The sequence below is a fragment of the Silene latifolia genome, chromosome 8 (assembly GCF_048544455.1).
Source record: "Silene latifolia isolate original U9 population chromosome 8, ASM4854445v1, whole genome shotgun sequence".
Lineage (NCBI taxonomy): Eukaryota > Viridiplantae > Streptophyta > Magnoliopsida > Caryophyllales > Caryophyllaceae > Silene > Silene latifolia.
The window spans coordinates 11990345-12128413 of record NC_133533.1 but is presented as its reverse complement, the minus strand read 5'-3'; the positions used below and the strand labels follow the sequence as shown (position 1 = coordinate 12128413).

Below are 138069 nucleotides of genomic sequence, written 5' to 3'. Positions count from 1 at the left end.
AGTGGGACAGAGAATACTTACCGAATTATATTAGTGGTGATGATGACTGCCGATTTTTTTTATATATATAACGAGCTATCTTTGGTGCGCACTGAATGGGGTGACAGGCTTGAAGTGTAGAAAGCATAGCCCAGGCCAATTTACTCCACAAGATTGCTGTTGGTGCGGCTTGAACCTGAGACTCTTGGAAGTACTTTTATATTTAAAAAAGACGGGAAAGTGGCAATTTACCCCTTAATTTTGTTCAATGGTGAAATTAGGCCCCTTAACTCTTAATTGTAAGAGCAAGTCCAATGGTAGGCTATTTGCTACTAACTTGATAAATCCACATTACATTTTAAGCCATAACAATTTAAGCTACCATATTATTCCACTGGTTTAGCTACCTTTCATAAATTTTATTTAATTAATTAAAATATGTAACTAATTTTCCTATTGGTTGATTTTAAGTTGTGGGCCACTTTAAGCTACTAGCTTCATGAGGCCAGTTGTTTAAACCAAGCCACTCTACATGGCTATCGCCAATGGTTTAGCCACTAGCTTGCAATTTCATAAAATTGCAAGCAAGTCCTTATGCTAAACCATTGGACTTGCTCTAACAATCAAGCCCCATAACTTTAATAAAAAGTGAAATTTAACCCTGATTTTTATTTTTTACTTAAATTTAAAAAAAAATCATTTTATATTTATATTATACAACTAATAATACATAAAAATTACTAATTTAAACCTTATTAATTTATATAAGTTTAGTGTTATTCATCTAAAGAATAATTTTACATTCATTTATAATAAACAAAATAAAAATATGATAAAATTTTATGAACTATTATTATATTTAAAATAAATTGTCTAAAATTGTAAAATTATAAAAAAAAACTCGTTATTACAATTATAGATGGTATAAAATTTATAAGGTTATAAAATTAAATTTTATATTTAATTAATTGGATTATAAAACTAAATTTTGGCGGAATTTCATGAAAAATCAAACAATGAGGTTTAATTGGCAAATTGTTTAATGAGACGGTCTTATAGTGTAAGACCAGTCCATTAACTACTAAAAGCCCAAATAGAGAAGAAAATCACAAATATGACAGTTTTTCGTTCCAAAAAACTATGACAGTTACCTGCCAGAATACAAAAAATTTCTGCCACCAATTTTTTATCGTTATCTGTACCATTAATTGAAAGAATTCATGGAAAATGATCGCCATTGTTGAGTAGCTCAAGATACAGTATTAGAAGATTCTAGGAGAGGTTTTGGAGAGAGAGAGAAAGAGACAACGAGGTAAATAAAGTGTGAATTTTTATTATGAAAACTAAACTGATAAATTACAAGAGTCTATGTTATTTATATGACAAGTAAATGGTAATAACAGAATGAATCCGGACAGCTTTGTTAACCAGGTTCATTTATTCCAACATCCCCCCTCAAGTTGGAGGGTGATTTGAACACTCCCAACTTGTTGAGCAGACTGTAGTGCAGACTTCCACTGAGAGGCTTTGTGAGCAAGTCAGCCGGTTGATCAAGTGTAGGAAGATAGGAGAGAGATATCAAACCAGACAGTAAGCATTCCCTAACAAAGTGACAGTCCAAGTCTATGTGTTTGGTACGCTCATGGAAGACGGGATTTTTTGCTATGTGAATGGCAGCCTGACTGTCACATTTAACAGCAACAGGAGTAATGTTTGGGACTTCAAATTCCGCTAATAATCGTGTTAACCATGCTAGTTCTGCTGTGACTCTACGCAAGGATCTGTATTCAGCCTCTGCAGAAGAGAGTGAGACGGTCTGTTGCTTCTTGGATTTCCAAGAGATCAGACTCCCACCAAGAAGAATAACATACCCACTGACGGACCTTCTAGAATGAGGGCAAGCTGCCCAATCTGCATCACAGAAAGCTTGAAGGTCAAAATTGGATGAGGTATTAAGCATGATGCCTTGGGATGGAGACCCTGATAGGTATTTAAGAAGGTGAATTGCTGCATTCCAATGTGCATCAGTAGGGGAAGAGAGATATTGACTTAGATGCTGTATGGCAAAACAAATGTCTGGCCTGGTATGTGTTAAAAAATTCATCTTGCCAATTAACCTTCTATAAGAAGTGGGATCAGCAAGAGGAACTCCAGAATCAGGAGCTAATTTGATGGAGGATTGCATGGGAGTTGTCATAGGTATGCTGTTCTGGCAGTCAAATTCTTTAACCAACTCTTGTACATATTTATATTGAGTGATAGCCATACCACCAGGAACATTGACAAACTCTAATCCCAGAAAGTAGTGTAAGGACCCCAGGTCTTTAATTTTGAAAGTAGCATCCAAAAAAGATTTAAGTGACTGAATCTCCTTTGTATTATTGCCAGTGATGAGAATATCATCGACGTAAACGGCAATGTAAACACTAGAACAACCAGAGGACTTAGAGAACAAAGAGTAGTCGTTTAAGGATTGCTTGTAACCCCTGGATTTTAAGGCTGAACTCAGCTTTGCATACCACTGTCTAGACGCCTGTTTTAACCCATAAAGAGACTTCTGAAGCTTGCAGACAAGAGAAGAGTCACTAGTGTGCAAACCTGGTGGAAGTGTCATGTAAACTTCTTCATCTAGATCGCCATGAAGAAAGGCGTTATTTACATCCAATTGTGACAAGGACCATCCTTTTTTCAAAGCCACAGCTACCAAACTCCTTATTGTAGTCATTTTAACCACGGGTGAAAAAGTTTCTGTGTAGTCGATGCCCTCTTTTTGAGTGAAGCCTTTAACAACCAGCCTAGCCTTATAACGCTCAATGGACCCATCTGCCTTATGCTTGACCTTAAAAACCCATTTGCAGCTGATGGATTTCTTCCCAGGAGGCAGAGGCATAAGAATCCAGGTGTTGTTGGCCTCAAGTGCAGAAAACTCTGCTGATATTGCTTGCTGCCACTCAGGAAACTTTGCTGCCTGTTCATAAGATTGTGGATCCTGTACAGGTTGCAGTGTATGTGTGCTTTGGACAGAAGATTGGCTAGTGTTACAGCAAACAGATTCAATGGAAAATGTGGGAGAAGGTATGCAAAATGAGGTAAGTGTATGCGCACAGGTAAAGTTAGAATGACCTGTTGTATGGTCTTTTCGTAAAGGACAATGAAAATCTTTGAGATGAGAAGGGAATGAAGTAGTTCTAGTAGAATGCCTAAGGGGAACAGAGTTATTAGTGGAAGAAGGTAGTGCTACACTGGATGTGGGATTGCTATGATCAGAAACGTTTATGTGAGAGTCTACTGAAGTATTATTATTGTTGTTGAACTGAGTTGTATTATTTTGGAAAGGGGAATGCAAGAATTCAGAGGAGTCAACAGAAATATTTGGGACAGGAAGGAAGGTTGAGTATGTATTTGGAACATATGGAAAAATATTCTCATGAAAAACAACATCTCTAGATATAAAGGTTGATTTAGATTCTAAATTGAGTAATTTGTAAGCCTTTTTGCCAAAAGGATAACCCAAAAACAATGAAGGTGTAGCTCTTGGATCAAATTTGCCTCTTCCTGGCTTTTGAGTGGTGGCATAACAAAGACAACCAAATGCTCTCATGTGTAAGAGGTTAGGTTTTTTGTGAAAAAGGGATTCATAGGGAGATTTGTGGTTTAATATCTTGGTTGGTACTCTATTTATTATGTAAGTGGCTGTGAGAATACAATCACCCCAGTATTTCTTTGGGAGATTAGATTGAAAAAGTAGAGCTCTGGCTGTTTCTAGAAGGTGTTTGTGTTTTCTTTCAACTACCCCATTTTGTTGTGGGGTATGAAAACACGAAGTTTGATGAATAATTCCATGAGAAAACATGAAATCATGTGTTGCATTGCTGGAACCTAACTCTAAAGCATTGTCAGATCTTATGATTTGAACAGTCTGATTGAATTGAGTCTTGACAAAAGATATAAAGTGCTTGATGTAGTCAAAAGCATTGCTTTTACAGGATAGCAGGTGAACCCACGTGGTTCTTGTGTAGTCATCTACTACTGTCAGGAAATATTTGTGGCCATTATAGGTTTGGACAGGATATGGGCCCCAAAGGTCAATATGTATTAATTGAAAAGCATGGTGTGATTGGATGTGACTGTCAGAAAAGGAAAAACGATGTTGTCTAGCTTTTGCACATGTGGAACAGGACAAAATTTGTGTTTTATTACTTTCAGAGAGCTTACAAAATTCAAAGTTCTTGAGTTTGTACAATGGTAAATGACCAAGTCTAGAATGCCAAACATCAGCAGAATGAGACATTACAACATTAGACATAGAGCTAAAATTGACAGATTGAGACATGATAGAAGGACTAGTTTGTTGATGCAGCAGATACAAGTTCTTGTGCACATTACCAAGGGTCAGAGGCATCTTCATAGAAGAGCCCTGCATGAAACAAGATGTTGATGAAAAACTAATGACACAATTCAATTGAGCACAAAGTCTAGATATAGAGAGAAGATTAAATTTGAAAGAAGGTACAAAAAGCACTTTTTCAAGAGTCAAATGAGAATTTATGGGTACATTACCCATGGATTTAATAATGGTTGTTTGGCCTGTGGGCAGGGATATAGAAAAGGGTTTAGGTATGTCTTGAATGTGAGAAAACAATTTTACGTCAGCACACATATGATCACTAGCACCACTGTCCAGAATCCAAATATTATGAGAAGCAGAAAGACTAGAGTAAGAAGTATTACCAGCAAAGTTAGCTGCAGAATTGAAATTAGGTTGAGCAGTAGACTGTGAGTTGTGTATTATGTTCTTGAGTTGTATCAGCATCTCTGGTGAGATATCTGCAGAAGTAGAACTCGAAGCACCAGAATGCGAATTTGAAGCACCATTAAATTGCTGAGAAGAAACACCCTGAGTAGAGTCCGAGGCATTGAAGTAATTTCCCGAAGCACCATCATTTTGAACAGCATTTGCAAATTTCTTCTTATTGTTATTAAACTCAAGCTTTTTGCAGAAACGGATAGTGTGGCCAGGATTTTTACAGTAGTTGCAGAATTTCACTTCAGGCTTTTCCTGTGCATTTGAAGGCGGTTGAGGCTTGAATGGAGGTTGATTTGTGTAAGAATTAGCCGACTGGTGTTGGGGCTGCTTGTTGTAGAAATTCCCTTGGTGTTGAGGTGATTTGTTGTAGAAAGTGCCTTTGTTCTGAAAGTTTCTTGCATAGAATGCTGCGGAGTCAGCAAGAGTTTGAGCTTCTTGTTGAATTTCTCTCTGCCTTTCCTCCTGCAACAAATTATTGTAGACAGTAGCAAGAGAAGGAAGAGGTGTTTGAAGCAAAATTGTTCCTCTGATAGCAGCGTAAGAAGTGTTTAGTCCCATCAAAAATTGCACAGTACGCTGATCCTGCTGAAACTTCTTGCGTTTGGCAGCAGCACCACAAGAGCAAGAGCAAGAACATCCAGGATTCAAGCCCATTGCATCGATCTCGTCCCAAATTAACTTCATTTTGGTGAAATATGCAGAGATACTATCACTTCCTTGACCAAAATCAACCAATTTCTTTTGAATTCCATACAATTGTGCGCCATTACTTTGACCGAACCTATTCTCCAATTCTTCCCAAGCAATTTGTGCCGTGGTTGAGTACAACACAGATTGAGCAATTTCCGGAGAAAGAGAACTCAGAATCCAGGTGAAGACGATGTCGTTGCATTGCTTCCATAGTTTGTAGTTAGCTGCAGAAGTTGCTGGTTTAGCAATCGAACCATCGACAAACCCTAGCTTGTTCTTCGCGGACAACGCAATCTCCATTCCTCGCCTCCAGCCATTGAAACCAGTTCCATCGAACACATTCGTAACCAATTTCGTTGAGAGAAGATCGTTATTCGTAACTTGCAGCGGATTAATCGAATTTGCGTTCGAGTCTAGTGAATCGTTCGTCATGATTGAAAGAAGATTGAATGTATTTGTGATTTTGTGGAAATTTGTGAATTTTTGTAGTTTTTATGATTGAAAATGTGCAAACCCTAAAATTTGGGGAAAAACAATAAAACGATGAATCGCGATAAGGAAATCGGTGAATTGAAATGAAAAGATATACAGAAACAGGATTAACCTGCTCTGATACCATGAAAGAATTCATGGAAAATGATCGCCATTGTTGAGTAGCTCAAGATACAGTATTAGAAGATTCTAGGAGAGGTTTTGGAGAGAGAGAGAAAGAGACAACGAGGTAAATAAAGTGTGAATTTTTATTATGAAAACTAAACTGATAAATTACAAGAGTCTATGTTATTTATATGACAAGTAAATGGTAATAACAGAATGAATCCGGACAGCTTTGTTAACCAGGTTCATTTATTCCAACATTAATTAATTACCTTCAACTTCATAGTTTTTTTTTTCCCGTCTTTGCGATATGTAGCAGATTACTTGCTCAGGTGTAGATATTAAGATCTTGAGTTTTTAACTTAACTCACCAAGTTACTAAACTAAAAAAATTTCTATATAAATGATCCAAAAATCTTAAAACAAACACTCAAAATTAAATAAAATGAAACTCTTAAAACACTCGGTTATCAAATTTAAGTTACTAATTATAAAACTAAAAATTATACTTAGCAATAAAAAAAAAAATCTCTTATACAACGAAACAATAAGAACAAATTTTGAAATTAAAATTACAAGTTTTGAAGATAAAACTCTTAGCTACTAATCTATGTTTCTGGGTTACTTAGCTAAATTCATCTGGTAATATAAACTCAAAGTTGTCATTTTAAAAATGCGAGTATTCAATTTAAAACAAATAGTTTTCAATAGTATCAAAGTGTAGAGAAGTTGAGTTTTTCTCTTAAAATCCAGTACTTTAGACCATCTACAACAACAAAAACATCTACGTCTATAAATGATATTTTTAGACTCATCATCCCACAACAACAATAACATTTTATTACAAGATGACTTTTTGTCTAACTCATCCAAAGTTGATGAGTTTGACAATGAGTTTGGCATATAATTTTGGATTTTTTTGGGAGTATTTTATTCTCTTTGGTGAGCCCAATTCAATGGTTATTGGGTGAAATTTTTGAGAAAAACTTATTGTTGTTGTATAAAGTTTTTGGAAAAAAAATCATTTTATGATAAAATGTGGTGGATGACTTGGGGACCCACAAAAAATAACAAAAAGTATTTGTTGTTGTGGATGGTCCAATTTCAAACCTGTTGCTTGGTTATCGACATCACCGTGGTGTCGGCGTTCTTCCTTATTTAATTAAATTAATTTCAGGAAGGAGAGATGGTTCGGTGACGGAAGAGGGAGAATGAGTGGAGTAGTAAAGGTGGTGAGGTCGATTGTTGTAAAGACGATGCGGTGGATGCCGTGGAGCTTGCGGGGCAGTGAAGATGAAGTCATGGCGGTTGATGATGTGGGTAGGTCGTTGCTTTTTTGTTTTGGAGAAATGGTGATTGGTGGACAGGAGAAATCATTCAATTATTTAACAATTAATTACTCTTCTTTTGGGCTGCTTTCTTATTGGACCTGTCCTATGCTATAGGCAGGGGCGGAACTAGGAACGGAATCCATCTAGGGCTAGATTTATCGACAATTGAAACGTATTGGTTAAAGACAAATTCAAACCGTTGGCATATCCATGTATGAGTTTTCGGATTCCTAGACACTGAAAAGTGAAATTTTTTGTGTATTTTGTCCAATTTGTGGGTAAATAAAATAAAATTTACACTTTTTACATAAAATTTGTCTTAATATTTTGATTGAAATCCCGTAAATAAAATTTTACGGCTCCGCTACTACCGTGTCAAAATAACCAATATTGAAGATTAGCATAAAAGATGGTATCTATGATAAATAAATAATATTATTGGTGTGTGAAGAATTGATATTAAAAATTATGAAAGGCTTTTATCATCTCTAGGAATTTGGAATTGCATTAAATGTTGATTTAAAATTTAAAAAATCAACCAAAACTTCCTTGTGTGGGAGTCGAACCACTGTCTTCTCAATAAATACATGCAGCACAACAACCAACTGTGCTACTTTGTGGTTATGTTTTCTCAGCGCACAAATTTGTATTTGATATTTTATCTAGGGCTATAGCCCTAGTAAATTATGACTAAATCCGCCCCTGGCTATAGGACGGTCCTATAGGAGAGTAGCTGGGTTTAATTTCACATATGACTAAAGTTAAGGGCCTTAATTGCTACAATTGAAATATAAGGGCCCTAATTTCACCATTGAAAAAAAAGATTAACACAATTTTTACTCTCTTTTTAGAGTATTTATTCCCTTTATAATGTGATTTTATCTAAGAGAGTTTTTATTTATTTATTTATTTTAACGAAATCTCTAAAGGAGGTTAAGAATTAACTATTAAATCGCATGAAGCAACGGTTACAATATTTGTAGGATAACTATTTAACCAAATTCTTCTACCAACTTGCCACGGTGCCAATCTAGCAAGTTCATGAGCTACCTTATTAAAGAGTTTTAGATAAGCGAAAACTCGGCGTCAATGACTCACTGTAGATTTGTAGCTCTTATATAAGATTCAATCGATGCCAGTTTATCGTACATATAAGTTAAATTTATCTTTTTCAAAACTTTGTTATATCCAATGGTGTGTTTTTACTCTGTATATTAATGTTAATTGTTTTTAACATAAAACCGTCTTTAAGCTCGTGAAATACTCCGTGATTTATACGAGTATCTCCGTTTCTAATTTATATCTCCTATTCTAATGGGTACGGCTTAGGCCAATAAAGCGAACTCTAAATTCGAGGAAACCAACGTCGATTCCCAGATGAAGACTTCGACACAACTCACAATCGCCATGGTCTAAACTCGGTTGCACATAAACTGTTGGGGAAACTATCGAACCTCTGTAACTCAAATCACATTGTAACAAGAAAATTTTCGTACTATATACCATGAGGTAACAGTTATTCTTATTTAAGGCTGTCTTACACAACAATTATGTAAAACAGAACTATTTTAACGCAGTTCATTATAATTGTTAGCAAGAAAAGATTACCCTGGTAGTTGGCGAGTCACTTGGAAATGTCGACACATGTTTTATAAATTCAAGCTCCTCTGCCTCCTTTAATCGATGTTTCTTAGGGACGATTACCAATTTGTCCAAGACAGTTGCGCTTTTGAGCAAGGCTTCTATTAGTTGAAGCTGACTCTTCCAACATATCCCATAACAATGCACGGTAATAGTCTTGAGTTGTGGCAGCACAGAAGGAGAAGAAAGTTCGTCTTTTTGAAAATCGATTCTGGCTTCAAAATCCTGATATTAAATACGTAACAGAAAAGAGAGACCGTTAATTTAACTAGGCAAATGAATCATCGATCTATATAACTCACACATTTCCTATTAGAAAAAAGGATTGTACGTCAATATACTACCTCACACCTAATGAGTTTTTGTGTATTTTTTTTTTTTTTTTGAGTTATATAGAGTGTATAAATTACATTTTAATCAAATTTTTCTGAGTTTATATGTAATTTTTTTGAGTTATAATGTAACTTTTTTATATTAATATTTAAGTAAATCAACTCAAAAACTTTATAATAAAACTCAAAATTTTTAAACTAAAAGTCAAAAACTATAGTATCTAATATACTACATCAGATGTATAATCCACTTACTGATTTCCTATATGAAACGATCTTAGAGAAAACTTTTACAAAGTAGGTACTAAATACACTTGCCTTTGTGGTGTATATAATGAGTTCTTCCAAGTATTTTGAACTTCTCATCAAATGACGAATGCCTAAGAAGCAGCTTTCACATAAGTCGTACAATTCAAGAACTATTTGCTTCAATCGATTTTGTAAACACTGCTTCTGCAATTTTTGTAATGCATGTAGGCATAGCTGAAATTGAAGGAAGTAGAAATTAATAATCTCAATGATATCTCAATCAACTCCGTATAGCATCAATCCTTCTAATAAACAGTCATGAAAGATTAGTAGAAAGTACGGAATTTTTTGGATAACAGGGGTTATTTAGCAAACTAATTAGGAATTTAGGGTCCGTGTTAAACTATTTTGGACAAATGGGTTCACGTCTATCACTTTTGTAGTACCTTGCAAGTTTTAGAAAAATATGTTCGTGAAGCCGCTAAGGTTCTAGCAGCTCCTCCTGAGTTGAGATCACCTATCCCACATTTGTGTCTCATCTTATATCCCACTATCTTAATCTTGTGACACATCATGCTTCAAACAATAAAAATAGGGATGATTTATATTTAAGTGATGATGTGTCGTATTGAGAAGCAATGGGACACAAAATGAGACAGAGGATATGGACTGCTCATTTTGTCATCTTTCACATGTACTTTAAACATGCAACTTGGAGTACAAAGTACCCACCAATTTTTTTTGCAATTGGTACTACAAAAATATGGTAGGGATATAAGCCGCTAGGGACCTTGACGATTTCACATAAAAACTGGAAAATAAAATAAAAGTGATGATATAGACCCATCTGACCAAAATAGTTTGAAACGGAATCTAAATCCCTAATTAATTTGCTAAATAACCCCTGTTATCCAAAAATAATCGAAAGTACGAGTATTTGGCAGTAAGAAACTAACATAATCCTGAATTCCTTAACGTACCTTGAAAGCATAGCCTGACAGTCGCAAAACTTGAACACCTTGAAACTTTTCCATGAACAACATATTATTCATTGAACGTAGAATATCGGGACAAGTAAGATCACGAACAGAGGAAATAATATCAATGATGTCTTGTCCGCGAACACTAGTTTGCAAATGCAAAGTTTCAAGATTAGGGAAATCAAATGACTCGGTAACAAGTAGACGAAAATCATCAATGTTAGAAATAGAATCAAACGGCCTTTTCATCGGAAATAAGTTGACAATAACCAGTTTCTGTAAGGACGGACATCCAGATATAAAGGTTTGGAAATTTTTATTAGTCATACTAACATGGTTAAGTGACAACTTCTTTAGCGATCCCAACTTGATTTGAATTTCTCCCTTGATTCTGCAATAATCGAGATTAAGTGTAACAAGAGAATCACTCGTGAGCCTAGGTAAAATTGTATTATAAGTAGGAGTATAGTTCGATAAATCAGATAATTTGATTTCCTTGGCTTGTCTACCAAACGCAAACCTAAACCACATTCTTATATCGCCAGCAACCTCGTCTCGTTGAGCATTAGAGTAGAACTTTACACAAAGATGGAATCTATCAATGGAGAGGCTCTGGTGAAGCATCAAAACGTGGCGGACGAAATAACAGAACCACCCAAGCTGATTGGTAGTGCTGGTTTTTTGGTATTCAGTCATGTCAATGTTAATAGTAGGAATCAAGGTCCAAAGGTTTCCGAATCGTCGAAGTAAAACGGTTCTAACAGCATCAATAATAGGCATGCAGGAAAGAATGTGCACAACCACATCATCTGGCAATTTACTTAACCTATCTCGGGCGGAATCATCCTCTGAAGAACTTGTATGCTTTTTGGGCGTCATTTACAATTGATTACCTGATAAGAATTTGCTTTATACGAACTCTTGTTTAAGATACCTTACATAAGAATTTACCTGCTGATAAGAGGGTTCCTTAACTTCCTTTGATACAGCTCCTCATATATTCTTTCGAAAAAACCCTAATCACATCTTATATTTAATACTTCAGCCGTTTCAATTATTTGTTATCTCTAATTAAAATAAAGTACACGAATAATAAAAACGTAAATAAATAACTCGAACGGTGAAAGTATCATATTTAACCAATTTTCTTAGAGGTATTAATACTTATAGTCCCTCGTAAAGGAATAAGGTATGTTCTTTCTAACTTAATTTTAGCTCATTCAGTTCAAATTAGTTCTATTTAGTTCAGTTCAATTCCAGCCGAAAAAGATAGGGCCTATATACCCACCTCCCCCTAAATAACATATTACCTCCTAAAGATTATTCCCACCTCTTCTTTCCGTCCTCCACAACCACCATTAACCGTTAATCTCCTCCCATTTATTATTCTTGTTTAGCGTCCATTACTCCAATAGTAATTATAAGTCTACAATCAGTCAATCATAGGGGTGTTAATGAGACGAGACAGCTCGCGAGTAACTCGAGATCGGCTCGGTCAAATATTGGCTCGTGCAAGCTTGACCCGGGCCCGGGCTCGGCTCGAGAGCTTAACGTGTCAAGCCGGACAAACACTGGCTCGATTCGAAAAGTTCGCGAGCGGCTCGAACTTGTGTGATTAGATAAGATATTGCTCATATGTTATAAAATTATAATTATTTTATCATGATTATATATTTGTATTCACACATATCAAATGTTCCACTGATTTGTCAAATATTTTTACATATATAACCTTCGAGCCTCCTTATTGAAAATATCGGAAGAAAAACAATCAAAAAATTAGCAATTATATATAGGCTCGATTTGAGCTCGAGCTAGCTCAATTAAAGCTCGCAAGCTTGATAACGAACACATTTTTTTCAAGCTCGTGTAAGCTCGAGTTTGATTCTTGAGTACAAGGCGAGCAAGGCCAAGCTTGGGCTTGGCTCGGCTCGTTAACACCCACCATATTTAGCTATGGAACATATACAAATCGACGATCAGTAGTATGGAACATATGCAGTGCACGATAAAGACTTGAATGGCTTAATATTTGGTTAGGATATGGAACATACTCCGTATAAAAGTCACAATCCGTGGTCAAGGAATGAAATCTACTACGATATTGAGTTGAAATTGCAAACTTTCTATGGTCAAGGAACGCTACCAAATCATAAAAGTGCCTCCAAATGCTGGACTTGGTACTCCTAGGTCTGCCTATTCAATATGGAACATCTCAAAAGAGTTTTTTAAGTGCGTTGTTAGAGAAGATTTGTACGAGAATTCGAATTTCGTCTTGGAAAAACGTCCTCCTGTGGGCAGCTGCTGGTAGAAAGTTACCCTTATTTCTTCTGTACAGTCTTCACTTTCATTTATTCGCTATTCAAGCTCCTTTGCCTCCCCTAATCGATGTTTCATGGGGACGATTAATAATTTGTCCAAGACAGTTGCGCTTTTGAGCAAGGCTTCTATTAGTTGAAGCTGATTCTTCCAACATATCCCTTGGCAATGCACGGTAATGGTCTTGACCTGTGGCAGCACATCAGGAGAAGAAACTTCGTCTTCTTGCAAATCGATTCTGGCTTTAAAATCCTGATATTCGATAACAGAAAAGAGAGACCGTTAATTTAACTAGGCAAATTAATCATCGATCTATGTCTTAGGTAAAACTTTTACGAAGTAGGTACGAATTAAATACACTTGCCTTTGTGGTGTATATAGTGATGTCTTCCAAGTATTTTGAACTTCTCACCAAATTACGAAAGCCTGAGAGGCAGACTTCACAGAAGTTGTCCAATTCAAGATCTATACGTTTCCATCGATTTTGTAACAGCTGCACATTTGGTATGGTGAGGAGAAATAGCTGAAATCGAAGGAAAAACGACATTAATAATCTCAATTGACTCGATATACAAGAATTAGCAGATTAACTTAATTCCTTAGATCAGTTGGCACAATGATCAGCGTTAGACAGTGCTCGAAAGGAGGCCAAAAAAAAAAAGAAGCATTACCTTGGAAGCATTTCGTGACAGTCGCAAAACTTCGACACCTTGAAACTTTCCAATCAACAAAAAATTATTCATTGTACTTACGGGATTATCACGCGTGGTAAGATATTTGATGTAGATATCATAACGAACAGAGGAAATATCAGTGATGTCTAGACGGCGAATATCAAATCTCAAATAAGTGTACAAAGTTTCAAGGTTAGGGAAATTAAGCGACATCATAAGAACTAGACGTGAATTGTCAATGTTAGGAACAGAGACAATCGGCTTTGTCAACGACAATAAGTCGACAATAACCAGTTTTTGTAAAGAAGGACTTCCAGATATAAAGCTTTGGAAACTCTCATTGCTCATTCTAACATGGTTAAGTGACAACTTCTTTAGGTGTTAGAAGCGTGAGGCAGAGAAGAGAAACAATGAGAAGAGAAACGTATGTTGTTTAGAGCAATTTACAAAATTCGCTAAAGAATGAGGCGTACCTGAGGGAGATGACGGAGTTTCGGGTGAGGCAGGAGAGGATGGACTGTTAATGGAGCTAAGAACATACCCTTGTAAACGCGAATTCGGAAATTTGACACGAAACCCGCGACCCACAGGGGTAGGCGAATCAGTAGCAGTAGAAGGAGCCGTAGTAGCATCCGAGGGAGGACTGGATGACGGTGTTGCGGTGGGGGTGGACCGTGGTGTGACAGGGGCATCGTCCTCGGCTGCGGTTGCGGGAGTGTCAGGCTGTGCATTAGAAATTGGGTCTTCATCATAGACAGGGGGATCAATGGAAACAGGGGAAATATCCATGTCTTCATTAGAAAAAGTATGAAATAAAGCCTCATGGAAAATGACATCCCGTGACACGAAAATATTGCCGGTCTCAATATCGTAAACTTTCCAACCCTTTTTATTGTGTGGGTAGCCGAGAAAAATGCACTTCCGACTGCGGGGTTCAAATTTATCGCCCCGAGATTGTTGATTATGGGTATAACAAACGCAACCGAAGACCCGCATATTTTGATAGGACGGAGAAGAGCCAAATAAAACTTCATAAGGTGTTTTATGTGCAAGTAATTTAGAAGGAGTGCGATTAATAAGATAGGCAGCTGTAAGAACGCATTCTCCCCAAAACTTCTTCGGAAGTTGACCCTGAAAGAGTAAGGCTCGGGCGACATTAAGTATATGCCGATGCTTACGTTCGACTCGCCCATTTTGTTGGGGTGTGCCAACGCAAGCAGTTTGGAACTGAATACCTTGTTGTAAAAAATAGTCGGCCATGTGATTGAACTCCGTGCCATTATCACTCCGCACCACCTTCACCTGTTTCGAAAATTGAGTACGGACCATAGATAAAAATTGCATAAAGACACTAGTAACTTCGGTCTTAGCAAGCAGTAAATAGACCCAAACTGAACGGGAACAATCATCCACAATGGTAAGGAAATACTTAGCACCACATGTAGAAAGAGCACGATACGGCCCCCAAAGATCGCAATGAATTAAATTAAAAATATCGTCTGCAATATTCTCACTTAAATTAAAACTAGCACGAGTTTGTTTTGCTCGGTGGCACACATCACACACCAATTGTTTATTAACTGAAAAAGAATTAGCCATGGGTAAAAATTGAACCGCATTTCCTCCCGGATGACCAAGGCGTTGATGCCAGAGCTCAAACGACCCAGATGTGGCTATCGTATTCACCACAGCCGAACCCATTGAAGACAGAAAAAACAGTCCATCCCGAAGCTCACCAACTCCAATCATCTTCCTCGAGCAACGGTCCTGTATAAGACATTGATCTTTCGTAAATTGCAATAAATAGTCATAATCAGCTGTTAACTGAGAAACAGAAATTAAGTGACAGGCCAAATTAGGAACAAGTAAAACCCGACGCAAGATAATATTGTCGGAGACGCGCACTGTTCCCATTTGAGAAGCCATAATCCGCTTCCCGTTAGGGAGTCCCACGGCACGAGGTGGTATCACCATACTATCCGTAAATAAGGAGAGATCACCTGTGACATGATTAGAAGCACCGGTATCTATAATCCAATTAACGCACGTACCGGATAATCGATCGGAAGGAATAGCATGAAGAGCATTAGCATGGACCTGACCGTCAGAACTTGAGCCTGCACCGGAGCCTGAGCCTCTACCCGAGCCCGAACTCATGCCGACACCAGCCCCATTACCCGAACCCTTCTTGCTGCGACGTAATTCAATCAAAGTGCGAGGCCGACTTCCCCACCAATCCGGAAAATTACCACTTTTAATAAAGCACGAGCTAAGGTCATGACCATGTATATCACAGTGAGAGCAAAATAATTTACGTCGCGCAGCCTTTTCTTTGTCACGTATGGCCTTCCATTCATCGGGGGTACGGGTAGCAGTAGGAACCGCATAAGCCATGACATCAGAGACGTCGGCAGGGGTGTCAGCTTGTAACAAACGCTCGGCTTGAAGAGCCGAGTGATAGCCACGGTTAAGGGTGGGGAGTGGGTCGAGTTGAAATTGTTGATTACGGAGATTGCCATACAAACTACGGTCGAGGCCCATAAAGAATTGATGTAATCGTTCATTATCAAGTCGCTTTATCGCTTTACCAGCGATATCACAAGTGCATTTGCCACATTCGCAGGCAAACGGAGGTTCATGGAGGGAGAGCGCATCCCATAGCGATTTCAATTTACCATAGTATTGAGTGACAGACATACCTTTAGTTTGTCGACATTCTCCAAGTTCGGTTTTCAAGGAATGAACAGACGTACCGTCAACAACAGCAAAACGCTCCTCTAAATCGCTCCACATAGCCGCGGCATCCTCCACGTAGGGCACGCTTTCGAGGACGGACGGGTCTATAGTTGCCCGTAACCAGGAAACAATCGTGCAGTGGACGACCTCCCATTGCCCTAATAATGATTCGTCAGTCGGTTTCTTAATGGATCCGTCACAGAACCCAAATTTTCGACGCGATTTTAACGACATACGCATCGACCGACTCCAATTATCATAGTTGCGATGATTTAAGAGAACAGTAGACAATTTGAGGCTGGGTAAGTCACCCGAACCGAGATAAAAAGGGGATAAAGGATCAATTTTTGAGACGGAATTATCCGTCAATGGAACACCTCCGTCAGACATGACAAGGAGGAAAAAAAATGGGTATTTTTGTAGTTTTTAGGGTTTAAACTTGGCTCGATACCATGTTAGAAGCGTGAGGCAGAGAAGAGAAACAATGAGAAGAGAAACGTATGTTGTGTTTTATTCAATATGCCAAGGGTATTTATAATACACATATAATAAGGTAACCATAATTTGTTACCATATTCTTTGCCTATGATCAAGGAACAAATCACTAAAATAGGGGCAACAATATTGTGTGTAACTGATCACAATATTCTTGCCTAATATTAGGGATCCCAACTTGACTTGAATTTCTCCCTCGATTCTGCAATAATCGAGATTAAGTGTAACAAGAAAATCACTCGTGAGCCTAGGAAAAATCATAACGTAATTAGCAATTTAGCATCATAGTTGGATACTTGGATAGATCAGATAATCTCATTTCTTTGGCTTGTCTACCAAATGCAAACCTAGACCACATTCTTATATCGTCAGCAACCTCCTCTCGTTGGGCATTAGAGTAGAACTTTACACAAAGATGAAATCTATCAATGGAGCGATTTTGGTGAAGCATCAAAACGTGGCGGACGAAATAACAGAACCACCCAAGCTGATTGGTAGTGCTGGTTTTTTGGTATTCACTCATGTCAATGTTAATAGTAGGAATCCAGGTCCAAAGGTTTCCGAATCGTTTTAGTAAAACAGTTCTAACAGCATCGATAATAGGCATGCACGAAAGAATGTGCAGAACGACATCATCTGGCAGTTTACTCAACCTGTCTCGGTCGGAATCGTCCTCTGAAGAACTTTTATGCTTTTGGGGGCTTGATTTCATCATTTACAAGTGATTACCTGATAATAGTATATGGTAGAATCACAAATTCTTATTTACATCCGTTCTAAACAAATAATTTACAATGATAATATAAAACTATCCAAATCAACACTTTTTGGGGAGTGATGGTGCACACCACCCAAGACTCATTGTTCGTTTAAAGACTAATTCTCCTATGAGACGATATTCATGTTTAAATGTAAAACAAAAACTGAAAAAAAAAAAAAAAAGTGATTAAAGTTTTCGTTTTACACAAACTCTTACAAAATAATAATTTGTGTTTTAGTTGTATATGCTGCCATGAATTATACATCAAAATTAAGGATGACAACGGTGAAATTTACCTTATGAAAAGAAGGGTTCCTTAATTTCCTTGGATATCGCTTCTATGATCCCGTTTATTCTAAAAACCCTACTCCCTCCGTCTAATTATTTGCATTTGATTAAAGTACTTCTCATCTCACAAAGAATAAAATAGGCAACAAATAATTGAAATAAATCGAGTGTTTTTTTGGTAATCTTGAGACAAATGGAGTGTCGTTTAACATCATGTTTAACCCAATTATATTGAGTGGGGATCCTCTGTCCATTTGGTATCCCTATGTGTGTGTCACTCCAATCATCTTCTTGTTAGTCATACTTCCGTCACATAGCTTTCCTTAATATCATTGTAATCTTTATTTTCCTTAATTGTATTCTTTCCAATCTTTGTAATTACCTTAGTTTATTTGATAGGTTTAAGGTAAATATTATTAGCTAGCTTTCTTGTGATTCAATTCATTGTAATAGTATATAAGGACATGTTTGTATTCATTGAAGATTATCAAATAATAATTAACCTTCTTCAAAACCTTACATGGTATCAATTGCCTTCCGATCCACATAAAATCCAACCGTCCTTTGCCCAACCTTCGCTATGTCGAGCAACACCATCAAAAACATCCACGAACCGAGTGTTCCACTCTATCTTGTCAATCTCTCTATGGTTGACAAACTCACTCCATTAACGTTCATACAATGGCAAGATCAAGTTGCATCGTTCCTCACCGGTTACGACCTACTTAAATACCTCGACGGAACCCACCCATGCCCACCCGACACCATCTCCGCTCCCACAGACACCGACAAATCCGCCGTCACCACCAACCCTGCATTTCACACTTGGAAACGTCAAGACCAACTTATCAAAGGTGCCCTCCTTGGCACCTTAACACCCGAAACCCATGCCCTTGTTATGCGTGCACCAACCTCTCATGATGTATGGACCGTTCTCACCAACACCTATGCTAAATCCACCCGTGGCCACATCCTACAAGTCAAAGACCGCCTCAAATCCATCACCAAAGAATCAACCCAATCCATCACAGACTATATGCACTCCATAAAATCTTGCACCGACAAACTCGCAATCTTAGGCAAGCCAATGGATAACGAAGATATCATTGCTGAAATTATTCGTGGCTTAGACTACGAAACCTACAAACCAATTATCGATGCCATTAACGCACGTGATGACCCAATTTCCTTCGACACCCTCCATGAAAAACTGATTAACTTTGACCTCACCCAAAAGAACCTCGCCAAACCCACTCCCTTTCCCGCTTCCGCCCATCCTGCTCAAACCCAACCTGCTCACCAAGCCCACGCTGCTCGAGTTTACACCCGTCCCTACACTCCCAACCACAATCGTGCCTCCACCTCCGCTAACCCACCTCCTTCCACGGATAACTACACCCCTGCCCCGTTTAAAGGCAAGTGCCAATATTGTCGCGCAATAGGCCATGTCATATCCAGCTGTTACAAGTTCAAACGCGACTATCCCGATGTGGTTTTTCCACCATCCTCTGCCTTCCCACCTCGCCAAAACCGTCAATCACCCCAAGCTCACACAGCCACCACGCATCCCACCTCACCTGCTGCCTCTCGCCCCTGGCTTGTTGACAGCGGTGCTACCCATCACATTACAAATGATCTCGAAAACCTTGCTCTACACGCACCGTATGATGGCAGTGATGAACTCGTTATTGGCGATGGGTCTGCCTTGCCTATCTCTCGCATAGGTTCGTTTCATATACCACTCTCCTCCGCCTCTAATTTATCTTTTACAAACGTTTTATTTGTTCCCGCAATTTCTCGTAATATTTTGTCTGTTTCACAATTTTGCCTTGACAACCATGCTTATTTCGAATTTTCACAAACTTCTTTTTCTATAAAGGACTCTCAAACGCATCGGATTCTAATAAGCGGGCCGTCTAATGGTGGAGTCTATGAATGGCACCCTCCTCAAACGCTCGCTTACACTAGCCGTCTCTCCAAAGACTATGGTTGGCATCATCGTCTTGGACACCCTTCGGCGAAAATATTACGTTATTTAATTTCAAAGTTTTCTATTTCAGTTCCTAGTTCATTAGTGGATTTTTGTAACTCTTGTCATATACACAAGATCCATAAGTTGGAATTTTCTACTTCTACGATACAATCTAAAGCACCATTGGATTTGATTTTTACCGATGTATGGTCATCTCCAGTTGTTTCCTATGATAATTTCAAATATTATATTCTATTTGTTGATAATTTTACAAAGTATATTTGGCTATATCCGTTGAAATTAAAATCCGATGCTACCACCGTTTTTGTTCGATTTCAAAAACTAGTTGAAAATTTTTTTAAACGACCAATTTTGCAAAAATTTTCTGATAATGGAGGAGAGTACATTAAAATGGCTCACACACTCAATGACGATGGCATCACACATCTTACGACCCCTCCTCACACCCCCGAATTAAACGGGTATGCCGAACGTCGACATCGTCACATTTTTGAAACCGGTATGTCTCTCTTGGCTCATGCTCGTTTACCTGCAACGTTTTGGACTCATGCGTTCTCCACCGCTGTTTACCTCATAAACAGACTACCCACCCCCACATTAACAAACTCATCTCCCTACTCTACCCTATTCGGTACCCAACCCAATTACGCAAAACTTCGAAGTTTCGGGTGCCTTTGTTACCCGTGGCTCCGACCATATACGTCTCATAAATTAGAACCACGGTCCAAACCTTGTGTCTTTGTCGGATACTCGCCCACCCAAAGCGCCTTTTATTGCCTTGACCCAACATCACACAAAATTTTTGTCTCTCGACATGTCAAGTTTGTCGAATCCTGTTTTCCATACCCTGACATTGTCCGTACCCAAACAACCACCACTACCTCCCCTGTATCCACTTCCCCCTGGTTCTATGAACCCGTCCCTACCCTCTCCGCTGCCCCCACCTCAATCCCTACCTCCTCACCGCCCAACACTACCCCCCCTACCTCTCCTCGACAACCCCCGAACACACCCACCTCCCCTGTTACCCAATCCCCAACTTCCCCTGTTCCTCAACCTATCTCGACACCCCCTGCAACCACCTCTGGCCCTGCCACCACGCCACCACCTCCACAACCACCACCTCCACCTCCCCCACGTGCTACCACTCGCCTATCCAACAACATTCGAAAACCAAACCCTAAATATGCCAAGACTGCCACACTGCTCCCTCCTTCCCGTCTTCCAAACACCACGAAGCAAGCTTTGGTTGACCCGTTATGGCGTGATGCAATGATCTCTGAATTCAATGCCTTGCAAAAGAACGAAACATGGACACTGGTTCCCTCTAACCCGGCCTACAATTTAATTGGTTGTAAATGGATTTATCGAATCAAATATAACCCTGACAACACGATTGACAAATATAAAGCTCGACTTGTTGCAAAAGGATTTCTTCAACGCCCTGGTATTGATTATTCCGAGACGTTTAGTCCGGTTGTCAAACCTGCCACGGTACGTACTCTGTTGTCTATTGCTCTCACTAAGGGTTGGTGTCTTCGCCAACTCGACATTAACAACGCTTTCCTTAATGGCACTCTATTTGATGAAGTTTATATGGCACAACCACCGGGATTCACTGATCCCGAACACCCCACTTATGTATGTAAGCTCACCAAAGCTTTATACGGTCTTAAACAGGCTCCACGTGCCTGGTACACGACACTCAAGCAGCATCTTATTGGCCTCGGTTTTGTGGCTTCCCTTGCTGACCCGTCATTGTTTCTATACACGACACAGTCGCACACCCTTTATTTATTAGTCTATGTCGATGATATTATCATCACTGGCTCCAATTCGTCTCGTGTGTCTTCCTTTATCGAGTCTCTTGCCACACGTTTCTCATTAAAAGACTTAGGCACGTTGTCATATTTTTTAGGAGTCGAGGTCACCCCCAACCCCAATGGTCTTCTTTTGACACAATCCAAATATATCCATGACTTATTGCACAATCATAAAATGATCGAGTCAAAACCAGCTAGCACACCTCTAGCTGCAAACCCTCCTCTTCATCTTGATGGGAGTCCTGAAATTACCAATCCCACCGACTATTGGGCTATACTTGGTAGTCTACAATATCTCTCTTTTACTCGTCCCGACATTGCGTTTGCTGTCAACAAATTGGCCCAGTTTATGCAGCATCCCACCGAGCTCCATTGGAGTGCTCTTAAACGACTACTTCGTTACTTAAATGGCACGTCCCATGTTGGTTTACAACTCTATCGTTCATCCCCATCTCGTCTTCATGCCTATTGTGATGCTGACTTTGCTGGGGACCGCGATTCTTTTGTTTCTACGACTGGCTTCATCACTTATCTTGGTCGCAATGCTATATCTTGGGCGTCCAAGAAACAGCGCGCTTTAGCATGCTCGTCTACTGAGGCCGAATTCCGGGCTGTCGCTACCACTTCCGCTGAACTCACTTGGCTACATTCTTTACTTACTGAACTTCGTGTTCCATTTTCTACACCACCGGTTATCTATTGTGATAATCTTAGTGCTACTCATTATTCTGCTAATCCCGTTTTTCATTCTCGAATGAAACATTTGGCTCTTGCATTTCATTTTGTCCGTGAGCAAGTACAACAAGGTACACTTCGTGTTCAACACATTTCTGGGACTGATCAACTCGTCGATGCTCTTACAAAGCCGTTGCCCCGTCCTCGTTTCGAGTCTCTGTTATCCAAGATCGGTCTTTCCTTTGGGTCGTCCGTCTTGCGGGGGCGTGTTAGTCATACTTCCGTCACATAGCTTTCCTTAATATCATTGTAATCTTTATTTTCCTTAATTGTATTCTTTCCAATCTTTGTAATTACCTTAGTTTATTTGATAGGTTTAAGGTAAATATTATTAGCTAGCTTTCTTGTGATTCAATTCATTGTAATAGTATATAAGGACATGTTTGTATTCATTGAAGATTATCAATAATATTTAACCTTCTTCAAAACCTTACACTTCTAACACATCAACAAATTAATATAATTATTGCAATATTTTATTTTGTAACAAGTGATGTGTCAAAAGGTGAGTGGAGTGGCACACACAATGGAACATATAAGTGGGACAGAGGATCCTTACTGAATTATATTAGTGGTGAACTGGTGATGATGACTACCGATTTTTTTTTTTTTTTTTTTGATAACGAGCTATCTTTGGTGTGCATTGAATAGGGGTGACAGGCTTGAAGTGTAGAAAGCATAGCCCAGGCCAATTTACTCCACAAGATTGCTGTTGGTGAGGCTTGAACCTGAGACTCCTGGAAGTACTTTTATATTTAAAAAAGGCGGGAAAGTGGCAATTTACCCCTTAATTTTGTTCAATGGTGAAATTAGGCCCCTTAACTCTCAATTGTAACAATCAAGCCCCATAACTTTAACAAAAAGTGAAATTTAGGCTCTGTTTGGCAAAACTACTTGAAAAGGTAGCTGAAACCTGAAAAGGTAGCTGAAAACTGAAAACCTAACTGAAACCTGAAAAGGTAACTGATAAGGTAGCTGAAAATTAGGAGCTGATAAGATAACTGCTTATATAAAAATGTGTTTGACAAACTAGCTGAAAAGGTAGCTGATTTTGCTAAAATGACGTAAAAGGATATGAAAATTATTTAATATTATAGAATAAAGGGGTACAAAATGGAAAATAAGTCATTTCAGGTACCTGATTTCTCAAATGCTACCTGAGGTAGCATTTCATTTCAGGTACCTTATTTGACCAAATAAGCTACTTGACAAACACTTTCAAAAAAATCAGGTAGCTGAAATTTTGGTCAAATAAGCTACTTTGGTCAAATAAGCTACCTGAAGTGTCCACTAGTAGAAAAAGTGTTATTGACATCGCCACAAAGACATCAGTTTTAGTTGAAACGATGTAAATGATCATAAATAACATCGATTCTTACAAAAACCGATGTAAAATATGTATAGGTTTTCTTACTAACATCGGTTAATTTTATAAAACGATGTACATGAATATTTGTGCCATCGGTTTATCATAAACGATGTAAAAGGGGGTATCATTAACATTGGTTTTCAGTGACCGATGTACAAGCTTTCTTAATTATTAACTGACCCTCATCTTCACTACCCTTCAATTTCTCATATAACATGTTGCCCTCATCCCCGCCTCTTCATTCTACCTCTCGCTATCACCTTCATCCTCAACCACCAAAGCGTCACAGTCAACCACCACCGACATCACCACACTACACCACCACAGACGCGCACACCATTAATACCACCCTCATCGCATTCTTGCCCAACTACTTGCTATCATCACTATCGCTGTTGTCATTTCATTTCTGCAAATCGCTCGCCATTTCTACGATTAGGGTTTCGATTTAATGAGTTTCTACATTTCTGGTATTCATTTCTTCTTCTCTTTCTCCCTTTTCTGGGAAATATGTCTTCCCCTTTCTCTAAATTAGGGTTTCCATTTCAACTTATTTGCATTTTAATTTCCGTTATTTCTGCAATTCTCCTCATTTTAAGACTTCTGCATGTTATTGATAATTCTCTAATGATTCTGGATTATGTTAGAGAACAATATTAATTAGGGTTTACTAATCTCCAATTTCCCATTAATATATTCCACCAAATGATGTTACCTTCGATTATCGATTTTTGCCGGCTATTTGCCTCCATGCTAAAACTCAAACGACTACATCCTCACTCGACTATTATTTCTCTCTATTCGTAACTCGAGTTATCGGGTACCCGATCTCATTCTCATTCCATGGCTATACTCACTAATTGTTACTGCACGTCGGCTGTGTTGATTTTGGGTATTCTCTCCTTGCCAAGTCCATTAAGCTTGGATATCCCTTTGAGTCTAATTTAGTTTTTTTTTTTTATCTTATTTTTATTTTTTGATATTTCACTATTATAGAGGTAAGATTTATCACTATATTCTTGTACTGTCTCTTCAGGTAGTATGCTTCAAGTTTGAGAGGCAGTCATTCCAGGTCAGTTGAGTATATCTTAGATACTATTGGTAAGTAATGTCTAGTCTACAAATCTACCTGGGTAAATTAAGTTGAGCTTTTGAATTTCAGATTTTTGTTTTAACAAGCAATGATTGTAGTATATTGATTTTATGGTCGAAATACGTCATGCTACAGTATGTCATCCTTCATTAATGAGTGTATGTCGTGCTACTGCAATATTTTCGATATAAGTTACAGTATTTAGTGCTTCATTACTGAGAGTATGTGATTACTTGGCACATGTTTTTTGTCGACTGCACTTATTAGTCATGTTTAGGCGTAACAGGGGTAGCATTGGTTGTCTGAGAGCTAAATGGGGGTAACATTTAGTTAAGTAGAAGTCTAGTGAGCTTTTTACATGACATTATATCTCCTATGAAGCAATGTCAGTGTACTGTACTTCGAGTAATTGAGTTTTAACTGAATATATGGCAGTTTTCTAAATGGCATGCCACTAGTACATCAGACTGAAGGCAGCTAGAGCAAGGTCATGAAAAATGTGAATCAAGTTAAACATCCTTGGGTTGAAAGGGTCAATTTAAACGAAATTGTCTGAGTCACTACCCAGCAACTTAAGACCGCGTAGAACATGGCTTTCGACATTCCAAACTGTAACAATATAACTTTTTCATCAACGTCGTTTCTCCCAATCCTTTCGAGGCTGAATTCAGGAACAAATAAATCTGCTAATGCTAGCTTTAGTTTTCCTGCTTGTTGGGTTTTGAAGATGAAGAATTTGTGTATATGAATGAAAATGTATACTTGACATGATATATTGTGGGGGCAGTGGTGATTTACATTCCGAAATTTCTTCATTTAGCTTTATGTTGCATTAGTAACAATCTTGTGTTCTAGTGCTTTTACTCAATATATGCTAGCTTCACTTCTCAATATATGCCTCGGTGATGCAGTATTATTTCACTCTTGTTTTAGTCTTTCATTTTTTTTTAGTCTTGTCATTTTTTTCATTTTTCAGTCTTGCTGTTGTCTTTCATTGTTTCAGTATTGAAACTGTTTCAGACCTTCATTTTTCAGTCTTGCTTTATTCTTTCATTGTTTAGGGCATTGAATTTTTTTAGCCTTTCATTTTTTTTTTGATGCAACATTGTTTTAGACCTTTTTTTTTCCGACTATATTTCTCATCTTTTTTTAAGCGTATTTCCTATTTACTGAAATGATATTGTAAAATTTGACTACACAATGACATTGTTTTCTGTTGAACTACAGTATTGTAAAATTAAAACGATGATTGACATTCTGCTGCTTCTGTTGGTCTGTCTTTGTGCAGAAAAAGGGAAGAATCTGGAGGAATTTTTTCTGTCTACTTCAGGTTTGCTTTTTGCGTTTTGCTGAAATTTTAGTTTTTTGTTTAATGTTTCAGTTTGTATCCTTCCCGTGTCTTTTTTCCCTCAAAATAATGCTAGGAAAACCAGATTGAAACATGATCATTATCAAAATGATGCCCGCTTATGATCGTATTTCCTCAGTTGGAAAAGGCATAGAATCACCACTTCACAAAATAGCCGATAATGATGAATTACTGATATAGTGATATAGTGATATGACAATATGGCATTGAGAAGGATTTAGGTCAAATTGAGATTCATTAGGTCGTAAATCTGAATCTCACGGTATCCTTGCGATAACTCTTCATAGCATTCTGCATTATGAAATCTCCAAAAAAAACTCAGAAACTTGAATTCCATGATTTCACACATGTCGTGTTTTCTTTGCTTGCTTGTTCTTACTTTTGGCTAGCTGTAAAGGCGCTGTCTCCACTGCTGAGTCCTGGACAAGAATATAAGAACTACTCTTAACTGTAGTTTGCAGATCAGGCCTTCAGTTTTATTTTTGTACAAAATCCCTGGATTCGACTGCATGAATTTAGTATTTGTTGTGAGTGTGCAGGCTCTGTAGCAGCATCAGCAGCGCCTATGTCTTCATTTCATAATAAAAGTATTTTTTGGAGTTTCGGCGTAACAAATTAGGTAATGTTTATTAGACTTTCGGGCTCATCTTTGTGTGTCTCTTTCTTATCGAAAAGTGTCTAAATAGAGGTTTGATGTGTTCTCTTTTCTGGATGCTGTGAAGCAGATCTTTTAACTGGTGGAGACTTGTATGCTGTAAGTTGTGATTTAATCATTGATACGTCTACAATTAACATTTTTAGAGCGCTCATAGCCATTTTGTTGTTGTTGTTGTATCATTTCCTGGACTTGTTAATGTAGATTATAGTATTTTGAACCTTATTACTGTTTGGGCGTATCTCGTCACTGGAAGCATGTCTGGAGGAGATATTCTGTGCTGGGATCCTCAAACTCTAAAGCCTCTAGGAAACCCACTTGTAGTATCACCATCACCATTTTTATGTTTTGATAAACTTAAAAAAGGTATCTCGATTTATTTTGTATAAATGTAGTGCTCGAGCAAAAGCAACCTGATTGTCCTTGTTGGCTGTCTACTTACTCTTGATTTTGTATAAATGTAGTGCCCTCAACAGCCGCAGAGTTATGAGTGCGGTTATTATGTTATGAAGTGGATGCATGATATTACTGTACGTTACGCATCATCAGAGGACGACATAGTAAAGGTAGCTTGATCTATTGTCTCGAACTGTTTGAATTTTTATGTATAGATATTGTTCGTATAGAATGTCTATGTGTAGATATTGTTCGTATTTTCTAAGTGTGGCCTAATAATCCTTGTTCTTGTATGTAGTGTGTTTCAGGTTCGCAAATGACAATTGAACAAATGAACGAGGTTCGAGAGCTTTGGTCGCTTTATTGTGGAAAGAACGTCTAGAGTATGTATGATTTAGATTTCTAGAAATTGTAATTGAAAATACAGATTTTGCGTCGTAGAAGCTTGTAGTGTACATTTTAAATTATTTTGAATGGACGGAATTGTATACGCTATGATATTTTTTTGGTATAATAAATATGTAGTTGTGTTTAAAATTGTTGGACGGAATGAGATGCAGGGTTGTTATTTTTATATTGATTCATTTTGCAGGCCCCTAACAGTGTAAAAATTTACAAATAGCTTAAGAGTAAATCGTCATTCTGAATCATACTACATCAGTTTCATACATCAGTTTCAGACAAAACGATGTAAAATGCCATTTACATTACATCAGTTTCAAACAAAAACCGATGTAATTGAGACACTATTAACATCGCTTTTCGCCTATAACCGATGTTAATAATATACTATTTACATCGGTTTTAGACCAAAACCGATGTAATTGAGACACTATTAACATCGCTTTTCACCTATAACCGATGTTAATAATATACTATTTACATCGGTTTTAGACCAAAACCGATGTAATTGAAACACTAGTAACATCGCTTTTACCCATAATCGATGTTAATTTTATACTATTCACATCGGTTCTGAAACCGATGTTTAGCTAAAATACTAAATACGTCGCCCCCAGAAACATCGCCACAAAAGCGATGTAAATAGGGTAAAATAACCGATGTCAATGAGACTTTTTCTACTAGTGGTCGTGCCAAACGGAGCCTTAGCCCTGATTTTTATTTTATACTTAAATTTCAAAAAAAAAATCATTTTATATTTATATTATACAACTAATAATACATAAAAATTACTAATTTAAACCTTATTAATTTATATAAGTTTAGTGTTATTCATCTAAAGAATAATTTTACATTCATCTATAATAAACAAAATAAAAATATGATAAAATTTTATGAACTATTATTATATTTAGAATAAATTGTCTAAAATTGTAAAATTATAAAAAAAATACTCGTTATTACAATTATAGATGGTATAAAATTTATAGGGTTATAAAATTAAATTTTATATTTGATTAATTGGATTATAAAACTAAATTTTGGCGGAATTTCATGAAAAATCAAACAATGGGGTTTAATTTCACATTTGACTAAAGTTAAGGGGCTTGATTGCTACAATTGAAATATAAGGGCCCTAATTTCACCATTGAACAAAGTTAAGGTGACAAATTGCCACTTTTGAAAAAAAAAGATTAACACAATTTTTACTCTCTTTTTAGAGTATTTATTCCCTTTATAATGTGATTTTATCTAAGAGAGTTTTTTTTTTCTTTTTTTTTTAAAGTCGTAAGAAGAGAGTTATTTATTTTTTTTTTTTTAACGAAACCTCTAAAGGAGGTTAAGGATTAACTATTAAATCGCATGAAGCAACGGTTACAATATTTGTAGGATAACTATTTAACCAAATTCTTCTACCAACTTGCCACGGTGCCAATCTAGCAAGTTCATAAGCTACCTTATTAAAGAGTTTTAGATAAGCGGAAACTCGACGTCAATGACTCACTGTAGATTTGTAGCTCTTATATAAGATTCAATTGATGCCGGTTTATCGTACATATAAGTTAAATTTATCTTTTTCAAAACTTTGTTATATCCAATGGTTCGTTTTTACTCTGTATATTAATGTTAATTGTTTTTAACATAAAACCGTCTTTAAGCTCGTGAAATACTCCGTTATTTATACGAGTATCTCCGTTTCTAATTTATATCTCCTATTCTAATGGCTGCGGCTTAGGCCAATATAGCAATCTATCAACAGCCAATTTTGTAAGGATCAAGGATGTGGCGAAATGGCACACACCTAGTGTCCTTGGGAGGAACGGGTCCATGTCCTCCCAACATTTGAGAAAGGGGACACTTGGTATTAAAAATTTAGGTTCGAGTGTCTTCACCTTGAGAATCATCGCCATGGTCTAAATTGGGTTGCACATAACTGCAACCAATACCACTGTGAAAAACTGTCGTGGAAACTATCGAACCTCTGTAACTCAAATCACATTCTAACAACAAAACTTTCATACTATATACCATGAGGTAACAGTTATTCTTATGTAAGGCAGTCTTACACAACAATTACGTAAAACAAACCTATTTTAACGCAGTTCATTATAATTGTCAGCAAGCAAAGATTATCCTGGTAGTTGGCGAGACACTTGGAAAGCTCGACACATGTTTAATAAATTCAAGCTCCTCTGCATCCTTTAATCGATGTTTCATAGGGACGATTACCAATTTGTCCAAGACAATTGCACTTTTGAGCAAGGCTTCTATTAGTTGAAGCTGACTCTTCCAACATATCCCATAACAATGCACGGTAATAGTCTTGAGTTGTGGCAGCACAGAAGGACAAGAAAGTTCGTCTTTTTGCAAATCGATACTGGCTTCAAAATCCTGATATTAGATACGTAACAGAAAAGAGAGACCGTTAATTTAATTAGGTACTAAAACAATCTTAAATAAAACTTTTACGAAATAGGTACTAAATACACTCGCCTTTGTGGTGTATATAATGAGTTCTTCCAAGTATTTTGAGCTTCTCATCAAATGACGAATGCCTAAGAAGCAGCTTTCACATAAGTCGTACAATTCAAGAACTATTTGCTTCAATCGATTTTGTAAACACTGCTTCTGCAATTTTTGTAATGCAAGTAGGCATAGCTGAAATTGAAGGAAGTAGAAATTAATAATCTCAATGATATCTCAATCAACTCCGTATAGCATCAATCCTTCTAATAAACAGTCATGAAAGCATTAGTAGAAAGTACGGATTTTTTTGGATAACAGGGGTTATTTAGCAAACTAATTTAGGGATTTAGCAGTAAGTAGATCATACATTTGATGTACTACCATCAAATGTGTAGTTTTTGAGTATTATAATAAAAAAATTGAGTTTTGTTTTAAAAATTACGAGTTTTATTATAAAGTTTCTGAGTTCATTCACTTAAACATTAATCACAAAAAATTACAATAAAACTCAAAAACATTATATTTAAGCTTAGTTAAATTTGAGTTTTGACGGAAAAAAAATTAAAATCTACTTATAAACTTTAATAAACTCGAAAAAAATAAATATGCTCAAAAACAAAAAAGGTTTGAGGTAATAAGCTCAGAAAAAATACACAAATGCCCAAAAAAATTAAAATATGAGGTACTACATCTGATGTATGTTCCTTTTTCTCGAGATTTAGGGTTCGTTTCAAACTATTTTGGACAAATGAATTCACGTCTATCACTTTTATTTTTTATTTTTCCATTTTTTTATGTGAAGCCGCTAAGTTCCCTAGCACCTTATATATATCCATACTATTTTGTAGTACCTTGCAAGTTTTAGAAAAATATCAAACATGTGAAGTCGCTAAGGTCTCTAGCAGCTCCACATTTTGTCATCTTTCACATGTACTTTAAGCATGCAACTTGAAGTACAAAGTACCCACCAAAAATCTTTGCAGTTGGTACTACAAAAATGATAGGGATATAAGCTGCTAGGGACCTTAGCGATTTCACATAAAAACTGAAAAATAAAATAAAAGTGATGACGCGGATCCATTTGACTAAAAAATAGTTTAAAACGGACCCTAAATCCCTAATTAATTTGCTAAATAATCCCATTATCCAAAAATAATCGAAACTAACATAATCCTGAATTCCTTAGGTCAGGTGCTCGAAACGTATACCTTGGAAGCATAGCCTGACAGTCGCAAAACTTGAACACCTTGAAACTTTTCCATGAACAACATATTATTCATTGAACGTAGAGGATCGAGACAAGTAAGATCACGAACAGAGGAAATAATATCAATGATGTTTAGTCCGCAAACACTAGTTTGCAAATGCAAAGTTTCAAGATTAGGGAAATCAAATGACTCGGTAACAAGTAGACGAAAATTATCAATGTTAGAAATAGAATCAAATGGCTTTTTCATCGGAAATAAGTTGACAATAACTATTTTCTGTAATGAAGGACATCCAGATATAAAGGTTTGGAAATTTTTATTAGTCATACTAACATGGTTAAGTGACAACTTCTTTAGCGATCCCAACTTGACTTGAATTTCTCCCTTGATTCTGCAATAATCGAGATTAAGTGTAACAAGAGAATCGCTCGTGAGCCTAGGTAAAATTGTATTGTAAGTAGGAGTATAGTTCGATAGATCACATAATTTGATTTCCTTGGCTTGTCTACCAAATGCAAACCTAAACCACATTCTTATATCGCCAGCAACCTCGTCTCGTTGGGCATTAGAGTAGAACTTTACACAAAGATGGAATCTATCAATGGAGAGGCTTTGGTGAAGCATCAAAACATGGCGGACAAAATAACAGAACCACCCAAGCTGATTGGTAGTGCTTGTTTTTTGGTATTCAGTCATGTCAATGTTAATAGTAGGAATCAAGGTCCAAAGGTTTCCGAATCGTCGAAGTAAAACAGTTCTAACAGCATCGATAATAGGCATGCAGGAAAGAATGCGCACAACTAAATCATCTGGCAATTTACTTAACCTATCTTGGTCGGAATCATCCTCTGAAGAACTTGTATGCTTTTGGGGCGTCATTTACAATTGATTACCTGATAAGAATTTGCTTTATACGAACTCTTGTTTAAGATACCTTACATAAGAATTTACCTGATGATAAGAGGGTTCCTTAACTTCCTTTGATACAGCTCCTCATATATTCTTTCCAAAAAACCTAATCACATCTTATATTTAATACTTCAGCCGTTTCAATTATTTGTTATCTCTAATCAAAATAAAGTACACGAATAATAAAAACGTAAATAAATAACTCGAACGGTGAAAGTATCATATTTAACCAATTTTCTTAGAGGTTTTAATACTTATAGTCCCTCGTAAAGGAATAAGGTATGTTCTTTCTAACTTAATTTTAGCTCATTCAGTTCAAATCAGTTCTATTTAGTTCAGTTCAATTCCAGCCGAAAAAGATAGGGCCTATATACCCACCTCCCCCTAAATAACATATTACCTCCTCAAGATTATTCCGCACCTCTTCTTTCCGTCCTCTACAACCACCATTAACCGTTAATCTCCTCCCATTTATTATTCTTGTTTAGCGTCCATTACTCCAATAGTAACTATAGGTCTACAATCACACAATCATAGGGGTATTAATGAGACGAGACAGCTCGCGAGTAACTCGAAATCTGCTCGGTCAACGATTCGCTCGTGCAAGCTTGACTCAGGCTTGGGCTCGGCTCGAGAGCTTAACGAGTCAAGCCGGACAAACGCTGGCTCGATTCGAAAAGCTCGCGAGCGGCTCGAACTTGTGTGATTAGATAAGATATTGCTCATATGTTGTAAAATTATAATTATTTTATCATGATTATATATTTGTATCACACATATTAAATGTTTCATTGATTTGTCAAATATTTTTACATATATATAACTTTCGAGACTCCTTATTGAAAATATCGGAAGAAAAACAATCAAAAAATTAGCAATTATATATAGGCTCAATTTAAGCTCGAGCTAGCTCACTTAAAGCTCGCAAGCTTGATAACGAGCACGTTTTTTTCAAGCTCTCGAGATCGAGTTTTGGTTTTTACGCACAAGCCGAGCAAGGCCATGCTCGGGCTCGGCTCGGCTCGTTAACACCCACAATATTTAGATCTACTACGATATGGAACATACTCCGTATAAAAGTCACAATCCGTGGTCAAGGAATGAAATCTACTACGATATTGAGTTGAAATTGCAAACTTTCTATGGTCAAGGAACGCTACCAAATCATAAAAGTGCCTCCAACTGCGTTGTTAGAGAAGATTTGTACGAGAATTCGAATTTCGTCTTGGAAAAACGTCCTCCTGTTGGCAGCTGCTGGTAGAAAGTTACCCTTATTTCTTCTGTACAGTCTTCACTTTTCATTTATTCGCTATTCAAGCTCCTTTGCCTCCCCTAATCGATGTTTCATGGGGACGATTAACAATTTGTCCGAGACAGTTGCGCTTTTGAGCAAGGCTTCTATTAGTTGAAGCTGATTCTTCCAACATATCCCTTGGCAATGCACGGTAATGGTCTTGACCTGTGGCAGCACATCAGGAGAAGAAACTTCGTCTTCTTGCAAATCGATTCTGGCTTTAAAATCCTGATATTCGATAACAGAAAAGAGAGACCGTTAATTTAACTATGCAAATTAATCATCGATCTATGTCTTAGGTAAAACTTTTACGAAGTAGGTACGAATTAAATACACTTGCCTTTGTGGTGTATATAGTGATGTCTTCCAAGTATTTTGAACTTCTCACCAAATTACGAAAGCCTGAGAGGCAGACTTCACAGAAGTTGTCCAATGCAAGATCTATACGTTTCCATCGATTTTGTAACAGCTGCAAATTTGATATGGTGAGGAGAAATAGCTGAAATCGAAGGAAAAACGACATTAATAATCTCAATTGACTCGATATACAAGAATTAGCAGATTAACTTAATTCCTTAGATCAGTTGGCACAATGATCTGCGTCAGACAGTGCTCGAAAGGAGGCCAAAAAAAAAAAGCATTACCTTGGAAGCATTGCGTGACAGTCGCAAAACTTCGACACCTTGAAACTTTCCAATCAACAAAACATTATTCATTGTACTTATGGAATTATCACGCGTGGTAAGATATTTGATGTAGATATCATCACGAACAGAGGAAATATCAGTGATGTCTAGACGGCGAATATCAAATCTCAAATAAGTGTACAAAGTTTCAAGGTTAGGGAAATTAAGCGACATCCTAAGAACTAGACGTGAATTGTCAATGTTAGGAACAGAGACAATCGGCTTTGTCAACGACAATAAGTCGACAATAACCAGTTTTTGTAAAGAAGGACATCCAGAAATAAAGCTTTGGAAATTTTCATCGGTCATACTAACATGGTTAAGTAACAACTTCTTTAGGGATCCCAACTTGACTTGAATTTCTCCCTCGATTCTGCAATAATCGAGATTAAGTGTAACAAGAAAATCACTCGTGAGCCTAGGAAAAATCGTAACGTAATTAGCATCATAGTTGGATAGATCAGATAATCTCATTTCTTTGGTTTGTCTACCAAATGCAAACCTAGACCACATTCTTATATCGTCAGCAACCTCGTCTCGTTGGACATTAGAGTAGAACTTTACACGAACATAAAATCCATCAATGGAGAGGCTTTGGTGAAGCATCAAAACATGGCGGACAAAATAACAGAACCACCCAAGCTGATTGGTAGTACTTGTTTTTTGGTATTCAATCATGTCCATGTTAAGAGTAGGAATCAAGGTCCAAAGGTTTCCGAAACGACGAAGTAAAACAGTTCTAACAGCATCAATAATAGGCATGCACGAAAGAATGTGCACAACGACATCATCTGGCAATCTACTTAGCCTATCTCGGTCGGAATCATCCTCTCAAGAACTTGTATGCTTTTGGGGGCTTGATTTCATCATTTACAAGTGATTACCTGATAATAGTATATGGTAGAATCACAAATTCTTATTTACATCCGTTTTAAACAAATAATTTACGACGGTAATGTAAAACCATCCAAATCAACACTTTTTGGGGAGTGATGGTGCACACCACTCAAGACTCATTGTTCCTTTAAAGATTAATTCTCCTATGAGACGATATTCATGTTTAAATGTAAAACAAAAACTGAAAAAAAAAAAAAAAAGTGATTAAAGTTTTCGTTTAACACAAACTCTTACGTAAGACTGCCTTATAAAATAATAATTTGTGTTTTAGTTGTATATGCTGCCATGAATTATACATCAAAATTATGGATGAGAACGGTGAAATTTACCTGATGAAAAGAAGGGTTCCTTAATTTCCTTGGATATCGCTTCTATGATCCCGTTTATTCTAAAAACCCTATTCCCTCTGTCTAATTATTTGCATCTGATTAAAATACTTTTCACAAAGAATAAAATAGGCAACAAATAATTGAAATAAATCGATTGTTTTTTTGGTAATCTTGAGACAAATGGAGTGTCGTTTAACATCATGTTTATGATAGATGAACAAACTCAACCAAAACCTTTAAGGTGATGGTAATAATAAATAAATCTACGATATCTTCGTAGATACTTTTCTTGTAAATTCGGTTTCTAATATCTTGTATATTTCTTTCCTTGTTATTAGTTTTCCTAAATCGTAAATATTCTAGGTTTACGTAAATATTTTAGATCTTAGGGGGTGTTTGGTTCACGCGTAGGTATGGGTTTGGAATCAGGAATCATACCCGGGTGGTATAGGTTTGGAACTTGATTCCACATACCATGTGTTTGTTTCAATTTTGGGTGGAATGAGATCGAACTTCATGAAAGTTGAAAAAATCTAAAATACAACATTAAAAATATTTATTTTTGATACTAAATAATCATGAAAATGAAGAGTTGATCAAATAAATGAAAAAAAAAATCATTTAAAATGTTCCATTTAAGGTTTTTTCATGTCTTTTGGTTTTTTTACTTGATACCCATGGGTATCAATCTCATACCCACCTCCCCCCTTGGGTATGAGAAACTCATACTTCATGGGTTTGAGGTATGGGTATGAAACCTCTATTTTTGCCAAACAAACACTTGGTATGGGTTTGGCTCATTCCAAACCCATACCTCATACCTTTATGAGTTGAACCAAACACCCCCTTATAGCTTTCCATATTACAATTGTTTCTCTAGTATAAATAGAGCCTTTGTATTGTTCAATTATATATCAATAAAAACTCTTTCAATCAATTCTCTTCCTTACAGTTTAACCCAATTATATTGAGTGGGGATTCTCGGTCCATTTGGTATCCTAATATGTGTGTCACTCGAATCACCTTCTAACCCATCAACAAGTTAATATAATTATTGCAATATTTTGTAACAAGTGATGTATCAAAATGTGAGTGGAATGGCACACACAATGAGACATATAAGTGGGACAGAGAATACTTACCGAATTATATTAGTGGTGATGATGACTGCCGATTTTTTTTATATATATAACGAGCTATCTTTGGTGCGCACTGAATGGGGTGACAGGCTTGAAGTGTAGAAAGCATAGCCCTGGCCAATTTACTCCACAAGATTGTTGTTGGTGCGGCTTGAACCTGAGACTCTTGGTAGTACTTTTATATTTAAAAAAGACGGGAAAGTGGCAATTTACCCCTTAATTTTGTTCAATGGTGAAATTAGGCCTCTTAACTCTCAATTGTAAGAGCAAGTCCAATGGTAGACTATTTGCTACTAACTTGATAAATCCACATTACATTTTAAGCCATAACAATTTAAGTGCAAGGCGTAATAAAGCCCGCCGTAAGTAGTTTATCTACCTCGGCCTTGATGGCCTCATCTTTCTCGACTGAGGAGTTCCTCATCCTCTGCTTGACAGGGCGAGCGGTGGGGAGTACGTTTAGTTTGTGAATAATTACTTCCCGGCTCACGCCTGGCATCTCGGCCGCCGAATAGGCGAAGACGTCCTTATTTTTCCTTAGCAGGTCCAGGAGTTCGGCCCTGAATTTTGGTTCCAGGTTGACACCGACGGTTACGGTGCGGCCTGGATCAATCTCCACCTCCTCTGTCTCTGCTCCTTCAACCATGCTGATGGTTCGGTCGTTCTCGGACCTGGGAGTGTGCTGTATCTGGAAGGATTTTAATTTTGAAGCGCCGGCTCTCACCCTCTCTAGATACCTTGTCGTCCTATAGTCCCGAGCCTTGTACTCTCCTTTGATCTGGTTGGTCAATAAGAGCAAATCTGTTTTCACCACGACATGCTCCGCCCCGGCGGTTCTGGCTAGCTTGACTCCGGTTATCACTGCCTCGTACTTGGATTCGTTGTTTGAGGTCAAGGAGGTAAGCTTCAAGGCGTGCTCAAACACGTCTCCGTTCGGGCTAAAAATAACAATGCTGGCTTTCGAGCTATCCGTCGTGGAAGGGCCGTTAGTGTGTATCTCCCATACGCCGGGATCCTTCTCGTTCTTCGAGACGAGTTTATGTGCTTCCCCCCGGTCCGAGACGTATATCAATGTCAGGGCCCGGATGGATATCACAGCGTCGATTTCGCTCAAAGTGACCCGACCTATGAGAACGTTGTAGGCAGACGTGCCGTCGATGACTACGAATTCAGACATAACATTCTTGGCTGCATCTCCCCCGCCGAACCTCACCGGCAACTGACCGACCCCAGGGGGTACGGACCGGCCCCTTAAAAGCCGTACAACGGGTTGGTGCGGGGCTCAAATCTTCAACCCTCGGACCGAGGCCGAGAAAGCATTCTCTGTACATAATGTTCGTGTAGGCGCTGTGTCAATCGGCACCTCTTCACCAAGTGGTTGGCTATGTCCAGGTGGACTGTAAGTGGGTCGCTGTGAAGAGCGACGACTCCCTCGTAGTCCTCCTGCCCGATGGTCATATCGGGGATGTTGGGAGCGAGGGTGGCTGTGTTGGGCACAAAGTTGATGGCCTGATGTGGTTCATTCAGGTGCCGTTTGTGCCCATGAGCGGACCCACCGTTCCCGTTGCCCCCGATGACAACATGGATTACTCCTATCCGTTCAAAGACGGACTTGCTATTTGACCCGCCGGCATCTGGTTTTTGGCCTCCGGCAACATATTTGCCGAGGCTCCCCTTCCGGATCAGTTCTTCAATGGCATTCTTCAGATGTCGGCAGTCGTTAGTTAAGTGTCCGGTGTGGCCGTGGTACTCACAGTACTGGCTCGTGTCACCGTCACTCCTCGGCCTAGGGGGTCTTTCCCACTTCTGGCCCTCGTTCTTGCTCAAAGCGAAGACCTCGGCGGCCGATACGACTAGGGGGGTGAGCCGGGAAGTAATTATTCACAAACTAAACGTACTCCCCACCGCTCGCCCTGTCAAGCAGAGGATGAGGAACTCCTCAGTCGAGAAAGATGAGGCCATCAAGGCCGAGGTAGATAAACTACTTACGGTGGGCTTTATTACGCCTTACACTTATCCTGAGTGGTTAGCCAATGTTGTGATGGTGAGGAAATCATCGGGGGCATGGAGAATGTGCGTAGACTTTACCAACCTTAATAAAGCATGCCCCAAAGATTGTTACCCTTTGCCTCAGATAGATAGCTTAATCGACGCCACGGCAGGAGCTACACCATCGAGCTCGCTAGACGCCTTCTCGGGGTACCACCAGGTATTCATGGCTGAGGAAGACATGCCTAAATGCGCATTCATCACCGCTAACGGCACATACATGTACAAAATGATGCCATTTGGTTTGAAAAACGCCGGCGCAACGTATACAAGGCTGGTGGACAAAGTGTTCCAAAATCAAAAAGGGCGAAACATTGAGGCCTACGTCGACGATGCTATTGTGAAAAGCAAGTCCGACAGCGAGCACCTGGCCGATTTACACGAAACATTTTGTTCACTAAGGAAATACAAGATGAAGCTCAACCCAATGAAATGCAACTTCGGTGTCCGGGCAGGTAAATTCCTCGGTGTACTTGTCGGTGCCGAGGCATTGATGCCAATCCGGACAAAGTCCAAGCAATCCTAGACCTGCCGGAACCAAGGAATCGAAAAGAGGTTATGATCTTTGGCCGGGAGAATGGCGGCTCTCGCCCGTTTCATCTCTCGGTCAGCCGACAAGAGCACCCCATTCTTCAAAGTGTTGAAAGGGAATAAAGACTTCAGCTGGGGGGAGGAACAGAGCACGGCTTTCAAGCAACTGAAAGCTCATCTTCAGACTCTCCCAACTCTGTCCCAGCCGACATCTTTGGGGAGACGCTATACCTATACATAGTAGATTACCTCGGCCACGGTCGCCGTGATCATCGGGGAAGAATACAAACAAGAACACCCAATCTACTTTGTCACCATACGCTGTTGTTGCCGAGAGAAATTACCCACTAATTGAAAAAGCGGCCTTTGCCGTCGTCGTTGCCACGAGGAAGTTAAAACCCTACTTCGACGCACACCCCGTGACGGTCCTAACCGATCAGCCATTGGAGAAAGCTTTGGAAAAATTCGAACAATCGGCGGAGCTCATCAAATGGGCAGTGGAACTCTCTGGTTTCGGCATTCAGTACAAACCAAGGCCTTCGATAAAGGGGCAAGCACTTGCAGATTTCCTGGCCGAATGCACATATCAAGAAGAGCCAAACCCAGGCATATGGGAGGTTTACACCGACGGCTCCTCCACGACAAACAGCTCAGGAGCCGGCATCCTTATCATCAGCCCAAACGGGGACGAGTTTGAGTACGCCTTGAAATTCACCTTCTCGGCCTCGAACAACGAATCCGAATACGAGGCGGTGATAACCGGAGTTGAGCTAGCTAGGGCTGCCGGAGCAGAACACATTGTGTTGAAGACAGACTCACTGTTGGTTACTAACCAAATCAGAGGGGAGTTTGAGGCTCGGGGCGACAGAATGGTAAGGTACCTAGAGAGAGTAAAGGCCGACATAGCGAAATTAAAATCTTTCCAAATCCAATGCGTTCCCAGATCCGAGAATAACCGGGCCGACGCTCTCTCCAAACTTGCCAGCTCAACCATCAAGAATGTCAGCCGAACCGTGCTGGTAGATATCAGGAATGCGAAGAGCATCACTGAGACCATCGGCATGGTGGGCAACATAGAGGCCGAGACAACATGGATGACTCCGATAATAAAATACAAACTTACAGGTGAATTGCCGGAGGACCGCAATCCCTCGGCCAAAATAAAGAGAATCGCAGCCAGGTACTTGGTGTTCGAGGAGGAACGTACGGAAGATCCGTAATAAGACCACTCTTGAAGTGTGTCGGTCCGGACGCAGAATCGAGCATCGACAGAGATTCACGAAGGCATCTGTGGACACCACATGGGGGCAAGAACACTAGCCCACAAAGCTCTCCGAGCCGGCTACTTCTGGCCCACCATGCTTCAAGATTCCAGAACAAAGACCAGGAAGTGCACGAGCTGTCAGATGCATGCCCCGGTGATGCATGCCCCGGTGATACACGCTCCCTCCAGGGACCTACAACCGGTGCTTAGTCCCCTTCCTTTCGCACAGTGGGGGATGGACATGCTAGGGCCGTTCCCAACGGCCTCCGGAGGAAGGAAGTTCTTGATCGTCGCCGTTGATTACTTCACCAAATGGGTTGAAGTCGTAGCGATCGGCGAAGACCACAGCAGCCGTCGTAAAAGGTAATGGGAAAATGTTATAACTCGCTTCGGATTACCCCAAGTTATGGTATTTGACCACGGCCGAGAGTTTTGGAGCGACGATAATGAAGCGGTTAGAAGAGCTTGGCATCAAGTTTGCGTACTCCTCCGTCTGCCACCCACAGAGCAACGGGCGGCGGAGGCACCAACAAAACAATCCTCAACGGTTTGAAGAAGACAGTTGAAGACCTTAAGGGAAGGTGGGCCGATGAACTACCCGGCGTCCTGTGGTCCCTTCGGACCACGGAGAAAGAAGCAACGGGGTACACCCTCTTCCACCTAGTCTACGGTTCCGAAGCAGTCCTACCAATTGAAGCAACGGTGCCAACATTCAGAATAGCTACCTTTAACCCAGTTGAAAACGAGGAAGGCCTGAAAGCCTCCCTAGACCTGGTCGAAGAAAGCCGAGATACAGCACGCCTCAACTTGGCCGTATATCAAAACCGGATGAAAAGAGCCTACAACCGAAGAGTCCACAAAAGGGACTTAAAAGTGGGAGACCTAGTCCTAAGGAAGTCGGCTGCCACCAACAAAGGAAATATTCATGGTAAACGACGGCCAATCGGGAGGGTCCCTACAAAGTGGTCGAAGAGATGAGGCGGGTACATACGGGCCGACAGACATGGGAGGTGTGCCTTTGATGAGCCATTGGAACACCGATAACTTAAGAAAATACTTTGTATAGCGGCGGAGGTGTCCAAACCCATTGTGGACACCCCAACGCACGATCATAACAAACAAATGAATCACCCAAGTTTTCCATCGAAGTGTCCCCTCCACAATTGCCACCAGGCGGGCACTCAAAGAGAAGAATTGCTATCGAGCCATAACCCCGGTTACCTCGGCCTTAGCCGATAGCGACGGGGACACAATGACCGATACGCTAGAAGAATTGCTATCGAGCCATAACCCCGATTACCTCGGCCTTAGCCGAGAGCGACGGGGACACAATGACCGATACGCTAGAAGAATTGCTATCGAGCCATAACCCCGATTACCTCGGCCTTAGCCGAGAGCGACGGGGACACAATGACCGATACGCTAGAAGAATTGCTATCGAGCCATAACCCCGATTACCTCGGCCTTAGCCGAGAGCGACGGGGACACAATGACCGATACGCTAGAAGAATCGCTATCGCGCCATAACCCCGATTACCTCGGCCTTAGCCGAGAGCGACGGGGACACAATGACCGATACGCTAGAAGAATTGCTATCGAGCCATAACCCCGATTACCTCGGCCTTAGCCAAGAGCGACGGGGACACAATGACCGATACGCTAGAAGAATTGCTATCGCGCCATAACCCCGATTACCTCGGCCTTAGCCAAGAGCGACGGGGACACAATGACCGATACGCTAGAAGAATTGCTATCGAGCCATAACCCCGATTACCTCGGCCTTAGCCAAGAGCGACGGGGACACAATGACCGATACGCTAGAAGAATTGCTATCGAGCCATAACCCCGATTACCTCGGCCTTAGCCGAGAGCGACGGGGACACAATGACCGATACGCTAGAAGAATTGCTAATGAGCCATAACCCCGATTACCTCGGCCTTAGCCGAGAGCGACGGGGACACGATGACCGATAGTAAAAGAGGAGACGACCAATATGTCATGTTCAAAAAGACGTTAAACACAGTTGAGATATGCATTCCAACTGCCTCGGCCAGGCCGACGGTAAAAACGAAGGCACTCAATTAAATGACGCAAAAAGACAAGCGAAGAATGATGATCAAAGCCCCGGCCAAAGCCGAGGACCGATAATAAAACTTTATTAAAAATAATTGCAAGGAGAGTACAGACGACGGCCGTCCCCATAAGGATAGCCTAAACTCTACCTACCAAAGCTTTACAAAAAGCGAGGAAACAAAAAAAACAAAAGGTTACAGACTTGTGATTTGAAGCGCCAAAAGATGGCAGGGAGAGAAGGCTCAATAATTGGCCCCCGAACAGCTAAAGCTATCCGAGACGCCGGGTGAGTCTGGTGACGACCGCCCGTCTCCCTATGCCTGTTGCTGCCCTCCATCAGTAGCAGCAACATCTTCGGTGGCCGGCTCAGAGGAGGGCTCGACGTTTTCAAGTGCCTTTAGCCCCTCAGCCTCCTTCACCTTTGCATCATAGGCCGCCTTGGCCTCGGCCTACCGAGCCGCCTTCGCCGCCTCCGTCTTCTCTCGCAGCCGCTGCCTCCGCAAAGATCGCCATCTCGTCCGAAAGTGGTCAAATTTATCCCACGGGAAGGAGCCCTCGGGAACGAGCTTTTTGATTGCCTCCCTGGTCGCCTCCTCAGCCTGGTCCCGGAATTGGGCGCACATTTTGGGGAGAAGATCATCTTGAAGCATTTTAATATCCTTCTCCTTTTGAGCAAGGGCAGCCTGCGCGTCCCTGAGCGCCTCCGCCTGGTTGTGGAACAGATCCTTCCACTTTTCCCCCTTGGCAACCACGGCATCATAAGCACCCTTGTACCTGTCCCGCTCCTCCATCATCTTGGCGGTGGCGGCATCGCTTCTCAACTTTGGCCCTCTCGGCCCCTAGCGACTTCTCAGTTTCCTCCACGCGCTTCTTGGCAGCAAAGAGATCCAGTTTAGCCTTCCTGGCTTCCCCCTTTACGGCAGAGAGATCAAGTTTAAGCTTTGCGATCAGTGGCGCAGCTTGGCCCATGGTCTTCTCCTGCTCCAAGATGTAGGAGCCGGCTTGTTGGGTCCACTTGGCCAGCCTCTTATATAATTTCACACCCTCTGCCACAAGCTCGGAGGGAGGAATCTTCGAGTGAGGAGTCAACGATGACATTTCTGTCACCCGCCTTCTCAATAGCCTTCTCAGGCTGCTTCCCTAATTGCCGTTCAGTGAGAACGGCGGCTGCCGAAGGAGGATCTACAAAAAAATTACACAGAGCATCCATGTCACCATGCATTGACACATCAGAAATCCGGTCATCTGGGATGTCCAACGAACCAGCTAAATCCGAACCACAAGTTAGATCCGTACCAGTCTGGACCCTCTTCGTTCGAGGACCGGCTGAGTCAATCTTCTCCCCGGCAACGATGGAAGCAGACGGAGGCTCTTTTCTCTTCTTCGGAGGAGAAAGGGCCTTAGCAACGGTCACCGCCCCATCAGTGATTTCGATGACCTCCACAGGCTCCTGAACCACTGGGGTCGAAGAGGGAGCTGGCACAAACGCCGCCGCCAACCTGGACGCTGCCTTCTTTGTTCTCTTTGGCACGCCCCGAGAACCCTTGCACAGGCCGCCGCCGGATCCAGTGACTTCACCGCTTATCCATGAGTTCGTTGGGAGACGGTCTACGATCACGCAAGTCGGCCATAGGATCTTTGTTTAACGACCTTCTGTCCTTGTCAAGCCCTAACCCGCAAGGTCCTCTCGCACAGATCCTGGCCAAACCGGTCTGCAAGAAATCAAACAAAGGTCACATAAAAGGAGTAAAACAAAGCTCTGAAACAAAAGCATGACAGGCAAAGATGGGCCTCACACCGACCCCACTCACCCTGGCTGAGGGCCGGTATGAGGCCGACGTGGCAGAGCGACTCATCCTGAAGAATAATCCGAGTCGGGGCAGCCATCCCTTCTCAAAGCATCAAACAACAGATCGCCCGCTTCTCATCCTCGCAAGAGGAACCATCGAAGCGTCCATTTTAACTTTACCCGGGAGGTACACTCCTCATACTCTTCCCGGTTCTCACACCGCAAGTAAACAGGGCTATGGAAAGACCGAGGCAATGGGTAGTCCTCCGGCACTTGAACGTACACCCATCGCCGTTGCGGTCCTTGCAAGAAGTAAGTTTGGACACGGAGACGAAGCCTCGGCTCCGCCGCACGCTGTACCAACCCACTTTACCGGCGATTGATCGCCGTAGTAGATGATGAAGGCGGCGGAATAAGTTGACTGTCGGGATCTCCCCCCTAAAAAGACAGAGCCACACAAAGCCAACTATCGTCCTCATGGCCAACGGATGCAGTTGGGCCACAGCGACGTTCATAGCTTTGATGATGGCCATGACGTATTTATTCAGAGGAAACCGCAGCCCATACTCCAGGTGCCTGATGTACACGCCGGTGTGACCCGGTGGAGGGCAACAGACCGCCTGACCCGCCTTAGGGATAACGATCTTGTACCCCTCACCGAAGGAGAAATGGGCTCCGAAAAATGTCTCGCCGGAACAACTGGCGAACTTATGAGACCAAGCACAGTCAAGACCAGTCGTGCAGGCCTCGCCATGATCCGGATAGATGACCTCTCTCATCATCAGAAGGAGTCTTCTCATCCTCATCAGTATCGTCATCCTCATCCTCCCACTCCTCCAAAATTGGTGGATCGACTACGGGAGAAGGAGACCTAGGGCCCCCAAACCTTATCGGGATGGCGTCTAGTATCCCCTCCCCATCAAGACGCGACGGGGAACCCTCCGGCGCAGAAGTGCTAGTCCCGGCATCAGCAGAAGACATAATAGCAATAATTACTTAACAAAATAAGAAGTGAAGAAATTTGTTTGTTTACCTTGAAGAAAAACACTCGCCGGAGTAACAACTCTGAAAATTAGAAGACAAAGAAGCCCTTGAAAGTTTAGAGAGAAGAAATTTTGGAGAAAATGAAATTGGTGGCCAATTTCACGGAATAACTGCCCTATTTATAGGGAAAAGCCCATGAAGAAGGACCAACCAGAGAACAGCCCATGAAGCGTCAACCAATCAGCGTGCAGACACGTGTCGGACATGCAACCACGGGATGTCAATCGTTGCAACAGTTGAACGTCAATCAATGCAACAGTGACCAAGCGTCTTCAACACGCCCATTCATATCTCTCCGCCTATTCACCTTCCTCAACAAATTCCCAAGCATCTGTTCTCCGCCGGCCACATGATCAACCAAGCTAAGTAGCGCCGGCCGGGGGCAATCAAAAACAACCGGCACTCTCAACCCTGGTCTCGGCTAGCGTCACTTTCTTTTCCACATCGGATGCCCTTTACGCATCCATGTGGAGGGGGGATATGGTACGGCCTAAGAAAGACCAGGCCGAGGTAAAAGAAGCCGCCGCAGAAGAAGCCGTCGAGAAAATTTTTTACAAATTACTTGCGCAGAATATACGCTCAAACGTACATCGGAGCCCATACCACGGCATAGACTACGCTGGGGGCAAATTGATGGGGCATATTCTGCACCGCTGACCAAGTCAACATATTGAGCAAGGTCAAAGATATCCCAAAGACAAGTCAACGGCTTAGACAGCCTTAGCCGCCGATGCAGCCCATCGGCTGTCGGCTGGTCTCGGCATGGCAACTTGCCGGCCGGAGCACATACCGCGTACTCATATCCAAGATCCCTCGGCGGTGAGTCAACAGGGCCCGCCGGCCTGCCATAGGTCCCTCAGCCGAGGGGTAGATCAGTCTTTCCACCTGCTAGCCACTTGGCCACTTGGCCACTACGTGACAAAAGGTGAAAGTCTATAAATACTCCTCAACCTTCATTGAGGAAAAGATCCAGAACTGAACCTAAAAGACACTATTCATCTGGTATAATCTTCCTTATCTCTCTACAATATACATTCAGCCAAGTAACAACTTATCCCTTAAGTTTACTGACTTGAGCGTCGGAGTGAGTACGCTTGGCACAAAGCCAAGCCCTCAGTTCGTTCATTGTTGCAGGAGAGGCCGAGAGGAACAATTAAGGAAAGAAGGATTCAACCAAAGACGACATTCTACAAGCTACGAGTGGTAACGAATATCTGCTCTGGAATTACACCCGGAACAATTCCAATGGTTTAGCTACCTTTCATAAATTTTATTTAATTAATTAAAATATGTAACTAATTTTCCTATTGGTTGATTTTAAGTTGTGGACCACTTTAAGCTACTAGCTTCATGAGGCTAGTTGTTTAAACCAAGCCACTCTACATGGCTATCTCCAATGGTTTAGCCACTAGCTTGCAATTTCATAAAATTGCATGCAAGTCCTTATGCTAAACCATTGGACTTGCTCTAACAATCAAGCCCCATAACTTTAATAAAAGTGAAATTTAACCCTGATTTTTATTTTTTACTTAAATTTTAAAAAAAATCATTTTATATTTATATTATACAACTAATAATACATAAAAATTACTTATTTAAACCTTATTAATTTATATAAGTTTAGTGTTATTCATCTAAAGAATAATTTTACATTCATTTATAATAAACAAAATAAAAATATGATAAAATTTTATGAATTATTATTATATTTAAAATAAATTGTCTAAAATTGTAAATTTTTTTAAAAAAAAACTCGTTATTACAATTATAGATGGTATACAATTTATAAGGTTATAAAATTAAATTTTATATTTAATTAATTGGATTATAAAACTAAATTTTGGCGGAATTTCATGAAAAATCAAACAATGGGGTTTAATTTCACATATGACTAAAGTTAAGGGCCTTGATTGCTACAATTGAAATATAAGGGCCCTAATTTCACCATTGAAAAAAAAAAAGATTAACACAATTTTTACTCTCTTTTTAGAGTATTTATTCCCTTTATAATGTGATTTTATCTAAGAGAGTTTTTATTTATTTATTTTTTTTAACGAAATCTCTAAAGGAGGTTAAGAATTAACTATTAAATCGCATGAAATAACGGTTACAATATTTGTAGGATAACTATTTAACCAAATTCTTCTACCAACTTGCCACGGTGCCAATCTAGCAAGTTCATGAGCTACCTTATTAAAGAGTTTTAGATAAGCGAAAACTCGGCGTCAATGACTCACTGTAGATTTGTAGCTCTTATATAAGATTCAATCGATGCCAGTTTATCGTACATATAAGTTAAATTTATCTTTTTCAAAACTTTGTTATATCCAATGGTGTGTTTTTACTCTGTATATTAATGTTAATTGTTTTTAACATAAAACCGTCTTTAAGCTCGTGAAATACTCCGTGATTTATACGAGTATCTCCGTTTCTAATTTATATCTCCTATTCTAATGGGTACGGCTTAGGCCAATAAAGCGAACTCTAAATTCGAGGAAACCAACGTCGATTCCCAGATGAAGACTTCGACACAACTCACAATCGCCATGGTCTAAACTCGGTTGCACATAAACTGTTGGGGAAACTATCGAACCTCTGTAACTCAAATCACATTGTAACAAGAAAATTTTCATACTATATACCATGAGGTAACAGTTATTCTTATTTAAGGCTGTCTTACACAACAATTATGTAAAACAGAACTATTTTAACGCAGTTCATTATAATTGTTAGCAAGAAAAGATTACCCTGGTAGTTGGCGAGACTGTTGAGTTTATGGATTCAAGTACCTAAGAGGGGGAGGGGGTGAATTAGGTACTATTTTAAAAATTATAACTTCAACTTTATTGAATTAAAGTGAGTTACTTAGGACAAAAGAGATTAGGAGATACTTTGGATAATATTGAAAAACTAAACAAGTATCACGATGAATGTTTGCTGAAGTATGAAAGCAACAATCGTTCTGACTGTATCTATTTGTCTCAGTTTGCGGAATATGACTGCAGACCAAATGCGACAGTATGATGAACTGTTACTTCTAAGGTTAAGCAAAGCAAAGCAAAACAAACAAAGTAAATTGCAGCGGAAATAAAGTAAAAAACAATGAACACGAGATTTTTGAATTGGTTCGGCAAATACTCAAGTGCCTACGTCCAATCTACCTTTTTATTGCTTTTTTTTTAGTGATCTACTCCGACAACTAAAAGACCCTTACAATAAAAGACACCAACCTACTCCGGTTGTAAAGCTAGTACAAGAACTACTCCGTTCTTATGACAAGCTAACTCGCAACCTACTCCGGTTGCCAACTCACAACCTACTCCGGTTGACAAGAGTTAAAGACTACTCCGTCCTAAACTCTACTAACACACTTAGAATGTTATAGGATCAAGTTTCCACTAACACATTCTTAACAAAGAATAGAGATGGACAACTTTTACAAGATCAACAATTCATAAGCAAGAGAGTTTAGTATAGAAAAGCAAAAGGCCACGATTTGTAACAACTTGAAGACACTTGAAGACTTTTAAAGATTTTTGCAAATAAAACACGATTTTTAGCTTAAGAATAATTTGCAAAGATGGAAGAATTATTTCAGAAAAGTCTTGAGGATTTAAGAGGAGGGACACGGTTTATATAGAGGAGGTGAGTGAAGGGGTTGCTAGGGTTTTGAAGGGTCAAAGACCTCACATGTGAAGGGCAATAGCAACCACCCAAAACTTGCACCAAAGAGGGCTCTTTTGCAAAGGCAAGAATAGAGAAAGAAGGTTTGAAAGATATCCTTAAAAGCTCATGCAAATTCAGAAAACAAAGGGAGAAAAGACAAGTCACATGAAGACAAGTTAACACTAAAATGGCAAAAAGCATTCTTTGTTTTCTTAAAGAGCCAAAGGGTTGAATTTGCATAAAGAGGAAACATTTTGAAAATAATAATTCAAACCACTTTTTATTGAAGACCACCTCCTTAATAAAAATCTGATTTTTATCTTTGAAAAATATGAGTCACGTGGAAGCATTTGAAAGATAAAAAGAGAGCTTCAAGTTTTTACGAGTTGTGGCATAATCCAAACAGCTGTTTACTAATGAAAGCAACAGTCGTCTGGACTGTTTCTATTACTCTAATATACACTACTTTCTCACTTGTACATTAGATGACACTTGACTAAATACAATGGGATGATTAGCAACTTCAACACTTCTTAATCCAAACTTGATTACATCATTAATCCTGAAAAGGTAAACTAAGATAACACAAATCAAATGGGCATGTTATCATCAACATAAGGAGCCCAACAAATTCCCCCTTTGATGATGACAAGCCCCAAACGAATGTATAAGCAATGTAAACACCTTAATTCAAGATTTTAAGCAAGCAAGATCAAATGATAGAGAAGGGACAATATTACCTTACCTAAGGCAAAAGTTAGAATCAAATTACCATGACAATTTTACATTGCCCCAAAACAAGAATCAAGCTAAGAAGGTTAGACAAGCCATTAGTTTAATCAATAAGCAAAGAGATTCAAAGCATGAGTTTACCTTTTCCCCCTCTTGACATCATCAAACGGATAAGGATGTCACAAGCATTAGAGTGCAGATATTTCATAAGAAAACACAAAAAGACACATGTAATTGTAACAAGGTAACAAGGTCAACATAAACAAAGATTAAGCATAAGTTAATCAAAGTTCAACATAGCTAAAGAAAGTTTAAAGTACACCACCAATTGTCAAAATAACAAGCAAGGAAAATATTGTTTTAGAGGGGCACAACCAAGGTGGAACCAAATGAAGGGATACGGGTAAAAGGTTAATAGGCCGAGAGGAAAGGGAAAGGCTAAGGGGAGGAGGCTTGTTCACCATCCGAGCCACTACCCAAAGGGTCATCATCCACATGAGCATCATCACCAACTTCTTTTGTTGACACAAGGGTGGAAATGATATCCACCTCACCACGGATGAGATCCAAAGTAGAAGCAAGAGCCGAGATTGCCAAGTCCTTTTGACGAGCACCTTCCTTAAGCCACGCACCCAACTCAGCCACGACATTAAGCACTTCCCGCATACCAACCGTATTCACTTGACTTGATGACCCAACCTCCGGGTCCTTCTTAATTTTAACAGAAATTAATTCATCATTTTCAATCTTGATAAGCATCTTCCCCATTTTCCCATCACTCATAACATCACACATATCCAACGAACCCAAGCTAGTATTCACTAACACCCCTTGTGCCTTGAGCACAACCGATAACCACATGCCATAGGGTAAGTGAATCATGCTAGAAGAAGGTCGACGAAGCTTGATCGAAATAAGGTGAAAACGTTTAAACATTAACCCGACTAGGTTCACCTTCTTATGGGTAGCAATATGATAAATTAAGTATTGTTGAGCTATGGTGAGTTTTCCCCTATCACCCGAGGGATAAATAGAGCGACAAAGCATATTAAAAATGATGCGAAGAGGAGGGGGTATTTGGGTGTTGCTCACGGGGCCAGGAGAAACAGTTTTGGGACAAACAACTTGGGCAACATTAAGTGGTGAGGCATAAGGTAAAGCGACCCATGTTTCGGAGGGGAGTTTGTCAAAACCTCCGACTGGAATATCAAGGGCGGTAGCGAAATCAGATTGAGATAGTTTAAGAGACTTACCGTTCACCTTAGCCGTAAGAGATTCACCCGACTTATCAACCCGTACCGTTGCAAAGAACTGAATCACCTCGCTCACAAACACCGGCTCACGCATTTCCAACAGCTTCTCCCAACCTTGAGCTAAGACCATATCACGGACTGAGTGAAATGCAGGCGGCTCAAACCAAGTTTGGTTGTAAACCCGAGGGGAGTGAATTGCTTTGATGTTCATCAACCTCTCACAATTTTTGTAAATGGAAGTAGGGAGGTCAATACTCTCAAGGTGATCCCAAACAATGGCCAAGTCCCATTTTGGGGTTAGGGAGACCGGATCAGAGGGAGAAAGATATACAAGCTTTTTCTTCAAAGGTTTCGACTTTTTCGGGGGAGGTTCATAGGATTTTCAATTGGAGTATCAACAATGGGGTTATCGACATTACTCTGCTCAACATTTTCTGAAATTGGGGGTAATTGAGATGAAGAGGCTTTTTCTTTCCTTTTGTTGTTCTTTTTCGCCGGAGTCGGGTCAGACTCGCCGGAGTTAGACGGATTCTCATTTAAATCAAATTCGGTTTCTTCTTCAACATCTTCAACAATCACTGGTTCAGAGGAAGAGCTTGGAATAGTGGAGCTTTTCTTTCGACCACCTCGCGTGCGCCGTCCTACCATAGTGGAGATAGGAATGTCGTCGGATGATGGAGGGTCGGTGGGATTTGGTGATGGTTGTGGGTTTGGTGGATCTGGGTTTGTTGAAGGGGTCGTGTTTGAGGTTTGAGGTGGGAATGCGTAGGATGTTTTGGCTGGGGTCATTGTTGGAGTTGTTGATGTCGGTGGGTGTGATGTGACAGGTGGTGAGGTCAAGTTTGTTGGTTTGATGGGTATGTGGGTATTGAAGGATGTCTTGACCATGGTGGGTTAATAGGTAGGTGAGATGAGGGAGTTTTGTGGATTTGGAGATGAAAGGTTAGTGGATTTAGGTTGTTTGGACGGGTAGGCATAGGTGATGGGTTGAGGGAGTTTAATGGCCCATTAAATGTGGTAAGTGAGGTGGTTGGCCCAACTAAACATATTTAATCACTCGAAATAAAAACGCAAGGTAGCATATGATAAACGTAAATTTAGATATGAGGTTGAGTGATTACCGACTCACAAATACGGTGTCAATTTTTGGTCTAAACATGATTTCAATGCACTTAGAACACTTAATAACATATATCCAAATTTAATTTAATCAATTTAGGAATTTTGTAAAACTCACACTAAAAATCACAAGCTATTAATTAACCCAATTTCTAGTCTAAATTTCTCAAAATGTTCTCTTGCAAGTGGCTTAGTAAAAATATCGACAATTTGATTTTCGGTTTTGCAAAAGATAAGTTTAATATGGCCTTTTTCCACATGATCACGAATAAAATGGTGACGAATATCAATATGTTTGGTTTTAGAGTGTTGAATAGGATTTTTGGAAATATTTATTGCACTCGTATTATCACACATTAAAGGAATGGAGTTAAAAATAATACCAAAATCCAAGAGTTGTTGTTTTACCCAAAGGAGTTGAGAACAACAATGTGCCGCACTAACGTACTCACTTTCGGCCGTAGAAAGAGCTACCGTGTTTTGTTTCTTTGAGGCCCAAGAAGTCAAGCAAGGACCCAAGAACGTTGCAATTCCGGAGGTACTCTTTCTATCTACCGTGCACCCCGCATAGTCCGCGTCCGAAAAGCCTATAAGATCAAAAGGACAATGTAAGGGGTACCATAGGTAAAGATTTTGTGTTCCAATCAAATACCGAAGAATTCGTTTAACGGCTTTGAAATGTGATTCTTTCGGATTTGCTTGGAACCTAGCACATAAACAGACGCTAAAGACAATGTCGGGACGACTTGCGGTCAAGTAAAGAAGTGAGCCTATCATACCTCTATACACCTTATCACTAACATTCTTACCGAGTTCATCTTTGTCCAACTTGGACCCGGCTACCATGGGTGTATCATGAGGCTTACCATTAGTCATCCCAAATTTCTTAAGCATTTCCTTAATATACTTTTGTTGATGAATCATGATTCCATCCTTTGATTGCTTAATTTGGAGCCCAAGGAAGAATCCTAGCTCACCCATCATGCTTATTTCAAACTCCGATTTCATTAGTTCCGAAAAATATAAGTAAAGGAGTTCATTTGTTGCACCAAATATAATGTCATCAACATATACTTGTACAACCAACAGTTCACTGGACTGTTGCTTCAAGAACAATGTTTTGTCAACGGAGCCTCTTTTAAAACCATTTTCAATAAGAAATTTAGACAATCTATCATACCAACATCTTGGTGCTTGTTTTAAACCATAAAGAGCTTTGTCTAATTTGAAAACATGGTTAGGCAAGTCATTGTTCTCAAAACCCGGTGGTTGCTCTACAAAGACATCTTCTTCCAAATATCCATTTAAGAAAGCGGTTTTGACATCCATTTGGAAGAGTTTAATGCCTTTGTGAGCCGCAAAAGCTATAAGTAATCGTATGGCCTCAAGTCTAGCTACCGGTGCATAGGTTTCATCGTAATCAATACCTTCTTGTTGGTTATAACCTTGCACCACTAGTCTAGCCTTGTTCCTTACAATTTCTCCCGAGTCATCAAGCTTGTTGCGAAAGACCCACTTAGTACCAATGACGGTACGATTAGGCGGTCTAGGGACTAAGTGCCATACCTCGTTTCTTTTGAATTGATTGAGCTCTTCTTGCATAGCAAGCAACCAATCAGCATCAGTCAAGGCGACTGTTACATTTGAAGGTTCAATTTGAGAATGGAAGGCATTATGGGCACAATACTCATTGAGATGAGCGAGATTGTTGACGGATGATCTTGTTCGAATTCCCGAGTTGAGATCACTTGTGAGATTAGTGAGTGGATGAGAGCTTTGATGTTTCCACTTCTTTGGAACAATGGTTTCTTGTTCCCCCTCAACAAAGCATCGATCACGATGGATTGTCTCTATTGGCCTGGAAGGTTCTTCATCCTCACTGTTTTGGGTTACTTGATTTGGGGGTGGATGCAATGATCGTTGGGTCTGTTGCTTCCAGAGAGGAATCAGAGGTGCTACGTGTTCCCCCCGAGTTCTTTGATCTCCTTTGAAGGTGACAGTCTACGTATGTCCATTGCATTCAGATCTTTGGGAGCTTCTTCATCCGTGAACACGAAGTCTTTTCGAACGAGACCAATCTCAAACTCATCATCCTCATCCTCATCATCATCATCCATGTTTTGTACCTGTCCAAGAACACTAGATTCATCAAAAATGACATGGATGCTTTCTTCAATTAACAAGGTTCGTTTATTGTAAACTTTATAGGCCTTGCTATGGTCGGAGTACCCAATAAATACTCCTTCATCACTACGTGGATCGAACTTACCCAAATTGTTTTTACCATTGTTATGAACAAAACATTTGCTTCCAAAACATCTAAAATATGAAATGTTGGGTTTTCTTCCACGTAACGATTCATAGGGAGTTTTATTTAGTATACTCCTTATCATGACACGATTATGAATGTAGCAAGCGGTATTTACCGCTTCGGCCCAAAAGTTCTTAGGCAACTTACTAGATAATAACATTGTTCTAGCCATTCCTTCACTACTACAAATCCAGGCAACTACAACGCCCCTTTAACAACGATTATTCACGAAAATCACAATAGACGTTGTAGAATGTATGGCGCGAATTTTACTAAAATAAATTACAACGGGTATGGTTATAAAAACCGTTGTTATTAGTTTTAACAACGGGTCACCCATGCACAACCGTTGTTAATAATTTGGCGCAAAATTGGCGCAAATTTAGTGAAAAGTAATCACAACGGTTATTTTTGAAACCCGTTGTTAAAACTTATTTAACAACGGGTGTTTTTTACAACCGTTGTCAAAACATATTTCACAACGGTTGTTGTTTAATAACCGTTGTCAATACCTTCCATACTATAAACCACACAAACACAAGTCTGCTGCAGCCACAAAACACAAACCTTAATACACAAACACAAACCCAAAGCGACCAAACACAAACACAAAACACACACTTTCTCATCGTCTCTTTATCTCTTTCTCATCGTCGCTTTATCTTCTCGCCGTCCTTTGTTGATTTCATCGTCTCTTTACGTACGTTCTGTAATTATCAGGTTTGTTTCATCGTCATTATTTTATTGTTCTAATTATTTCATTTCAATGTATGTGTTTTTATCGACCATTAGGTTCCGTTCAAAGATTCTGCTAATTATTTCATTTCCATGTATGTGTTTCTAATTATTTCATTTCCATCTTCTTTGGCGTCCTTGAGACGGATCGAGCATGTTTTAGCAGTTAGGGTTTGGAGAATATATTGAGATAATGGAAATGCATGTTAGTTGAGATAATGCAATGTATTTATACTAATGTGTGGGTTGAGTTGTTTTTTAATTAATATATATGTTAGGAAGTTGTGCCATATATGTTAGGAAGTTGTGCCATAATCAGATCTTGATGATGAATGATAGATCTATGGAGTTGAAAAAATGGAAGCAAATCAAACAAGCATAACTCAACACTTTCAAAATGATCATTTCATTTAATTTTAAACCAAATACATTACAGCAATTATCAGAAATCAAAAGATGTATAATAAGCCGGAACAACCCGGTTAAGCGTAAAAGCACTTCTCAACCTCGCCACCAATCACGCCACTCGGTATACCGCTAACTTCCGGGTCATTGGCTTCATATTTTGCAATAACAGATTGAATATATGCAAGGACACGACTTGCATGTGGAGATAAGGTTGGAAGAGTACAACTCAACATATCTCTCGGGTTTCATTTGACCAAGTTGCGAGTATGTAAGTAAAGCCGACTAGGGTATGAAGATGATGATGATGATGAGGCTTTGTTGACAAGCCGGACCGCTTCACGCCTCTTAATCCAATAATTCCGTTGATGTTCAAGGGATGCTTTGATTAATGGGTGTTGATCGAAGGAAGCCCGGCGAGAACCTTCCCATCATCTTCAATCGTTTGTGTAAGCCATTCTTCGTTGTTGATAAAATTAGGGTTCATTGCCATGTTGTTTCAATTAATGAATGTTAGTAAAGGATGCTTTAATATGTTGGTAAAGGATGCTTTAATATTTATAGCTAGTAATATTTAATTTAATTTTTTTTTTATTTTTTAAGAACAAACAACAACGGTTATTTACAAACAACCCGTTGTCTTTAGTTATAACAACGGTTTTGTATATTAAAACCCGTTGTTATAACTTTCCCCCCAAAATTGAGTCACACTTTCCACAACGGGTTTTTATATTTAAAACCGTTGTTAATAGTTTTAACAACGGTTTCCCTAAGAAAACTAACCGTTGTTAAAACCTTCTACAACGGACGCTTTAACAACGTCCGCTTTTTTATATAACAACGGTTTTTGACCGTTGTTATAGCCTGTATCTGTAGTAGTGCTTCAAGGGTTCTATTCATCCTTTCTACCACACCATTTTGTTGTGGGGTTCTAGGAGCCGAGAAGTTTTGGTCTACACCATTGTCATCACAATAAGCACCAAATGATGAGTTTTCGAATTCGGTTCCATGATCGGTTCTCATTGAAACAAGTTTTAAACCAAGTTTATTTTGAATCTTTCTTAACCAAATTAGAAACTCATCAAATGTCTCATCCTTAGAGCTTAGGAAGAGTGCCCAAACGAACCTAGAGTAATCATCAACAATGACACACACATAACGACTACCACCTCTACTTTTAGTTCTCATTGGTCCACATAAGTCGATATGTAAAAGTTGCAATGGTTGAGATGTACTCATAATTCTTTTGGATTTAAAGGAACTTTTAACATGTTTACCTCTAGCACATTCATCACATACTTTATCAAAATCAAATTTTATATTAGGAATGCCTTCAACTAAGTCAAGTCTTTTAAGGGTATTAAGAGTTTTTGTACTAACATGACCAAACCTTTTATGCCATAACCAAAGATCATTGTTCATTACACTCATGCAAGACATGGTGTGACCGGATAGAGAGTTCAAATTAGTTAAGTAAACATCTTTGACACGTCTTCCTTCGAGTATTAGTTCATTAGTAGTGGCATCAAAAATTCGACACATATTGGCACGAAATTCAACAACATTACCCTTATCACAAAGTTGAGAAATGCTAAGGAGATTATGTTTCAAACCTTTGACAAGCCGCACATTGTCGACACAAAGTAAGGATGACTTACCAACTTTTCCAATACCAATTACTTCACCTTTCTTGTTGTCACCAAATCTTACCGTGCCACCATCATACGCTTTAAGTGAGAGGAATTGGCTTCTATCACCCGTCATGTGACAAGAGCATCCACTATCCAAGTACCAATTGCGGCCGCCTCTCACCAAGCCCTACACAAGATTAGTTTTTTGAGTTTAGGAACCCAAATGAATTTGGGTCCCTTTTTGTGATCAACATAACTTGTGGTGTCTTTCTTAATGTTCATTTCTTTTAATGTTTTGGTGTTCTTATCAATGTCATCAAATCGTTTTGTACATCCATTAAAAACATGACCATTGTCACCACAATAATTACAAATAATGTATTCGGGAAGACCTACATACTTCCTTCCTCTAAAATCGTTTTTAGGCTTCTGGATGCAACAGTCAGTCTGACTGTTCCATTTGAACCCCAAACCAGCAGATTTCTCACATTTCTCGGTTTGATTCGTGAGGAAGTTTAACACGGTTTGACTTCCTTCCCATTTTTCAGTGATGTTCTTAGCATTAACAAGTTCATTGGTCAAGTCGTTGACACGTGAGAGAAGATGCAAATTCTTTTCCTTTTCTCTTTTAAGTTCATCATTGTTAGCACTTTCTATGGACAATCTTTTCTCAACAATGAAGTCATGGGTGTGATTGTTGAGTTTAGACACGAGATATATGATTCTTTCTTTGGACTCTTCATACTTAGATGTCATCTCGTCAAGTCTTTTGCTTAGATCAACGACTTCATCGGATCTATGGTGAGGAGAAGACCTAGAAGTGCTACATTCGGGCATACCTTTTTGAAAGAAAGTAAGCCTATCATGGAGATCTTCTATTTCATTCTTGAGACAAACAACCTCACTCTTAAGACACTCATTTTCATTTTCCAGACATTCACTCTTTCTTTTAAACTTGTCTAAGTCGTGGTCAGAAGCAACAGTCTTAGACACTGTTTCTCTCAAGTCTACAACTTCAACTACAAGGTCATAGATCTCATTTTCAAGAGCATCTTTGTCCTTCAAAATGTCATCACGTTCCTTGGTTAGTTGGGAAACTTGCATTACCAAAGTAGTGTTGACATTTTCAAGGTCAGAGACGTCCGTGGGGGTCAACCTAAGACGCTCTAGTTCTTTAGTCAAATGTTTGTTTAACTTGTTGACTCTTTTGACTTCATTATATGCCTCAGAAGTGACGAATGTGATCTGTTGCTTTTAGTTCATTTTTCAGATTAAAGTTCTCTTGAGCAATTTCCTCAATCTCATTTTGCATTATATCAAGCTTATTAGTTTGAGACCGACACTTATCAAAAAGTTGGTCAAGAAGCTTACATACTTTCTCTTTGGAGTAAGTTCTAGCCTTGGCCTTTAGATGATTTACCTCGTTGTCGGAATCGGAGTCGGAATCGTCGGGGTTAGCCATGAGGCATCTTAAGTGTTCAAGTTTTGAGGTTTTTGAGACTTTTTCTTTACCATGATTTGCAAGACACATTTTAGCCTCAAGTTCTTCCTCGATGAGTTCCTCATCTTCCTCGGAGTCGGACATTTCCCAAATAGCACTCATGACTCTATGTTTATAGTCCTTTTTAACCTTTTCTCTTCTTTCCTTAGATTTGATTTCTTCCCACTTGGGACATTCTTTAATTTGATGAGTTTTATCACCACATTTAAAGCATCCCACGGTGGAGGTAGGTCGTTTCTTAGGAAAGCGTTTTTTCGAGTAATTATTAGTGAACCTTTTGTTACCTTGTCCATTGACCAACCCGGCTAAGTTCCTTGTGAACATAGCAAACTCGTCTTCCTCCTCATCTTCTTCATCACTTGGAGAAGATGTGAGGGCGAGACTCTTTCCCTTTGATGACTCACTAGAATGCTTATCGAGGTTAAACTCGTGAGTCATTAGTGATCCCATTAGTTCATGAAGAGATAGGGTTGACAAGTCTTTAGCTTCCTCTATGGCGGTGACTTTAGGTTGCCATTTAGGGGTTAGACTACGAAGGATTTTTCGAATGATGTCCTCGGACTCGAAATTCCTTCCTAGACTTTGAAGCTCATTAATAATACAAGAAAAACGTGAAGAGAAACTATTTAAAGACTCGTCCTTTGACATTCTAAACATCTCATATTGTTGCATGAGAAGGTCAATACGGTGTTTTCTTACTTGGGACGTCCCTTCATATGCAAGTACAAGGGAATCCCAAATAGATTTTGCCGTAGGACACCCGGAGATTCGACTAACTTCCCCCTCACCAACACAACGTTGAAGAATCGACATTGCTTTGGAATTCTTTTCGGCAAGCTTGAAGTCGTTCTCATTGTAATTCCTTTCCTCTTTTGTCTTGGTGAAACCGTTAAGAATATCGGTTTCCTCAATGGCAAGAGGTCCATTTTGGATGATGTTCCAACATTGATAATCGATACTTTTGATATAATGTTCCATTTTGAGTTTCCACCATCCAAAATTCGAACCGGTAAAGACCGGGATCTTGGAGTGTTTCTCGGAATCCATTACCCACGAATCAAACTCTAAGGCGGTTAGCCTCGATCAAGAGCACGAGGCTCTGATACCAATTGTTGAGTTTATGGATTCAAGTACCTAAGAGGGGGAGGGGGTGAATTAGGTACTATTTTAAAAATTATAACTTCAACTTTATTGAATTAAAGTGAGTTACTTAGGACAAAAGAGATTAGGAGATACTTTGGATAATATTGAAAAACTAAACAAGTATCACGATGAATGTTTGCTGAAGTATGAAAGCAACAATCGTTCTGACTGTATCTATTTGTCTCAGTTTGCGGAATATGACTGCAGACCAAATGCGACAGTATGATGAACTGTTACTTCTAAGGTTAAGCAAAGCAAAGCAAAACAAACAAAGTAAATTGCAGCGGAAATAAAGTAAAAAACAATGAACACGAGATTTTTGAATTGGTTCGGCAAATACTCAAGTGCCTACGTCCAATCTACCTTTTTATTGCTTTTTTTTTTAGTGATCTACTCCGACAACTAAAAGACCCTTACAATAAAAGACACCAACCTACTCCGGTTGTAAAGCTAGTACAAGAACTACTCCGTTCTTATGACAAGCTAACTCGCAACCTACTCCGGTTGCCAACTCACAACCTACTCCGGTTGACAAGAGTTAAAGACTACTCCGTCCTAAACTCTACTAACACACTTAGAATGTTATAGGATCAAGTTTCCACTAACACATTCTTAACAAAGAATAGAGATGGACAACTTTTACAAGATCAACAATTCATAAGCAAGAGAGTTTAGTATAGAAAAGCAACAGTAGCCACGACTGTAACAACTTGAAGACACTTGAAGACTTTTAAAGATTTTTGCAAATAAAACACGATTTTTAGCTTAAGAATAATTTGCAAAGATGGAAGAATTATTTCAGAAAAGTCTTGAGGATTTAAGAGGAGGGACACGGTTTATATAGAGGAGGTGAGTGAAGGGGTTGCTAGGGTTTTGAAGGGTCAAAGACCTCACATGTGAAGGGCAATAGCAACCACCCAAAACTTGCACCAAAGAGGGCTCTTTTGCAAAGGCAAGAATAGAGAAAGAAGGTTTGAAAGATATCCTTAAAAGCTCATGCAAATTCAGAAAACAAAGGGAGAAAAGACAAGTCACATGAAGACAAGTTAACACTAAAATGGCAAAAAGCATTCTTTGTTTTCTTAAAGAGCCAAAGGGTTGAATTTGCATAAAGAGGAAACATTTTGAAAATAATAATTCAAACCACTTTTTATTGAAGACCACCTCCTTAATAAAAATCTGATTTTTATCTTTGAAAAATATGAGTCACGTGGAAGCATTTGAAAGATAAAAAGAGAGCTTCAAGTTTTTACGAGTTGTGGCATAATCCAAACAGCTGTTTACTAATGAAAGCAACAGTCGTCTGGACTGTTTCTATTACTCTAATATACACTACTTTCTCACTTGTACATTAGATGACACTTGACTAAATACAATGGGATGATTAGCAACTTCAACACTTCTTAATCCAAGCTTGATTACATCATTAATCCTGAAAAGGTAAACTAAGATAACACAAATCAAATGGGCATGTTATCATCAACATAAGGAGCCCAACAGAGACACTTGGAAATGTCGACACATGTTTTATAAATTCAAGCTCCTCTGCCTCCTTTAATCGATGTTTCTTAGGGACGATTACCAATTTGTCCAAGATAGTTGCGCTTTTGAGCAAGGCTTCTATTAGTTGAAGCTGACTCTTCCAACATATCCCATAACAATGCACGGTAATAGTCTTGAGTTGTGGCAGCACAGAAGGAGAAGAAAGTTCGTCTTTTTGAAAATCGATTCTGGCTTCAAAATCCTGATATTAAATACGTAACAGAAAAGAGAGACCGTTAATTTAACTAGGCAAATGAATCATTGATCTATATAACCTCACACATTTCCTATTAGAAAAAAGGATTGTACGTCAATATACTACCTCACACCTAATGAGTTTTTGTGTATTTTTTTTTTTTTTTTTGAGTTATATAGAGTGTATAAACTACATTTTAATCAAATTTTTCTGAGTTTATATGTAATTTTTTTGAGTTATAATGTAACTTTTTGATATTAATGTTTAAGTAAATCAACTCAAAAACTTTATAATAAAACTCAAAAATTTTAAACTAAAAGTCAAAAACTATAGTATCTAATATATTACATCAGATGTATAATCCACTTACTGATTTCCTATATGAAACGATTTTAGAGAAAACTTTTACAAAGTAGGTACTAAATACACTTGCCTTTGTGGTGTATATAATGAGTTCTTCCAAGTAATTTGAACTTCTTATCAAATGACGAATGCCTAAGAAGCAGCTTTCACATAAGTCGTACAATTCAAGAACTGTTTGCTTCAATCGATTTTGTAAACACTGCTTCTGCAATTTTTGTACACAAAATCTCATTTGTGACGGTACGTATCCGTCACTTTAGAGTGACGGATACCATTTTCCCTCACAAATGACCCAAATAGAGGAGAGAAGGAAGCACATGGGGTGCCCCCACCTTGTCCCCCCATCCGTTTTGTGAGTGGCATTATCCGTCACTTGCTCCGACCCGTCTTCAACAAGACTAATTGTTTTTTGTAATGCATGTAGGCATAGCTGAAATTGAAGGAAGTAGAATTAATAATCTTAATGATATCTCAATCAACTCCGTATAGCATCAATCCTTCTACTTCCTCCGACCCAGATCAAAGGTAACAGTTACCTAAAATGGACGAACCATACCAAAGGTAACATACTATAAATGACATATTTTTGGACAATATAATCCTTATACCCTCCTCATATTAACACAATTGCCATCATGTGGCCCACCCACTAACTCCTTATTTAACTCACCTAAACCCATTTAATAATACCCACTACCCATGTGGCCCACTCACCAATCTTTCCATTTTTGCCCCTCCTTTTTACCTATTTTCTTAAATAACCCATTTTTCACCATGTTACCTTTCGTCTGGGTCGGAGGGAGTAATAAACAGTCATGAAAGATTAGTAGAAAGTACGGAATTTTTTGGATAACAGGGGTTATTTAGCAAACTAATTAGGAATTTAGGATCCGTTTTAAACTATTTTGGACAAATGGGTTCACGTCTATCACTTTTGTAGTACCTTGCAAGTTTTAGAAAAATATGTTTGTGAAGCCGCTAAGGTTCTAGCAGCATCTCCTGAGTTGAGATCACCTATCCCACATTTGTGTCTTATCTTATATCCCACTATCTTAATCTTGTGACACATCATGCTTCAAACAATAAAAATAGTGATGATTTATATTTAAGTGATGATGTGTCGTATTGAGAAGCAATGAGACACAAAATGGGACTGAGGATATGGACTGCTCATTTTGTCATCTTTCACATGTACTTTAAACATGCGACTTGGAGTACAAAGTACCCACCAATTTTTTTTGCAATTGGTACTACAAAAATATGGTAGGGATATAAGCCGCTAGGGACCTTAGCGATTTCACATAAAAACTGGAAAATAAAATAAAAGTGATGACATAGACCCATCTGACCAAAATAGTTTGAAACGGAATCTAAATCCCTAATTAATTTGCTAAATAACCCCTGTTATCCAAAAATAATCGAAAGTACGAGTATTTCACTGTAAGGAAACTAACATAATCCTGAATTCCTTAACGTACCTTGAAAGCATAGCCTGACAGTCGCAAAACTTGAACACCTTGAAACTTTTCCATGAACAACATACTCCCTCCCATTCATAATAAACCTCCCTATTTCCTTTTTCGGTTATTCACAATAAACTCCCTATTTCCTTTTTTGGTAAGTGTTTGTGTGGTTCAAATTTAATTGTATGGTGGGGTAGTGTATTTGTGTGGTCCAAATTTAATTATATAGTGGGGTAGTGTGTTTCCTTAATTTTTGTGCCAAAATGAAATGGGAGGTTTATTGTGAATGGGAGGGAGTATTATTCATTGAACGTAGAATATCGGGAGAAGTAAGATCACGAACAGAGGAAATAATATCAATGATGTCTAGTCCGCGAACACTAGTTTGCAAATGCAAAGTTTCAAGATTAGGGAAATCAAATGACTCGGTAACAAGTAGACGAAAATTATCAATGTTAGAAATAGAATCAAACGGCTTTTTCATCGGAAATAAGTTGACAATAACCAGTTTCTGTAAGGACGGACATCCAGATATAAAGGTTTGGAAATTTTTATTAGTCATTCTAACATGGTTAAGTGACAACTTCTTTAGCGATCCCAACTTGACTTGAATTTCTCCCTTGATTCTGCAATAATCGAGATTAAGTGTAACAAGAGAATCGCTCGTGAGCCTAGGTAAAATTGTATTGTAGGTAGGATTATAGTTCGATAAATCAGATAATTTGATTTCCTTGGCTTGTCTACCAAATGCAAACCTAAACCACATTCTTATATCACCAGCAACCTCGTCTCTTTCCGCATTTGAGTAGAACTTTACACAAAGATGAAATCTATCAATGGAGAGGCTTTGGTGAAGCACCAAAACGTGGCGGATGAAATAACAGAACCACCCATGTTGATTGGTTCTGCTGGTTTTTTGGTATTCACTCATGTCAATGTTAATAGTAGGAATAAAGGTCCAAAGGTTTCCGAATCGACGAAGTAAAACAGTTCTAACAGCATCGATAATAGGCATGCACGAAAGAATGTGCACAACTAAATCATCTGGCAATTTACTTAACCTATCTTGGTCGGAATCATCCTGTGAAGAATTGGTATGATTTTGGGGGGTTAATCTCGTCATTGTACATCAAAATAACAAAATTGAGGATGGGAATGCCGGAATGTATGCAACTGATGATATGAGGGGTTCCTTAACTTCCTTTGATACAGCTTCTCATATATTCTAAAAACCCTAATCACATCTTTTATTTAATACTCCATCGGTTTCAATTATTTGTTATCTTTAGTGAAATAAAGTAAACGAATAATAAAAAGTAAACGAATGATCGGGACGGAAGAAGTATTATATTTAACCAATTTTCTAGTGGTATTAATAGTTAGTCCCTCTATCTATCTATCTATCTATCGATCTATATTAATAAAGGAAGCTTTTTTTCGAGCAATTTGGTAGTCTCCAAGCTTTTTAAACTATCTAAATATTATTAATTTGTTTTTAAATACCTAACTATTAATATTTATATTAGAGGTGATAATATTTGATTATTATCTTATATACGTTAGATATCAATGTCCACTACTATTGATATGTTTTTTAATAAATAAAATAGAACTTTATCCAAATTTCACCTCCAGCTAATTCTTAGGAGTCGTTTGGTTGCATGCAGGAATTTCCATTGCCTAGGAAGTGAAAGATCACATGAAGTTAGAATTCATGTGAATTAGAAAATGTTGTTTGGTTGCATATATGAATTGCAATTCATGTGGGCATTCCCACTTACCTAGGGGGACCTAGGTAAGCAACTTCCTCCATTATGGAGGAATTAGAATTCATGGGAAGTTCCAATTCATGTGAATTGGGGTAACCAAACAAGTTACCCATTTTGCAATTTACATGAATTGTACTTCCTGTGTTTTTTAGTGGGTAACCAAACGATCCCTTAAATCCAAATAGAAATACATTGTGTGTAAACCTTCTCCTGCTCAACTACATACACCTATGAGACGATCAAGGAGATGGACTCAATTTGTTGTTCAAACATAATAAATAATAAAAAAACAAAAAAACAATGAATATTCCATATAGGAATTTTGGTACATGACGACAACTAAGCTATATATCTAGGATATATTAAGATAAAAATTGGACTAGCTATAATAATAATATAACTTCTACTTTTTGCATTTGATGACTATAAAAACTCTACTGGGAAAGAACTTCTATGTCATGCCTTCTATATATACTCAACGAGGAAACAAGCAAGATGTTGTATTGATAATTTGTTTTCCGTTCATAATCATATATATATATATACGTCATACGACTCATATTAGGTTTTAGTTTATTCTTAATAGTAGTTAATGCTCTTACTTTGTATCTCATATTCATGTGTTGTTTTTCTTAATGATATGATTTGCACATTGTTTTTGTTTGAGTTAAAACTTAGTGTTGATTTGTTAATATAATGTTATTTTACTCACACTAACTAATAGCTTGAGTTTTCATTTTTTTTTTTTTGTAGGAACTATTCCATCATGATCGAGACAAAATCAATTAGCAACTCGAGCAACTTTTAAATGATAACATCGTCATTGATGCGGTTAGAAAAGTTTTTCTATTTTCCCGAGAAACACGTAAAAGAAGCACGCTTTTAAAACTACCCATATTTTAGAACTATTAAATTTAGAACTCAATATTAAGATATTGAAAACATTCGTTGAATTTTTATCCCACCTCTTTCATCTCTTTTAAAACTAAAAATTTAGAATTATTAAATTTACACTTTGATTTTGGTGGTTGATGCGCAAATGCGCAATACGCTGAATTATGATCGCTGAGCAATACGGTGATCGACGAGCAATACAAAGAGAAATTCAAGTATTATATCACCACGTGCGATGTAGACAAATTTCTTAGAAACAGATTTTGTTAAATTAGTTAAACCAAGATATTACTTAATCATTGAAAAAGAATCTCATGCATGAGAAGAGTAGAGTACTACATATATTAGTTGGAAATTGAGAAAGATAATATTCTTGTCGATTTTTTACGTTCAAATTAAATGACACAATTAACCAAAATAGGTATGCTGCTTTGCTACTTATTATTCCTACTGCCGCAAACTTTATGTTCACAAATAAAGTTTAGAAGTTGAGAATATCAAAATGGACTTAAGAGTTAAGATCAATGACGTGTTACTTTATTGGTGTGATACGTTCATACGCATAACAAGCATAAAAATATGTTGAAAATAAGCGGATCAAAATACAAACAAGTTGAAATAATATTTTTTGGGAAAATTTTTTCATTTTACCGATTTAATTACAATTATCAAGCTTACTTTTAAAGTTATTGACGAAGAAATATGCCACTTTTATTAATATAACGCTAATATCGAACAAATAGTGGTAGCTTTTGAGAGCCACTTAACTGAATTTTTTTTTTTTTGTGTTAATCAGGAGTATCCCCTACCGACAGCTGGGGCAATCTCCTTCGGGATACTGAAAGCAATTTAATGGGTTGACATTCCCAAGTTTGGCTTTTTCATTCGCAAGAGTCAGGAATCGAACCCCTGACCACTTGTTTAAGAGATGAGAGACCTTACCACTCACACCAGCCAATTTTAATACTTAACTGAAATATATTGATTTGCAATTTCGCATTTTTTTGTCAGCCTGAAAAAGTAAGATCATTTGATACTTAGAATAAGTATTTACAAAACAATCTAAACAAAGCGGTTTTTAATAATCTTCACGGACTTCTTTATTACTAGAAATCAACCATTAGAGCGCTAAAGAATACCATTTTTTATAAAATTAAAAATATTATAAAAGATTCTATCAAATGGCCCGTGCATTGCACGGGCATTAAATCTAGTCTATATTAATAAAGGAAGCTTTTTTCGAGCGATTACAGATAGTCCAATCTTTTCGAACCACCTAATATTAAAACTAAAATAAAAAATTAATTAGGAGATAATATTTCACGGTTGGTATGAAACCTAATAGCAATTAGAAACGAAAAAGAAAGTGTGTTTCCCTAAACTTCAAACATATTTATCGTGGAGCATATATATATATAAGCAGGGGCGGACCCACCTGGTAGCAAGGGGTGGCGTCCGCTACCCCCAAACGTAAAAAAATCGGTTAAGTGGATTGATTTTTGCTACCCCAAATATTCCTAAATAGTGGTTAAATACATATTAGCGCATTAAATATACATCAAACATCATGTGGTTTAGTGGTAAAGGCTTTGTTTTGTCACCAATGGTCTTGGGTTCAATTCCCACAAATGGCATATTCCCTCTTTTTTTTTGCTCTCCTTAAATGCATAAAAATAAAATGAAAGTAGAATAGAAAAATCGCTAAATTGCAAGATAAAAAATTTAGCGGATGAATTGGAAAACAAAAATAAACTAATAAATCATAAACTAGTAATAAATATAACATGACCCAAGATGTGTGAGTCTAGTGGAATTCCAGGGTAACCTCAAAGCCTCCTAAGGAGGAATGGCGAGGTCCTGGGTTTGATTCCCTAGATGAACACTTTCCTGGGGACCTGACGCCCGGAGAGGGAATAATCCCCGCGGGAAAGAACTCACATGGTACAGGCGCCTAGCAGGGTGGAGTCCTGTATCCGGGGAGGATCCAACCTCCTCGTCATCAAAAAAAATAAAAATAAATAAATAAATATAACATGAATTGATTATTTTAGTTGAGAAGTAATAAAATTTTAAGTTATTATGTAAGCGGTCATTGTACTCGTTATACATATTGTGAATTAGATTAAACAAGTTATGTACTGTATATTTTTATCGATCCTAAAATTTATTGATATAAATGGATTTTTTTTTGCTACCCCAGACATTAAATCCTGGGTCCGCCCCTGTATATAAGCATTCATTGTATTGGAGATTTGCATGTACAAATCAAATTCTTTATGAAACAATTCTTTTGCCTTTTTGTATGCTATTTTCTAATTTTTTTTATTTTTTTTTTATTTGCATTAGATGTTTCTATGATTTCTTTGTCCTATAAATTGTGCATTAAATTTCCAAATTAATGTAGCGTGTTGCATGATAAAATTTATATAGTTGTTATTTATGGTAATAGGGTTTGGGTTGAATTTGAGGTACAAATAAAATAAGCGTGCGATGTCATGGTTGAATTCATGAAAGAAAACAATTCAAATAAATTGTTAAAGGTATGTTTAATATTGTATTGTATTGATATTATTTATTTTAAGTCAACCCGGGCATGCTCTAACGTTTCCAATTGATAGATTAAGAGAGTGCTTCTGGTGATGCAAACTCAAGGAACTTGGTTACATGGACAAAAATAGTTTACAGGTACTTTTTTAGGGGAAAATAAAAAGATTTTTATTGGATCTTTTAACGCATATCATGATATTTGGTTTGAAAAATGGAAAACATCAAGCTTATGGTTAATCTTACGCATTCACATAACCAGATTTGGTAGAAATTGAGGAATACTCTTACTTTAGTCTTGGAAAGCTTTTCAATGCATTAATAGCAGCTAAAGAACAAGACACCCAAGAAAAATTCTTATATTTTTCTAAGAAGGAATCATGTGCATAAAGTAATTATTTCCTCTATATCAGTTTATAATTTACATTAGCTTTATTTAATTAGGAGAAAATAAAGCCAACATAAATTATTGACATGAACGGAGAGAGTTGCTCACTAACAACTTGAGTTGTTAATGAAGGTTCAATGTCCTTATTCGATAGTAAAACACAAGTGGCGAATCACGAAATATACAGATTATGATTAAGTCTTGAATATTGAAATTGACATCACTTATTGTAGATTTTCTACCGTCCCACAATTTCCTTGAGTGGTTAGATTGTCTTCACTTTTAAAACCATTAAATGTGAGGGAACTCCTTTGTCTATGATCATATCATGGTTTGCGATCCTTAGTTTACAAGAGAAATTTATTCTTTGGTTTCTTTAAATCTATTTTTAATTATACATATTCTTTGTAAATGTGTTTGAGGTATTATTAATGAATTAATCTCTCTTAAAAAAAATTCATTATTCTACTAACATCTCACAGTACAACGTTTATTCATAGCATGTGTTTTGAAAGCATTTTTTTGGAGTTGCTTCGTTGTAAAGTTACGGACAATGTGCCAGAGTCCAGCTTTTGCTATAAGTTTATGTAGAAAATTAGAAATTATACACAATTTTATATAATCTTCCTCTACCTTAAAACTTTGATCTGTCTAACACCCCGTGCAACCACGGGCGGAGGAATCGGGCCTTATTAATTAAATTTAATACAAAAATCGAAGTGATTAGCAAAAATCTCATCTAAGGTTTGATATCAAATCAGATAAATTCAACCACTTATTTCAAAGTAATATATTAACTTAGGGTTTTAGATATGCAATGATCGAATGATGAAAATCATGATTTGTGATGTTGGAAACTTGAATGTTAATGTGGAAGAAGTGAAGGGTCGGTAAGATTTGGGCTTGGTTGGAGATGAACAAACATTTGTGATAATAATGGAGAGATGATGATTTTTTCTTTTAACTTTATTGATGAAATGAAATTTAATCAAACAAAGCACAAAAGGTATTATTTATTTATTTCCCATGCATTATTATGATATATAACCTCAACAATTTCGTTTTTCAACATTGTAATACATTAATTTGGTTGAATTACAAATTATAGAACAAGAAGGTCTCATATTGCGAGACGGACCACTTTTGTAAAATAACAATTCATTTATTGTTAATACATGAGTTCTCTTTTCATAAAATAAAATCGTCTAACACTGTAAAGTCGCCTAATGCAATAATATCGTTATCATATATACTTGCGACGAAGCAAGATGATAATTTTGAAAGTCTTATGAAAATATAAGCAAATATAAAAGACACTTAATATTCTATTGTACATGATGATGTATGAGAACTTTTTTCCCATTTTTGGGCATATATAGTCAGGAAAAAAAATACATGACTATTCGCTTCTTTCCATTGAAGTATAACTAAGATTACTACGGACGATCTTACCAAGTGGCGTGTTGCATGTATAAATCATTCTCAGAGTTTCGATAACGTTTAGAGTATAATTAAAGTCGTAACAAAAGATCCAAACAAGTGGTCGTGCATTGCACGGGCATTAAATCGAGTTAAAGGAATAAGATATGTTCTTTCGGAATTAATTTCAGCTCGTTTCAATTCAAATCAATTCTATTTAGTTCAGTTCAATTATAGCCAAAAAAAATAAGTCCTAATTACCCACCTCCCCCTAAATATATAGGGTTATGTTCATTCATATACATGATTTACTCAATCATGGACATGAATGACCATTATACCCTTGTCATTTTCAATCCTCACAAATTAACCAATTCAACTCCATCCAACAAACCACCAGCCGTTCCCCACCGCCGCCACCCATGCCCAACTAGACCACCAGATCAGACCACCCCGCCCACTCCTCTCCTGGACCACCGTACCAGCCACACGACGATATTGCCGGACCATCCCTTACCCTGTATAACATTTGCACACGGCATTAGTTTATCAAACCCTAGTTTGACTAACTAATCCAGACTGTCTAATTCGTGGACTTTATTTTTGAATTGAAGGAAAAATCAAGTGCATAAAGGCCAGCGTCCAAAATTTTATCAAACCCTAATTTGACTAATTTCATCAAATCCCTAGTTCATTAGTTTGAATTAATTTATTCTCCCCAGTTTTATACTTTTATTGTATAGTTAATAAAGTTAATAGATTAGAATTATTATTTGATCGATCGATAACTACCGTCATAATTGAGTAATTTGACGAATTTGATTAATTTGCGAGGAAGAAAATTAGAAAGAGTTTGTTAGTTTGTGTTTTGGGGAAGGGTGAGGGTGAGGTGTGGAAAATTAATGATAAAAAGTTCATGGAAGAGTAATGTTTGTCCATGAATGAGAAACCATTACCTCCTAAAAAATAAGGCCTAATTACCTACATCCCCCTAAATAATGGGCCCAAAGATAGACATCCCATCTTATTGGGTTGTGTTACGGCGGTAGGTGGGTTGGGTTGTTATAAATGATGGTATCAGAGATGGGATGCCCACGTCCCCCTAAATAATGGGCCCAAAGATAGACATCTCATCTTATTGGGGTTGTGTTACGACGATATGTGGGCCGGGTTGTTATAAATGATGGTATTAGAGATGGGATGTCTAACTTTTGGCCCATTATTTGTCCTCATTTAAGCCCAAAAGCACAAGACCTTGTTACTAAGTGGTGGATGGAATCCCGTGGGACAACTTCTCTATCAATCTCTTGGGGTGTTACAAATTCCCCTACTTAAATAATACAATGTCCTCGTTGTGCCCGGAACCTGATCGCAGCTAAGCTCAGAATCCTCAGCCGCTAGGTGGGTGACCCGAGTACTCCTGACCAGAGGCTCACCACACGGTCGCAACCTGGCTCTGATACCATTTATAACAACCCGACCCACCTACCGTCATAACACAACCTCGATAAGATGGGATGTCTACCTTTGGGCCTATTTTTGCCCTCACTTAACCCCAAAACCACAAGACCTTGTTGCTAAGTGGTGGATGGAATCCCTTATAAACATATCTCAAGCTTCTTATTTTCCCGATGTGGGACAACTTCTATCTCAATCTCTTGGGGTGTCACATAACCTCGCCTGCAATTTTATTTTTTCTTTACTTTTGGTATTAATGTCTATACGTAGAAATAAATTATATATACCAAAGTTCATAATAATAAATTGTACCATTATAAGTAGTACGATGAACGTTTTGCATGATGCAAATCATTGGCTCCGAGCAATGCCAATCATCCACAAACGAAAAGTCATCCGTATAGTGTCCCCAAACCGAGCATTTCAATACAGTTTTACTGTATATGAAGGATAAAACATTAGTGGATTAAAGTGCGAAGGGCTTAACATGCTAAATTAAAATCATTCAAAGATGTGTTTGTCAACTTACGTAAGATCAGTTAACTCAACCGTCCTAAGCTTTTCTTCTTTGTTCTTAGACAAAGCGACTTTTGAACACCCGGTTAACTCTTCAATTACATCTGTTGAAACTTAGTTAAATATAACGCGAAAAATAATCACAATAAATTGACATTAATATGGATAAGTAGATATTCGTAGTACATACCCAGGTACTGTCGATCTGAAACATTCTTATCCAAGATGTCTTGGAACTTACTAAATCTGAAACCATGATGTAAATGGATGGAGTGCGCTGGTGGTCAACACGGGTTATGAAGCTGAAATATAGGCGTTGTTTGTGGTATATTGACACCATGTTAACATCTGAACCAATGTTCTCCGCAACCTCCGTATTAGTAAAGTTGTATTCATTTCGTTGTTCTATGATTTTTTGAAACTTTGTAATCGATCATTTTCGTATAGTTGCTTGAATAACGTTGGCTTTAATTCAAGAAAAGAATGTATCGGTTCCATATTTTGAAAAATAATAGAATGGAAATTACAAGGAAATTTTATTTTAGGTTATCGTGTAGGACAGTAGAATCATGTCTATTGAAAATAATGCGAATTTCTTGCTGTATAAATCTGGCCGTTCCCATTTGCGGATCACCTTAGCCCGAACATTAATGTACTCGTCCTCGACCTTGATTTTGTTAAACCTGGTGATTAGCATGCTTTGTGACATGGTTGAGAAATGAATTGCTGTAAAGTTTAGTTCTAGTTTGGAAAAAGGATGAATGAATGTTGGAAAAATGGAATGAATATTGGCATATTTATATAAGTTATACAATTTTTGGTTTATTAAAATTCTGTAACAATATTATTATTTTTAAAATTATATGAGCGAGATTTGTGATTAGATTGAGATTATGGTTGTAGAATATTTTTACTTTATTTTGAGCGAAATTTTGTAGAATGATATGAGCGAATTTTTATAGAATATTTTTGCTTTATTTTGTAACAATTTTATTGGTATGATATCTTTGGACTTTATTTTTCGGTATATATACAATATTGCATCAATTATGAACATAGAAAATACTTTGAATATTCCATCACAGAAAATACTCCGATTTTTCTTATTTGCCATTTTTGCTGTATATTTGTTATCCTAAATTTACTCCAAATATTGTTCTTGTTAGGTTAATTTTGTACCCAAATTCTTTCCTAAATTTCATCTCAAATCAACTTAAAATTAGCAACTTCTACCGAAAATATCTCCTTAAAAATTGCGCAAATATCTCCTAAAAAAATTATACTGAAAATATGTTAGAAAAATGATACTGAAATATCTCCTAATTTTTTTTTAAAGTTGCGAACAAATAAACTTCAAAATTAGCATCTTCCTTTTTGGCAATTTTCATGTTAACGTGATTGCAAATCTTATTTTATTTTATTTTAAATAAAAAATTACACGTGGGAAGGAGTTGTGAAACGTGGCGATCAACGGGGCTTGCGGTTACTGCTTTAATTGCTTTAATATGATAATATGATATGATGACAATATGATAATATGATACTAGTTTAGATCCCGCGCAAGGAATGCGTGGTATTTATAAACTTTTTATTTTTGTATTACTTAATCATGCTAAACTAACAGTTTATTAATTTTTCATATTTCAAGTTATTATATTTTGAGGAAAAAATATTGAACTGTAAAATTATTCAAAAAAACTAAGTAAAATAGAACTGTAAAATAATAGTGGTATCTCTTTAATTGTTCATTTTTCTCGTTATTATATTTTGTTTCGAGCAAAAAATAAATTAAAACTGAAAACTAATCCAAGAAGATTGAGTAATGTGCTGAAATACATTTTTTTTTAAAGTATTTTTTATACCAGAACGCTAATGATTCCAATTTATAAATTCTCTCAACTTTTTTTTGTGTTATGAAAGTACTCAAAACCAGTTATAGTGTTGTTTATACATAGTATGAATAGTATGAGTCAAGTCATTATCAAATAATAATATCAATAAAAAATTTAATAGTTTATAGTCTTATTATTTTATATTTTAATTAAAATATAATCGTTTAGTTTTTAGTGAAAATTATATAATTTGATGAAAAGATTAATTTTAATGAAAAGAATTGTATGATGAAATATATTATAATTATTAATTTCCTTATTTAGTAAATACACTTAAATTATCAATAGCTTCCTTATTTAAAAAGATGCTTTTTAGAGGGAAAATTTGTGAGTTCACCTATTCATTTAGTAAATAGGAGATGATATATGATACTCCCTCCAGACCATACCAATAATAAAAATCCTTCCATTAATAATCCCAAAGGTTTTCAAAAAGAAATATTCTCCCATTACAAATATTCCTATCCTACCTCATAAATTTAGGAAAGATTTTCATTAGTTAGCATAAAATTGAGAGCAGTATTTGAGCTGGATAACTAAGCGGGAATATTGTAGTTGTGTTAATCTTTTACTCCGTCTGTCCCGGGCATTTGTTGTCCTTTTTCATATTGGAGTGTCTCAGTGAATTGCTATCCTTTCTATTTTAAGAATGAACTTGATGAGCAATTTGATCACTCACACTCAATTTGTTTCACTTGTCATTTAGTAATTGGTCATCTCCTCTTTCCTTTGTCTTTGTGGCAAAATCAAAGGATAACAATTAACCGGGACGGAGGGAGTAGTTAACAGGGGATTAGTCCGTAGCTTGAGACATGTTTATAAAATTTAAGCTCCTCTGCCTCCCCTACTAGATGTTTCATGGGGACGATTACCAATTCGTCCGAGACAGTTGCGCTTTTGAGCAAGGCTTCTATTAGTTGAACCTGATTCTTCCAACATATCCCATTGCAATGCACGGTAATGGTCTTCACCTGTGGCAGCACAGAAGGACAATAAACTTCTTTTTGCAAATCAATTCCGGCTTTGAATTTCTGAAATAATTATATAGGAAAAAAAGACTACCCGTCAATAAGTCAATTTATATGAAACGATCTTAAAGAAAACTTGTACGAATTAAATACACTTGCCTTTGTGGTGTATATAGTGATGTCTTCCAAGTATTTTGAACTTCTAACCAAATTACGAAAGCCTGAGAGGCCGACTTCACAGAGGTCGTCCAATTCAAGATCTATACGTTTCCATCGATTTTGTAACAGCTGCACATTTTGTAGGGTAAGGAGAAATAGCTGAAATCGAAGGAAAAACGACATTAATAATCACAATCTCAATTTATAATACTTCTGATCATTGTGGCAGCCTTAGGTCAGCTGCGACAATGATCAGGTAGGCAAAAAAAAAAGGAGAAAAAGATTACCTTGGAAGCATTGCGTGACAGTCGCAAAACTTCAACACCTTGAAACTTTTCCATCAACAACATATTAGTCATTGTACAGACAGGATTGTTACGCGTGGAAAGATTAAGATATTTGATGTAGATATCGCGAATGGAGGGAATATCAGTGATGTCTAGATGGCGAATATCAAATCTCAAATACAAAGTTTTAAGGTTAAGGAAATTAAGCGATAGCGTGAGAACTTGGCGTATATTATCAATGTTAGGAACGTGTAAAAACGCCTTTGTCAACGAAAATACGTTGACAATAACCAGATTTTGTAACGAAGGGCATCCAGATATAAAGCTTTGGAAATTTTCATCGGTCATACTAACATGGTTAAGTGACAACTTCTTTAGCGATCCCAACTTGACTTGAATTTCTCCCTCGATTCTGCAATAATCGAGATTAAGTGTAACAAGAAATTCACTCGCGAACCTAGGAAAAATTGTAATGTAAGTAGGATCGTAGTTGGATTCATCAGTTAATCTGATTTCTTTCGCTTGTTTACTAAATGCAAACCTAAACAACATTCTTATATCGCCAGCAACCTCGTCTCTTTGCGCATCAGAGTAGAACTTTACACGAACATAAAATCCATCAATGGAGAGGCTTTGGTGAAGCATCAAAACATGGCGGACGAAATAACAGAACCACCGAAGCTGATTGGTAGTACTTGTTTTTTGGTATTCAATCATGTCAATGTTAAGAGTAGGAATCAAGGTCCAAAGGTTTCCGAAACGACGAAGTAAAACAGTTCTAACAGCATCAATAATAGGCATGCACGCAAGAATGCGCACAACGACATCATCCGGCAGTTCACTTAACCTATCTCGGTCGGAATCATCCTCTGAAGTACGGATACGCTTTTGGGGCCTTGATTTCATGGTTTTCTAGTGATAAACCTAATAACAATTTTAATAAAATTAAAAGAGATTTTATATTCAGATATACATACAATTGGTCTTATGATTCAAGACGGTTTTATACTAATATAGTGAAATTATTAGGAAACACAATATTTCCTAGTTTGGGTACAGATAGAAGTCCAACCTACTATAATTATTAAGAAGTCATGTACTCTGTATTCACAATGACCGATAATCCACAAACGAAAATATGGTTAAAAAAAAATTTACCAAAACCCGGCTTTCGGGGACTTGATAATTTCACCTGATCCTATCCACCGGCATTGAGGATTTTCGTTCTCACCGAGTAATACGTATTTCCTTCATTCTATTTATATTGTTCTCTTTTTTCATTGGGTATAATGATTCAAGGAAAAATGAAAAAGTGCCTCCAACTGCTGGACTTGGTACTCCTAGGTGTGCCTATGCAATATGAACCATCTCAACCAAAACCTTAAGGTGATGCCGGCTCCCCCGTACCGTGTGCTCTGATACCATGATAGATGAACCATCTCAACCAAAACCTTAAGATGATGGTTGAGGCCCAACTATTATAAATATTCCTATTAGAATTTACCTTTATCTCTTCTGTACAGTCTTCACTCTTCATTTATTCGCTATTCATCTGTTTAATAACTAGTGTAGTCCCCGTTCTATAACACGGTATTTTTTAGATTTTTTTTTATTTATATAAATGTTATCAATTAAATTATCTGCATAAATTAAGTGTACTTATATAAATTAAGTGTACTTTTAGTTTAATACTAGTTGGAAAGCCCGTGAGATGCACGAAGCTCCCATTAGGATTATCTGTAAAAATACTCCCTCCAATTCCATATTTTCTTCCCCTTGTTAGTGGGCACGCATATTGTTAATTTTACTACTCCAATTGCTGCTAGTATGACTTTCACTACTCTCATTTCTATTATTGTTGCTTTTACTACTCACATGGGTAGTTACTACGTATCATATTAGTTAATTATCTAGTTGTATTAGAGTTATATATATTTAAATAAATCTGAAATATTAGATTAGAGTTTTATTTAAGAGCAATCATTATTATTTACCAATTGAATTACAAATCAAAATAATTATGGAATATTATATTTTTTTTTTTGGAAATCTAGCTTGATTTATTTCCCTTTTAATAGTTACCAAAATATAACATACTTATATTATATTCGTGTATGTTAAATAATTAACATTTTCTTTATACTAATTAATACCATAAGTGTGACATGTTTATTTTAAGGAAAATCACCATATTATGGTGTTTTCTAAATTTATACTTCAACCAAAACTATATATTTACATTGAAGTCCATTGTTCAGGTCCATCACACAGTGCAGTGCTATGATTAAAAACTATATAGTATTATTAATTTGTATAGATTTATTTAATTGCATTGAAGTCCCTTGGTTTCTAGAATTAATATATAGTATTGATTGATTCGCCCGGGCTACCTCTACTTATCATTAAATTTTTTTTTTCATTAAATAAAATTACTTAAAGTTGCATAACGCATAAATTTATCATTAATATATTTTTCTATGACATATCCTAAAATTACGATTAAATAAATTTTGAGACAAATTCACTACTCCCGCTATTAATATTTTACTCTTATTAATGAAATAATAGTAATAACATTTAACTACTTGCCCGTAATCATTGTTACTTTCACTACTCCCGCCGTAATTATTGTTACTGTCGCTACTGCCGCATTAATATGATAATTTCACTACTCCCGCCGTAATTATTGTTGTTAATTTCACTATTGTCGCATTAATATTGATTATTTTACTACTCATGTTGTTGTTTCTACCACTTTCACTAATCTCGATGATAATATTGTTACTTTTACTATTCAAATGAGTGATTAGTATCATATTACTGACGAAATTACTTTTACTACTTAGGGATGCAATTTTAAGAGGATTATATATTTATATAAATATATTACATATATGCATTAAATCAAATCGAAAGAATTATGCAATATTATATATTATGGAATCTAACTTGAATTATTTATAACCTACTTATATTATATTTTTTTATGTTAAATAATTAATTAATACATCTAATAAACTATAAAGTTTAATAAAATTACATAAATTTTAAATTTAATATATAATTTTATAATGATAATAATTAAGTGTGCATGTTTATACTAATTAATTATTTTATTTTAAGGAAATTGACCATCTTCAAGTCTTTTATAAATATTTAGGAAAATTACCAAGCATCTTATTTCTTTTAGTCTCCTTGAAATTGACCATCTTAATTAATTACAGTATTTATTTTAAGGAATTTATCATATTAATTAATTATTTTATTTTAAGAAAATTTACCATGTTTTAGTCTCTTACAAATATTTAGGAAAATTAACAAGCTTCTATATAATTTAATTTTAACCCAAACTATATAATATTTGCATTGAGATCCCTTAATCGGGTCCATTACACGGTGCTAGTGATTTAAAACTATATAGTATAATTAATTTGTATAACTTTCTTTAATTACATTAAAGTCCCTTGATTTCTGGATTTAGTATATAGTATTGATAACATCAAGTAACATAGTTAGAGCAACTCCAATGGACAAATATAATAGGGTGTAGTTTGATTTGTCACATCATCTTTTCAAGCTACGTTGCTTTGCGGCTACATACCGCTTCAATGGTAAACTACAACCTCCCGTAGCTTGTATGGGTCCACATTCATAATTTTCATCCAATGAGATAATTTATTTTTTATTTTTTTTAAACCAAGCCATGTAGCTTGACAAAGCTACAATGCTTGAAAGCCACTCTTAAATTTCCAACTCCAATGGTAAGCTACATGCTTATAATTTTGCAAAAATTGCAAGCAAGTCCCTATGCATAAACCATTGGAGATGCTCTTATAGTATGTAGCTAGCTTTTTCATTGTTCCAGGCACAACCGGTTTTTAATTAAATACAAAACACTCTCTCTATAAACATGTGGAGCTCACCAATATGAACCCTTAGTAATGGAGACATGTCTTTATGAGTTTTGCAAATTATTTTACAACTACGTAAAACTGAATGATGTTACAAAAAATAACAGGTATCATAATTATATACTCCGTATATTTAGTGCGTCGAGAAAAATGTTAGATCTCTTACAACATAACTTTGTCTTGACTATTTATAATTAAGAGTATTTGCTCTTTATAAACATCTCGCAAAATCAAATCGAACTGAATTCCAATAGAATTAGTAGTCTTTAAACACAATCAAAATATCTCTGATTCTATTACATAGAATGCACGGGCACCTAATAGTATCATCTGTGACAACATCAGTTAGTAGTTTATGTCATTTTTTTAAAATAGTCGGGTTACCAAGTTAGTATAATAATGTCAGTTAGTAGTATATAGTTTATGGCACCACTAAAAATATTATTTTACGTTACCATGGTCTGATAATAGAAAACTATTAAATTTAACAAAAAGTCAAACTATGCTAAAAATGGGAGAAAACAAAATTTTGGGAGTGGATTTAGATGAGGAAAGATTAATCATCAGTTCCTATAACAAAAACGCAACGAAAGCGTTGGGGCATTTGGTATTTAACTATATCAGTTGTATACTAACATTCAGAGATATAGTTGGATTATAGAGTTACCGTTCTTATTGTCTCAGCACCATCAGTTTTTAATCGAAATAGTCTTTGACTACTTATCCTTAAAACTTCATGCAAAATATATAATACGACATCTTAATTTGGTAAATTGTGAAAACTTCTTTGTAAACAATGTCCTTCTTGTGGCCTTTCTACATTTGGTCTCTATCATCTCTCGGATGACGTTGTTCTTGACGCTTCTACATAAAGCTGGCCATTAATAAAAACTGATTTCAACAGATAAATTTCAAAATGATTTAGTTACTGTCCCTAACTCTTGTTTATTGTCATGGCGCTGCATTAGAGCCTATAAACAATGACACGACACGAATCCGATACAAAATTAACGGGTTTGGGCTGACATTTAACGAACCATTTATGCAAGTGGGTCGACACGAACACGACAAGAGATTTACTTGGGCTAGGTTTGGGTTGAGTACTCTACACATGAAACCGACACGAATAACCTATTTACTATATTAATTCCAACTTTTCTTGATCCTCACATAATTATACTTACACTTTTCTAAATATTGGTATGACACGAAAACACGACATAAAATTAACGGGTTAGGGTTGAGGCTTGATGACCCATTAATATAACTGGATTGACACGAGATTTAATTGGGTCAGGTTTGGGTTGAAGTGTTCATGATCCGTTTAAATGTGACACCTGAACCCGACATGACCTGATCTGTTTGTCACGTCTAAGTAGCATGGCCTCAACATATATTGTCTCTGCTTAAGAACGAAAGGAATCTTTGTATTCGAGGAAGTCATTATTATCCTCGGGTTCAATACCTTTTGCCGACTTTGGAACCCGTAAGTATCTTCCCTTCTACTATGAATTTTTCAAGGCGAATGATAATAAGACAGATTCCGTTAGATAATCCTCTTACAGAGTTAATGTTCCCTAATAACATAAGTACATAACCGACATATCACACTTGGTAGAGGATACCATTATGAATTATATTAAAAAATTCATCATGTATACTTTCTTCCCTTCTTATTAAACATCTTTCACCTTACTTCTTAGAGGTCAAACTTTCATAACTTTGGCCATTAATATGTCGAAAATCATGGTCAAACTTTCGCATTGACAACTGTGTAGAAGCAATACATAAGATCATTGTGAAGAGGATTGAATACATTTAGTGTAAAATTCCATAAAGATAATGAATATTGCTCCCAAAGTCTACACCAACTAAAATACTCTACCAAATCTCGCATAATGAAAACAAAAAACGACTCTATGGGGGATAAGACATGACGGATTTAGGCCTTCTCATATCCGTATTTAATAGAAAAATTACATGCACTAATTGTCGCAGGTAAAAATTTTCAAAATCATAACCGCTTCAACTTGGGGAGATCTTAAAATAGTTTCGTTCCATTTAAATGTCATATACTCATCTATTCTATATCTTTCTCAAATAATTCTGATATTATTTATGAGTATCACCTACTTATTTTAGAATAATCTTATTAAAATTCAGTTTAAGCCTAAAACTTTATTTATATTCACTACTTCCAAGACAAATGCGATATAGTTGGATACTTGTGATAGATTTTTCTTTTTGATCAAATTTATTTTTTCTTATTGTAGAGCTAACAAGAATTTTTATTCTTATGTGGAAAGCTAACATTTATTTTGAACCAATTACTTATTTATTCTATTCCTCATGATTTTGGAGTATATATGTACCTTATGTTACAATGCCTAATTGATAATATTTATTATGAACCAATAGCTATAATTGAAACTATATAAAATTAAAAAAGGAACTTGAGATCAACTCCTAACAAGAGGGTCAAAAACAAATAAACATTGACAGAAAAAAAACATCAAGTAATTAATTAGATATGAGGAAGGTCGGGAGATCATGAAAAATTTCATATTTAGGCTTGGTTTCAAAGAAATAAGCTTTTGACCAAATTTTCATTTATCTTAATTTTTTTGTAAGTATTTGATAGATAAATTATTTACCAAAATAAGAGTCGCATTTTATTCCTTCTATTTATACTATTAAATAGAGAACTTATTATATCATTTTACCCAAAAAACAGTTAGGTTAGTTGGCCAAACATTTTTTTCCTTAATCAATTAAATTATCAGCTTTTAATTTTCAGTTACGTTTTAAGCTTTTTTTTAGGTTTTAATTAATTTTTCAGTTAGTATGTCTAATGAAATTTAAGATATAGTATATGAATAATGTTTATGTTATCAATATTACCATATAATTAGTTACATTGTGTATTTTGAGTATCACCTACTTATTTTAGAATAATCTTATTAAAATAAATTTAATCAACTTATATTAGGATAGTTTTATTAAATACTAAGAAATCTACTTATATTATGATAATTTTATTAAATACTAAGACATCTACTTTTATTAGGATAATTTTATTAAAAAAAATTTGAAATCTACTCTTGTTAGAAATTCTAAAAAAGTTGGATTATTAAATACTAAGAAATATACTTTAATTAGGATGATTTTATTAAATTTGTTTCGAAATCTACTCTTGTTATAAATTTTAAAAAATTTGGACTCTCTAATATCGCTTGAAAAGTTCCTGCTTTATATGTATTGATGATTGATTGATTATAATCTAATAAAGTGGAGAATATTTTAATTATTATAATATATATATTTCCTAAATTATATTCAAGTTATATTTCCAATTTTTATATCAAACTTTTACATTTCACTTGGCAAAAATAAAGTGGAGAATCTTTTACATATAAATAGTAGAATTGTCCACATCGAAATATTAGTATAAGGTGATGTGATCCTATGATTATAAATAGGAGGCATATTTGGAACTTATGTATTCACCCAAAATTTTTTGAGTCTCATAAATATTGTTTTAAAGAGCTCTTAAGATTTTCTATCATTATCTACGATATGATATAAAAAATAAAGTGGAAATCGTTGGGAACTACCCGGGAAAGAGTTAAGAACATGAACAAGAAAATCAAAAAATACAAAACTAAAGGTTTTACTAATGGTAGTCTCTTGACACAGTACAAAACTAAAGATTTTACTAATGGTTGTCTTCTGAATGCAGTAATAGAGCGTTAATGAGTCATTATATGTACGATGTAGAGATCCCTATCTAATGATCGAGACTAAGTGGTTTTACCTTCAAAGAAAAATAATATGTATACAATAGTGGTTTTTTAAGAAGAGACATGTACTTCTTGGTATGTTATATCTTTCACATTGAAAAATAATGTAGGCATGATGAACATACTACGTCTAAATAATTAAATTATGTATCTCACATCGAAAGAATGGTATACGGTAGGATGATTCTATAAATATATAAAAGATATGTACTTTTTAGTATAAAAGATATGTACTTTTTAGTATGTTATATGTCCCACATTGAAAAATAATGTAGGTGTAGTGAATATATTATGTATAAATAATAGAACTGTCCCATATATATACATTTTCTATATTATATTGAAGTGATGTTTATAATTTTGATATAAAAACTTTATATTTCATTTGACAAAAAAGTATCGTATGAAAATTATATAATTAGATTGTAACAAAAAAATGCTATCATTAGAGTGTAGATTGTATTGTATTTTCTCATTACTAAATCGGGTTGATGTCAAAGTAGGTGCGAAAAAAAATGGTGTACTTAGTATGTTATTTGTCCTACATTTAAAAGTAATGTAAGTGTGGTGAATATACTATGTATAAATATTAGAATTGTCCCACATCGGAAGATTACCATAAGGCAGGTTGATCTTATGATTATAATTAGTAGCCAGAGTTCTTGAGATGTAATTATAAGCTTGGATCGATAGATGTTGAGCTGAGATGAGTTAGATGTTTTGGGTGGTTGTCTCGTAATTTGGAGAATGTCACCATCTATACTTTAGGTTTCGAGAGTATAACAAGATCTCTTTGGGACGATAGAATGTGCAAAAGAACTTTTGAATTTGTATTTTTGATTGAGGGTTGTACCATTTTGAGAAACTCATAGTTGACACTAGTTGGATATGAGTATAGCTTTGTTAGAAGCTTTGACCTTGATCTCGTGGAGGGTGTTTGTAGTTGCTTGAGGATTTGGAGTGGTGAAATCACACTTATAGTGAAGTACCTTGGTTTCATGGAGTAGCTTAGATGTAAAGTGGCGTAAGTTATCTTGAGGAATCCTTGAAGGTAATGTGGTTGTTAGATGTATTTTATTAGGAAGTTTTCGGAACCGTTTAGGATAATGTTGTTATTTGAGATTTGAGTATCTGGCGTTTCCTTGTTGTCTGATTTCCCTTCTTCTTTGACCATAAGCGTTACTGTTCATACCTCTCTTCCTCGCTTCGTCGTTCTCTTCCTTCAATTTAATGTTGGTAACCTATAAAACTTTATCTTTGATATCCTTGTTGATCTTACTTCGAATCTTACTCCTAGGAAGTTCATCATAGCTCTTTTGTTGGTTAAGTTTGGACCCTCTTAGCGTACTTTGTATTTATGATGTCTAAGTTACTTTTCATTTCGTACAATTTCTAAACATTTCAAACTACCATTTTTGGTTTGTTGTTAAACATTTATGTTACTTTTACAAAACTTTACCTATTTTAAAGGTTTGAAAATGAAAACTTGATTTAGTTCCCTATTTATTCTTTGAGTATAGATTTCTTTATCATGATCTTTGATTGCTAAACCTGAGTTACTTTTAATTTTGCTCAATTTCTAACTAGCTAACTTTGATTTATTTACGATTTATTTGTCAAAGTTTGATGTTACATTTTCACAAACTTGACTCCTTTTTTAGTTTAAAAGTGAAACTTTTATTTTTGTTTTGGCTTTTGCAAAAGAAAATTTGAGTGATTACCTTTTTCTTTTGGTTTTAACGTTGATGGGTTGTTAGGACTCGTTATTAAAGGCGTCTAATAACTTGTTCTACGCTTATTGGCGAATGATTTTGTTTTGAATTTGTCTTTGACTTGGAAAGTTAGCGCTCTTGTGTGCACGACAATAGCAATTTCGTTCCATGAATGAGACTTATACTTTCGAAAACTCTATATAAATGTTTTTGGAAGTATTTTGATTTTTTGATTTATGCAAATGATTTGGTATTTGACCTTATCTTTCATTTGGAATGTTGATGTTCTTGAATGCGCAACGAGAGCACTCTCGTTCCTTGATGAGAATCTGGTTCTGTCAGAAAATTCTACTTGAAACTTTTGAAAGAATTTTAATTCTCATAAAGAGTAACCTTTTAATGTTTTGGTTGCCGAGTTCAAAAGGTCCAGTTTTACTTTTTATAACCTTTCATTTCTACTTTCAAGTTTCAAGGACGAAACTTTTTAAAAGGTGGGGTGATTGTAACACCCGTGAATTCCCATTTTTAGCGTTTATAATTTAATTAACCATCCCATTGTTTTATTTATATTTTAAATTATTTAATCAAATTAATTTCATTTTTAAACGTAATTTTTATGAAAGTTACATTTTTAAAAGCTTAGTCGGTATAAATATATATATATATATATATATATATATATATATATATATATATATATATATATATATATATATATATATATTGTCGGATATTAATGATAGTGATAATAATAATATTTTCGTCTTAAGTTATAGACATAATTCCGTCTAGTAAAGATCGTCGCATTTCTCTTGTAAAGCTTCTTTTATTCGGACCAACCCGATTCCGATAACACAACACACCCACCTACTCTCTTACACTCTAACTTAAATATTATTATTATTATTATTATTATTATTATTATTATTATTATTATTATTATTATTATTATTATTATTATTATTATTATTATTATTATTATTATTATAATAAAAAGGATGCGCGCAACTTTCATTAAAAAGAAAATAAAAATTTACATGAAATTGGTGGGGAGCCGAGAGACAATCTGGGCTCCCACACCCTTAGCAACAGCAAAACTAAGTCTAGTAAAAATGTAAGCGGCCACCCGAGCCCCCGCATCCTGAGATACCGAGAATTTCTGGATCCGCTTGAGCAAGGCAACAACATCCGAACCCAGCTCCCCAAGTGAAGAGAAAGAGAAAGGAAGGAAATCATAACCCGCTGCCGCGCACAAATCCCCGTACTTAGCACACTTACGCCGAGCAAAGATCGCGACAACCCCGGCCAGGCACAAAATCCGTCATCCCATGCCCCGAGTCAAAGGAGAAGATCTGTCAAGTCAACGCACACATCCCGCCCTCGTCCCAAGAATAAAGCAGCAAATCCGCAGGACGAAGAGAGCCACCATGCCCATCAACCAAACCGATATCAACCTCCTTTCCCGCAAAGAATACCGGATCTATAACGGATGTCGAAAAGAGTGTCCCGGACGAGGTTATGCCGATGTTTAACGCCCACAAGATCAAGAGACAAGAAACAGCGTGGTCCCCAAAAACATCCTCAGCAAAAACCCGAGAGCAAGCAAGACAGGGCCTAGATACCGTGAATAACGGAACACCCAGACGATACCCAAGCACACTACGGTAAGTCCTCCCATTCATAGTCTGACCCAACCCCGAGATAGGAACCGCACGTAACCAATCAGAGGAGTGAGACCCCTGCTGAGACTGCCATAAAGCAAGCTGGCGTGGTAAATGTCTGCCATAAAGAGAAAACAGACTCTGAGGCAGCAGCAACCATCGCGAAATAAATGTCTGCCAATTTCTTCATAAGTTTGGGGGCAGCAATTTCACTAGGTTACCTAAGATACCAGAACCTGTAGTCGCGGTAAACACCCGCGCGGCATCATCAAAGGCAGGGCCAGCAGCTACAATGCCAGAAGGGCCGAGGGGCTTAGCCTGCAAACCAGCAGACTGCAGACGGGACGCAATAAAAGCATAGAATAAAACATCTCCCGCCGCATAGACACCAAGACCACCAAGGTGAAAAGGGAAAGTAGCAAGGCGTCATTGCCAATCCCCAAAGCCCGGCCCAGACGCGGTGACAATACGTTCCAAGCTGGAACGAAGAGCGACATCAAAAGGAAGATGGACTGACCCAAAAACACTAGGGGAGCAAGTACGAAGTGAGAAATAGAGCTTAGAAATACCAGTACAAGCTCGAAGTAGAAGCAACTCACACTGCGGGTCCTCAATCCTCGCAACCAAGTCCATGAGCTCAATGGTCTTAGTTACTCTCTTCGCCACAATCTCACTGCTAAAACCAGGACAAGTACTGACAGGTCCACCCAAAACTGTAACACCATGCAATGGCCGAGAAATAGAAGGGGGGAAAACCCCAGGAAGCCGACTCCGAGGATCCTCAACAGGCCAAAAGACCTCCGTCTTGAAGACATTAAGATGTAGCCCAAAACGAGGTCCATCCACCATAATCAAATCCAAAACCTTCCCCACCTCCAAAGTATCACCCACGATGGTGCCATCATCTAAGTACCACGCCTGCATAGTGAGGTCAAAAGTGTCCCGGATCTTGCAAACTAAAGGATGCCAAACCAAAGCGAAAAGCAAAGGGCCCAACGGATCACCCTGCTGAACACCCTGACAAGACCACAAGTAGTGTTCCCCATAAAAAAGACGGGCAGGGTTGGAATAACAAAACTCCACCCAACGGGAAAGAACCGGGCAACGACGGCGGACCTCCTGAAGCATGGTCGAACGATCAACAAGGTTGAACGCATTCTGGAAATCAACCAGCAACATAGAAAGCCCCACCTGAGTCCCCCGGGCCTCAATGAGCCGGTTCAAGGCATGCAAGATAGCCTCTCCTCCACCGGACACACCCACCCCAAACTGAAGCCCATCAAAATAAGAAGATAAAGAAGGACCAACCATAAAAGCACCAACCTTAGAGACAAGTCGTCTCCAGACCGTACCAACAGCAATAGGACGAACCCCACCACCCGGTTTAACGAGTGGCGTGAGAGGAGCACTGGCAATGTACTCACCCAGAGGAAGAGGACACCGACCCTCAAGAAAAAGATTAACCACCCTAGTAATAGAAGTGATCAAATCATCAGAGATAGCCACAGCAGCGCCACTCAAACAGTCCATAAGGTGCTGGGCACGAAAATCATCCCTCCCACAGGAAGTACCACGTGGGAAGCTCCGAATCATATCCAAGACCACTGTAATACCCCGTATTTTATATCGCTAATTGAGTCAAGTAATTGTTTAGTCGTATTTGATATCATAAGATCGAGTTATTCGTAAACTTGTTGAGACGGGTTTAACTGAACGAAGTCACGATAATTAATTCTTTTACCAACCACGCTGACCCATGACTTTTACCCGTTGACCCAGGCCGTTTACCCATGACCCAATTAACCTTTTAACCTAAGTTTAACCTAATTCTACCCTAACACAAAACGCCCTACTCCCTCAACCCGCCACCCTCATTTCAGCAACACCAATCCCCATCTTCACGCAATTCGAGAGAGAGTGAGAGGGCGTGGGCATTAGCGGCACATCAGGGATGAGCTAGGGACTGTTGGCGACGACCGTGGGTGGCCGTGGTGGCTGTTATGGTGGCGGAAAGGTAAGAACTCAACCCCTTGTTCCTCTGTTTTGTATTTATGTCGTGGGTGTTGGTTGTAGTTTCGTGTCTTAAGGAGGGGATATGGGTGGTTGGTGTCGGGGTATTGGTAATGGGTGGTCTGAGTCGCCCCTTTTGGTGGTGGTTAGGTGGGTGTTAGGCGGTGGAAATGGCGGCAGGGGGCTTTGTCGACAGAGACTTTCAGACGGGTTTATAATATGGGTTTTCAGGCGGTTTACACGACTATGTTGGGGTGGCACCACCGTGGACTCGGGGGAGGTCGAAATGGTGGTGCCATGACGTCTGGGTTCACGGGTTGACGGAGAGCAGAACAGTGGTGAGTTGGCAGGTGGTGGTTGTTAGCTGCGGTGGTGGTAAAGGGAGAAAATGGGACGGTGGTGAGGCACGGCTTTGAACCAGGCCAAAAGACGGCCATGGTTGGGCTCGCCGGCGGGAGTCGACCCCAGTGGGGGTGGTTGTTGGTGGTTGGGTCAGAGTGGGTGTTGGGGCTGGTGGTTGACACGGCCTCATGGTGGCCTGTGGTGGCGGGTGAGTGCGTGTGAAGGGGTGGTGTTGATGTCGAGTTGTTTTAGTTTTGAAACGGGTTTTTTTTCTATAGTTTAATCGTTGTAACTCGTAATTGGTCGTATTATTAATTAATTAATTTAATTCCCGAGTCTCCTAAATAATTTATTTAATTTAATTCCCGAGTTATTTAAATAATTAAGGACGGGTTTGAGTCGGGTGGTTGAGTTGTTCAATGTTTGATTCGGGTTGTTCTTAATCGCATAATTCGTTAACCCTTTAATTATCATTTGACTTTAGTTCCGAGTTACTAAAATAAAAATAATAATTAATCATAATTAATTATTCTGAGTCGGGTTTGTTAAAAGAGAAAAGTTACTATGTCGGGAAAGTTTCCATTTTAAGAAATTCTACTTTAATAACCTTCTATTTTGGGAAATTGGGTCAGATACTAATCGGGTTATTTTAGTTACCAGTTGGGCATAAGTTGGTGTCGGGATTGTATTTCGGGGAAGCTTCTATTTTGGGGGATTGCTATATTTAGTAGTTAATAATTATAAATATTATAATTGTTTTAGGTGACGGATTCGTGAAGGATCGATAATCAAATTCATTGCTTTATTTTCCGGACTGCTTAAACTGCTTAATTGGAATTGCTGGCACTTTGAGGTAGGGAAATACACTTGTCCTATTATCGTTGTTGTGAATTGTGTTGACTTGATTCGTGATTGTTGATTTACGTTATGATTCATATACGGGAAGGTGATTGACTGTATTGATCGTGTTGAGTTTGTTATCACAACATTCGGTAGCTGGCATGATTTCATTCATTAATATACATATTGTGTTACATTATTACTGTTGAGCATTTCATATGCATTGGAGTTGGAGGATGGTGTAGGAGTGACGATGTTGAGATACGATGTGGATTGTGATAAGGCCCAGGCGGGTTCTGCAGGACTTGCCCTGGTGTCCTCAGCTGCGAGCTGGCAGATCGGCTACGGTCGATATATATATATAGTCTACCGGGGATCGGTATGGCTGGGTTGTCCGGGTTATGAGATATGAGAAATGAGATATGAGATATGAGTTGAGATGGAGGTGGAGGTGACGGAGGATCATGCATATCATATTTTGCTGTTTAATTGTTTTCCCTACTCCTTCGCATGGTGACCACCGTGTATTCGTGTACGCTTTGTGATGATCCAATTATTGGGAGCAGATTGTGGTATTTCGAGATCGATGGGAGCTGGCCGGGAAGAGAGCTTGGATGACGGACTTAGTACCTAGCCCACCTTAGTCTTATTAGTAGTTTTATCAGTTTGGAGGCTTTGTTTTAATTCCAGTTGTAATCTCACTATAAACATTTTAATAAAGTACTGTGTTTCTTTCCTTTGTATCTACTGCCTCGGGTTTCCGAGATGGTAACACCGTCATTTATCTGAGGAGTCCTAGTTCAGGCCCTTAAATAAGTGGGGGTGTTACAACCACAGCCGAAGAGGCAACCAGAGGATGATGATCCTCAGACAAAGGAGGCAATGAAGGAGGCGGGGCGACAGGATGCTTCCCACGCAGGGCCACAACAGTGGCATCGGAGTAGGGGGCGACCCCAGAGGAAGAAAGCACCCGGACAGCAGCAATATAGTGACCATCACAAATCTTCCGCCGACATTGGCGGAGGTTAAGCTCAATAAAATCCAGATCCTCATCCACAGAAAATGAAGAAGGACCCTCATCAAAACACTCCTGCAACAACTGCAAACCCCTCCCCCCCCCCCCCCAGGTGCCCCCCAAGCAAGGATAGCCTTGGCAATACTCTCCTCCTGATGCTGACGCCGAATAGCAGTCCGACACTCATGATTACTCCGAGGAGCGAAAGTCCTAAGCAAACAAAGTGGTAGAACAAGCAAACGAACCCAACGGGAGAGATCACTAGGGGAATCAAACACCTCATCCAAGGCCCCTTTCAAGGCCCGAGCAAACCCAATACGGCACTTAGGAGGAATAGATTTCACGGTGCGAAGGCCTAATGACAATAAATGATCAAGCGAAGATATAGACCACTGAACAAGCTCAACACTATCATCAGAAGAAACCGAAGTAGAAGGAGCCAAAGGTCTCGGAATACCATGAATATGGAAGGTGTAGAGGCCATCAACACACTCTGGATGCATCACAATATCACCCCGACTATGCCGACATCTAGCTCTAATAGTACGGGTTTTAAAACACACCCCACACAACCATAGCCCCATCCGTCTCAAAGAACTCTCGGCATTGGAATAAACAGTCAAACTATCAGAAAGAGTCTGACGCGTAAGGTCCAACGCACCATCATGACAATGTCGGTCCTGTAAATGTTTCTGCCATGCCGCCTTAGTCAGGCCCTTACCAAAACCATCCCGACACGCATGAAGACCCGAAAAAGGACAATGGTACCGTACTAGCTCAGGCATGAAAGGACAACAAAACCCAACACCCTTCCTTGCACACAACGGCGTTGAACAGCCGAGGACCACCACCAATAAACCACACCGTAGCTGTTGACAAACGGCCCAACACCCACACAACCCGAAACTCCACACACAGAACCGCAACCCCCACTACAACCTGAACCCACACACACTAGGCAGGGGCAGAGGCGGCAGTGTCCGATCAGGCAGGAGCACCGGACCACCGCAGCAAAGCAAACAGCGAGAAAAGGAACTGAATAAAAATAAAAAAAAATACGAAAAAGAACACGACACTCACCAGCGAAAGGAGCAGCGCCATCAGCCACCACATAAACGACCGGCGACTTGAGGTCTGGTGGCCAAAAGGTGGTGGCGCAGGTCGACAACAGCCGCAAACAGGCGACAATTACACCTGAAAAGACGACACGCCGCAAAACCTTCCCAACAAAGAGCAACCGTATGAACCACCCACAACAACTGCCCCTGACCGGCAACGTAAGGTCTAAAGGTCGACGTGGGGTGGTTGTTGGCAGCCAACGGCGGTAGCAAAGGGAGAAACCCGAATATCAGAACGAATGCCCTAAACCAGAAAACCCGTTGCCCTAATCTAACAACCACAACAGACACCAACAAACCCGTCAGACACCGACGATGAGATGGCCGGAGAAGGACAAGGGTGGTGACGGTGATGAGGGTGGTGGTGACGGAGCAGGGCTAGGGTTGCAGCAATCGCCTGGTGATCGTCGCAAGATCGCACGTTTCCCCTCTCTCTCTCCTCTCTCAAAATTATTATTATTATTATTATTATTATTATTATTATTATTATTATTATTATTATTATTATTATTATTATTATTATTATTATTATTACTACCTCCCGTCCCCACGCCCCCGTCGTTGCCCCTTTATTTTTCGATGGAATCAGCAGCAAAGCAGTAACAACAACCCAGACACAACAAAACACCATAAATACCATTAAATCGTCCACCTTCAACCCGAGATCCCGACTTTGTTTCTCAACCTTTTTTCTTGATTCTTGCTCCATTCTCCTCCTTACTTCCTCCTTCATCTTTCTAGGTAAGAAAGCTTTGCTTTTGATTGAGTTTTCGAAAATGCCATCTTAAGACAACTCGGTTTTGGTGACCCAAGCAACTCGTTTTCTTCCTTCTAGTTGAAGAACTTGAAGACCGGAGGGAGGCTCGTACTTTTGGACGTTTTCCTCGGAGATTTGAAGAAATTAAGGTAACGGTGAAAGGTTACTCGACAAAAACGTCGAAATTCCGTCTTATGTGTCGTTTTATATGCTCTTGTTTGTTAAAGTTTAGTTCTTTGTGTTTTTCTCTTTTGTATGTTAATTTCCGTCTCAAAATGATGCTAAACTGGGTCGTTTGAATTCTGTTTTGGCACGGTTCCATGGAAGTTTAGGAGCTGAAATTGGACTGAAATGGAACAGTTTTGGGACGGTTTCGTCCTCTGTTTTGGGCAGTCGGAATAAGGGTTGTGTGGACTGTTGTTGCACAGATTTTAGTATCTTGGTGGTTCGTGTTGAGTGTGAAGGTGTGTAAATTAATAAACTTTCGTCTCATGTATAAAAGTCCATGCTTTTACCTCGTTAATTTCAGGTTTATATTTCTTTTTGACTGGGTTGTGTACTATATCTTAGACCCGTCCCGGGACGTGGTGTTGGCCGCGGCTTGGGAAAGTGCAAGGAGGTGTGGCCTGGTTGTGCAAAGGCCACGGCTTGCCTCCAGTTCAGGATGTAGTCGGGTTGAGCTCGGCTGAGCTGGTGGGTAATGGGGGACAGGCAGTGGTCGTAGCTTGGCTGGGCTGGTGGCCGGCCGTGGGTTGACAGTGTCGGACTTCAATGTAATTAAAGAAAGTTATACAAATTAATTATACTATATAGTTTTAAATCAATAGCACAGTGTGATGGACCCGATAAAGGGATCTCAATGCAAATATTATATAGTTTGGGTTAAAATTAAATTATATAGAAGCTTGGTAATTTTCCTAAACATGGTCAATTTCCTTAAAATAAAATAATTAATTAAGATGGTCAATTTCCTTAAAATAAAATAATTAATTAAGATGGTCAATTTCTTGGAGACTAAAAGAAAGAAAATGTCTGGTAATTTTCCTAAATATTTATAGAAGACTAGAAGATGGTCAATTTCTTTAAAATAAAATAATTAATTAGTATACATATGCACAATTACGGTATTAATTATTATCATCATAAAATTATATATTAAATTTAAAATCTATGACTACTACAAATGGGCTAATAAGTAACGCAAGATAGAGAACATTTGTCAAAAAAAAAACGCAAGATAGAGAACTGTGTGGTGTGAGGAGCGTTTTTTAGGATTAAAGAAAACGCCTATCTTGCATAACTGTTGTTCAAATAAAAGAATAGAGAACGCTTATATAGGAAACTGTTATTTACTCCCTCTGTCCCGGTCATTTGTTGTCCTTTTCCATTTTTGGGTGTCTCAGTCAATTGTTGTCCTTTCTATTTTAAGAATGAACTTGATGAACAATTTGATCATTCACACTCAATTTGTTCCACTTGTCATTTAGTCATTGGTCATTTCCTTTTTCCTTGGTCTTTGTGCCAAAACAAAAGGACAACAATTGACCGGGACGGAGGGAGTACTTGATTAGTAAAATAAATTAGAGAACGCTCATCATACCACCGTATTGTATACCACCCACTCACCCAAAATAACCACGCACACAAGCAACTTATCCCCACAATCCCAGAACTGGAAAATTTTCGAGACTTTCGCGCCGAAAATCTGATTTCGCTCTTATAATTATATGCCTACCAAAATTCTCTCATCCTTATAATTATAATTGAATCAATTTGGTAAGTTTTCTTCAAAGCGGCGGCGTCTTAATCAATTTGGTAATTCGCTCTTATAATCCCAGTACTTATCCTACAATACAAGACTTTCGTGCCGAAATTCTGCAAAGCGGCGTCGTTGTCTTCAACCTCACATCAATTTGGTAAGTTTTCTACTGTGTGCTTGGTATTTTTTTTTTCTTTCAATCCAAGTATAATTAAACCCTAATTTTGTTGAAGGACTATGTAATTTTATTGATTTTGTCACTTTCAGTTTACTGATTATGGTTTTATTTTCTTCCAATCCCAGTAAACTTAAACCCTAATTTTGATTGACAATTATATGATTCGCTAGTTAATGAATTCTTCATTGGTTGTTTCACCTTCTATTCACAAATTTTTTTACACTCTATATTATGTCTTTAGTTGCTTTGTTGTTATCATTGTCGAAACTAGTAATAATCTATTTAATCCTTGCTAGTGTTTAAAAATGGATCGAAGTTGGATAACATCGTCAAAATTGGGGGACTCAAAATATGTTGCTGGAGTTATGGAATTCATTAGATTTGCTTTAGAGAATAATAGTGAAGATCATGAAAAGTTGCCCTGTCCTTGTTATATGTGTCATAATCTCATGCATCACAAATTTGACGTAATACTCCGTCATTTAAATAAATGGGAATTTGATAGAACATACACTTGTTGGCACCGTCATGGTGAAAAAAGAGTAGAAATTCCAACAAATAGTCATCAAGGTCGTAATACCAACGAGGGTGATAGATTAGAAGACATGATGAGTCAGTTTGAAGAAAGAGTGTATGATGAGCCAAATATAGCAGAAGAACTACTAAGTGATTTTGAAAAGCCTTTATACACATATTGCAAGTACAATAAACTGTCAGCTGTACTTAGGCTATACAATCTGAAGGTGGGTCATAGTTGGACAGACCGAAGGTTTACGGCATTACTAGAGTTGTTGGTTGACATACTTCCGCCTAACAATGCTCTGCCAGATAGTACATATGAGGCTAAAAAATTATTATGCACAATGGGCTTGCGTTACGAAAAAATTCATGCTTGCCCAAACGATTGCATACTATTTCGTAATGAATTTGAAACTTTAAAACATTGTCCCAAGTGCAATGTCTCAAGGTACAAGAAAAAGGAGGGAGTGCCAGCTAATATTTTGTGGTATTTTCCTATAATACCAAGGTTTAAGCAATTTTATTCGAATCCAGAAGATGCAGAGAAGTTGACGTGGCATAAATTTGGTCGTAAAAAAGATGATGGGTTTCTAAGACACCCAGCTGACTCTCCACAATGGAGATTTATTGATGGAGAATTCAGTGATTTTGGAAAAGAGGAACGAAACTTACGCCTTGGACTATCCACTGATGGTATGAATCCATTTAGATCTCTAAGTAGCATCCATAGTACTTGGCCTGTCATGTTGGTGGCGTACAACTTGCCTCCTTCCTTATGCATGAAAAGAAAGTATGTTATGTTGTCAATGCTTATCTCTGGTCCAAAACAACCAGGAAATGACATCGATGTATACTTAGCACCTCTTATTGACGATTTGAAGTTATTGTGGGAAAAAGGTGTAAAAGTATTTGATGCCAGCCGTAAAGAAATGTTCAATTTAAGAGCAATGTTGTTTTGTACCATCCAAGATTATCCGGCTTATGGCAATCTTTCTGGTTATTCAGTGAAAGGGGAATGTGGTTGTTGTATATGTGAAGATAGATGGAAAGGAAAGTGGTTGTCAGCATCTCGAAAGACGGTATATTATGATCATCGTTCATTTCTTCCTGATGATCATGAGTATCGTAGACTGAAAAAGGCTTTTAATGGGGAACAAAATTTTGAAAGTCGTCCAAATGTCTTTACTAGCCAAGAAGTGTTTGAAAAGGTAAAAGACATTCAAATTACATTTGGCAAGTCATAGAAAAACAAAAATGGAGTTGCTAAAAGGGGATACAAGAAGTGTTCATGTTTTTGGAGCCTTCCTTATTGGAGATTTCTATTTGTCAGACATTCTTTAGATGTGATGCACATCGAGAAGAACTTTTTTGATAGTTTGATTGGCACATTGTTGAATATCTCGGGGAAGACAAAAGATGGTCCTAATGCTCGGAATGATTTGAAAAAAATGAATATTAGAAATGAACTCCACGTTGTTGACACCGAAAAAAGAAAGTATCTTCCCCCAGCTGTCTATACACTGTTAAAAAAGGAGAAAGTTGAACTTTGTACAGCTTTAGGAGGAGTTAAAGTGCCAGAGGGTTATTCTTCAAACATTTCTTCTCTGGTTTCAAAGGAGAATTTGAAACTCACAGGACTTAAGTCTCATGACTGTCATGTTCTAATGGAGGATCTGTTACCCATAGCTATTCGTTCTATTTTGCCAAAAAAATGTGAGATATGCTATAACTAGGTTATGTTTTTTTCTTCAAGGCAATATACAGTAAAGTCATTAATCCTAGAGAGTTAGATTCTCTAGAGATTGAAATTGCTGAGGTTTTGTGTCAATTGGAGATGTATTTTCCACCTGCTTTTTTTGATATCTCAATACATTTGCCTATTCACTTGGTAAGAGAGATCAGGTTTTGCGGTCCAGTGCATATGAGAAGTCAATGGGCCTTTGAAAGGAAAATGAAAACGTATAAAGGATATGTTAAGAATGCTTATCGACCCGAGGCTTGTATTGCTGAGAGGATGTTGTATGAGTTAGCTATGGAATATAGCTATGAGCATCTAGGGAATATGAAAACGATAGGGCTTCCTACATCTCGACATCATGACCAATTTGATGGTAAGGGAACCATTGGCCGTAGAGAAGTTAACATGTCCCTGGACAAATGGCACATGGCGCACACATATATTCTATTCAATGAAGATGAAGTGCAACCGTATGTCAATCAGCACATGTCTTTTTTAAAGGCGCAAAACCGAAGGGCCAGCCAAAAATCATTAGCTATTGAACACAATAGATAATTTCGTATTTGGTTAAGAGATCAAGTAATGAAAGAGCTCTATAGGTCATCACAACCTGTTTCTGATCGACTTAAGAGCTTATCCTATGGTCCAAATATTTCTGCCTCATTTTACTCTGGATATGTTATTAATGGTTGCACATTCTACACAAGGGACCAAGATGATAAAAGTACTATGCAAAATAGTGGGGTATCTCTGGAGGCTGAAGCAATGCATTTTTCTAGTGCTAAGGACAATTGTCCTATCTTTAGTAAAATGCGATACTATGGTGTGATTGAAGAGATTTGTGAGTTGCATTATTTGGGATTTTCAATAGCTGTTTTTGGTTGCAAATGGGCTGAGAATAACAACAACGTTGTTTGTGATAGTTTAGGGCATATTTCAATGAATCTTAACAAACTTGGTCATAAGGACGATCCTTATATTTTAGTTAGTCAAGCTAAGCAAGTGTTTTATATGACTGATCCACTGGATAAGAGAAGGTCAGTTGTTATTACTTCAAAACCTAGAAATGCCATTAATGACCACGACGACAACGTTATGTTAGATGCAATGCCTGCACCCCATGAAGTAGAAAATGCAAATAATATTGTTGATGATACATCAGCATACGTACGTAATGACCCTGAAGAGGGGATTTGGTTTACCGATGCAAATAATCCTAAAAAACCCCGCCTTACAGGTTCTTGTAATTTATAGAATACTATATGATTTTAACATCAAATGCTTTTACTTATCTGGCTATAGGGAATAATGTTGATATATATGTTATATTTTGTGTGTTTGTAGATTAATGGCGAAAAAGAGAAAGCAAGTTAATGTGTCTGGAGATGCTGCAAATTCTGGATCTGATGAAGAGGTTTCGGCAGAGTGTGAGAACCGTAGGGGTCGGACTATACTTGCAATAGTTGGCAAAGCAATTAAGAATAATACTAAAGTTCCCTTACAATGGAATCATAATAACGTGCCTACTGGGCCAAACAGGGGTAAATTCGCTAATTACATTGGCGTGGTTGCTCGTGAACGAGTGAGTATCAATTATCGTGAGTGGGATGATGTGCCACAAGATAAACTTGATGAAGTATTTGAGTTCATCGCAGTAAGATTTTATACTTGACATCTGCATACCTATATATCTTAATTATCATGCACTGTTTTTTTTTACGCAGAAACTCAAGTTAATATATTCATATATATTATCTAGCATGTTAATGATATTTTTTTTTTACACAGAGGGGATTCCCAGTGCCTGAAGAGCGTAAAAGCTATGTGTTAGGGCGAGCTTCTATAAAATGGAGAACTTTCAAGGCTCGATTAAGAAGAGATTGGATGTACGATTCCAAGGGAGAGAATAAAAATGTAATAATAAGGAAGCCGCCTTCAATATATGATTGGATAAGTCAATCTGTATCGGACAATTTCATAGAAATATACACTGATCCTAAGTTCAAGGTAATCGTCTCTGTATTTCTCATCACTATTGCATGGTTACTTTCAAATTATGTTTATTACCAACATTTAATCATTCATAATATTAACTTTTGTATGCATCTAACATAAAGGAGCTAAGTGACTTGAATCGAGAAAGAGCAAAAAAAAGAACTTCAACCTATCGAGGAGGGCGGAAAGGGTACTTGTATTTTGAAGAAGAGATAGTAAGTTTATCAAAGACAATTAACATTACTACCTCGAAATTTATATATCGATATTTGTTTGTTATTATTATTATTTTTTCTATATTGTTAGGTTGAAGAACTTCGGAAAAAAAAGTCCCACCGAAAGATGTGCCTCAACATTTAGTTTGGATAAGAGCTCACTCTAGGCAAGAAAATGGTGACACGTACTTTGACAACCCTGCTGATTTTGAAGTAGCTCAAGCAATTGTGAGAATATAATTTAAAGTTTAAAATCATTATATTCATGTTCTTGTCACAATTATATGCCAACTTAACTTTGTTGTTCATTATTATTGATAGAAAGCATTAGAGGCGCAGCAAATTCGAGGAGAAATAGATGCCACAGGCCGAAATGATATACTAGCTAGAGCATTAAAAACTCCTGAACATGGTGGTTCTGTTAGGGGTGTTGGATCGGGGGTAACTAACAAGCAATATTTTGGGTACAACAAACCAACGCCACCCTCTCAATTGCAAACTGAACTCCTCAATGTCAAGGCGCAATTAGCAGATGTGACAAACAATAAAAAATAATTGTTTTCTTACTTAATGTCTGGTGAGTCCAACCTCGAACAGTTGAAACAATTAGCATTTGCAAATGCTAACCAAGTGATGATGGGGTCAGATTGTGGTGGTAGTAACCAAATAATGAGTAACCATGGGTCGGATACTCGTGATACAAATGCGGGTTGTACTGGTTCTCTAGGGCAAGGGTCAGGAAATGCCGAGTATACCCAATCTTGCGAAGATATTCAAGGGGCAAACTTTAAACTTGTCTCTAAACATAATAAACATCAAGAGAAAGACGTGCAAACAGAGGTGTACCGTGTTCCTTGCACTGAGCCTCAGAATGGTGTGCTACCGAATGCCCAGTATACCCAATCTAGCCACGACCTTCAAGGTGCCCACTTCCAACTTGTCTCTGAACATAATAAACATACAGATAAAGACATTCAGATAGAGCCGCACCGTGTTTCTTGGCCTGAAAATACGAAAGATGTGCCAGAAAATGAGCAAATCGTTATGAATCAACCATTTCCAAAGGTAATGTATGAATGTTATCTTCCAATAATGTTTGGAAATTATTTTGTAGGCATTTTAAAACTTTTGATATATTGTATATTCTAACATTTTATACTAAAAATATTGTTACATAACTAGGGTGCTGATAGTGTCTGTTCATTGGCAATTGAGAATGAAAAATGGGTCGATATAGTTGTCGTTGGTGAAGTGTATGTTCCAAATGACGGAGAACAAGTCAAGCATCATTTGAAACCGGTGCCGAGTGGTTATTATAGAGTTTCTATTACTGAAGAAGTTAACCCAAATGCACTTTTGCCATGTCCGGAAGGGGAAATAAGATTCGTTTGTCAAGGAAAGGGTCATTTTTTTATTTGGCCCATTAACTTGATTTTTCCGATACAAAAGGTATTCAAAAACTTATATTTTTTTTATTATGGATTATAATATATTACTAATTCATTCAGCTTAGGTTCTTAACCAGTGGCGGATGCAGGATTTGACTAAAGGGGGGCACACCCAAAAAAAAAATTGCGGACAACTTTTATACATTAAAATTTTTTCATCGTCAATACATAATAATATAATCGTAAAGAAAAAATATATCAACAAACCCTAAACGGCTAAACCAAATACCAACAAGCCCAAGTGCATTATTTTAGAGGGAATATCCATTTTCGGCGGTAGAATTGGGGGTCCTGTGTAAAAAAAAATTCGAGAGACCCCTTCAATTTCATATATTATCGTCATGAAAATAGTAAAAAAAATTAACCAAAGAGTACCATAATCTTTATTTATAAGACAGTGGGAAATTTTACATGGAACTACTTCTAAAAGTGTATAATTCTATAGATATAAAAATATATATGCTTAACAAACAATATTAGTATGCAATTGGTGTGTTGGATAATCATTGAATATACTAGCCTAACGTCCCAGGTTCGAACCCTTGTAGCATCATTTTGAAATTCAATTAATTAAATCTAACTTTGAACATACAAAAAAAATAAGCCAAACCTAACCATAGTGAGATTCGAACACGATACCATCAGGGAAGTTTATAAGCCTCTTACCACCAGACCAAGAGCATCATCATGCTAAAAATAGGCACTCTAAATATGTAAACATAGATTTTCAGTTTTTTTTTTCTTTTTTTTTTCCGTCACATGAGGGCACGTGCCCTCACTTCCCCCCCCCCCCCACAAATCCGCCGCTGTTCTTAACTGTCATATTTCTCCTTCTCTCAACTTTTTTATTTGCTATTATATATCTAGACGGATAAACAACCCCCGAAGGAATTCAGCGCAACATATGCAGACTCTCCATCATCACAAACTTCATCTACTCAAAAGTATAGGATCACTCCAGCGGATAAGTTGAAAGTGACCACTACCTTAGGTTCAAGTTTTCAAGGATGTAGCTATTGGAATGAAAAAGAGTGAAAAAATCAAATCATTCACAATTCCAGCCAGAGTTTTTCAATATGAGCAATGTGTTAACCTTGATTATATAGATATGCTTGATTGGTGCTTTCAAAGAGAGATAGGATCATCTCATATGTCAATATTAATGATGTAAGTTTATGTTGCAAACTTTAATTTTAGTTGTATATATAATTTTTTAAGGATGAATTTAATATTTTTCTAATGTGCAAGGTATTTAAGCGAGTTGGTTCACACCGAAGGCATCTCAGGGCTATATGGATTTTGTGACTGTAACTATCTGTCCCCATTAACTCCAACCGAGAAAAATGAAGATGATCGTTGTGACTATCTATCAAGGGTCTTTGCGTGTAATGATGCTAAAAACAAAAATCAGCTCTTTTTTGCGCCTTATTATGAGGGGTAATTCATTCGTCTTAGTAAATGTTATAAAAATATATATTTTCTCGCTATTTGATGTGAATAATATTGCAATGGAGACCGTAAATGCTTCCATACACATTGGTTAGATACTTCTGCCAAAATTTTGTTATTAGTTGTAGTTTCATTTTTATGAAATGATGCTAATAACTAGCTTCAATTCCGACCATTTTTTGCTTGTCTCTGAATTATTTTGGTTTTGTGTATGTAGACGACATTGGATGTTGGCTGTTATATGTCCATGGATTGGTTTGGTGCATTGGTTAGATCCAAATGGAGCGGAAAATGAACCTCGTGAATTTGCTCAAACCATAATCAACAAGTATGTACTAAATTACTTTATTTTATATTAGTTTCACACAAATAGGTTGGTTAGGAGTAATTTGGGATATTTGTGATCAGAAACTTGACATTTGACTATTACCTAGGGGAATCATCAAATTTAGCATGGAACATAGAAAGGATGTTTCCAAAATTAAGAAGAACCCTTACATTAAGTGGAAGAACATAGAGGTATTATATATCATCAAGAGAATTTTCTAATCCTTTTTTAACATACATATATTGTTAATGCACTGTGTTCGTAGGTTTTTGATATATTTATTTTCTTGTGTAATAGTGCCCTCGTCAACCTCTAGACTCTAAAGATTGTGGATATTATGTATGCCGATACATGATCGAGATAATAGAATCCAGACAGATGATTATTCCTGACAAGGTATTGTTTAGATTACATATATACCGAATTCTGTTTCATGTTGTTTGTGGAGGATGTGGTTTCATAATGCACTTGCCCAAAGCTAAATTATAAACCTTTCCGCTGTTTATGGTTGGGTTATTACTTTGGCTAGTCGGGTTAGGCAAAATTTTGAGAACATTCAGAATGCCCTATTTATACGTTAAATGGCTCATCAGTTTTTGTTTTATTTGTAGTATTTTGACAAAGTTCCTCCCATGTATTCTCAACAACTGATTGACGAAGTTAGGGAAAGATGGATTTCTTTTGTTAGTAGATATCCTCAGCCGACTGATAACGATGAAGACAGCGACGGGAATGACGATCTATTATTATAGGTTATGCGGTATCTCAGTTGCCTGATATTTTGTATTGTTTTTTATGTTTGAAAATTTTTGATCGAACTCTTGGCACGATTTTTTGTCAGCTTAGTTTTGAACTTGCTTGTATTGAATATTTTGTGGATGAATGAAACATTTGTCCGTGATTTTGGTTTTTGAGATTAAGCTGATATAGTACGTTGGTTATGCTAATTTGGTGGCTGCAGGATGTATATACATTTTGTTTAATTAATAGCACAGGGCACATACAAATATATTTAAATAATAATATTAATTGATGGCCACATTTAAAAAAAATGTAAATTAAATAGAGAACTGTTAACTTGGAAATATGATATCTAAATTATGAGAATAGAGAACTGTTATTTACTCCAGCCGCTTTCTATTACAGGAAAAGAGAACACTCATCTTACCAGGGCGTTCTCTAAACAAATATTGGATAAGTAACTCCCCCAACAGACATAACGGTTCCCAGGAGTGAAGTATACAAAACGCCTCTTCTACCTGTTATCTATACAATATAGAACGCTAAGCTAAAGAACGGTCCTAAGGCGTTTTATAAAGCCTATTTTAACTGTTCTTTATGCCTGTTTTTCTAGTAGTCGCAATTTTATTAAATTTTATAGTTTGTTAGATGTATAGAGATGTTAATTATTTAACATACAAAAATATAATAAGTAGGTTATAAATAATTCAAGTTAGATTCCATAATATATAATATTGCATAATTCTTTCAATTTGATTTAATGCATATATATAATATATTTATATAAATATATAATCTTCTTAAAATTGCATGCCTAAGTAGTAAAAGTAATTTCGTCAGTAAAAAAAAGAATTGTGGTAACATTGGATATAGTTATATGATAGTAATCACTCATTTGAATAGTAAAAGTAACAATATTATCAACGAGATTAGCGAGAGTGGTAGAAACAACAACGGGAGTAGTGAAATAATCAATATTAATGCGGCAATAGTGAAAGTAACAATAATTACGGCGGGAGTAGTGAAATTATCAATATTAATGCGGCAGTAGTGATAGTAACAATAATTACGGCGGGAGTAGTGAAAGTAACAATGATTACGGGCAAGTAGTGAAATGTTATTACTATTGTTTCATTAATAAGAGTAAAATATTAATAGCGGTGTGAATTTGTCTCAAAATTTATTTCATCGTAATTTTAGGATATGTTATAAAAAATATATTAATGATAAATTTATGGGTTATGCAACTTTAAGTAATTTTATTTAATGAAAAAAAAATTAATTGTAAGTAGAGGTAGCCCGGGCGAAGCCGGGCACCAATACTAGTTATGTATAAATAATAGAACTGTCCCATATATATACATTTTCTATATTATATTAAAGTGATGTTTATAATTTTGATATAAAAACTTTATATTTCATTTGACAAAAATGTATCGTATGAAAATTATATAATTAGATTGTGACAAAAAAATGTTATCATTAGAGTGTAGATTGTATTGTATTTTCTCATTATTAAAACGAGTTGATGTCAAAGTAGGTGCGAAAAAATGTTATTTGTTCTACATTGAAAAGTAATGTAAGTGTGGTAAATATACTATGTATAAATATTAGAATTGTCCTACATCGGAAGATTACCATAAGTCAGGGTGATCTTATGATTATAAATAGAAGTCATAACCCAAAATCTTTTGATTCTCTTAAATATTGTCAGAGAGAGCTCTTAAAAGAGTTTGTATTACTGTCTCTACAATAATGATTTCGAACCTAAGTTAATCTTTGGAAAATCTTTTAGTTATTATAATATATACTCTGTATTTCTTATTTTATATTCAAGTGATGTTTCTAATTTTTATATAAAAATTTTTACATTTCATTTGGCAAAATAATATCGGTAAAAAAATTATGAAAATAATATTATTAGAATCATGGTAAGAAATGCTATCATTAGAGACTTAGAGTATATATAGATTTCATATAATTATATTTGCACATATTAAAGATGGTTCATTTCATAGTATGTTATATGTCCCACATTGAAAAATAATATAGATGTGACAAATATACTACATATAAAAAACAGAATTTTCCCACATCGAAAAATAGCATAAGATGGGTGATTCTATGATTATAAATAGGAGGCATCCTTGGAACTTAGACATCAACACAAAATCTTTTGAGTCTCTTAAGTATTGTCTTGGAGAGCTCTTAAAAGTTTATATCATTATATTTTCTACCTATAGATTTTATATGTCCCACATTGAAAAATAATGTAGGTGTGGTAAATATACTACGTTTAAATAATATAATTAGAATTGTGTTAAAAAAAATTATATCATTAGAGTATAAGTTCATATCATTTGCACATATTTTAATTATGATAAAAAAAATAGAAAACAAACGTATGAATATTAATTGATAATATAGTATTTTCTTATTATTAAATAGTGTTGGATGTCGAATTAGGTTCAAAAAATATGGTGTACTTTTAAATATGTTATTCGTCTCACATTGAAGAATAATGTAGGTGTGATAAATATATACTACGTATAAATAGTTGAATCGTCCCACATCATAAGATTATCATAAGGTGGGGTGATCCCATGATTATAAATAGGATTTATCCTTAGAACTTAGGTATCACCCCAAATATATTGAATCTCTCAAAGTATACTTATTATATAAGAGACTTTAAACATAATCTTGAATTAAATATTAAATTTTTAAAGTTGTAACATTTTTTTAGGTGGGATAAAGAGCAATAAAATGGTCAATATTATAACGGAAATTTTTCATGGTACCCTCGAATTTTGGTAGATTACACATAATACCCCTAATTTAAAGTTTCTACATATAATACCTTTGTGTTTACTTTTTTCATAACGCCGTTACTCCTATGAGTAACTAGATGAGTAATTGAGCATGCCATACTATTTGTGTTTTGTTATTTAGGTATTAAATGTTAGTTTATTAAATAAAATATGGATTTAGGAATTAGATGATGAAGTGTTTGTGTAATAGATAATAAAAGAAAAAGGCGTCACAAGTCATATGAGTAATGGCGTTAGGACGGAACTTGTCAAATGGTATTCTGGGAAAGAAAAAGGTGAACACAAGGGTACCATTTGTAGAAACTTAAAATTAGGGGTATCATATGTAATCTAGCAAAGTTCAAGGTTACTATGAGAAATTTCAAATATTATAATGATATAGTTAATTAAATTTTCATTTAAAAGAGAGAGATATCCGTACCAATAAAACAATGAAGGGAGTATTATTTTTTAATTGTTATTTTATTGTCACGCCATCAAACTTAACGTCCATTTAACAGCCTTTACATTAGGGGTACCATGGGCAAAAAAATGGAACCTCAAGGGTACCATAGGCAGATTCTTAAAAGTAGGGGTAACATGGAAAATGTGACAAAATTAAGGGGTATCACGGGAAATTTCCGTATCTCAATTACGATAAAAAAAATGAAGAAAAACAACGTAGAAATATTAATGGAGAGTACTTGATCATATTATTAAATTTAAATATAACTATTAGATATAACGAGTAGCAATTGTCCGTATTCGGTATTCGGGATCTGGTTGGATGTCGAACTAAGTGCAAAAAAGATGGTATAATTCTGAGTATGTTATTTGTCCCACATTGAAAAACAATGCAGGCTTCATGAATATATACTACGTATAAATAGTAGAATTGTCCCACATCAGAAGAAAAATAATCCAAGTTTGGTGAATATATTATTTATAAATAGTAGAATGTCCCACATCGAAAGATTAGTATAAGGTGGGGTGATTATATGATTATAAATAAGAGTTAACCCACGTATATATTAATCTTTTTTTTTTTGAAAGAGATATTTTAATAATATGTAAACAAATCATTAGACATAGAATGTAAATATTAAACCCTTATAACATTTTTTTTTTTGGAATTATAGATAAGTTAATTACCCCGTTGCAACGCACGTGCATTCAAACTAGTTTACTAAATATAATACAGAAAAAGGTAGAAAAGATAATTTAATACGATTGGAAGACACTTTAAGTTAAGCTATTTTTGTCTTAACCTATTATTATTATTATTAAAAATAATGTTATAATCATTACCTGCAACTAATTTCGGATATTAATAATACAATCGAGTTAGATGGAAAATGTAATTAAAACGCATATTGACCTTATATCGGAAATGGGTAAAAAAAAAAGTATACCACACATCTAAAATGATTTATGAATTATTAAAATAATATTTTTACTTTTTTTTTCTAATAAAAAACCAATAATGATATTACTTCCCCCTCTTATTCAGTTGCCAAAATTTTGGAAATCATTACCTCTTAAGATCCTTCCATTAATCAATCCCAAAGATTTCCAAAAGGAAATACTCTGTCAAAAATAACAATTCTAACAATAATAATATCCTACGCAACATTACAAATATTCTTATCCTACCTCATAAATTTAGGAAAGATTTTCATTAGTTAGCATAAAATTGATACCAGTACTTGAGTGAGCTAACTAAGCGGGAATATTGTAGTTGTGTTAATCTTTTAGTTAATAGGGGACTAGTATAGATTCCGCGCAAATGCGCGGTTTTTTAGATAGCGATATTTGAGAATTTAACGATTTTACCACTGTAATAACTCCATTTGAAATTTAAATATGAAACTAGTTTTGAAACCCGTGAAAAATCACGGGTCCTATACAAATTTCCTTTTTTTATTAATACTACTTGTATAAAATATATTTTTATTTGAAAACATTGCAGACGATAAAATAGGATGTAAATAATGAGATTGAACATAATAACACGATAATATAAAAAATAATAATAATAATATGAGATTAGTGGGGAATAGAGGAATTGTATTTGTCGTTAAAATGTGGGTCTTTGTAAAAGATACAAAAAAAAAATCTAATCATGAGTAACTCTTCTTCTCCTCTATTAACAACCTAGTAAATTAATGGGATTTAGGCATTTAATAGAGAGTTTTTTTTAATGTATATGTTGAACGGATGACGCTGCTCATTGCTCTGATGATTCATGATTTATGCTAACTCGTAAATTTAGTAATGATTTGCATTCTCAATTCATCATACTCAAATTAAACAGTCTAATTACATGTATATAGACATAAGTTGTTTATATAGAAATCAATGATTAATACTTATACATGGGTATGTATTATGTAACTTCAAAATATTGGTGCTCCGGAGATTGAGGAGTTTCTTAACCGTCAATTTACCAACGACGGTCAAGTTTTTCTCCTTCAATAGCTAAAAGAAAAATAGCCTAACAAAGTGAATGAAGTAAAACTAATATAGTAATTGAATACATTGAATACGTGTGTCTCCATTTCAAATTTAATTATCATTTGATGTTTTTTTTTTCTCCTGTAAGAATTATCCGTCAATGTTGTGTCGATACTATCACTACAACTAAAAAGCCAGGAATAACTAATAGGCTAAAACCTTAGCATAATTATTGAAACAAAAATAGATAGGCTAATATCAGTTAAAACGAACGACATAAAAATACTTCCTCAATATGGTGATTACTCCATTCAAGAGCTTCATATTTAATCATCCATATGAACACATCCTCCAACATCAACTATCGTGTTAGCTGATATTGAACTAATATCTGAAATAAAAAAAATGATAATTCTTAAATTGTGTTCTGTACTCACCGATTGTCATGTATTAATAATTAAAATAGGAAAATCTCCCACAAAAAGAAATTCCAAGAAAAAAAATGAGAAACATCATGCTACCTCTTAAAAAATCCACATATTTGTCGACTGTCATTTGCACGTATTGATCTCCAAGTATGTCATGCTCCTGAAAATTCAATCAATTGTACAAATTAATATTATGCCAAAATCAATTGTACACGAAATACAAAATTGCATAAGATATACCGAGTATATATAAAATATTATCAAATGAGTTTTGTATTAATAATTATAATAGGAAAATCTCCCAAAAAAATTCCAAGGAAAAAAATGAGAAACATCATCCTCTTTAAAAAATCCACATACTTGTTGATTGTCATTTGCACGTATTGATCTACAAGTATGTCATGCTGCTGAACAGGGGCGTATCCAGGATTTGAGTAAAGGGAGGGCACACTAAAAAAAAAAAAATTGCGGACAACATTTATACATTAAAATGAGACCGAGAAATTACCAGTTTCTTCCTCTATTAGTTTTAATTCTGCTTCCTTCCTACTAACGCCTGTTCGAAAAAGAGTTATTATTAATCACAAATATCAGAAAAATCATACAGCTTTGGCATCCTATATTCCTTTACAAACCATACAGTAGTTACATGTAGCACAGCTCTTAATTAGATTCTACTGTTAGATACAAAGAAACAACATGGAAGCCGAGTTTCTTTAGGTCTTCTATTAGCTAATTTGTAATTTAATGAAAGGCAAACCAACCTTTATGCTTGAGAATTTATTATCCTTATGTTTTTAAGGCATACCTCTAACTGAATCCAGATCCAAACAATGATAAAAATGGTGTACAATAGATAAAGGAGGCAGCCATGGATCATTAAACACAACAAGTTGAACTATAGCAAGTATCTTCCTTGAGCAGTAGGTGGATAAGAAAGTCAAGTAACTTGCTGCACTTAAAAAAGTAATCAGGACAATACTCTCGTGCTCTCAGATCAATCATCAGAAGACTCCATTGCACGGGATAGATGACAAGTTCTCTGCAGATTTCAATGTTTGGAAAACAGCCAATACACTTTTTGTAACGTAGAACATTGTTGATTGATTAAAGAGCATCAAAAGGAGCGACAGTAATGTACTTAGACACCAAGGGATGAAACCCATATATAGAATAGAAGAGCGAGGCTATCAGGACTCAGGAGTAATCTTGTCTATAAGGAGAAGAAAAGTTGCATAGTGGTGAGGATGGAGCACTTGACTCCGAATTATCAATCTACACTAACCCTAATAAACTAATGAGTCGATGATCGTATAATATTGATTGATATTATTATATTGTTTCCGAAAACTTGTGTATACAAAGATTATGAGCTATCTATATATACAATGAAGAATAGTCCTATTTTGGTAAATATTATTTACAACAGTCATATTGCAACAGCTACATTGTTATAAGAGGCAAGGAGAAATATGTTGCCTTAATAAGGGAAGATCATAGCTTGATTGACGGAGACTGATAAGGATATGATTGCTGCTTATTACCCCCCCTCAAGTTGGCGCGTGGATACTTGAGACGCCCAACTTGGAAAGTAAACTGTCAAAAGGTAGGCGGCCAAGTGCTTTGGTAAAAATATCTGCCAATTGGTCCTTAGTATGAGTGTAGCTAGGACGTATAGTACCATTGAGTATCTCATCTCGTATGAAACGACAGTCAACTTCAATATGCTTAGTTCGCTCGTGAAAGACTGGGTTTCGAGCAATATGTAGAGCCGACTGGTTATCACAATATAGGTCAATAGGCTTATCATGTTTAATCGATAGAAATGAGAGAAGTCCTTTGAGCCATTTTAAATCGCAAATCGAGTATGCCATTGCACGGTATTCAGATTCTGCGGAAGATTTTGATACCGTGTTTTGCTTTTTCGTTTTCCAAGAAATAGGGGCACTGCCAAGGAAAATAATGTAGGCCGACAAGGAGCGTCGAGTCATAGGGCATGTTGCGTAGTCGGCGTCGCAATAGGCGTGCATAGTCATATTGTTGCCGGATTTATATAATAAGCCTTGACCCGGGTGACCTTTTATGTATCGCACGACTTGCAATGCCGCATTCCAGTGATCAAGGCGAGGGGCATGCATGAATTGTGCAAGTATATGGACCGAGTAGATAAGTTCGGGGCGTGTGATAGAAAGATAGACTAATTTCCCGACGAGACGCCTATATGGTTGAGGGTCGTTCACCAAGTCTGATTTGGAGAGACTTAATTGGTGATTTGGTTCCATGGGTATTGTTGCGGGTTTAGCACCGAGAAGCCCAGTTTCTTCGAGGATGTCGAGGGTGTATTTTCTTTGTGAAATAAAGAGGCCAGTTTTGTTTCGAGCAATCTCTAATCCCAAGAAATATTTAAGTGGTCCGAGGTCTTTCATGTGGAAACAATTATGTAGGTAAGTTTTGAATTTTGTAATTTCAGTAGTGTTGTTTCCACATATGACAAGGTCGTCGACGTATACTAAGATGTGGAGTTCGTGACCAGGTCTTGTGATGGAAAAAAGAGAATGGTCATAGGGACATTGTATAAAGCCGTAGGATTTAAGAGCGGAGGCGAGTTTGGCATACCAGCATCGTGGAGCTTGACGGAGCCCATAAAGAGACTTTTAAAGACGGCAAACTTTGCCTTTCGTGTTTGGATAGAACCCGGGCGGTGGTTTCATGTAAACTTCCTCACTAAGTTCACCATGAAGGAAGGCATTATGGACATCCATCTGGTGAAGGTCCCAATTTTTGGCGGCTGCAATAGCAAGGAGGGTTCGAACGGTCACCATCTTAACCGTAGGTGCAAAAGTTTCGGTATAGTCGACTCCTTCAACTTGTCGATTTCCCATGATTACGAGACGAGCTTTGTATCGTTCAATAGTACCGTTGGCATTGTATTTGATTTTATAAACCCATTCTGAACCAATGGCCTTTTTGTTGGGGGGAAGATCCGTGAGTGACCATGTTTGATTGCGTTCGAGTGCATCAATTTCGGATTGCATAGCTTCTTTCCATTGCGGTACCTGCATTGCTTCATGAAACGTGCTAGGCTCGTGATTGTTGGTCACGGCCGCTAGAAAAATTTTATGGTTAGAAGAAAACTTATCATAAGAGAGATAGTGGGAGATTGGATACTTTGTACCTGAGGATGAGATGTTGGAGGTGAGCAAGTGTGTCGAAGGCCCTCGTGGTGGTTGAACAAATCCTTTGAGACGAGAGTTCGGGAATTTCGTTCGTTGTCCTTTACCCATGTTGGAGGGGTCGTGTTGAGGTGAGTAGGGCTGAGCAAAACCGGTTATCCGCTCCGGTTTTGTAAACCGGTTCGGTAACCGGTTTTAAAAAATGGTTTTTTTTCAACACCGAATCCGCTCCGGATTAATCCGGTTAACCGGTTTTTTCGGAATTTAAAAACCGGATCCGTAAACCGGTTTACCCGCTCCGGTTTTTATAACCGGTTTCAAGAAAGATCCACAATCAAATGCATAGAAACACATAGAAAAATTAGGTTACCGGTTTAAAACCGGTCTCCGGTTTTAAATTTACATTATTTTTTACTTTTAGTTTCTAAAAAAGAAACCAGTTGGTTTCAAAAAAAACTAAAAATAAAGAAACCGGTTTAAAAACCGGTCCCCGGTTTTGAATTTTCTACAACCGAATCCGCTCCGTTTTTATAGTAAAAAATCCGGTTCGGTTACCGCACCGGAAAAAAACCGAATATTCGTACTCCACAATTCGGTTTTCGGCTCGGTTTCGGTTTAAAAATACGGTTCGGACTTTTTTGCTCAGCCCTAGAGGTGAGGAGTTAGGGGCTGATTGTTCGGGGTTGGCGTGATGGCTGGTTGTCGAGGTGGTGGATGTGGAGTGTGAGGTGGTGTCGGTAGAAGAGGTAGGGGTCGAGGAGATGGGTGGTTGTTCGGGGATGGAACAATTGGTGGTGGTTGTGGTAGGTTGAGACGGGGATGCGTTTGTGGGCTCGGAGGGAGTTGTAGAAGGGTTTGGGTCGATGTTAGTGTTTGGAGAGGATTGTACGGAGATAATATGTTCATCCAAAAAACTTGATTCGGTTGAATCGGTGGCGGGTGTCGTAGGTATTTGGATGTCACGATAGGGGAAATCATGCTCGATAAATATGACATCTCGAGAGGAAAATTGGGTATGGGTGTCGAGGTCAAAAACTCGCCACCCTTTTTTTCCAAACGGATATCCTATAAAGATACATTTTTTGCTTCGGGGGGCAAATTTATCGCGGGATCGGTTAATGTTCCGTGCATAACAGAGACAACCAAAAGTTCGAAGATGGTCTAACGAGGGTGTTTTTCTAAAAAGGAGTTCGTAAGGTGTTTTTCCATTAAGTAAACGGGTCGGTGTTCTATTGATGAGATAGACAGCGGTGAGAATGGACTCCCCCCAAAACGAGATTGGTAAGCTAGCTTGAAATAAGAGGGCACGAGCTACATTTAAAATGTGACGGTGTTTGCGTTCTACCCTCCCATTTTGTTGTGGAGTATCGACTTGTGAAGTTTGAAAATGAATGCCGTTTTCGAAAAAAAAAATCAATTAAGTGAGTAAATTCGGTCCCATTATCACTTCGTAAGGTTTTAATTTTCTTTTTAAAATGTCGTTCCACCATATTAAAAAAATGTAATAAGGTCGTGCGAGTGTCGTTTTTACGTCGAATTAAATAAACCCACGTAGACCGTGAAAAATCGTCCACAATAGTTAAAAAGTATTGGGATCCACAGGATGATGTAGCCGTGTAGGGTCCCCATAAATCACAATGAATTAAATCAAAAATATCGTTTGCGGTATTTGAACTTAAAACAAAAGAGGCCCGAGTTTGTTTAGCCTTCAAACAAATCTCACAATTTGTGCTCGAGAAATTAGTTTTAGCACACTTATTAAAAACTGGTAAATATTGGAAAACAAATGAAGAGGGATGGCCCAACCTCCGATGCCATATCTCATGTTTATTCGGGGCTCCTATGGCATGAATAGTAGGAACTTTAGGCTGGACTCCCGTCAAATAGTAGAGACCATCGACTTGCTCACCCACACCAATCGCCATCCTCGAGGAACAGTCCTGAATAAGACAGAGTTTAAGAGAAAATTGGATCGTGAGTGAAGTATCGAGAAGTAGAGTCGAGACCGAAATTAAATTGCAATTTAAATTTGTGGCATAATAAACATCGTGCAATGTCAGACGTGGAGATAAAAGAATGTCACCCACATGCGTGACTGTAGTCGAATCCCCATTCGGTAAGCCAACCGAAATAGGCGTAATAATGCGAAAATTAGTAAAAAAAGACCGGCATCCCGACATGTGGTGGGATGCTCCGGTATCAATAATCCAAAGACGAGAAGGGATATTACCATTGAGGCGTTCCGTAGAGGAGGTCGACTTGTGTGCCTGCCATAGCTGAGTTAATTCGTCCAGTTCGGTTGGGTTCATGCTATTAAAATCCACCTTATCAAGTTGAGAGGAGGAGCATGAACCATGATCAGTATTCCCACCTGAGACCATATGTGCCCGAGGTTGTCCAGTAGTGGCAGTGTTATTTTTCAATTGCTCATACCTAGCTCTACCTTGGACATCGGGAATGACAGTACGGCTTAAGTCTTTCTCATTAATTATTATCCGATCGCGAGGTCGGTCACCCCACCATTCGGGAAATTTTCCCGTTACTCGAAAGCACACTTGCCAAAGATGTCCATTGCGTTTGCACGCAATGCAGTAGGGTCGAGGGTCGTCACTGTTTGATCGAGAATTTCGAGGGTCTGATCGAGCATTCTGATTATGGGTCGAGTTCTGGTCATTGCGATAGTCACGCCCTCCCCCAGTACTACGAGACCCATGGTTTAAACGGGCAGCAAAAGCCATTGAATCAGGTTTGTTTTCATGGTTATTAAAAGACATAGAGCGAATACTCTCCTCTTGAAGGAGCCGGTTATAAGTGAAATCAAGAGCAGGAAGAGGATTAATACCAAGAAGTTGAGATCGAACACTATCAAAGCGTTCATCCAAACCCATCAAGAGATCGCGTACCTTTTTACGTTCGCGTCGAGTATCCAGAATTGAGACCCAAGTACAAGTGCAAGGATTGCACGGGCATGAAGGTACGGGGTCTGCCTCCTGAATGTCGTCCCATAAATTGACAAAACGTCCATAATATGTCATCAAGGATTCAGTGGGTCCTTGACGACATGCTAGGAGATCAGCCTGTAGTCGATATATACGAGCATCATTATTTTGTAAAAATCGGTTACGAATATCGAGCCATACCTGCTTGGCTTCTGGACGTCGAGAAATCGACCTCTTCACGGTGGGTGCAATGGAATGAAGAATCCACGCAGTTACGAGAGCATTCTGTGACTCCCAGGACGCAAAGGTATCAGAAGTGATTGCTGGCTTCTTAATCGAACCATCGATGTATCCGACCTTCCCTTTGGCAAGGAGGGCGAGGTGCAGATCCCGCGACCATTCATCATAGTTATGGCCGTTGAATTCAGTCTGGGTAATTTTGGTACCGGGATTTTCGACATGAACATATGTATTGGTCGATGAGTTTGTGGAGGGGATGATTTCGTTGTTTGTCATTGTGTCGTGATAGAGAGAAGAAAAATGGAACAGAGGAAAAACAGAGAGGATATATTAGTAGCCTGATACCATAATAAACTAATGAGTCGATGATCGTATAATATTGATTGATATTATTATATTGTTTCCGAAAACTTGTGTATACAAAGATTATGAGCTATCTATATATACAATGAAGAATAGTCCTATTTTGGTAAATATTATTTACAACAGTCATATTGCAACAGCTACATTGTTATAAGAGGCAAGGAGAAATATGTTGCCTTAATAGGGGAAGATCATAGCTTGATTGACGGAGACTGATAAAGATATGATTGCTGCTTATTAAACCCAAGCCAATAATTACACAAATTGATAAATAAATTTACAAACTAATAAGAACAAATTTGGGATCTAGGTTTTGGGGAACAAATTAATCAAACTAATAAGAACAAATTAATTGAATTTGGGGAACAAATTAATCGAATTAATCAAACTAATAACTAATAAGAATAAATTAATCGAATTAATCAAAACAAGCAACAACAAATTAATCGAATTGATAAGATTATAAGAACACATACCGACTAGTCGACTACCGCAAGTGATGAAGTGAGCCGTGAGGCAGACAGTGACGCCGTGACGGCCGGAGGAAAGATGAGCCAAGGAGGAGGCCGGCGGCAGGTGGTGGTGTCCTGGTGGTATTGTGGTGATTATTGTCTTATTGTTTGTGTTTGTGTTTATCCATGTTTGTTTTGTTTGGGTTGTGTTTATCGCAGTCTTTCTCTCTTTTTTCCAGTTTTTTTTTTTCTTCCCCTCACGTGAGGGCACGTGCCCTCATTCCCCCCCCCCCCCCCCCCCAGATCCGCCCCTGCTGCTGAAAATTCAATCAATTGTACAAATTAGTATTATGCAAAATCAATTGTTCACGAAATACAAAATTGCATAAGATATACCGAGTATATTTAAAATATTATCAAATGAGTTTGACCAATATAGTAAAATCTTATCATGGAAAAGAGAACATGAGAAAAACGAATTAGTTGTAGGTTGATAAAAAATTATAATAAAAATGCATGTCTATTGTTGTGCTCATGGAATAAACATTATCATCTCAAGAAAAAAAGTAGTAATTAAGAAGTCATAATATCATCAAAAGTTTTAAGGTAAACTAAAAATATGAATCATTATTTCTTCAAAAAAAAATATGAATCATTATAAAGAAACTTGAGAAATGAGTTATGGAGAAAGAAGATGAAAAGTATGGTTAAATGCTTGTGGTGAATTGAATAGAGTATTGAAGTGGAAGAAGATAAAATGTTATTGTCTTCTTTAATTTTTTCTAATATTGTAATTGTAAGAATAAATATTAGGGGACATAAAAGAAAATAATTATGATGATGAGACTTGTAATATGACTTCTTGAAATCATGTGGTTATATCACATGTCATTTAAAAATGTACTCAATGTTAGTCTTTTTATACTATTTATTATATAGATTTTAAAGAAATAAATAAATGTATACTTTAATTTTATGAGATGTGTTAATATGAAAAAATTTAACCGATTCACTAACATCTATGTTCTCTTCCAAAAATTTCAATTAAAATGTGAAATATAATTGTATTATGAAACTTTTATGTGAATTTTGGTAAGTTACATCTTTTTTTGGTTTTTTAGCTTATCAAATCTTAAATATATACATTTAATTTAAGAATATTAATGATGTCTTTTGATTTTGTTTATTTTTATGTTACACAATATGTAAAGACATTTTTGTAAAGACTTTTAGTAATCATTCATTTTTTTTATAAGAATTATATCAAATAACCAATAATCTAATAATAATTAATAAATAATTAAATATTCAATAAAAATTAATAGAAATTAATGGGGTATAAAATACTAAATGTTAATGCCATGTAAAATTAAATTAAATGCTTTAATCTAACCTGTTAACTATATTGTATAGATATACTTAAGTATTTACAGAATTTGTTTGTAAATTACTTAAATTATATAAATGTTTTCTTATCCATATATTTTATATTTTCCAAAACTTTACCCTTTACGTGAAATAATTTCATGAACTAAATACACGGTATTATTACTCTTTTAAAATTCTATTATTAGTGTTTAATTTCACTTAAGTATTTACAGAATTTGTTTATAAATTACTTAAATTAACTAAATATTTTATTTTCCATATATTTTATATTTTCCTAAGAAAATATTTTATATGATCTTTAATACTCAATTGTCGATTAAGTAGTTCCGTAAAACATCTTCTATATACAAAAAAGTTTTAGTAACAACAATAGTGAACTAATGCCTTTAAAAAAAAGTAATGAATTAGTGATAATACAAACTTTTTTTTTTCAACTTCATTTATTCATCTTCGTTCTTGATTTCTTGTGTATTCAGTTTTTTTTTTAATTTCGAATACATATAATACTACTCCATATGAAATATCTTGAAATTATTAACTTATTATTAATGCGTAGTTTTTTATTGTAGTTTTTTTTTAGTTAATTAAATTTAAAGCTAATGGAATATGGATGGATTTTTAAAGGAAATAAGTATTTTAAATTAATGCAATATAATAATAAATTGGATAATCCATGTCATATTAGTTTGCCAAGTCACATTGTTACGTGGCTTTTTTTCATCCCATGTGGCATTGTCTTTATTGTAGTTTTTTTTTAGTTAATTAAATTTAAAGCTAATGGAATATGGATGGATTTTTAAAGGAAATAAGTATTTTAAATTAATGCAATATAATAATAAATTGGATAATCCATGTCATATTAGTTTGCCAAGTCACATTGTTACGTGGCTTTTTTTCATCCCATGTGGCATTGTCTACGTGGCCTTTTTAGGCTAGCCTTTTAATAATATTTATAGATTTAATTTTAGATAGAGATATTAGAGAATTTAAAATTTTTACCACTATAATAACTCCATTTAAAATTTAATTAAGAAATATATTATTAAGAGGTAGAAAAAAGGAGGTTCAACACTTATACTCCGCATAAGATTAACTTTATTTTAAAAAATATTGTTATTGTATCATTATGTTCACTAAAGGCGTAATATAAACGTGAAGGAATGGCATTTAACATACAATCAGATAAAGAATAAAAAAATATTTTACATCATAGATCGGGTATTGGTTTTTCTTTTCAAATGAAGGGCTTCTTAAAAAAACCAGAGTTAGGCGAGTAGCTCGAGCAGGAGTGTTCGAAAAGCTGAAAAATGAAAGGATATGTGTTGTAATAAATATATTTATGTATATGTTAAATTAAAAAATTTTAAAAATTAAACAAAGTTTAAATGTTTCACATAGTATGGAGCAGAGATAGATATTAAGTTAAATGGTAAGAAAACAAATATTATTTGTAAGGTTTTCCTTTTAGAAGTAAAAAAACAAAAACAATTTATGAATACTCTCAACTTGTAATACGTTTGTTTCAAAAGACAGAATAATAGAATTAATTAGAACGTATTTGCTAAAAAACTGTTCGTGGCCATCATGTTTAGTTTCAAAAAATAATAATAATGAAATATTTCTATCACATCGTACCTATAATTAGTGCAATTTCATTTATGTAACAAAATTTAAAAAATCGTTTCAATATGTTCATACAAATTGAAAAAACATTACCCTTTTAAAACGGAATAAAATTATCTATTGCATAGAATAGTTGCCTCAATTGTAGAAATAATATAGTTTATAATGAATATATTTATGGCAAGTCATTTAGGCGGGAAAATTTTAAGAAATTCTTATTCTTTTTTTTTTTTTTGAGATAAAGAAACTCTTATTCTTTTAATATAAGGGGATTAGTCCGAAGCTTGAGACATGTTTAAAAAATTCAAGCTCCTCTGCTTCCCCTAATAGATGTTTCATGGGGACGATTACCAATTCGTCCAAGACAGTTGCGCTTTTGAGCAAGGCTTCTAATAGTTGAAGCTGATTCTTCCAACATATCCCATGGCAATGCACGGTAATGGTCTTGACCTGTGGCAGCACAGAAAGACAATAAACTTCGTCTTTTTGCAAATCGATTCTGGCTTTAAAATCCTGATATTAGATAACAGAAAAGAGAGACCGTTAATTTAACTAGGCAAATGAATCATCGATCTATATATCCTCACACATTTCTTATATGAAACGATCTTAGATAAAACTTTTAAGAAATAGGTATGAATTAAATACACTTGCCTCTGTGGTGTATATAGTGATGTCTTCCAAGTATTTTGAGCTTCTAACCAAATTACGAAAGCCTGAGAGGCAGCCTTTACAGAAGTCATCCAATTCAAGAACTATACGTTTCCATCGATTTTGTAACAGCTTCAACTTTTGTATGGTAAGGAGAAATAGCTGAAATGGAAGGGAAAACGACGTTAATAATCTCAATCTCAATCTCAATATACAATACTTCTGATAGACAGTGCTCGAAAGGAGGCCAACAAAAAGGAGAAAAATATTACCTTGGAAGCATTGCGTGACAGTCGCAAAACTTCGACACCTTGAAACTTTCCCATTAACAACATATTATTCATTGTACAGACAGGATTGTCACGCGTGGAACGATTAAGATATTTGATGTAGATATCACGAACAGGGGGATTATCAGTGACGTCTAGATGGCGAATATCAAATCTCAAATACAAAGTTTCAAGGTTAAGGAAATTAAGCGATAGCGTGAGAACTTGGCGTAAAAACGACTTTCTCAACGAAAATATGTTGACAATAACCAGTTTTTGTAACGAAGGGCATCCAGATATAAATCTTTGGAAATTTTCATGGGTCATACTAACATGGTTAAGTGACAACTTCTTTAGCGATCCCAACTTGACTTGAATTTCTCCCTCGATTCTGCAATAATCGAGATTAAGTGTAACAAGAAATTCACTCGCGAACCTAGGAAAAATTGTAATGTAAGTAGGATCGTAGTTGGATTGATCATAAAATCTGATTTCTTTTGCTTGTCTACTAAATGCAAACCTAAACCACATTCTTATATCGTCAGCAACCTCGTCTCTTTGCGCATTAGAGTAGAACTTTACACAAAGATGGAATCTATCAATGGAGAGGCTTTGGTGAAGCATCAAAACATGGCGGACGAAATAACAGAACCACCCAAGCTGATTGGTAGTGCTTGTTTTTTGGTATTCAATCATGTCAATGTTAAGAGTAGGAATCAAGGTCCAAAGGTTTCCGAAACGACGAAGTAAAACAGTTCTAACAGCATCAATAATAGGCATGCACGCAAGAATGCGCACAACCACATCATCTGGCAGTTCACTTAACCTATCTCGGTCGGAATCATCCTCTGAAGAACGGGGACGCTTTTGGGGCCTTGATTTCATGGTTTTCTAGTGATAAACCTAATAACAATTTCAATAAAATTAAAAGAGATTTATATTCAGATATACACTTTTTTTTTTTGAAGGAATATTCAGATATACAATTGGTCCTATGATTTGAGACGATTTTATACTAATATAGTGAAATTATTAGGAAACACAATATTTCCTAGTTTGGGTACAGATAGAAGTCCAATCTATACTATAATTATTAAGAAGTCATGTACTCTGTATTCACAATGACCGATAATCCACAAACGAAAATATGGTTAAAAAAAATTTTTACCAAAACCCGGCTTTCGGGGACTTGATAATTTCACCGGATCCTATCCACCGGCATCGAGGATTTTCGTTCTCACCAAGTGATACGTATTTCCTTCATTCTATTTATATTGTTCACTTTTTTCATTTTATAATGATTCAAGGAAAAATGGAAAGAAAAAAAAAAAAAACAATTTTACCAATTAAATTAAAGAGAATGAAGACGGTTAGTGTCATGGACGGAGTAACCCTCTATCAATCATGGATTCATGGCTCAAAAACTAAACATTTCGAGGTAAACCCGTTTGTTTCAGAGAGGGCGAACTCTGAATTAGAGGGAACCAACTTCAATTATGTACGTAAAACAGAATCCTGAAAAACAATACTACATCAAGACTTGCCTCTGCTTCCTTCAATCAAGGCTTAATGGGGAATAATGACCAACTTATCCACAACAGCTGTGCATTGGAGCAAGAATTCAACTAGTTGAAGCCGACTCTTCCAAGATTTCCCATAGCCGTGCAGGGTGATAGTCTTAAGTTGTGGCGTCTCAAAACGAGAAGAAATTTCCGAAGGGAGGGAAACAGTACTGGCTTTGAAATCCTGATGTACAGGTGAAAAGAGTAACACTTAATTAAAACGGATAAGCTTATTTAAACTCGCACATTCTTATATGAGAGTCTTGATTAAGATTATTATATGAGACATTCTTTTACCGAGTGACGCCTTCTGTATCATTAGTAATCATTTTGCAATTGTGACATGGTGTCACAAAAAGGCATTACAGGAACGCATGCCCGTGTATATAATGAGTTCTTTCAAGTGTCTCATACAATCAGTTAAAACTACACGTTGCAAATGGATCAGATTATATAAACAAGTACTGAATACATTTACCTCGGTGGTGTATATAACGAGTTCTTCCAAGTGTTTTAAAGTTCTTAGCAAATGATAAATGCCTAAGAGGCAGTTTTGCGAGAGCTCCTGCAATTCCAGAACGACACGCTTCCATCTAATTTGTAAAAGCTCCATATACTGTATTGTATGGAGGAATAGCTGTAATGGAAGGAAATAGAAGTCAGTAATCTCGATAATTCTCAATTAATGTAATTATGTAATAGAGGAGTAACGGAAACAATAACCAGTGCAAAATATTGGTTTTTCTGATAGTAACCACAATGGGGACTGGTAGTTAATTGGAGGAAGCTAAGATATGTTCCAAGAAAGAGCGAAGAACATACCACAGAAGCATGACGTGACAAATGGAGAACTTCAGTACCTTCAAACTTTCCCAAAAACATTTTATGCATAGTACGTTCGTCATAATCGTCAATAGCATACATAAAATTTTTGATAAAGAGATCACGGAGAGAAGAAACATCAATGACGTCCGGTGGCTTTCCGTCGACTTCCAAATCCAAACTTTTAAGGTTGGGACAATCAATCAACAAAGGATTATCTCGTGCAGAACCATCCGTGAGCACACAAGATAATTTATCAATGTTTGGAGCACGAAAACTCAATTTCTTCAGCCAAGTAGGATTCACAATACCTAGTTCTTGTAAGGAAGGGCACCCGGATATAAACTGTTGGAATGCTTCGTCACACATTTTAACATGATCGAGCAATAATTTCTTTAGAGATCCCAACTTGACTTGAAGTTGGGGCTCGATTTCACAATTATCGAGTTTAAGCGTAACTAGAGACTGACTACTGAAACTGGGCAAGATTGAACTGCTAGCAAGCCAAACGTCGGATTTATCACAGATTTTGATTTCCTTGGCTTGTCTATCCAACGCAAACCTCAACCACATTTTAATATCATTGGCAGCCTTGATTCTGTCATTAGCAGAGTCGAACTCGACACAAAGATGAAATTTTTCAATGGAGAGTCTTTTGTGAAGCAGTAGCACATTGCGGATGAAAAGGTAGAACTGGTCAGGCTCATTGCTTTCCCAATGAACATAAAAGTCATGAAGAAATTCGCGGATGTCAAATTTAAGAGTCTGAATCAAAGTCCAAAGGTGTCCAAATCGACGAAGTAAGACAGTTCTAACAGCATCTAAAGTCGGCATACATGAAAGAATGTGAACAAGTACTTCATCTGGCATTTCACTCATTCTATCTCGACCAAAATCATCCTTTGAAGAACGAAAACGCTTTTGTAGCCTTAATCTCGTCATTCTCAAGTGCTTACCTAACAGAGATTTAAAATAAAATCTCGTTTCAGATTTCAGAGGACAATCCACCTCACAAATCAAGATAATCAAGGTTCAGTCCTAATAATTACTACAAGACTAGTTTGAATGCTCGTGCGTTGCAACGGGTAATTAACTTATTTATAATGCAAAAAAAATATATAAGAGTTTAATGTTTACAATCTATATCTAATAATTTGTTTACATATTATTAAAATATCTCTTTCAAAAAAAATAAAAGATTAATATATACGTGAGTTAAATCTTATTTATAATCATATAATCACCCCCACCTTATACTAATCTTTCGATGTGTGACAATTCTACTATTTATAAGTAATATATTCACCAAACTTGGATTATTTTTCTGATGTGGGACAATTCTACCATTTATACGTAGTATATCATCAAACTTGCATTGTTTTTCAATGTGGGATAAATAACATACTCAGAATTACACCATCTTTTTTGCACTTATTTTGACATTCAACCAGATCCCGAATACCGAATAGGGTTAATTGTTACTCATTATATCTAATAGTTATATTTAAATTAATAGTATGATCAAGTACTCTCCATTAATATTTATCGTTGTTTTTCTTCATTTTTTTTATCATAGTTGAGACATATAAAATCTATAGGTAGAAAATATAATGATATAAACAATATAATGATATAAACTTTTAAGAGCTCTCCAAGACAATACTTAAGAGACTCAAAAGATTTTGGGTTGATGCATAAGTTCAAAGTATGCCTCCTATTTATAATTATAGAATCACCCACCTTATACTAATCTTTCAATGTGGGACAATTCTACTATTTATATGTAGTATGTTCACCACACCTACTTATTTTCCAATGTGGGACAAAACATACTAAAAAGTACACAATTTTACATATTAGAAGTACGCCATCTTTAATATGTGCAAATAATATGAAATTTATACTCTAATGATAGCGTTTTTTACTACAAAGCTAATTATATTATTTTCATAATTTTTTTAACAATATTTTTTTTGACAAATCACTTGAATATAATTTAGGAAATATACATATTATAATAATTAAAAGATTTTCCACTTTATTTTTTACATCAAAAATTATACTTTCCTAAATTTATTTTTGATGATGTGGACGCTCTCAGATCGCTCGAAAAAACTCTCTTTTATATATATACTAGTTTGAATGCCCGTGCGTTGCAACGGGGTAATTAACTTATTTATAATGCAAAAAAAAAACGTTATAAGCGTTTAATGTTTACATTATATGTCTAATGATTTGTTTACATATTATTAAAATATCTCTTTCAAAAAAAAAATTTAATATATACTTGGGTTAACTCTTATTTATAATTATATAATCACCCTACCTTATATTAATCTTTCGATATGGGACAATTCTACTATTTATAAGTAATATATTCACAAAAATTGGATTTTTTTCTGATGTGGGACAATTCTAATATTTATACGTAATATATATTTATCAAACCTACATTATTTTTCAATGTGGGACAAATAACATACTCAGAATTACACCATCTTTTTTGCACTTAGTTCGACATCCAACCAAATCTCGAATACCGAATACAGACAATTGCTACTCATTATATCAAATAGTTATATTTAAATTTAATAATATGATCAAGTACTATCCATTAATATTTGTACGTTGTTTTTCTTCAAAAAAAAAAATTAAATAATTGAAATACGGAAATTTCCCGTAGTACCCCTTAGTTTTGTTAGATTTTCCATGTTACCCCTACTTTTAAAAATCTGCCCATGGTACCCTTGAGGTCCATTTTTCTGCCCATGGTACCCTCTAATGTAAAGGCTGTTAAATGGACGTTAAGTTTGATGGCGTGGCAATAAAATAACAATTAAAAAATAATACCCCTTTATTGTTTTATTAATACGGATATCTCTCTTTTAAATGCAAATTTAATTAACTATATCATTATAATATTGGAAATTTCTCATGGTAACCTTGAACTTTGATAGATTACACATGCTACCATTGACGTTTGTTTTCTATTTTTTTTTTATCATAATTAAAATATGTGCAAATGATAAGAACCTATACTCTAATGATAGAATATTTTTTAACACAATTCTAATTATATTATTTAAACATTGTATATTTACGGATTTACCACACCTACATTATTTTTCAATATGGGACATATAAATTCTATAGGTAGAAAATATAATGATATAAACTTTTAAGAGCTCTCCAAGACAATACTTAAGCGACTCAAAAGATTTTAGGTTGATGCCTAAGTTCCAAAGATGCTCATAGAATCACCCACCTTATGCTATATTTTGATGTGGGAAATTCTATTTTTTATATGTAGTATATTTATCACACCTATATTATTTTTCAATGTGGGAGATATAACATACTATGAAATACACCATCTTTAATATGTGCAAATTATATGAAATCTATATATACTCTAATGATAGCATTTCTTACCATGAATCTAATAATATTATTTTCATAATTTTTTTACCGACATTATTTTGTCAAATGAAATTTAAAAGTTTTTATATGAAAATTAGAAACATCACTTGAATATAAAATAAGAAATACATAGTATATATTATAATAACTAAAAGATTTTCCAAACATTAACTTAGGTTAGAAATCATTATTGTAGAAACAGTAATATAAACTCTTTTAAGAGTTATCTCTGACAATACTTAAGAGAATCAAAAGATTTTGGGTTATGACTTCTATTTATAATCATAAGATCATCATGCCTTACGGTAATCTTCCGATGTGGGACAATTTTAATATTTATACATAGTATATTCACCACACTTACGTTACTTTTCAATGTAGGACAAATAACATACTAACTACTAAGTACACCATTTTTGTGTACCTACTTTGAGATCAACCCGATTTAATAATGAGAAAATACAATACAATACAATACAATACAATACAATATACACTCTAATGATAGCATTTTTTTGTCACAATCTAATTATATAATTTTCATACGATATTTTTTTCAAATGAAATATAAAGTTTTTATATCAAAATAATAAAACATCACTTTAATATAATATAGAAAATGTATATATATGGGACATTTCTATTATTTATACATAATATATTCACAACACCTACATTATTTTTCAATGTGATACATATAACATACTAAAAAGTCTATATCTTTTATATCAAAAAAATTTTGGATTAATACCTAAGTTTCAAGGATGCCTCCTATTTATATTTATAGAATCACCCTACCGTATACTATTATTTCAATGTGAGATACATAATTTAATTATTTAGACGTAGTATGTTCATAATGCCTACATTATTTTTCAATGTGAAAGATATAACATACCAAGAAATACATGTCTCTTCTTAAAAAACCACTATTGTATACATATTATTTTCCTTTGAAGGTAAAAACCACTTAGTCTCGATCATTAGATATGGATCTCTACATCGTACATATAACGACTCATTAAAGCTTTATTACTGCATTCAGAAGACAACCATTAGTAAAATCTTTAGTTTTGTATTGTGTCAGGAGACTACCATTAGTAAAATCTTTTATTTTTTGATTTTCTTGTTCAACCTTTAGTTATTTTTTGATTTTCTTGTTCATATTCTTAACTCTTTCCCGAGTAATTCCCAACGATTTCCACTTTATTTTTATATCATATCGTAGATAACGATAGAAAATCTTAAGAGCTATTTAAAACAATATTTATGAGACTCAACAAATTTTGGTGGATACATAAGTTCCAAATATGCATCTTATTTATAATCATAGGATCACATCACCTTATACTAATCTTTCGATGTGGGACAATTCTACTATTTATATGTAGTATATTCACCACACCTACTTATTTTCCAATGTGGGACAAAATATACTAAAAATTATACAATTTTACGTATTAAGAAATACACCATCTTTAACATGTGCAAATAATATGAAATTTATACTCTAATGATAGCATTTTTTAACACAAAGCTAATTATATTATTTTCATAATTTTTTTAACGATATTTTTTTGCCAAATGAAATGTAAAAGTTTGATATAATAACTGGAAATATCACTTGAATATAATTTAGGAAATATACATATTATAATAATTAAAAGATTTTCCACTTTATTTTTTACATCAAAAATTATACTTTCCTAAATTGATTTTTGATGATGTGGACGCTCTCAGATCGCTCGAAAAAACTCTCTTTTATATATATATATATATAGACTAGTATTGGTGCCCGGCTTCGCCCGAGCTACCTCTACTTACCATTAATTTTTTTTATTAAATAAAATTAGTTAAAGTTGCATAACCGTTAAATTTATCATTAATATATTTTTCTATGACATATCCTAAAATTACGATGAAATAAATTTTGAGACAAATTCAATACTCCCGCTATTAATATTTTACTCTTATTAATGAAACAATAGTAATAACATTTCACTACTTGCTCGTAATCTTTGTTACTTTCACTACTCCCGCCGTAATTATTGTTACTGTCACTATTGCTGCATTAATATTGATAATTTCACTACTCCCGCCGTAATTATTGTTACTTCCGCTATTGCCGCATTAATATTGATTATTTCACTACTCTCGTTGTTGTTTCTACCACTTTCACTAATCTCGCTAATAATATTGTTACTTTTACTATTCAAATGAGTGATTACTATCATATAACTATATCCAATGTTACTACAATTCTTTTCTTTCTGATTTAAATTACTTTTACTACTTAGGCATGCAATTTTAATAGGATTATATATTTATATAAATATATCACATATATGCATTAAATCAAATCGAAAGAATTATGCAATATTATATATTATGGAATCTAACTTGAATTATTTATAACCTACTTATATTATATTTTTGTATGTTAAATAATTAACATCTCTATACATCTAACAAACTATAACGTTTAATAAAATTGCATAGATTTTAAATTTAATATATAACTAGTATTGGTGCCCGGTTTCGCCCGGACTAACTCTACTTACCATTAATTTTTTTTTCATTAAATTTATCATTAATATATTTTTTTATGACATATCCTAAAATTACGATGAAATAAATTTTGAGACAAATTCACTACTCCCGCTATTAATATTTTACTCTTATTAATGAAACAATAGTAATAACATTTCACTACTTGTCCGTAATCATTGTTACTTTCACTACTCCCGCCGTAATTATAGTTACTGTCACTACTGCCGCATTAATATTGATAATTTCACTACTTCCGCCGTTTATTGTTACTTTCACTATTGCCGCATTAATATTGATAATTTCACTACTTCCGCCGTTTATTGTTACTTTCACTATTGCCGCATTAATATTAATTACTCCCTCCATACCAGACAAATGGTAACGTGGTAAAAAATGGGATTTTTAAGAAAAGAGGGTAAAAGTAGGGGTAAAGAAGGAAAGAAATAGGTGGGGTATGTAATTATGGGTTTAATTGTGGGTTGATAAGTGGGGTATGTAATGGCATTTTGTGTAAATATAAAAAAGGTATAAGGATAACTTGGTAATGTTGTGGGCCAAATAAGGAATGTTACCATTGGTGTGGTACGGCCATATTAGGTAAGTGTTACCATTGGTCTGGTATGGAGGGAGTATTTCACTATTCCCGTTGTTGTTTCTACCACTTTCACTAATCTCGCTGATAATATTATTACTTTTACTATTCAAATGAGTGATTACTATCATATAACTATATTCCAATGTTATTACAATTTTTTTCTTTACTGACGAAATTACTTTTACTACTTAAGCATGCAATTTTAAGAGGATTCTATATTTATATAAATATATTACATATATGCATTAAATCAAATCGAAACAATTATGCAATATTATATATTATGTAATCTAACTTGAATTATTTATAACCTACTTATATTATATTTTTGTATGTTCAATAATTAACATCTCTATACATCTAATAAACTATAAAGTTTAATAAAATTGCATAGATTTTAAATTTAATATATAGTTTTATGTTGATAATAATTAATAGCGTAAGTGTACATGTTTATACTAATTAATTATTTTATTTTAAAGAAATTGACCATCTTCTAGTCTTCTATAAATATTTAGGAAAATTACCAAGCATCTTCTTTCTTTCAGTTTCCTCGAAATTGACCATCTTAATTAATTATTTTATTTTAAGAAAATTGACCATCTTAATTAATTATTTTATTTTAAGGAAATTGACCATCTTAATTAATTATTTTATTTTAAGGAAATTGACCATATTTTAGTCTCTTACAAATGTTTAGGAAAATTACCAAACTTCTATATAATTTAATTTTAACCCAAATTATATAATATTTGCATTGAGATCCCTTAATCGGGTCCATCACACGGTGCTAGTGATTTAAAACTATATAGTATAATTAATTTTTATAACTTTCTTTAATTACATGGAAGTCCCTTGGTTTCTGGATTACCATTAATTTTTTTTTTCATTAAATAAAATTACTTAAAAGTTGCATAACTTATATATTTATCATTAATATATTTTTCTATGACATATCCTAAAATTACGATGAAATAATTTTTGAGACAAATTCACTACTCCCGCTAGTAATATTTTACTCTAATTAATGAAATAATAGTAATAACATTTCACTTCTTGCCCGTAATCATTGTTACTTTCACTATTTCCGCCGTAATTATTGTTACTATCAATACTGCCGTATTAATATTGATAATTTCACTACTTCCGCCGTAATTATTGTTACTTTCTCTATTGCCGCATTAATATTGATTATTTCACTACTCCCGTTATTGTTTCTACCACTTTCACTAATTTCGCTGATAATATTGTTACTTTTACTATTCAAATGAGTTATTACTATCATATAACTATATCCAATGTTACTACAATTTTTTTCTTTACTGATGAAATTACTTTTACTACGTAGGCATGCAATTTCAAGAGGATTATATATTTATATAAATATATTACATATATGCATTAAATCAAATCGAAACAATTATGCAATATTATATATTATGTAATCTAACTTGAATTATTTATAACCTACTTATATTATATTTTTGTATGTTAAATAATTAACATCTCTATACATCTAATAAACTATAAAGTTTAAGAAAATTGCATAGATTTTAAATTTAATATATAATTTCATGATGGTAATAATTAATACCATAAGTGTGCATGTTTATACTAATTTATTATTTATTTTAAGAAAATTGACCATCTTCTAGTATTCTATAAATATTTAGGAAAATTACTAAGCATCTTCTTTCTTTTAGTCTCCTTGAAATTGACCATCTAATTAATTAATTATTTTATTTTATGGAAATTGATCATCTTAATTAATTATTTTATTTTAAGGAAATTTACCATGTTTTAGTCTCTTACAAATGTTTAGGAAAATTATCAAGCTTCTATATAATTTAATTTTAACCAAAACTATATAATATTTGCATTGAGATCCCTTAATCGGGTCCATCACATGGTGCTAGTGATTAAAACTATATACTATAATTAATTTGTATAACTTTCTTTAATTACATTGAAGTCCCTTGGTTTCTGGAATTAATATATAGTATTGATTTTATGATGATAATAATTAATACCATAAGTGTGCATGTTTATACTAATTAATTATTTTATTTGAAGGAAATTGACTATCTTCTAGTATTCTATAAATATTTAGGAAAATTGTCAAGCATCTTCTTTCTTCTAGTCTCCTTGAAATTGACCATCTTAATTAATTATTTTATTTTAAGGGAAATTGATTATCTTAATTAATTAATTTATTTTAAGGAAATTGACCATGTTTTAGTCTCTTACAAATGTTTAGGAAAATTATCAAGCTTCTATATAATTTAATTTTAACCCAAACTATATAATATTTGCATTGACATCCCTTAATCGGGTCCATCACACGGTGCTAGTGATTTTAAACTATATAGTATAACTAATTTGTATAGCTTTCTTTAATTACATTGAAGTCCCTTGGTTTCTGGAATTAATATATAGTATTGATTGATTGATTGACTAGATTTAATGCCTGTGCAATGCACAAGCCTAAAAGTAATATTCTATCGTGTATGGCGCAGTACTTAGTTTGTTAAATGTTAAGGTGTATTATCTAACATTTTTGTAAAAAGTTTTTTTTTTTCACTTTTTCTTAATTAATTAAAGTCATTCTCACCTCTTTTCATTGAGATATTGCCTGCATTTTTCAAAAAAAAAAAAAAGTTCTCGCTATACTCACATACATGGCGCAAAAACTTCGAAATTACGGTATGAAAGGCAAGTGACGATCATTATTGTTTATGGCCTTGAAAACACTTACGATTTTCGCTATACTCGCATACATGTACTATCGAAGTAATTGTATCTTTTTTATTCTATCGAAAATTAGTAAATGTAAATCGACATTTAGTTGTGCATATGGAAATCGAAACTATAATTCATTCAATAGTCAAAACTTTATCATATAGAGTTAGAATAATAAAGCCATCGTTAGAAACAAACAAAGCTCTTGGTTCAAGTGAGATTGTAATTATAGAAAGAATTCTTGCTTAATGCCTTAATCAGACAAATTTAATTTACATTGATCTGGATTACATTGTTATTTGTTAACGTAAGTCCGTAAATTACGCTATATATAATTGATGGGGCATATTCTGCACCCGCTGACCGAGTCAACATATTGAGCAAGGTCAAAGCTAAAAGACAGCAAGTCAACGTATTAACAGCCTAAACCGACGCAGCCTGTCGGCCTGCCACTTGGGTCTCGGCTAGGCAACTAGCCGGCCGAGAAGCATATCCGCGTACTCACATCCAGTCCCCTCGGCATGGAGTCAACCAGCTGCGCCCCTGCCGTGGGTCCCTCGGCCAAGGGTAAGACAGTCTTTCCACCTGTTCTGCCACTTGGCCACTACGTGACAAAAGGTGAAAGTCTATAAATACTCCTCAATTCTCATTGAGAAAACGATCCACAATCCCAAGCTCACTGAATAAATTGGTATAAACTCCCTTATCTCTCTACAATATACTTTGCCAAGTAACATACAACTTATCTCTCTAAGTTTACTGACTTGAGCGTCGGAGTGAGTACGTTCGGCCCCAAACCGAGCCCTCAGTTTGTTCATCTTAAACAGGAAAGAGTGAAAGGAAGAGACAAGCAACGACATCATTCAACAAGCTTACGTGGTCACAACTCTGCTTCGGAATTACACCCGGAACAATTGGCGCCGTCTGTGGGGAATAGATACTAAAAGCTAGTTACCTACCTTACAAAAAAAAAAACAACCAAAAAACCATTCAAAGAGCTAAGAAGATGTCAAAACAACAAGAAATTGTGAGTGACGAAACTGCATTCTACCAGGATGACACGTTCCCTAATTCTGAGATCGGGCAGTCCCTCACCCGCCGAGTCACTGAGCCGGTGAAGTACGGGATGCCGAGAGAGCCAGAAATACCGCTGCCTACCGACCAAGTCACTGTCATAGGACATGTGGTCGATGCAGCCAAATTGAAGCTATTCCTGGACCTGATGGGTAGTACACTGATTACCCCTGTCACGGCGACGGGGACGGTAGCGCACCCACAGGTGACCAGGGCCCATAAAGTGACTCCGAACAACTTGTCCGGAGCGATACAAGGAGCTGTTAGAACGCCGGCGGAGCCCGTGCTGCCAGTGGCAGACCAAAGTCCTTCCCCCACTCGCGGGAGGACAGCGTCGCCGCGGCAACAACGAGGCCACCCCCGGAGGAATGAAAGAAGTCCGACTCGCCAAAGTCGGATAACAAGAAGCCCTTCCCGCCACAGGGAGAGAAGTCGGACTAAGGTTACGAGGAGCCGATCGCCGCGTGTCATTCGACACGTGGTCAGATAGCCCCTCAGTGCCTATGTCCTAGAGGTCCCTGTGCCGACTAAGCTGAAGCTGCCTCCCTTATCATACAAAGGTGATAGTGACCCGACCGACCATGCCGAGGCTTTCGAGTCGTACATGTCGGTATGGGAGCAACCCGATGAGGTGTGGTGCCGAGTCTTCCCAACGACCCTGCATGGGATGGCTCAGAGTTGGTACAAGGGGCTACCTAATGGTTCGATATACTGTTATGCCGACCTAAGAGACAACTTCATAGCCCTGTATGCTTGCAACAAGAGAAGGGCCGTGGAGACCTCGGACCTCCTAACTATCCGACAGGGGGAGGACGAGTCCCTCCGAAGCTATGTAAAGAGGTTCGACGCTAAGGTTCAGCAGATTCGTGAGCTGAACACCGAACTGGCGGCCTTCGCACTGATGAAAGGCCTCCCGAAAGGCGAGTTCAAAAATGAGCTCATCAAGTGCGAAGACCTCAACCTAGACTCCGCCAGAAAGATGGTCGACCGAGCCGTAAAGGTGGAGGACTATCACAAGACCTGGGTAGGCCACAGTGAAGTTGGGCACCCAGAGAGGAAGAGCCGCCGGGACAACGTAGATGAAGGACGCCGTGACGGGAATAGGTCACGGCCTGAGAGATTCAATAGGAAACAGAACTCGGCGGGCGCCGGGGGGGTTTCGGGACCATACACCCAGAAGCGGTACATCAGTCTCACCCCCTGGTCAAATCACCGGCCGAGGTCTTTGCCCTAAGCAAGAATGAAGGGCAGAAATGGGCAAGGCCCCCCAAGGCGAGGGGGGACGTCGACCTTAGCCAGTTTTGCGAATACCACGGCCAAACCGGCCATAAGACCGACAACTGTCGGCATCTGAGGAACGCCGCCGAGGAGCTAATCCGAAAGGGGGCCCTCAGCAAGTATGTAGCTGGAGGCCCAGAAACAAGCTCCGACGGGGCGAACAGAAAATCAGTATTCCAGCGGATGGGAGTGATCCAGGTTGTCATCGGAGGAAACGAGAACGGTGGGTCAGCTAATGGGCACAAACGGCACCTAAATGAGCTATACCAAGCCATCAACTTTGTACCCAAAACAGCGATCCCCGCTTCCACCGTCCCCGATATAACCATCGGAAAGAAGGACTACGAAGGAGTCGTTGCCCCGCACAGCGACCCGCTCGTAGTCCACCAAGACATAGCCAACCACTTGGTCAAAAGGTGCCACGATTGACACAGCGCCTACACGAACATCATGTTCGGGAGTGCTTTCTTAATCTCGGTCTCGAAGATTGAAGACCGAGCCCTCGCACTAACCCGCTATCTGAGCCTTCTCCGGGGCCGGCCTGGTACCCCGGGGTCGATCGATCGCCGGTGATGTTCGGCCAAGCGGACGCGGCTAAAAACGTTCTATCTGAGTTCGTGGTTATCGACGGTTCGTCTGCCTACAATGTTCTCATAGGCCGGGTCACTTTGAGCGAGGCCGATGCAGTGATGTCCATCTGGGCCCTGACATTGATGTATGTCTCGGACCGGGGGGAAGCACAAAAGCTCGTCTCAAAGGACGAGAGAGATGAAATTGTCAATGTCCAAGTATCTGCTAGAGGGTGCAATATGCAATCCCTCTAAGTGGCGAAGAAATCAGAGAAGGGGAAGAGCCCATCCTTACAGCAGGAGGGCGAAAAGATGGATACTAATGTCGGCATGGTCGAAGGAGCCGAGACCTAGGAAGTGGAAATTGACCCAGAGTGCACCGTAACTATCGGTGCCGACCTGGAGCCAAACTTCAGAGCTGACCTCCTAGACCTGCTGAGGAAGAACAAAGATGTCTTCGCATACTCAGCAGCCGAGATGCCAGGCGTGAGCCGGGAGGTGATCGTTCACAAGCTGAACGTACTCTCCGCCGCTCGCCCTGTCAAGCAGAAGATGAGGAACTCCTCGGCCGAGAAGGATGAGGCCATCAAAGCCGAAGTAGACAAATTATTAGAGGCAGGCTTTATCATGCCTTGTACTTACCCTGAGTGGCTAGCAAATGTTGTAATGGTGAGGAAGTCATCAGGGGCGTGGAGGATGTGTGTTGATTTTACCAATCTTAATAAAGCTTGCCCTAAAGATTGCTATCCCTTGCCTCGAATAGATAGTTTAATTGACGTCACAGCAGGCTACACTATGTTGAGCCTGCTAGACGCCTTCTCAGGGTATCATCAGGTATTCATGGCCGAGGAAGACATGCCTAAGTGCGCATTCATCACCATACACGGCACATACATGTATAAAATGATGCCGTTCTGTTTGAAGAACGCTGGCGCAACTTACACTAGGCTGGTGGACAAAGTGTTTCAAGATCAAAAAGGGCGAAACATCGAGGCTTACGTCGACGATGCTATTGTAAAAAGCAAGTCTGACAGCGAGCACTTGGCCGATTTGAGCGAGACATTTTGTTCACTAAGGAAATATAGAATGAAGCTTAACCCAAAGAAATGCAACTTCGGTGTCCAGGCCGGCAAGTTTCTCGGCGTGCTTGTCAGCGCCAGGGGAATTGATGCCAATCCAGAGAAAGTCCAAGCAATACTGGACCTGCCGGAGCCGAGAAATCGAAAAGAGGTTATGATGCTGACCGGGAGGATGGCGGCTCTCGCCCGCTTCATCTCTCGGTCGGCCGACAAGAGCACCCCTTTCTTTAAAGTACTGAAAGGGAATAAAGACTTTAGCTGGGGGGAGAAACAGAGCACGACTTTCAAGCAACTGAAAGCCCACCTTCTAACTCTCCCGACCCTGTCCAGGCCGACGCTGGGGGAGACGCTATATCTATACTTAGCAGTTACCTCGGCCACGGTCAGTGCCGTGATCGTCAGGGAAGAAAATAAGCAGCAATGCCCAATTTACTTTATAAGCCATACACTGCTGGCCGCCGAAAGAAATTACCCACTAATCGAAAAAGCTGCCCTCGTCGTCGTCGTTGCCGCAAGGAAGCTAAAACCCTACTTCGACGCACTTCCCGTGACGGTCTTAACCGACCAGCCATTGGAGAAAGCATTGGAAAAATTCGAAAAATCCGGCAGACTTATCAAATGGGCGGTGGAGCTCTCCGGCTTCGGCATTCAGTACAAGCCGAGGCCTTCGATAAAGGGGCAAGCGCTTGCAGACTTCCTGGCCGAGTGCACATATCAAGAAGAATCACATCCCGGCATGTGGGAAGTGTATACCGACGGGTCCTCCACGGCGAACAGCAGGAGCCGGCATCCTTATCATCAGCCCTAACGGGGACGAGTTTGAGTACGCCTTGAAGTTTACCTTCTCGGCCTCAAATAACGAATCCGAATATGAGGCGGTGATAACTGGAGTCGAGTTAGCTAGAGCTGCCGGGGCGGAGCATGTTGTGGTGAAAACAGATTCACTCTTAGGGACTAATCAAATCAGAGGAGAGTATGAGACTCGAGATGATGGGATGGTGAGGTACCTGGAAAGGGTAAAAGCTGACACCTCAAAATTGAAATCTTTCCAAATACAGTGCATCCCCAGGTCTGAGAACAACCGAGCCGACACTCTCTCAAAACTTGCCAGTTCAAGCATCAAGAATGTCAGTCGAACCGTGCTGGTGGATATCAGAAATGCTAAAAGCATCACTGAGACCGTCGGCATGGTGGGCGACATCGAAGCCGAGACGACGTGGATGACTCCGATAATGAAATACAAACTAACAAAAGAGTTACCGGAGGACCGCAGTCTCTCTCAGAAGATAAGAAGGATCGCCGCAAGGTATCTAGTGTTCGAAGGAGAATTGTACAGAAGGTCCGTAATAAGACCACTCTTGAAATGTGTCGGCCCAGCCGACGCGGAGCTCATACTGACAGAAATTCACGAAGGCATCTGCGGACACCACATGGGGGCGAGAACGCTAGCCCACAAAGCTCTCCGAGCCGGATACTTCTGGCCTACCATGCTTGAAGATTCCAGGGCAAAAACCAAGAAATGCAAGAATTGTCAGATGCATGCTCCGGTGATACATGCACCTTCCCGAGACCTGCAACCAGTACTTAGTCCCCTACCATTTGCACAATGAGGGATGGATTTATTAGGACCATTTCCGACGGTCTCCGGAGGAAGGAAGTACCTGATTGTCGCCGTTGACTACTTCACCAAATGGGTCGAAGCTGTCGCGGTACCTGCCAAGACCACGGCGGCCGTAAGAAAGGTGATTTGGGAGAACATTATAACTCGTTTTGGGTTACCCCAAGTCATGGTATTTGACCACGGCAGAGAGTTTTGGAGCGACATGGTGATGAATTGGTTGGAGGAGCTCGGTATCAAATTTGCATACTCAGCCGTCTGCCACCCTCAGAGCAACGGGCAGGCGGAGGCAGCTAATAAAACAATACTGAACAGGTTGAAGAAGAAGGTTGAAGATCTAAAGGGTAGATGGGCTGATGAACTACCCGTCGTCCTGTGGTCCCTTCGAACCACGGAGAAAGAAGCAACAGGGTACAGTCCATTTCACCTAGTCTATGGGTCTGAGGCCGTCCTGCCAATTGAAGCAGCGGTGCCAACATTTAGAACACAAACTTATGACCCAGTCGAAAATGAGGAAGGCCTGAGAGCCTCCCTAGACCTGGTCGAAGAAAGTCGAGACACGGCACGGCTCAGCTTGGGAGTGTATCAAAACCGAATGAGAAGAGCATACAACCATAGGGTCCACAAAAGGGACTTAAGAGTAGGAGATCTAGTCCTAAGAAAGTCGGCCGTAACAAACAAAGGAAACAT

General features: G+C 36.9%; 12 protein-coding genes across 12 annotated transcripts; 1 reads left to right on the top strand and 11 right to left on the bottom strand.

The window, feature by feature from the left end:
• Positions 1 to 8800: 8800 nt before the first annotated feature.
• LOC141594687 (F-box/LRR-repeat protein At5g02910-like) lies at positions 8801 to 11485 on the bottom strand. The gene is made up of 4 exons (XM_074414685.1): positions 10607 to 11485; positions 9633 to 9860; positions 9013 to 9270; positions 8801 to 8860 (listed from the first exon to the last, which is right to left on the bottom strand). Exons 1-4 carry the CDS (start codon positions 11483 to 11485, stop codon positions 8801 to 8803), a joined length of 1425 nt encoding a protein of 474 aa, XP_074270786.1.
• Positions 11486 to 12964: 1479 nt separating this feature from the next.
• LOC141594686 (uncharacterized) lies at positions 12965 to 14388 on the bottom strand. Its single transcript, XM_074414683.1, has 4 exons — positions 14141 to 14388; positions 13597 to 13948; positions 13290 to 13448; positions 12965 to 13177 (listed from the first exon to the last, which is right to left on the bottom strand). Exons 1-4 carry the CDS (start codon positions 14386 to 14388, stop codon positions 12965 to 12967), a joined length of 972 nt encoding a protein of 323 aa, XP_074270784.1.
• A 669-nt stretch (positions 14389 to 15057) lies between these two features.
• Positions 15058 to 16848, bottom strand: LOC141594122 (uncharacterized). Its single transcript, XM_074414314.1, has 2 exons — positions 15651 to 16848; positions 15058 to 15366 (listed from the first exon to the last, which is right to left on the bottom strand). The coding sequence occupies exons 1-2, from the start codon at positions 16723 to 16725 to the stop codon at positions 15332 to 15334; spliced, it is 1110 nt and encodes a 369-aa protein (XP_074270415.1). The 5' UTR covers positions 16726 to 16848; the 3' UTR covers positions 15058 to 15331.
• A 250-nt stretch (positions 16849 to 17098) lies between these two features.
• Positions 17099 to 17542, bottom strand: LOC141594685 (F-box/FBD/LRR-repeat protein At5g56420-like). Its single transcript, XM_074414682.1, has one exon. The coding sequence runs from the start codon at positions 17540 to 17542 to the stop codon at positions 17099 to 17101; it is 444 nt and encodes a 147-aa protein (XP_074270783.1).
• A 12286-nt stretch (positions 17543 to 29828) lies between these two features.
• Positions 29829 to 32266, bottom strand: LOC141594683 (putative F-box/LRR-repeat protein At5g02930). Its single transcript, XM_074414681.1, has 3 exons — positions 31388 to 32266; positions 30207 to 30371; positions 29829 to 30104 (listed from the first exon to the last, which is right to left on the bottom strand). Exons 1-3 carry the CDS (start codon positions 32264 to 32266, stop codon positions 29829 to 29831), a joined length of 1320 nt encoding a protein of 439 aa, XP_074270782.1.
• A 1339-nt stretch (positions 32267 to 33605) lies between these two features.
• Positions 33606 to 43657, bottom strand: LOC141594682 (uncharacterized). The gene is made up of 4 exons (XM_074414680.1): positions 43407 to 43657; positions 34235 to 35015; positions 33931 to 34089; positions 33606 to 33818 (listed from the first exon to the last, which is right to left on the bottom strand). Exons 1-4 carry the CDS (start codon positions 43655 to 43657, stop codon positions 33606 to 33608), a joined length of 1404 nt encoding a protein of 467 aa, XP_074270781.1.
• Positions 43658 to 62489: 18832 nt separating this feature from the next.
• Positions 62490 to 64575, bottom strand: LOC141594681 (F-box/FBD/LRR-repeat protein At5g56420-like). Its single transcript, XM_074414679.1, has 3 exons — positions 63765 to 64575; positions 63468 to 63481; positions 62490 to 62525 (listed from the first exon to the last, which is right to left on the bottom strand). Exons 1-3 carry the CDS (start codon positions 64573 to 64575, stop codon positions 62490 to 62492), a joined length of 861 nt encoding a protein of 286 aa, XP_074270780.1.
• A 10539-nt stretch (positions 64576 to 75114) lies between these two features.
• Positions 75115 to 76652, bottom strand: LOC141594680 (putative F-box/LRR-repeat protein At5g02930). Its single transcript, XM_074414678.1, has 3 exons — positions 75747 to 76652; positions 75460 to 75618; positions 75115 to 75363 (listed from the first exon to the last, which is right to left on the bottom strand). The coding sequence occupies exons 1-3, from the start codon at positions 76650 to 76652 to the stop codon at positions 75115 to 75117; spliced, it is 1314 nt and encodes a 437-aa protein (XP_074270779.1).
• An 18502-nt stretch (positions 76653 to 95154) lies between these two features.
• On the top strand, positions 95155 to 98455 carry LOC141594679 (uncharacterized). Its single transcript, XM_074414677.1, has 5 exons — positions 95155 to 96605; positions 96699 to 97026; positions 97122 to 97576; positions 97679 to 98343; positions 98451 to 98455. Exons 1-5 carry the CDS (start codon positions 95155 to 95157, stop codon positions 98453 to 98455), a joined length of 2904 nt encoding a protein of 967 aa, XP_074270778.1.
• A 10417-nt stretch (positions 98456 to 108872) lies between these two features.
• Positions 108873 to 115602, bottom strand: LOC141594677 (uncharacterized). The gene is made up of 6 exons (XM_074414676.1): positions 113871 to 115602; positions 111644 to 112080; positions 110656 to 110749; positions 109783 to 109926; positions 109483 to 109530; positions 108873 to 108937 (listed from the first exon to the last, which is right to left on the bottom strand). The coding sequence occupies exons 1-6, from the start codon at positions 115600 to 115602 to the stop codon at positions 108873 to 108875; spliced, it is 2520 nt and encodes an 839-aa protein (XP_074270777.1).
• Positions 115603 to 119457: 3855 nt separating this feature from the next.
• Positions 119458 to 120972, bottom strand: LOC141594676 (FBD-associated F-box protein At4g13985-like). Its single transcript, XM_074414675.1, has 3 exons — positions 120077 to 120972; positions 119808 to 119966; positions 119458 to 119652 (listed from the first exon to the last, which is right to left on the bottom strand). Exons 1-3 carry the CDS (start codon positions 120956 to 120958, stop codon positions 119458 to 119460), a joined length of 1236 nt encoding a protein of 411 aa, XP_074270776.1. The 5' UTR covers positions 120959 to 120972.
• Positions 120973 to 121482: 510 nt separating this feature from the next.
• On the bottom strand, positions 121483 to 123413 carry LOC141596412 (F-box protein At5g03100-like). The gene is made up of 3 exons (XM_074416559.1): positions 122458 to 123413; positions 122114 to 122272; positions 121483 to 121819 (listed from the first exon to the last, which is right to left on the bottom strand). The coding sequence occupies exons 1-3, from the start codon at positions 123397 to 123399 to the stop codon at positions 121640 to 121642; spliced, it is 1281 nt and encodes a 426-aa protein (XP_074272660.1). The 5' UTR covers positions 123400 to 123413; the 3' UTR covers positions 121483 to 121639.
• Between the last annotated feature and the right edge of the window lie 14656 nt (positions 123414 to 138069).

Bases quoted from the DNA above. Each gene is read 5' to 3' on its own strand.
- LOC141594687 (XM_074414685.1), bottom strand. From the start codon at position 11,485: ATGACGCCCAAAAAGCATACAAGTTCTTCAGAGGATGATTCCGCCCGA. The intron at 9,861-10,606 runs GTACGTTAAGGA...CTTCAATTTCAG, and splicing joins TGTCAGGCTATGCTTTCAAG to CTATGCCTACATGCATTACA. The intron at 9,271-9,632 runs GTAAGTGGATTA...ATTTAATATCAG, and splicing joins TCGTTTCATATAGGAAATCA to GATTTTGAAGCCAGAATCGA.
- LOC141594686 (XM_074414683.1), bottom strand. From the start codon at position 14,388: ATGGATATTTCCCCTGTTTCCATTGATCCCCCTGTCTATGATGAAGAC. The intron at 13,449-13,596 runs GTAATGCTTCTT...CTTCGATTTCAG, and splicing joins TGTCACGAAATGCTTCCAAG to CTATTTCTCCTCACCATACC. The intron at 13,178-13,289 runs GCAAGTGTATTT...ATCGAATATCAG, and splicing joins TCACTATATACACCACAAAG to GATTTTAAAGCCAGAATCGA.
- LOC141594122 (XM_074414314.1), bottom strand. From the start codon at position 16,725: ATGTCTGACGGAGGTGTTCCATTGACGGATAATTCCGTCTCAAAAATT. The intron at 15,367-15,650 runs GTACGTGCGTTA...TGTCTTATACAG, and splicing joins TCCTTCCGATCGATTATCCG to GACCGTTGCTCGAGGAAGAT.
- LOC141594685 (XM_074414682.1), bottom strand. From the start codon at position 17,542: ATGAAATCAAGCCCCCAAAAGCATAAAAGTTCTTCAGAGGACGATTCC.
- LOC141594683 (XM_074414681.1), bottom strand. From the start codon at position 32,266: ATGACGCCCCAAAAGCATACAAGTTCTTCAGAGGATGATTCCGACCAA. The intron at 30,372-31,387 runs GTATACGTTTCG...CTTCAATTTCAG, and splicing joins TGTCAGGCTATGCTTCCAAG to CTATGCCTACTTGCATTACA. The intron at 30,105-30,206 runs GCGAGTGTATTT...ATCTAATATCAG, and splicing joins TCATTATATACACCACAAAG to GATTTTGAAGCCAGTATCGA.
- LOC141594682 (XM_074414680.1), bottom strand. From the start codon at position 43,657: ATGTCATCGTTGACTCCTCACTCGAAGATTCCTCCCTCCGAGCTTGTG. The intron at 35,016-43,406 runs GTCGCTAGGGGC...TGATGCTGTTAG, and splicing joins CGCGTGGAGGAAACTGAGAA to AACTGTTTTACTTCGTCGTT. The intron at 33,819-33,930 runs GCAAGTGTATTT...ATCGAATATCAG, and splicing joins TCACTATATACACCACAAAG to GATTTTAAAGCCAGAATCGA.
- LOC141594681 (XM_074414679.1), bottom strand. From the start codon at position 64,575: ATGACGAGATTAACCCCCCAAAATCATACCAATTCTTCACAGGATGAT.
- LOC141594680 (XM_074414678.1), bottom strand. From the start codon at position 76,652: ATGAAATCAAGGCCCCAAAAGCGTATCCGTACTTCAGAGGATGATTCC. The intron at 75,619-75,746 runs GTAATCTTTTTC...CTTCGATTTCAG, and splicing joins TGTCACGCAATGCTTCCAAG to CTATTTCTCCTTACCCTACA. The intron at 75,364-75,459 runs GCAAGTGTATTT...TAATTATTTCAG, and splicing joins TCACTATATACACCACAAAG to AAATTCAAAGCCGGAATTGA.
- LOC141594679 (XM_074414677.1), top strand. From the start codon at position 95,155: ATGGATCGAAGTTGGATAACATCGTCAAAATTGGGGGACTCAAAATAT. The intron at 96,606-96,698 runs GTCATAGAAAAA...TCTATTTGTCAG, and splicing joins ATTCAAATTACATTTGGCAA to ACATTCTTTAGATGTGATGC. The intron at 97,027-97,121 runs GTTCTAATGGAG...TTTTTCTTCAAG, and splicing joins TTAAGTCTCATGACTGTCAT to GCAATATACAGTAAAGTCAT.
- LOC141594677 (XM_074414676.1), bottom strand. From the start codon at position 115,602: ATGACAAACAACGAAATCATCCCCTCCACAAACTCATCGACCAATACA. The intron at 110,750-111,643 runs GTTTGCCGTCTT...TGTGATAACCAG, and splicing joins ATCCAAACACGAAAGGCAAA to TCGGCTCTACATATTGCTCG. The intron at 109,927-110,655 runs GTACTATACGTC...TTTTAAGTGCAG, and splicing joins ACGAGATGAGATACTCAATG to CAAGTTACTTGACTTTCTTA.
- LOC141594676 (XM_074414675.1), bottom strand. From the start codon at position 120,958: ATGAAATCAAGGCCCCAAAAGCGTCCCCGTTCTTCAGAGGATGATTCC. The intron at 119,967-120,076 runs GTAATATTTTTC...CTTCCATTTCAG, and splicing joins TGTCACGCAATGCTTCCAAG to CTATTTCTCCTTACCATACA. The intron at 119,653-119,807 runs GCAAGTGTATTT...TTTTAAAGCCAG, and splicing joins TCACTATATACACCACAGAG to AATCGATTTGCAAAAAGACG.
- LOC141596412 (XM_074416559.1), bottom strand. From the start codon at position 123,399: ATGACGAGATTAAGGCTACAAAAGCGTTTTCGTTCTTCAAAGGATGAT. The intron at 122,273-122,457 runs GTATGTTCTTCG...CTTCCATTACAG, and splicing joins TGTCACGTCATGCTTCTGTG to CTATTCCTCCATACAATACA. The intron at 121,820-122,113 runs GTAAATGTATTC...CCTGTACATCAG, and splicing joins TCGTTATATACACCACCGAG to GATTTCAAAGCCAGTACTGT.